This window comes from Carassius carassius, chromosome 50 (assembly GCF_963082965.1).
Source record: "Carassius carassius chromosome 50, fCarCar2.1, whole genome shotgun sequence".
Lineage (NCBI taxonomy): Eukaryota > Metazoa > Chordata > Actinopteri > Cypriniformes > Cyprinidae > Carassius > Carassius carassius.
The window spans coordinates 18202428-18313599 of NC_081804.1; the positions used below are offsets into that span (position 1 = coordinate 18202428).

Genomic DNA, 111172 nt, shown 5'->3' on the forward strand with positions numbered 1-111172 from the left:
AGAATGGAGAAAAAAACCTTGGGAGAAACCAGGCTCAGTTGGGGGGGCCAGTTCTCCTCTGACCAGACGAAACCAGTAGTTCAATTCCAGGCTGCAGCAAAGTCAGATTGTGCAGAAGAATCATCTGTTTCCTGTGGTCTTGTCCTGGTGGTCCTCTGAGACAAGGTCTTTACAGGGGATCTGTATCTGGGGCTCTAGTTTTCCTGGTCTCCGCTGTCTTTCAGGGATGTAGAGGTCCTTTCTAGGTGCTGATCCAGCATCTGGTCTGGATACGTACTGGATCCGGGTGACTGCAGTGACCCTCTGATCTGGATACAGACTGGATCTGGTGGCCACGGTGACCTCGGAACAAGAGAGAAACAGACAAATATTAGCGTAGATGCCATTCTTCTAATGATGTAGCAAGTACATCGGGTGGTATGGGAAGTGTTCCCGGTTCCAGTTTACCTAATTAATGCAGCCTAAAAATCCTTTAATGGATTTGTATATTAGAAGCATATTAGTATGTTATGTGTAAGCCAGGTTAAAGAGATGGGTCTTTAATCTAGATTTAAACTGCAAGAGTGTGTCTGCCTCCCGAACAATGTTATGTAGGTTATTCCAGAGTTTAGGCGCCAAATAGGAAAAGAATCTGCCGCCCGCAGTTGATTTTGATATTCTAGGTATTATCAAATTGCCTGAGTTTTCAGAACGCAGCGGACGTAGAGGATTATAATGTAAAAGGAGCTCATTCAAATACTGAGGTGCTAAACCATTCAGGGCTTTATAAGTAAAAAGCAATATTTTAAAATGTATAAGATGTTTGATAGGGAGCCAGTGCAGTGTTGACAGGACCGGGCTAATATGGTCATACTTCCTGGTTCTAGTAACTCTAGCTGCTGCATTTTGGACCATGTAACACCATGTTTCCTGATGATATCTGCCAAGGGTAACATATGAAGCGTGAAGAGTAGCGGCCCTAGTAATGAGCCTTGAGGTACTCCATACTGCACTTGTGATCGATATAATACCTTTTCATTCACTGCTACGAATTGATCATATAAGATTTAAACCATTCTAATGCACTTCCAAGGAGAGCAGTCTCAGTATTATGATATGGTCTAAATCCTGGCTGGAAATCCTCACAGATACCATTTTTCTCTAAGGAATATAATTATGAGGATACCACCTTTTCTAGTATCTTGGACAGAAAAGGGAGATTCGAGATCGGTCTATAATTAACTAGTTCTTTGGGGTCAAGTTGTGTTTTTTTTTTATGAGAGCCTTACAATTTACTATTTTACAGGTTACAATTTTATCTCTAATAGTATCGATTTTAAAAGTCATTACTGCTGTGATGATGGGAAATGTCAACACTTGTTGATGCTTCATTTTTCGTTAGTTTAGCCACTGTATTGAATAAATACCTGGGGTTAGGTTTGTTTTCTTCTAAAAGAGACGAAAAGTTATCAGATCTAGCAGTTTTTAATACTTTTCTGTAGGATAGGTTACTTTCCTGCCAAGCAATACGAAATACCTCTAGTTTTGTTTTCCTCCAGCTGCGCTCCATTTTTCGGGCTGCTCTCTTTAGGGTGCGAGTATGCTGTGTGTGTGTGCACATTCATATATGGAGCATAAACACTCAACCACCCCCCCACCCCCCCAAAAAAATAAATAAAATAACAAATCACACAATAGATAGTAAACAGTTTATTCTTGCATCTAGTAAAAACCTCTTTACATGTAGTTGTGAACAGATACATGCCGGGGTTCACAAGGAAAGCGTGTCGACCCTGATGAAAGGATTTGGTGTTCATCACAATACATTTCCAGAACAGCATTTGCCTCACAAGCATCGCCTAAGATCGGTGGTGCATGACCAGACCTGCATGCAGCAGTTTCACGTTTATACTCTGCAATAAAGTGAATAGATTCTATCGGAATATATTTTACAGTAACATTCCTAATAATATATGAAAAAATTTTTTGGGACAGCATGGATGTTTATTGTTCCTAAAGGTAATCACTTCTTTATTTGTTCATATTGAGCAGTTAATAATAAAAGGCCCCATTATGAAGGCCTAAGTAAATCATGTCCATGTGCTTTAGATAAAGATTCACTCCAGTCATGTATCATTGAAATAAAGCATCTATTCACTGAATTTAAGAGCTTGAAAAGTGCAAGAGGATATTTCACTCAAGATCCAAAACTCTAAATGTTTCGCATTTTACAGACTTGTATGCTATAATCTTAAAAGAGTTTATTTTAACATTACCTTAACCAAAATATCCCAACAGTTTTAACAAACATAGAGAAACCTATATATATTTAAAAGCCATACGCTACACAATCAGTTCCGAGTCAAAAACTGGCCAGTAAAAATATCGAACCTTCAACTTCAGTGATAAATCCATAAAAAAAAAAGACTAGAGAATAACGCAAAGCTGTCAGAGGTCAAGAACAGATTCGGTTACAAAATGTGAATGAAGTGACGTGAGCGATGCGTAGGTGTGGATATGACATCACAATGTGCACGTCAGGTCACATGACATTATGACATCATGCTAGTGCAGTCAGTGACCGTAAAACAAAGCAGCTGAACGAGGAGAGGCGGGAAAAGCCAAACAGCATCACAACACATTCTGCCTTTTTTAACAGATTTAAGACAGAAAGCATCCAGTGGAAAGCACTGCTATTGAATAATATTTCGTCAAATAATCAGAAGTACTCCGTCTGACTCGTCAGTTTCACTCGATGTTTTATGAGGCGAAGGACAGTCATATAAACTGAATGTTGAATGATTGGATTATAAAGCTCATCGTCAAAGTAACTGAAGCATAGAGTTCTGTAGATTCACAGAGTAGCATTAGTTCTTAGTAAGGATGGACGTTCACTCATCAGTAAACATCTGCTACAAACTGCAAAGTGGACCTCATCGAATATAAATCAAACCCACAGAAAAAAAAAAATGTTTCTTTGCCTTGGTCGACCATATAGTCTCATATTAAATTGTGCCATTTCATTGGTTCCCTCAAAAACAGCATTTTATATATATATATATATATATATATATATATATATATATATATATATATATATATATATATATATATATATATATATATATATATATATATATATAAAACGTTCTATTTGCTACAGGATCAGGAATAGTGATGTTGGGGCTGAAGAATGAAATTACATTAGAAAAATATTACAATGCATAATTGAGTTCCAGGCAGTCCATTTCTAAATGCACTGTAAGATACTTTAAAGCAAAACAAGTCAAAAATAAAGCTCATTCAGTGATCAAAAACACAATATGTTGTTCTAGATAATCTGTTAGCTGTAAGCAGCAGTGTATCAAATTTAGGATAAGCACTGAAGGTCAACAAAACAGCAGAGTCCTTCAGAAATCAATATATTTGAAACCGTCTGGAAATATTCTCAAATTAACGATTAAATAAAAATAGTATTTGTTCCACTCCTCGGGAAGAAATGGAGTAGGTGTTTCATTAATAGCCAGGTTTCAAGCAGTGCTGGTGGCAGATTTTTACAACACGTACGTTATCTCCTTGTTCTCAGCAAAACATGTGACCCGAAACGCAGTTCCCACACAAATCATGTCTTCTGGATCCGCTTCCTCTCATCACTATACAGCAACTTTATTATCCTTCTGGAAAAAACAAATGAAGAGAGAGAAAAAAAAGTGCATGGACATTTAGCGAGTGATTTACTTGCATTGTAAAATGCTTATTTTTGACTCGTTCATTACCCTGTATTCAAACTCAGCGAACTCTCTTCCTCCTTGACTTCCTCTGAATAACCCTCTGAAGCCACTTCCACCAGGGTGAGATCCAAACCACCCCCGTCCGGCTCCACGAGCCCGGCCCCCTCTGAAGCCCATGCCCCCGCGACCTCTGAACCCTCCGCGACCCCGCCGCAGCGGCAGGCCAAACGTCTCTGCGTTCATCCTCCGCTCCTCCGCCCAGGTCTGCCTCCTCTCTCTTTAGGAGATGATGAAAACCAGAAAACCAAACATTTAATGAAGCGCTTGTAGCAAGGCTAATGCGATTCAGTAGCTTTGGCTTCTGCTGGACTCACCGGGGAAAACCGGATCCTCCAGACCTCTCGGCGGCCTTCCTGTTTATAATCAGGTACAATGACAAGATTATGAATTTGTTGCATCATGTGACAAAAGTGACATTTTAAACATGGAGGCTCATATTAAACTAGGGCTGAAGCGATAACCGGTGATAAAATTCCTCACGGTTAGTATTACCGTTTCTTAATTTAATTATTCAATCTGAACAAGTCGGGATAAAGAAATCCTGTCCAGCATAAAGCACAGTCTGAAGTCACAGTGTCACGTTGTTTTGTGTGAAAACAGTGAAAAGCTGGGAGCTTGTAAAAGTTTAGTCCACCCAAAAATGGGTCATCCTAGATGTGTGTGACTAATCCAGTCGGAGTTATATTAAAAATGGTATTTGATATTCCAAGCTGTTTAATGGCACTCAGCGGGTGTTGCATACGTCAGTCCAAAAGAAGTGAAGTAAAAACGCCTATCCATAAAAAAGGGTCTCCAACGGCTCCGGGGGGTGAACAAAGGCCTTCTGTAGTGACTCGATGTGTTTTTGTAAGAAGAAGATTTGAGAAATAAATGTCCATAGTTTTTTTTCAAAACTTGTAGAATTTATTCATTTTTCCGAAACCTTTCTGGGCCTGGAAATCGCCGTTATAAAATTCCCTCACTTTTCCAGGTTTTTCCTGACCGTATGAAACCTGTACCTATACTTTTACAATTAGAAAAGTAATTTTATTTGTTTGTTGATTTTAAATATAGAACTTGGTTGAAACAATTCATGTGTCAGTACTTTTTTTGGAACATTTCCAGCTTATTTGAACAATACCGTGATAACACAACGATAACCGTGATAATTATGGTCACTATGACCATGCTAAGAATTTTTCATACCATTTTATCTCTGTATTAACGGTGTGCTGGATGTGATCTGACCTTGTGTCGTCACAGGAGATGTTGTCAAAGAAGGACTTGGATTTGTCGTAGTAGCAGTTTGGTCCGAGAGGATCTTCCTCATCAGCATTTCCTTCGCTGTTCTGAGTGTCGACTCCCGAATCACCTTTATCCTCGCCATTCAAAGCCTTATCAGACTTCTCATCTGAACAAACAAATACAGATATATACCAGCATTTTTCTCTAGACTACAGCATGAGATCGCCATCTGTTTTACACGGTGAAATTGTGCTTAATTGTATTCAAGATGCACTTAAAATCATAAGTGTACTTTAATGTACTTGCAGATAAAAGAATATTACTGAAATGGAGTACACTTTTTAATAACGGTCTTAAGTACACTTTTTAATGTCAATGTCACTTCTAATGCATCGACTAACATACTAAAGTACATGTAAAGCAGTTTAACATTTTAACTTGTCTTGTTTGTAGGGCTGCAACAGCTAATTGATAAAATTGACTAAATCGATTAAAGCATCAAATTAAAGCACTGAACAACACATTTATCTGGACAAAATGCATCTACAAATATTGGAGGAAACCGAATGAGCTCCTTCTGGAAAAGTATTTGATCCAAGACAAAGACAAATCTTTATTTTAAGCTTCAAGCTGATGCATTTTCATAATTTTTTACAGATGTGTGTGTGCGTCCTCGGCACAAAAAAACGTAACAGTCATATTATCATCTTTAAATGTCACAATTTCACGCAAGCCCTTCCATTTTTGCATAAAGGCCCGCCCTGACAGTCGAAATCTTACTGAAAGAGACTGACTTTCATCAAATTGCAAGCGACGCATGTTCCTGCAGAGCATTACTGTGATTTTATTCCTCTTTATTATCTTTAATTGTTTTAATTTTTGATTTTGGCAGTTCTTAACTAACAGTATTGGTAATTACCTAAATTTCTTAGCTTTCTGTATTGGTTGGACCTCCAATGTGCGTAAGATTTTTAGTAACAGTAGTAAGCTATTTTTAATGCTATAATATCATTATTGCTGTTATCTGTGAAAAGCAGAAAAAAAATGTGATTTGATTCGACTTCGATTCACAAGCTCTCGATTCGATTTTCTAATTTTTTTTTTTTATTACAATCAGTGAATATAGTTTTTATACAAATGCTCTTGAACCGTAAACCTCAATTTAAAAATTGTGAATTTATTAAAAAATTAAGAGCCACAGGACTGTATTTAATTTAAAAAATATATTTTTTTGTAAAGAGTCCTTTTTAAAACAATATGGCCATATAAAATGTTCTTAATTTTTCTGGTAATCAGACGAAGGCATACAACTGCTAAATATGCTGCTTCATATTTGTTCTGGAACCTGTAACACTTTTTCAGAATTCTGAGATTAATAGAAAGTTAAAAAGAACAGCATTTATTCAAAATAGTAACATTTTGTAACAATATAAGTATATACGGTCACTTTTTTAAATCAGTTTTACACATCCTTGCTGAATGAAAGCAACAAAAAAAAAAGACTAACCCCAAACTTTTCAACTGTAGTCTATATTGTTACAAAAGATTTATATTAAGTAAATGCGTTTTTTTTTTTTTTTACAATTTATTCAAAGAATCCTGAAAAAAAGTAAAGTTAGAAAAATAAATAAATATGAAGCAGCAAAACTGTTCCTAATCAATATAATATAATATAATATAATCAATAATAAATCATCATATTAGAATGATTTCTGAAGGATCATGTGACACTGAAGACTGGAGGAATGATGCTGGAAATACAGCTTCGATCAAAGGAATAAATTACATTCTAAAGTGTATGAAAATAGAAAAAGAATTTTTAAATTGCAATAATATTTCACAATTTTAGTTTTTTTCTGTGTTTTTGATCAAATAAATCCAGCCTTGATGAGCAGAAGAAACGTCTTTAAAAAAACATGAAATTCTTACTCATCCCAAGCGTTTGTACGGCAGTGTGTACACACACTCACTGGCCACTTTATTAGGTACACCTTGCTAGTACTGATGTTGGACCCCCTTTATCCTTCAGAACTGCATTAATTCTTCATGGCATAGATTCAACAAGGTGTTGGAAACATTCCTCAGAGAATTATGTCTATATTGATATGACAGCATCACACAGTTGCTGGAGATTTGTCAGCAGCACATCCATGATGTGAATCTCCAGTTCCAACACATCCCAAATCTGCTCTGTTGGGTTGAGATCTGGTGACTGTGGAGGCCATCTGAGTAAAGTGAACTCATTGTCATGTTCAAGAAACCAGTCTGAGATGATCTGAGCTTTGTGACATGGTGCATTATTCTGCTGGAAGTAGCCATCAGAAGATGGGTACACTTGCAGGAGGTTTGTGAGTTGGTACACATGGTATGCCTGCGAGTTAATGCCACGAACGAATGAATCAAAAAAAAGACTTTTTTTTTTTTTGCAAAGAAACTACAGGTTTATACAAATGTGATGTAATTGTAAAATCTTTAATGTATAAAAAACATTTTCTTTTGGGGAAACCCTGTATATATATATATATATATTAGGGGTGTAACGGTTCACAAAATTCACGGTTCGGTTCGGTTCGATACAATACACTGGTGTCACGGTTCGGTTCGGTACGTTTTAGATACAGCAAAAAGAAAAAATTGGCAGATAAATTTCCTTGATTTTTAAAAAATGTTTTATTTATTAAAACTAACAAAGTATGTTTTTTTTTTACATTGAACAATGATGGAGCTATTCTTTACCCATCTTCTATAGTGTTTTCTTAGCAGCATACTGTATAAAACAAAAACAGATCCTTATAAAAAAAAAAATGAAAATGTTATATTAGTTATGAACAAATACAAAGATGTAACTTTTTATATGGAACTCTATAACTCTTTATATTGAGTGTGTTTTTACTCAATTGGTTCTCTATAGGGCTTATGTTTTTTGGAACAAAGCAGGAATTACGGTCTGTCTGAAATGGGCTCGTGAAGGAATATTGTGACGGGGCTCAATTACATTAAGCGTGTTCTTAAAACCTACGTTTTCCACTACAGAGTAAGGCGCTCGTTCACTCAGTACGCGCTGACCAGAAATAGAAGATCCTCCAATAACCAACAGGTCTGGTGTTTGGGTGCACTTTGGATTCCCTGTAAGCTATAATGGTGATGATAGAATCAATGGTAAATAGTAAGGTCTCATATCCGCGGCTATAACGTAAATGCAGCCTACCAATCGCCGTGGTGATGTCTTTTGCCCTGTTTGAATCCGTTGGAAATGTCTGTCTAAATGCTGCGGGGATAGTTTGTTTCGTGTATGTTTCTCCTTTTTTTCATCTTTTCCCAGATACTGACACACTAAGGTGATGTCGGCGTAAATGAGTTGACATGTTTCAAGTATTCCCACTGGTGTTTTTTTTTTTTTTTGTATTCCCGCTGGTGTACCCTAGATGCGACATATCGTTGTTGTTTTTATCCACCACTCTCTTGCCATCACCAATATAGCTTACAGGGAATCCAAAGTGCACCCAAACACCAGACCTGTTGGTTATTGGAGGATCTTCTATTACTGGTCTGTTAAACGCATTGGCCATTTTGCAACGAGCCTTCAGCGTGTATTACTGAGTGAGCGAGCGCCTGACTGAGTAGCCTAACATAAACATATAAGTTGGTGTTTTTTTCCTCTTCGGGGGTGTCAGGGGCGTTGCCTGTTACATCGTTTGGGTTCTTGGGCTACCTTGTTGAATGCATATCATTATATTTCACAATTTTTTTTATTTTCCAAATATAATTAATTAGTCCAACGAACCGTTCGGTCCATAATGCGTACCGCGTACCGAACCGAAAGCCTCGTACCGAATGGTTCAATACGAATACACGTATCGTTACACCCCTAATATATATATATATATATATATATATATATATATATATATATATATATATATATAATTATTATTATAATAGATAATTGTAATTATATTGTAATTGTAATAGAGTGTAATAATAACAATAGCTACTACTAAAAGACTATTAAAAGTAAAAATGAAATAAAAGTAATTTTTTTCCCCAAAGTTAAACATGCAAATGTGCCATTAAATAATTTAAATATTTACTTAAAATTTCAGGGGGTACTTCAAGTACATAATTTAGGTCAGAGTGGTTATTTGAGTTACTGTTGCCTTTCTATCAGCTCTTACCAGTCTGCCCATTCTCCTCTGACATCAACAACGCATTTTGGTCAACACAACTTCCACTCACTGGATATTTCCTCTTTTTCAGACCATTCTCTGTAAACCCAAAAGATGACTGTGCTTGAAACCATTCCACATTCAAAGTCACTGAAATCCCCTTTCTTCCCCGTTCTGATGCTCGGTTTGAACTTCAGCGAGTCATCTTCTCCACATCTAGATGTCTAAATGCATTGAGTTGCTGCCCTGTGATTGGCTGATTAACTATTTGTGTTACCAAACCAATTGAACAGGCGTACCTAATAAAGTGGCCCTGAGTGTATATAAACATGTATACTATACATATAAAAGAATATTATCTCAAAGTAATCTAACCTGCACTTTTTTGCATTGCAGATTGGGTAATCAGTTTGTACCTTTGAGTTTGAGTTTGCTCTGGAACTCTTTGTCAATCTCGTCTTTGTTGAACTGAGCATTGGCGCTCTCAAAGTCAAAGTCTTTCTCAAACTTCATGGGTCCTTCTCTGCGCACAGGGAACCGTCCTCTACCCCGATGACCTCCGCCACGACCCTGCCGGACAGGAGGAGCTCCACAAGCTGAGCACAGCACAAAACACACGGTTACTGTTCCAGAAAATATCTGTCATAAATACATCAAATACACATATAAAGCAGCAGCATGCTGTGATGTTGCTAGTGATGTAAAGGAAAGTCTATTCTGACAGACATTAGCTACATTTAGGTGTGCAGAAAAAGCCTGTTTTAATCAAGTTAGATTAAACAAAAAAGGCATTGCTTAAACCAGCACAACTTGTGTAAACATACAGAGTTCTGCAAGCATCATTAGAACACAAGGCCATTCCACAGAGGACTGCTAAAGCATTTAAAAGTATAAAGACAGCACACTGCGTGAATCTCACGAAAACATACTCTATTAAAGTGACAATTTTTATTACATTACAATTAACCCTTACAATAAACAGAAATATGCTTAATGAAAATGACACACGTGAAGAATACTGGTCCAAACATGTGGTCTAATTTTCTTTGTGCATTTTTCCCCTTCTAATATTGGGGAGAAACACTCATCGGGTTGCATGAGATTCACTGTTCTGAAGTTCCTCTGGAAGAAAGGTTCCTGTGAAAGATGCCGTATGGATGCGTGTGAAACACAAAGACGAAGCTCTTGAAAGAATCATGCAGTTTGAGCATCCAACAGCACAACATAACTGCAGTCAAAGGCATTTCAGCAGATATGTTATAACCTGCGAGCCGTTTAGAAGCGTCCCGGTTTCCTCCTCTGGACTGACTGGTCTCGAGTACGCTTGGTTTCGGGACATCGGCGCCTGGGAGAGTATAACTCTTTAGGACATATTAAGCTGTACACAATCCTTGTAGCAGAACCTGTTTCAACACTCGTGTTGTTCATACGGTGTTACGTTTCTCTATTCTTAATGTTCATTTTCCAAGAAGCCCTAATAAAGGGCCTGTAATTCCTAAAAAAACGAGCCAACAAGATCAAATCCCCTGTTAGGGGCCGTTCACATGGATTGTGTTTTTCCATTCCAGTGTGCTATGCATTCGTTCGTTTTTCTGTGTTAACCCATGCTAGATGGATATGACTGTTCTCGCATCATTCGAGACTTTCACCTAGAGTTAGTTCTTGCAGTATTTACTAACGAGCTGATGAGTTGAGTCAGGTGTGTTACGAAGGGGCAGGACAGGTTTGGGATGCACTGATTTAGTCAAAAGAACGCGTTCTGTGTTAACGGTTTTTACGCATACATGTACCGCGTCTATGTACCGTGTACATGAAGCAAATTTCATCACCAAAACAGTACATACTGTTCACGCACCATTCAATTTTTTGTAACCACACATATACTTTGAACATGCATGTCGCACAGACACATTGAGTTGGATTTGCACTAATCAGTTCTTTCACAAGGTGGCAGCACTGGCTCAGGACATTGATTCACAGTAGAAAACGAAATACCGAAGACTGCAAAAACAACAGACGCTCGCATTGACAAGCGCTTGTGCTCATTACCGTCCGCGATAATACCGGTATAAATTTGTACAAGTGTCATATCGCGATATCAATGATATAGCGATGACGCATGTCAGATATACGTTCCCAACGTTGTTCCAAGTTTTTATTTATTTTATATATCGTCATAAATATATAGAAATATCGTGATATAGATATCGTAAACATATAGAAATATCGTGATATCATTTTCAGGCTATATCGCCCACGCCTACTTGTGCTGCAACTTTAGTTAAAAAATGTACAATGACATTTTTACATAACGTCTGTAGAAAAATGAACAGAGATGAGCTTTCTAGTCGACTGCCTGTGTTCACGGATGCAATCGAATGGAGCATACTTTGAAAGGATATGCATACGACTGTAAGCATACACGTACAAAAATAACGTATGCTTTGGGCTTTAAGCATCATTTGGAAAAGTGGTACTGTTGAATTACAACAATTCGGTCTTGAGCAGCAGGTTTGTGGCATCTGGACTCATTCTCACCCCGGGTCTGTTCTGTGAGGTCCACAGGCTTCTGTGTGTTGGTGAAGGCTGTGCGGGTTGAAACAGGGCTCTTGCGGCACACAGCTGTGGGAGCAGCGGCGGTGACTGCAGGGGCTGATGGGGAGGCAGGCTCCACTGGGGGGCTCTTTCGCAGGGGGTCCATAGCCGGACTTGTGTGACCTGTATAAGAAGAATGGTGAAAGTTAAAACTGTTTACAGCAAAAAAAAAAAGTTAAGAACCTCAGCCACCCTGATGTGAGGAAATCAGTGCAGGTTAGAAGACGAAATCTGGGGAACTGTGTTAATGAAGTAATTCCTTGATTAAACAGTGATTAAAAAGATGCCACAATCCAGTCACACACACTCTAAGTTTCCAAAAACACATTGTGGCCACGTACACACAGCAGCTAAATAAAGACAAAACCGGTCAGGACAACTAAACTTACATTAAAGGGGAAAATGCAGCTAATTTTCATTTCTGGGTGAACTAACCCTTTAAATGTGAATAGAGTGCACAGAATCGTACTGTAGCATTAGTTGTTAATGCAGTCGAGTCACTCACAAAATTTAATATTTGGCATCTGACCTTCAGGGACCCCAAAGACAAGGGGCTTTTCCAAATACCCACACTTGTGACCACTTGTCTACTTACATAATGCATTTCCTGTATTTAGCCCAAGTGTTCAAGTGGGTGTGAAAACCACAAGTGTATGTAGAACTTTTCATTACCGGATGGGACGCACTTATAGTGTAAAAATTATGTACTTTGATATTCAATACTTTGCATTTTGAAATAACTAAATGTCTTTTCAGAGTAGACGACAATAATTGTGGCTTCAAATTAAGTAATAAAGTAGTTGCAAATGCAAAAAAATATCATCTTTGCACCAATAAAATGTTCAGCACTTGGTTTTATTACCAAATTAATTATTATTAATCTTAAATTACGGCTTGCTGAGGGTGGTCTAAGATAGCCTCAGATCCCTGGAGAAACATGCACAGGTGGTGATCATGAAAACTCTCAGTTCCCAAACTCTGCGGAGTTTAGGGGCCTCAAAATTGAGAATTGCAAAGCAGCAGTGACCCAGGGAAAGTACAGGTGGTGCCATGATAAAGTATCAGTGCTCACAGCCAACCGGAAGCAATTTCAGTTCTTAAGGAATGAACAAAGTCCTTGTCCCCATTTTCCCCATGGGTTCAACAGTTGTCAACTCATGTATTCTGCACACACATGTATAAAATTCACTCCCCAGTTTAAACATGATTATACCCAAAGATTTGCAGTGTGTACGTGGCCTGTATTCTTGTTATTGGTATGTTATTAAGGTTATCAGAAAACTATCAAACCCCTCCATTTTTCTTCTACATGCAGGTGCCTTCAACTGCCTCTGAGAGTGAGAAGTGAAACTGTTACACATGAACTTTCAAAAGCCAAAGAGACAACGGAGACACGAGCCCACCAAACTAAACACAAAGCTTTATTCCACAGTGCTAAACTGAAGAAGTTACATTCTAACTTGATTTGGCAGTTTGGGAGTTTGATCTTGGCCCCCAGGGAGAGGTTTACCTTCTGCTATGAATGCACACAAAGTGTCACGGTAGAAAGCAGAGGCAACAGTACTGCTCTGAGACAGTGCTGCAGCCGTGCCACAGTCACTACCAGACAATCCCATTGCACTTCCTGTGAGGAAAGGAAGAGCAGGCACACACTTCAGAGGTGCCATAGGATCTGTCACTTCTGCTCAGCACCTTGTAGTAAATTAATGGATGTGTCGCAGTATGTTACAGCTGTATGAAGGGGACTTACCGACTCCAACAGTGCCGAACTGTGGTGAGACCAGTGGGTTGGGGTTGAACTGGGTGTATGGTGTGACCTGTGGACGGTTGAAGAGTCCGTATGACTTCCCAGACTGGAAGGATGATGGCAGGGCAGTGGAAGATCCCATAGAGGACTAACAGATGAATAAAGCATGATGAGGTCACTGTGCTATAACAATGACAGACTTCAAACCAACACCGTTCAATCGACGAACTCTGAAACAAAGCTCAAAGATTGAATTTCTTAAATACAGGTTTTCACCGGTTTCAGTCTATGAAAGCTAAAGAGCTGCCTGCCTAGACAGAGTCCTTTTCGAATGGAGCTAGTTTGGAAGCTAGTTAAATTCATATGTTGCATAGATGCTTAAGTTGCATGTGTCTTTGTGGCTTTAATCATGTCTGAGGTTGTGTTAAGAAAAATACAAGTTTCAGCTAACTCCGTCATCCTCAAAAAAAAAAGAAGACTTTAATTGAAGATAACGTGTTCTCATGCGTTTTAGACTTTTGTTGTGTTGCACGGTACACCTTTGTTAGGAATTACATTTTTTGTTGTTGTTGCAAAAACAGCAGCATATATTGAAAGAAAATTTTATTATTGAAACCAATTAATGGATTCAGTTGAAATATCTAGATGTTAATACAGCGTAAGAGCACAAATCCAGAGAACAGATTTAGTCGATATTACAGAAAGCCCAATCTTGCCTGAATCAGTACATGACATATAACTGTAACAAATAGTATTTAGCAATAAAATTATATTTCAATAATTTAGACCTATTTCCCTCACTCCTTGACTGCTTGTTTTTGTTAGATCTTATGACTATGTCGTTTCATAGATATTTCGGTAGCACTTTATTTTACAGTCCTGTTCCCCATGTACATACTATGTACTTATTATAGTAATTACAATAACTATGTAATAACTAGGTACTAACCCTGAACTTACCCCTAAACCTAACCCTACCCCATGTAGTTACCTTGTATTACCAAAACGTTCTTACATAAATGCACTGTAAGTACACTATAAGTACATGTAAGTACACGTACTGTAAAATAAAGTGCAACCAATATTTCTCTTCACGATAACGTCTCCATTTCAAGGTTTTTAACGTCTCTTGTTGATGCCGTGAAGCATTCATTTTCCATTGCTTTGGCGCAGCAAAGCAAGACTAAGCAATAAATCAGACAACTAAGATTGCGTACGATTATTTAATAAACACTGCTCATTTTCTGTAGAGCCTCCTGCTATTTCCTTCTGCCTCCGTCTGCTTCTTCGACTAATAGAAGACAATTAACAGTTTTGGATACCAGACAAAATGCAGTGCTAAAAACAAAAGCTATGTTTCCAGACTTCTGACAGGATAAACGAGCGGACTCTTGACTTTCCTGATATGCTAAAGGATCTAACGATAGGCAGCGCACCAGACTTTGGTCTACATGTGCCTAAAATAGATTACTCGCCGTAAAAACAAGTTAAGCCTATTATAAACCTATTATAACTTATTAATTTGTAAAGGGCACTTCTTAGCCACTGAGTGTGTTTCCGTCTGTACCTGAACAATGGCGGGGTCCTGAGGCAGAGAGCATGTTGGTTTGGGAGGTTCACACACCGTCAGATCTTTGATGTCACTTCCTCTGAATATAATATACTCAAATATCTCATCCCTTGGTGCGATGGGACGGTCCGTGGGGCGGTCCTCGGTGCCAAAGGAGCGCACTGAAACAAGCATCAAAAGAGCAAATCATTACCATTCATCTGAGTAACGGGTCTTCCTCTGAGATTTGACTTCAGTAACGGAAAATGACTCTAATCTTAAAATCAGACAGCTTTTGCACGGCAAGCAATCCAGTTGTTAAGTCAGACCTCACCATTTCCAAACAGTGCCTCACTGCTGTAAATGCGACCGAAAATCACACTCCTAACATACATAACGAAATCTCATGTGGACAGGCACTTACTATATAGGTAAACTAATGAGTGTTAAACTGAAAAACAGTGTTATTATCACTATTTTTCACATTAAATGATTTATTTTATATTACATAAAAAACTAACAACATTATTTCATGCAAAACAAACAATTGAGTTTAAAGCTTATGATAAAATCGATCACTCCAGAGTCTTGCCAAGGTGACTGGAGTTTGGCCTAAATATCATATTGAGTAATAAGACAACAGAACTGTGGTAAATTGAAACTCTGATTAACATGGTAAGTTTGTAACAGTATGCATCGCTTTTAGGCAACAACTAACAGCTGGACAAAGGGAGGAAATCCCAGATTTAACACATTAACAAGCTGTGGGAAATCCTGAGCAGCCAGCGGGAATAATTGATGTTGTGCAGGTGAATACTGTGCACAACTGAAACACCCGTTTATGAAGCCCAAAGCTGTGTAAAGTTATCTGTGTAGGGAAGCTCACTACAGTTTGAGACACAGCCTCGTTGCTAAACGCGTATAACGCGAAATACTAAGGCGAAACGCGATCTTAAGCCTGTAGAACAGCGTGTGTTGTGTTTGAGGAGTGTTGTTGACCTTTGGCGAGCGCGACGGTGGAGTTCTCTGTGTCGATGGTGTAGAGAATGCCTTCATAACGGATCTCCGCTTTACTGATCAGACTGATCTTACTGCCGATATACGGCGTGCCGCCGCTCATCGTCCCGCTAACTTACCGCTTGAGCTAAACTGAGAGAGTCTGGTTAAAATACAGCTGTACTTCACAGCATAAACAATCCACTGCTAGCGCGTAAATATGTTTGCTAATGTAATATGGCCGCCTGCACTTTCAGGCCACCAGGCGGAAGTGACGTTTGACCGCCTTCATTTCGTCAGCATTAGGGTTTCCCAACTTTGTTTGTTTTCTCCATGTCACTTAATAAAGAATTTTGGTTTGATCCATCCAAATTCTTCGCCTCAAAAACTAAATCAGAAGTCCCATTAACATTGTGTGTTATGATATACGTTGTTATTTTTTCCTCATTGTATTAAAAAAAAAAAGAAATAAAAAAAGTGTAAAAACTGTATGACGAATTTGAATGTATCATAATTTAATATATATATATATATATATATATATATATATATATATATATATATATATATATATATATATATATAGTATACATGGGTTTCCCAAATTTTACATGCCAATTCTTTACGGTAAGATCAGCCACCCCTTCTGTATTAAAATATTACATATTTATTTAGCAGACGCTTTTATCCAACGCGACTTACAAATGAGAAACTACGACAAGCGATAAAATATAAATACACGTTTTTATTATTATTATTATTACATGGACAAATTATTTCAGTTCTCTTTCATCATTACCATATAGTTTATATGTGAGAAGGGAAAAATATTTTAACAGTTTTTCAAATTTTTACAAGCAGTAGTATTATTATTTATCAATTTCGTTTTGTAAGAAATGTAATGCATCTTTATTTTGACAAGCAATCTAATATATTTGATCATCTTAAGACTTAACTTATTTATTTATTTGAGTTATGCTTTTCTCCCCTATGTCTCCATAATTGTGTGTCTAAGTCCCTTTTAATTGTCATTAAGCTGATGTTGTATGAATGTTGTAGTATTGTTGTTTTTCTTATTCACACACACACACACACACACACACACACACACACACACACACACACACACACACACACACACACACACACACCATCATCATCATCATCATCATCATCATCATCATCCTCATAATCATTCAATTCAGTTCAGTATTTATTAATCCCTGAATGGAAATGATGTTTGCAGCATATACTTGCACAGATATTCAACAATTCACTTAGGCATATATATATATATATATATACAGATGTTAAATTTTTTTTAATACTAATACATCAAATTAAAATATCTAACTGACCATCAGAGAAAGAAGAATTTAAAAACCTAATTGCTTAGCGAACGAATGGTAATTTTAACCTATATTTAAAACATCTGGGAGTACAATATCGTCGACCTGATGGTAACAATTCAAATTAGGGTAAAATGTCCATGGCACTTGCCTCATTGTATTGAAAGCAAGGGACCCTGCACGTCAAAAAAGAAAGAAAAAATCCTAAAGGAGTCGAGTTAAAAAGTGAGGTCATTAAAAAGAGACACCAAAGGGTCCTGACCAGAGAACGTGTTGCTTTCACTGTGTGCTGCTCCTTTAACAGAACCTGTTGTTCATTAAGGTTCATGTTACAGAATGTGGCAGGGCTGCATTCCATTTTATATAAGAAAAGGAAATGAAAAATAAGGCTCACAAACAGTTGAAAAGCAGATAAATGCTAACCTACCTGGAGCTAAAATGTTTTTATTTCCTTAAGTAAGCAGACATCTGTATTGTAAGGTAAGTAATAAAATATGCTTGACATGTTTATGTGAAACGTTTCATTTATGAAATTTATGTAACATACGGTAGTTAGGTAATGTCTTCATGAGTTCTGGCAACATGTAATCACTGACCTACGCATATTTAATTTAATGATTTCACTATTATGTTTTATTTTATATATATATATATATATATATATATATATATATATATATATATATATATATATATATATATATATATATATATATATGTTGCCAGGACTCATGAAGTCATTACCTAACTACCAACTACCGTATGTTACATACATTTCATAAATGAAACGTTTCAAATTATTTATTTTTTATATTATTTTTTATCTATAGCAATTCAGTAGCATATTAAAAGTGATTATGTCAAAATTTCATAATTTGGAGTTACAGGATTTTTTAAAATACTGCTACGTCATAATTATTCAACACTTATTCAACATTGCTGTTTTTTTTTTAATTACTGATTTCTATGGTAGGGCACACAATTGTGTTTAACACAATTAAGTCTTTGAAAAGTCTATAACAATAACAATTTGGGAATAGAATGTTTGATCCAGAGCGACTGAGAAAAAACATCAATATACTGACAAAGACTTGTAAGATCACTTGATGAAAGGAGGAGAAAACATTTCAGTGCAGACTACAAGAGGAACAGTATATGCTGAATGCTATTCTCGGTCAAGAAGAACATAAAAGGCCAGCAAATATGTTCAAATTAATTTGGATAGACCTGTGGAGTTGGAAGAATGTTTTATGAGAGATGTGATCCAACTGAACTTTTTGTACCCATGGAACAGCCATAGGTCTGAGGTAAAGAAAGGCAAGGCTTATGAGCAGAAGAACAGCATCCCCATCATCAAACATGGAGGTGCACCATTCTTGTTCAGGCTCTTTGCTGTTGCAGGAAGTGGAAAACTTGACTGTATAAACCTGATGGATTCTTCAAAGGATCAGGATGTTTTGGCAAGAATTGTTATTCCTTCTGTGCAGACACTGAAGCTGATGATCAGTGGACTTGCAGGACAACCATACAATACAGTATATATTCAGATATGATGAGTCTTGGTTCAGGGATCGGTCACAAAATGTTCTTGAGTGGCCTGTTCAGTCTTCAGATTTAAATAAATCAGAAAAAAAAATCAGAAAAAAAAACTATTAGGTGAAATTGAAAGAAAAAAATGTAGCAATTTGATAACCAAAGAATATCAGTGATCTGGAAACTGTTTGCACATGAGGTATGTTGCAAGATTCCAGGAGAAAGGTTACAGAAGATTGTTAGCACTTGGAGGCAACATTTATTGGAGGTCATAAAGATTAAAAACAAAACAAAAAACAATGCTCTACAAAATTTTACTTTTGGGGGGTGAATAATTTTGTACATGAATATTGAGAGTGAATATGAAATGAATATGAAAATGAATAGAATCTGTTGTGTAAAACAATCCATGCTTAAAGTCTTGATGCCATTTGTTGTCATGCAAAAAGCCTCTTTGTTGTTGCAGGTTGAAGAATGGTTGAAGAATACTAATTTAGACTAGTCATTCAAACACTAAAATGAGTGGAGACAGAGGCCCTGCAATTGAACTGGATGTTTTAAGGTTAGTACGGTTTCCTGTTTATTAATTTGAGTGTATTTGCACTCAGTTTAACTCAACATAAAAATAAAATACATTATGACAGCTTTTGATCAGATTTTTACATTTGTTATTATTTTAAAGCCTAAACAAGCCGAATGAATCTGCTTCACTGGGACAGAGTTATGTGTCTTTAGGGAATAAGTCCATGTGTCCTCAGTTAACCCTGAAAGAGAAAACCTCTCAACACAGGTAAGATCTTAGGGCTGATGCCATTCTTCTTATGATGTAGCAAGTACATCGTGTCACGTTGGGTGTTACAGATAACACAGGAGAGGGAACCAATTTGCAGGTAAGTCATTTATTAAAGGGTAATCCACAGGGGTAAACAGTCCAGGCAGGGTCAAAACCAGAATATCCAAACAAAACATAAACTAAACAAGAAGACAAGGTAAGGGCACGAACTGACGGACATGAATAAACAACGACTCCGTGACACATACTAAGACAGACCGGGTAAAATACACAAGGAGAGACAAGCGCTAATGGGAAACTGACAGGGTGTGATGATAGGTAATTAGTGACAGCTGGGTGCAATAATTAAGCAGGGACGTGAGGAATGTGATTAATGAAGTGAAAGACACCGTGGGAAAAGAGGACATCTAGTGGACACCCAGGGAACACAACCCAGACACTGTGACAATACCCCCCCTCTACGGAGCGGCTCCCAGACGCTCCACGACAAGACACAACACAGAGACAAGGAGGGAGGCGGACAGGTGGAGGCTCAGGGGGAGGGACGGAGGGCCAGAAAAAAAAAAATCATGGGGAACAGATACCAGAAGTGTAGACACAAAACAGAGAGACCAGGAGGGAGCAGGACCGGAGGAGGTTCAGGGGGAGGGACGGAGGGCCAGGCTCACAGAGGGGAACAGGCAGAAAACAAGAAACACAAAACATAAGTCCATAAGGACATCACGTGGTGCCCACCAGGGCGGAACAAAAGACCACCACAAACGTGTGATCAGGGCGGAAGCCCCCCCAGGGTGGAGCAGAAGACCCCCACAACCGTGTGGTCAGGGCGGAAGCCCCCCAGGGCGGGGCAGAAGACCACCACAACCGTGTGGTCGAGGCCGGAGTCCCCCAGGGTGGAGCGGAAGACCACCACACCCCTGTGGTCAAGGCGGAAGCCCCCCAGGGCGGAGCAGAAGACCACCACAACCTTGTGGTCGAGGCCAGAGTTCCCCAGGGCGGAGCAGAAGACCACCACCACCATGTGGTCAGGGCGGAAGGCCCCCAGGACAGAGCAGAAGACCACCACCCCCCTGTGGTCAAAGCGGAAGCCCTCCAGGGCGGAGCAGAAGACCACCACATCCCTGTGGTCGATGCACAAAGCCCCCAGGGCGGATCAGAAGCCCACCACTTCCATGCGGCCGGATCAACGGGAGGCGAGACTCTGGTAATTCCATGGTGTCTATACTGGACTCCAGAAGATCGGTGCTGGCCTGACACTGCTCATGAAGATCATTGGTGACTTGCATTTGCTCATGAAGATCAATGGTGACTTGCCTTTGTTCATGAAGATCAGAGGTGACTTGCCTTTGTTCATGAAGATCAGAGGTGACTTGCCTTTGTTCATGAAAATCAGAGGTGACTTGCCTTTGTTCATGAAGATCAGAGGTGACTTGACTCAGTCCTTGAAGATCACCGGTGACTTGACTCAGTCCTTGAAGATCACCGGTGACTTGACTCAGTCCTTGAAGATCACCGGTGACTTGACTCAGTCCTTGAAGATCACCGGTGACTTGACTTGACTCTGAAAGGTCAACGGTGACTAGCCCTGACTCTGGAGGATCAGCGGTGACTAGCCCTGACTCTGGAGGGTTAACAGTGACTAGCCCTGACTCTGGAGGGTTAACAGTGACTAGACTTGACTCTGGAGGGTCATCTGGAACCCGACTCGACTCTGGAGGGTCATCAATGACTAGCCCTGACTCTGGAAGGTCATCGGTGACTAGCCCTGACTCTGGAAGGTCATCAATGACTAGCCCTGACTCTGGAAGGTCATCGGTGACTAGCCCTGACTCTGGAAGGTCATCGGTGACTAGCCCTGACTCTGGAAGATCATCGGTGACTAGCCCTGACTCTGGAGGGTCATCGGTGACTAGCCCTGACTCTGGAATGTCATCGGTGACTAGCCCTGACTCTGGATGGTCATCGGTGACTAGCCCTGACTCTGGAAGGTCATCGGTGATTAGCCCTGACTCTGGAGAGTTCCCTGGCACCTGACTCGACTCTGGAGAGTTCCCTGGCACCTGACTCGACTCTGGAGAGTTCCCTGGCACCTGACTCGACTCTGGAGAGTTCACTGGCACCTGACTCGACTCTGGAGAGTTCACTGGCACCTGACTCGACTCTGGAGAGTTCACTGGCACCTGACTCGACTCTGGAGAGTTCACTGGCACCTGACTCGACTCTGGAGAGTTCACCGGCACCTGACTCGACTCTGGAAAGTTCACCGGCACCTGACTCGACTCTGGGGAGTTCACAGGCACCTGACTCGACTCTGGGGAGTTCACAGGCTCCTGACTCGACTCTGGAGGGTCAACTGGCACCTGAATCGACTCTGGAGGGTCAGCTGAGACTCTCATCCTGTGCAGCGGCGCTGGGCAAGCAGCCATCTTGGGCCATGACTCTGGACAGGCGGCCATCTTGTACTGTGGTGCTGGGCTGGCGGCCATCTGGGGTTGTGGCGCTGGACTGGCGGCCATCTTGTACTGTGGCGCTGGACCAGTGGCCAATTTGGGCATTGGCGCTGGGTTAGCGGCCATCTTGTGCAGTGGCGCTGGACTGACGGCCATCTTGTGCTGTGGCGCTGGACTGACGGCCATCTGGTGCTGTGGCGCTAGGCTGACGGCCATCTGGTGATGTGGCGCTAGGCTGACGGCCATCTTGGGTTGTGGAGCTGAACCGGTGGCCAATTTGGGCATTGGCGCTGGGCTGGCGGCCATCTTGGGCTGTGGCGCTGGAATGGTGGCCAATTTGGGCATTGGCGCTGGGTTAGCGGCCATCTTGTGCTGTGGTGCTTGGCTGTTAGCCATCCTGGGCAGTGGTGCTGGACTGGTGGCCATCTTGGGTTGTGGCGCTTGGCTGGTTGCCATCCTGGGCAGTGGTGCTGGGCTGACGACCACCCCGCCGGAAGAGACCGAAGTGGCTGGGGCATCCCACCGAAGCCGATGCTGCAGGTAGCGCACGAATTCTCAGAATTCCAGTGTCTCTAACTGCGCCATCTCCTCATGAGACACTGGATCATCCAGCCCGCCATTGAAATAGTCCTTGAGGGCCGCATCGTTGTAGCCCATGCCCTCGGCCAGGGACCAGAACACCTGAGCCAGGGCACCTACTTCATTGCCCTCTTGGCGGAGGGCGATCAACCGAAGGTACTTGGTTCGCTGCTCCGCCATCTTGGCTGGGGAACGGAAAAATGACATACCGCTGGTTCCTAGTGTGACGGAGTCGTTCTGTCGCGTTGGGTGTTACAGATAACACAGGAGAGGGAACCAATTTGCAGGTAAGTCATTTATTAAAGGGTAATCCACAGGGGTAAACAGTCCAGACAGGGTCAAAACCAGAATATCCAAACAAAACATAAACTAAACAAGAAGACAAGGCAAGGGCACGAACTGACGGACATGAATAAACAACGACTCCGTGACACATACTAAGACAGACCGGGTTAAATACACAAGGAGAGACAAGCGCTAATGGGAAACTGACAGGGTGTGATGATAGGTAATTAGTGACAGCTGGGTGCAATAATTAAGCAGGGACGTGAGGAATGTGATTAATGAAGTGAAAGACACCGTGGGAAAAGAGGACATCTAGTGGACACCCAGGGAACACAACCCAGACACTGTGACACATCGGGTGTTATGGGAAGTGTTTCCGGTTCCGGTTTATCTAATTAATGCAGCCTAAAAATCCATTAAAGGATATGGAAATTAGAAGCATATTAGTGTGTTATGTGTAAGCCAGGTTAAAGAGATGGGTCTTTCAGAGTTATTTCAGAGTTAAGGCGCCAAATAGGAAAAAAGTATTTTTGTTTGAAGTCTACTCCACATCTCCTCGTTCCTCACTCTGTGCTTCTCACAGTAGCGGTAGCATGACAGAATACTGGACCATAAACAGTAAGCAGTAAACCCCTACTCTCCGTGTTTTTGTTTTCGGTTTTGCAAGTGTTTTTGTTTTCCTGTTTGTTTCTTCCTGTGGGATGGAAACTGTCGCATGCTTCATTGCCATAGCCCATAGGGATCTCCCCTTCATTGAGTATGCCTGGGAGTTCAGCAGGATCGTTGCAACAACGGCATTAGGTGATGCCACCAGAACTCTATGTTCTAGCACAGGGAGAACAACCATCGTCCAGTGGACCTAAAAGACACCAAGGGACTAAGCTGAAGGGAAGGGATCCTTATGTTTGGAGAGTGTCCGGCCCCGAGCCAAAACCAGCACACTGTCAAGCCTGCCAACTGCTCCATTGTCAAGCGCACATGCTGTGCCAATGTCAAGCCCACCAGCCGCACCGTTGTCAAACCTGATGGCCGTGCCGTTCACCCTTAACTCATGGAGGAGGATGAGGAGGAAAAGAATATTCTCAGCCCTCATCCTAGCCCCTGTATCAGTTCCAGTGTCAGCTCCAGTGTCTGCTTCAACCCCTGAGTCTGCTCCAGTGTTTGCTCCAACCCCTGAGTCTAGCCCAGAAAGGCTCCAGTCCCCGAGTATAGCCCAGAGAGAGCTCCAATCTCAGAGTTTGGCCCATAGAGAGCTCCAGTCCCTGAGTTTAGCCCAGATAGGGCTCCATTCCCCAAATTTAGCCCAGAGAGAGCTCCAGTCCCCAAGTTTACCACAGAGAGGGCTTGTGTCCCCGAATCTATCCCAGAGAGGGCTCCAGTTCCCACGTCCAGCTCAAGGGGGGTACAGACCCCAAGTCAAGCCCAGGGAGGGCCACAGTTCCCATGTCAGGCTCTCGGAGGGCCAAATTAGGGAAGAGTTTTGTGTCAATTTATGACCCTGTCAATTTAAAGGAATAGTCCATACAAAAATTAAACGGTTATTTCTGCCATGAGTCCCATAAAAGTGCACCTACTACGAAGTTTAAGGCAGTCTCCTTACCTATAAATTGGTGGGCCCTTGCTCCTGGTGCCAAACAGGTTGGTACAGTGCTGGAATTCCTGTAGGGGTGCCTTACAGCAGGGCTGGCCCCTGCTACACTTAAAGTGTATGTTGTGTATGAAGAAACAGCCAGCAACAGAGAAGGACAGCAGCTTGTGAGTGTTTTGTCTTGGTTTCTCATTAGACTTCTGTGTGATCGTCATTGCTAGGAAAGTTTTTGGTTTAAATTGTGTGTGTCTTACCCTGGTAAATACGTGCTGAAAGTGGCATTTGGTTTTGTGTTTGCCTATCGCGGGACTGCCCAGTTTCGATCTGCTAAATAGTGAGGTGTGGCCAGCTGACTTCAATCACAGGTAATCAGGCAAATACAAAAGTGGTAGGTTTCGCGGCAGCGGTCACGGCAGCCCTCGTGTGAATCCTCCTTGTGTGAAGCTTCAAAATCCTCAGTACTCATCTTACTGGACCTGTCTGCTGCTTTTGACACCGTTAATCACCAGATTCTCCTGTCCACCCTCAGAAAGATGGGCATCTCTGGAACCGCACTCCTGTGGGTTAAGTCCTACCTCTCTGACAATCCTTCAGTGAGTCTTGGAGGGGTGATGTTTCTAAGTCACAACACCTTACTACTGGGGTTCCTCAAGGCTCAGTACTTGGACCACTTCTCTTCTCCATCTACATGACGTCATTAGGATCTGTCATTCAGAAGCATGGCTTTTCTTACCACTGCTACGCTGATGACACCCAACTCTACTTCTCATTCCAACCAGATGGCCCGACGGTAGCTGCTCGCATTTCAGCCTGTCTGAGTGACATTTCTAGCTGGATAAATGACCATCACCTTCAGCTTAACCTTACGAAGACAGAACTCCTGGTGATTCCAGCTAACCCATTGCTTCATCACAACTTCTCTATACAGCTGGGTTCGTCAACCATTACTCCTTTGAGGCAGCCATAAACCTAGGAGTTGTGATGGATCATCAGTTATGCTTCACAGACCACATTGCTACAACGACCCGGTCCTGCAGGTTTGCCTTATACAACATTAGGAAGATTAGACCCTTCCTTTCAGAGCAAGCCACCCAACTTCTTGTCCAAGCTCTTGTTCTCTCCAGACTGGACTATTGTAATGCTCTCCTGGCGGGCCTTCCTGCATGTACTGTCAAGCCTCTGCAATTGATCCAGAATGCAGCAGCAAGGGTTGTCTTCAATGAGCCAAAAAATAGCTCACGTTACTCCTCTCCTCATCAGGTTACACTGACTACCAGTAGCCGCTCACATCAAATTCAAGGTACTGATGCTAGCCTACAAGACGACCACTGGCACGGCACCAGCATACCTAAACTCACTGGTTAAATCTTATGTGCCCTCCAGAAGTTTGCGCTCTGCAAGTGAGCGACGCCTTGTGGTGCCATCCCAAAGAAGTTCAAAATCACTCTCACGGACCTTTTCCTGGACTGTGCCGAGCTGGTGGAATGACCTCCCAATCTCAATTCGTACAGCTGAGTCTTTACTCATTTTCAAGAAACATCTAAAGACTCATGTTTTTCGACAGCACTTAACCTACTAATACTAGCACTTTTCCTTTTCTTGTCTTTGCATTTATTAAAAAAAAAAAAAAAACCTGGCTATGCGTTCTATATTAGACTAACTGAGACTTGTCGTGGCACTTGTATACTGTTGTTGTTCTCTTGTTGACCTGACTGCTTCTATTGTTCTCATTTGTAAGTCGCTTTGGATAAAAGCGTCTGCTAAATGATTAAATGTAAATGTAAATGTGTATGTTGCAGCATTTGACTAGCCATGTACATATTAATGGAGCTTCTGTAGGGAGATAACCCTTGGTTTCTTGATTTTTGCATAGTTTTAAGTGGCTAAGACATATCTACAGGATGTGATTGTGGTCCTTGAAGGTTTATCAGATGTTCGATTCAAACACTTATATAGTCAGTAGAAGGGAGTCACTTGCGCTTCAGCCTGGTTGGTGCTCACGAAACAGGATAATTAATTAATAAATAACGACTAACGTTTTGACGCTCATGCGTCTTCTTCAGAGTCAAACAATGAATGTCAACATACAGATTTTATAGCATTGAAGTTCAATTCATTGGACAAGAGTGGGGTCAGTATGGGGAGTTGCTTTGCATCGTCGTATGCATGCCTAGTAATTTGTTTTTGGGAAGCTAAATTCATTGGTAATCCTGTTAACAACTTATTTCTTCCTAAAATCCCTTTGTGGAAGAGATGCATCGATGATGTTTTCTTCATCTGGACAGGGACCTTGTTTGAATTGGAGAATTTCATGGCCTATATTAACTCTACCACATCCTTTCTGAGATTCACAGTAGAATAATCTACAGACAATATTAATGTTTTAGATTTGACTATTTAAATTCCCAAGGAGGTTTAGCAACATCGATTTATCGTAAACCTCTTAGCAGAAATACTATCCTCAGAGCAGATAGCCATCATACTAAGCAACTTAAATTATTCCTATTGGCCAATTTTTACGGCTTAGAAGAAATTGTAGTAACGATGCCGAGTTTGAGCGCGGAGCAGTTTAAATGATAGAACGCCTGTAATAGGGGCTATACTGAAAGCGACATCTCCGCAGCTTATGAACGAGCTTGATCGACGCCATGATCACATCTCTTGATTAAAACCAAGCGTTAGTCGTTTTTTATTAATAAATTATTAAAAACGTTGTGTGCTCCGGTTCTGTTTCCTTGGTCCTAGCTAGACCTTGGGTTTCCTCACTTATATAGTCAGCTTCAGAAAACTTTCTGGCTCCTAAAGTGGCCCCACTGTTATCACTAACATCACTGCAAAGAGCAAGAAATCTGCAGGCCTTTTCAGTATTCTCCTCTTGCTAATGTGGAATGGCTTCACCTCTAGGTGTCAGAACACACTCCACTCGAAGTGTAGCATCTTCCAAGGCACTATCCAAGGATGAATCCGAAAAGGATTTTTGTGCAGCAGGCATGTACAAAAAATATTCTCGTCGCTACGGTAGCCTCTTACATCAACCACCATGGCGGGATGTGTTCTCACCCCTGTTTCGGGCAGGCACAGCAAATCCCACTCTGGGTGGAAGACAGACTGGATTCCCTGAGGCCAGTTTATATTCCAGGGCATGCACATCTGTGAGAACACATCCTGCAGAGCCTGAAGTCTGGGTAAAGAATAAGTTTTGCCAGGATCAAGCATGCCTGTTGTTGAATTTGAGCTGAATGCAGGCAGCTTACCCTCACATTCATATACACACTTATATACACACTTATTCAAAATGGCTGTGGTGATATTGAGAGAAACAGAGGAGATGAATTGTTCAATAAAGTCGTTATTTTTGTTTTCTTCATATACAAAAAGTATTCTCGTCGCTTCATAATGTTATGGTTGAACCACTGATGGCAGATGGACTATTCTGACGATGTCTTTTATACGTTCTGGACTTTGATATTGTATTTTAATTGGCAGTGAATAGCACAGTCACAAGCCTCCTGGTTTTCACCCAAAATATCTTAAATTGTGTTCCAAAGACGAACATAGCTTTACGGGTTAGGAACAACATGGGGGTAAGTGATTAATGACCAAATTTGGTGTGGAGTAACCCTGTAAGTGTGTAAACCTCACTCCAAACTAACATCATAGAAAAATAGAAAACATATAATGAAGTACCAGTTCTGTTTTTTTGTTTGTTTGTTTTTTTAGTTTGAACAAGCCAGATAAATCTGCTTTACCAGGATTAAATTATGTCCCTTTGGGGAATGAGCCGATACCTCCTCAGTTAACATTGAGGGAGAGAAATGCTCAACACAGGTGAGATCATAGTGCTGCTAAACATGTGAATACTGCTTTCGACAAGTAGTATGTCATGAAATCCTATCTCCATTAAAACATTTCTTTATTTTAGGTTGATTAATCGTGAGGACTCTGACTTCTCTCTGCCCAGTGGTTTGTCAGTGAAAAGTGAGCACTCAATGGATTGTCCTATCAACATCAGTGGAGGACCAGTCACTACAGAACTGAAGTATGTTAGCACAGTGTTAAGCAACAGTCTGTTTCTGCTAACATAAACAATGTAAGAGTTTTTGGTGCATATATGTATTAATTGGTCTTTAGACATTTGTACCAAAATGGTCTGGTGTGAACAGGCCCTACAATTAGCATAAATAGAGGCCTTGCTCTTGAACAGTACCATCTAGAGCCTGAGCTGATTATAGAACCCAATGGCTTGTTCCACTGGTTTCTACTGTGTACTAAGGCTTATGGTACTTTTGCATTTCCCAAAAGCTTTTTTTTTCTTTTTCAATCATGATCTCACATGCACATTATTCAACCCACAACATGAAGTGCTTGGACAGAAATGTATGAATGTATTTATTTATTTATTTATTTATAGCTTGAACAGGCCAAATAAACCTTCTTCACCAGGACCAAGTCATGTGTCTTTGGGGAATATGTCTATAACCTCACCATTATCCTTTATGCCTGAACACAAGTGAGCTAATACACCACACTTATACTGCATCAAACAAGAATGTTATAAAAACTCACTTATTTTGGAATATTTCTTCATTTTAGGTTGGTTGAGCGGGAGCAGTCAATGGATTATCCTCATAAATTCAGCAGAGAATCTGTCCTTATAGAACTGAAGTATGTTAGCCATGTGTTAAACAATTATAAACAATATACATCAATGTTTGTTACCATGAGATACATACAAATGCTTTTAATGTATTCACGTATTTAAATATGCCTTCAGAAAGGTGTGTCTGTCTCGTTCAAAAAATTTTCAGAAGGCAAAAACATCCATATTTGAAAATCTGAAAAATCTAATATACAGGTTTCTTTCTTTCTTTCTTTCTTTCTTTCTTTCTTTCTTTCTTTCTTTCTTTCTTTCTTTCTTTCTTTCTTTCTTTCTTTCTTTCTTTCTCTCTCTCTCTGTCTATCTCTCTCTCTCTTTCTTTCTTTCTTTCTTTTGTGTTTAATTTGTGCCCCTATCATCAACTGGTCTTTTTTTGGCATTGCTGAGTTAGGCTGATTGAGATGCTTAAACAGAGCAAGAAATATTCTGAAAAACCAGTAATCATCTCATTCTAAAAAAAAAAAGTCAAGAAAAGGGAAAGAAAACAGTATTAATAAAATATTTTCAAACTATATATATATATATAGGTGCATCTCAATAAATTAGAATGTCATGGAAAAGTTAATTTATTTCGGTAAGTCAACTCAAATTGTGAAACTTGTGTATTAAATAAATGTTAACATGAATGTTAACAGAAAGTTGAGTGGAAGGAAAAACTGTGGAAGAAAAAGATGCACAACCAACCGAGAGAACTGTTGCCTTATGAGGATTGTAAAGCAAAATCGATTCAAGAATTTGAGTGAACTTCACAAGGAATGGACTGAGGCTGGGATTGAAGCATACAGACGTGTCAAGGGATTTGGCATTCTTTACAATTGTCGTATTCCTCTTGATAAGCCACTCCTGAACCACAGACAACATCAGAGGCATCTTACCTGGGCTAAGGAGTAGAACTGGACTGTTGCCTAGTGATCCAAAGTCCTCTTTTCAGATGAGAGCAAGTTTTGTATTTCATTTGGAAACCAAGGTCCTAGAGTCTGGAGGAAGGGTGGAGAAGCTCATAGCCCATGTTGCTTGAAATCCAGTGTTAAGTTTCCACAGTCTGTGATCATTTGGGGTGCAATATCATCTGCTGGTGTTGGTCCATTGTGTTTTTTCAAAACCAAAGGCACTGCACACGTTTACCAAGAAATTTAGGAGCACTTCATGCTTCCTTCGGCTGACCAGCTTTTTGAAGATGATGATTTCATTTACCAGCAGGATTTGACATGTGCCCACACTGCCAAAAGCACCAAAAGTTGGTTAAATGACCATGGTATTGGTATGCTTCACTGGCCAGTAAACTCACCAGACATGGGCTTCCATACCACCTCAGCAGTGCCACAAACTGATGACCTCCATGCCATGCCGAACTGAGGCAGAAATTAAAGCAAAAGGTGCCTCTATTAAATATTGAGTACATGAAGAGTAAATGAACATACTTTCCAGAAGCCCAACAGTTCACTAAAAAAGTTTTTTTTTTTTTTTTTTGGTCTTATGAATTAATCTAATTTGTTGAGATTGGTGTGTTTTTGTTAAATGTGAGCCAAAATCATCAAAATTAAAAGAACCAAAGACTTAAACTACTTCAGTCTGTGTGCATTGAAATGATTTAATACACTAGTTTAACAATTTGAGTTGAATTACTGAAATGAATGAACTTTTCCATGACATTCTAATTTATTGAGATCCACCTGTATATACTGAAAAAAATACACACTTCCCATTTGACAATATTTTTTCAATTATCTACAAAACCTAATATTGCAACATTAAATACATACTTTTCATTTACACATGTTGTTGTCACGTATTTTGTCTTTCAGAATTCAGCAGAAGGAATCAAGGTCAAATGTTCTAAATGGTATTCCTTTCAATAATGTCATGTCAAATGTTTTATATAGAATGATTCCATATTTTTTTATTCTAACTATGTCTTGTGTCAAACATTACAGGGGATCTGATTGGGACATATCAGTATAAGAGGATGTTAAGGAACAGGTGCCAGTGTATATTTGAGGGGAATGAAGAGCACAGCGGCCCCTCTCTGCTTAACAATATCTATACAGAGCTCTACATCACTGATGGTCAAAGCAGTGAGCACACCAATGAACATGAAATCAGACAGATCGAGACAGCATCAAAACATTCAGCCACATGGGATGAACCTATCAAGGCTAATAATATCTTTAAAACTTCTTCAGGATCTACTAAACAAATCCAAACTGTGCTAACCAAAGGAATCGCTGGCATTGGGAAAACAGTGTCTGTGCAAAAGTTCACACTAGACTGGGTTGAGGACAGAGCCAACCAGGACATCCACATGATATTTCCACTACCTTTTCGAGAAATGAATGTAATTAAAGAAAAGAAAGTTAGTCTGATAAACATTCTCGAGTGCTTTTTCAATCTAAAGATAGATCCAGAAGTGTTACACTCAGACGAATACAAGATAGTCTTTATCTTTGATGGACTTGATGAATGTCGTTTTCCCCTGGATTTCCAAAACAACAGGAGTTGCTCTAGTGTGACTGAATCAGTCTCAGTCGGTGTCCTACTGACAAACCTCATCTGCAAGAATTTAATTCCTTCTGCTTTTGTCTGGATAACCTCACGACCAGCTGCAGCAGGTCAAATACCACCTGACTTCTTTGACCGTGTGACAGAAGTGCGAGGTTTCAATGACTCCTACAAGGAAGAATACTTCAAGAAAAAAATAAGTGATCCAGACTTGTCCTCCCGCATAATCTCCCACTTGAAGTCCTCAAAGGTTCTTCACATCATGTGCCACATCCCAGTGTTCTGTTGGATATCAGCTACAGTTCTCGAAAGAATGTTTCGTGATTCTGAGGGGGGTGAGATTCCCAAGACCCTCACGCAAATGTATTCACATTTCTTGATGTTCCAGATCAAGCAAGGGAGTCACAAATACAATGAGAATTCCGAAGCCGGTTTGAAGTGGGATAACCAGACCACATTTTTGCTTGGAAAGCTTGCATTTCAGCAGCTTGAAAAGGGTAATTTGTTGTTCTATGAAGAAGATTTGAGGGAATGTGGCATTGACCTTCACATTGCATCAGTGTATTCAGGAGTTTGTACCCAAATCTTCAGAGAAGTAGCAGGGCTACTTCAGGAGAGGGTCTTCAGCTTCATACACTCAAGTATACAGGAGTTTCTGGCTGCATTGTATGCATTTCTTGTGTTTGTCAACCATAAACGGAATGTCCTCAGTCAGACGACAAATGCTAAAATCATTAATACTTTCAAAAAAATGTCAGTGCAGGAATTTTTAAAGTGTGCTGTAGATAATGCTTTAGCAAGTGAAAATGGACATTTGGACCTTTTCCTTCGCTTCTTGTTGGGACTGTCCCTTGAGTCCAACCAGACTCTTCTTAAGGGACTCCTGAATGAGGTGAGTGATACTGAAAGCAGCATAAAAATGATTCAATACGTCAAGGAAAAAATAAGGGACCACCCTTCAGCAGAGCAGGCAATAAGTCTTTTCCATTGCCTAAGTGAAATGAAAGATGATTCTTTGGTTGAGGAAATGCAGGACTTCATTAATTCACATGGTTTTATTGGTGGAAAGCTATCTCCTTCAAGCTTTTCTGCTTTGGCCTACATATTGCTCACATCTGCAGAAGAACTGGATGTGTTTGACTTGTCAAAGTTTGTTCATCCGAGCATGTCTTCAAATGAGGGACTGTTAAGATTGCTGCCAGTTATCAAAGCATCCCGATCAGTTATGTAAGTTTGTCATGCCAGAAACTTTATCTTCCCAAGTATTTTAAACACAGGTGTGGATGCTTAGTCAGCATATTCCAAAAACACAGTACCTTAACCTGCTTTCTTTATTTCCTTCAGATTGAGGTGCTGTAATGTGACAGATAAAGGTTGTTCAGGTCTGTCCTCTGTACTTAGTTCAAGTCTCACATGTTTGAGAGAACTGGATTTGACTTCCAACAATCTTCAAGATTCAGGAATAAAACAACTTGCTGCCGGACTGGGGAATCCTCAGTGTAAACTAGAAATTTTGAGGTAGGAAGTAGACTGTGCCCATGACATCTATTAAAAAAACAACGTGCAGTGGCAAAAATTTCCAAATTAGAAGTATCTATGGCTTTTGATTATAAAACTTAAATTTGTTAAATGTTGTGTAGAATTATTGTATGTAGGAAAATAAAGTGACAGTGGATAGTTTGTCCCTGCTTCCACTTGCCTGGCCAGTGGAACATTTGGTTTAGACAAATTCACATCATACATCAAAAGAGCTATTAAGTCCTAAATTATTTTTCAAAATGTTCCCCTAAAATACCTGATAATAAAAATAGACACAAAGAAGACAGCTGTGACATACAGTTCAGAGCTATACAATAAATGTAGATAGCTCAGCTAAATTGGTAACATGGACTTCCTGTCCATATTTTCCAGCCTTCGACCTAACACATTTTAATAGACTTTTCTTGAGACAATGTTGAGATCTCTGTTAAAACTAGAAAACTTTGAAATTATCCTTCTCTTTTTCTTAGAGGAATCATTGTGAAATGGAAAACTTTAGTAAAAGTCTCAATTTGCTGTCCATTGATTCACATTGAGTGAGTGAGTGAGTGAGTGAATGAGTGAGTGAAGTGACATTCAGCCAAGTATGGTGATGCATACTCAGAATTTGTGCTCTGCATTTAACCCATCCGAAATGCACACACACAGAGCAGTGAACACACACACACACACACTGTGAGCACACACCCGGAGCAGTGGGCAGCCATTTATGCTGCGGCGCCCGGGGAGCAGTTGGGGGTTCGATGCCTTGCTCAAGGGCACCTAAGTCGTGGTATTGAAGGATGTTGTTGGTATGTTGAAGAAACAACAAACATATTTTATTTGTGATTTTTCTTTTCTTTCTTGTGGTTGTAGACTTTTCAATTGCAGCATCAGTGAAAATGGCTGTGCTTCTTTGGCTTCAGCTTTGAAGTCAAACCCAGCTCACTTAATTGAACTGGATTTGACGCACAACAACCCTCATGATACAGGTGTGAAAATGCTTTCTGATGTGCTAACAGATAGAAGCTGTAAACTGGAAACACTAAGGTGGGTTCTAATATGTGGGCACTTAAATATATATATAACTTTCACTTGGGTTGCTATTCATTTTAAAACCCATTGAGTCCTTTTAAAATCTTTCTTGTTTTTGTCTATAATCAAATAGCAATCCCTCATACATTTCTGTGGTACTGAGTTTCATTTTTGAACAAAGCAATTGCAGAATTACAGATTGAATTACAGATTGAGGGCCTTTTATTTTAGGTTGATGGCCTGTGAACTTACTAGGAAAAGTTGTGCGGCACTGGCCCAAGCACTTCAGTCCACCTCTACAAGCCTGAAACATTTAGATTTAAGTTTAAATGACCTTCAGGATTCAGGAGTGGAACTGCTCTGTGTTGGTCTAAAGAGTCCGTCCTGCAAGCTTGAGACATTGAGGTATTACAATCAGACAAGTAGACAGTGTTCATGTGCTGAGTAACAATATGATGATGTCGATAGATGACTGGTCTGATTCTGAGGAAATAATATCACATGCTTTGTATCACATGACAATTGTTCATGATTATTTCCCTTTACTATTTGCAGTCTATCAGACTGTAAAATTACTGCCTACGGATGTTCTGCATTGTCACCTGCTTTAAAGTCAAACCCATCACACATGAGAGAGTTGGACCTCAGCATTAACAACCTCTCAGACTCAGGATTAAAGCATCTGCTCCCTGTGTTTGAAGACACACGTTTGCATCTAGAGAGATTATGGTAATAGGCCTTCAGTTTGTTTTATCATGTAATGTACATCTCACAATTAACAGAGGAGACTGGATGGACATTTGGAGCATGTTGTTTTTGTGCTTTTCTCAGGCTGAATAATTGCAATCTCACACACGAAAGCTGTCGGATGATGGGTTATGTAAACAAACCAGAACACTCAGGTCTGAGAGAGCTGAACATCAGTGCTAATGCAATACTGGATTCAGGCTTGAAGCAGCTTTCAGTGGCACTTTGCCAACTTCTGTCAGGATTGCAGTCCCTGAGGTAATAAAGATTTTCAGTAATTAGTAATTTCAGTTCAAACGAAATGAAGAAATTATTATTATTATTATTATTGTGAACTGTAACTTAAATTTCCAATTGAATCATATGAATCACAGATACACCTATGAAAGGTGAATCTGTACACTACAGAAAATGTGACTGTTTTTACTTGAACAAAATATATATGTAATTTAATTAAGTTAAGTTATCTTGTTATAATTGCATTACACTTTGCAGTGTAACATACTGTGGGCTTACGGCAGATGGGTGTGCTGTTCTGGCATCAACTCTCAGCTCTAACCAGTCACAGCTAAAAACACTGGATCTCAGAGGAAATAAACTGACGGATTCAGGAGTGAAGTCACTCTCAGATCTACTGGAGGATCCACAAAGTACATTAGAAGAACTTGAGTGAGTATTTGAAAATTATACAGACAGTTTACTCCTTGTGCTATGCCATAATATATCCTACACCTCATTTAAAAACTAGGTGTTATTTAAATAATAAACCAGGATTGGATTATTGTATATATTTTTTGGTTGTGTGCAACAATATTCAGGTGAATCTTAAGGAAATGTGTGGGCCATATTTTGCCCCGAAACAAATAGACAGAAGTGGAAATTTAAAGATACCAATTGTAGTAATAAGAATGAAGTACTATTGGTACTAATGGGTAGAATGTTAAAATTATTTCATAATCCAAAATATTGCAATGAAAATGCCTAAAATATATTTTATTTCCTTATGCAAGGTGACTACCATTTCTTTGTTATTTCTTCTGTTTGGTTGTGAAATATGACCCAGACACATTCTTGAGACTATGTTTCTCTTTAATATTTATTTTACAATATCCCAGTACCAATTACTGATTTAAATATTCACCTCACAGATTCATGGATGGAATAATATCCAAAAATCAGTCAGCTATTGATGATCCCCACAAACAGAATGCTCTACCTGAAAAATCAACAAAATCAAAAGAGCAAAAAACAAAAGGCGTGCGTATGCTTTTAAAAAAAAAGTGACTGTTATTACTACATTTAGTGTGAGTTGGACAATTTTGCTCACAGCTGTGTTACACCAGTCCAGTCAAGCAGACCTGAAAGAAAGCTTTATATTAGATCACTAGTTAAAGTGTGACATCTGCAGTGACTGTGACTGGGGACATGTTCAGTTCACCTCGTTTTATCGTGGCCATGATATATTAACTAAAATGTTTAATAAAATGTTGTGGCCACAAGATCCTATTGAGTGAAGGGCATCCATTTCTCGTGGGCACGAGTTTAATATGTCAAAATCTTAAAACAATATTTTATTTTGAATGAAGAAATTATTATATTAATTATTATAGAAATGATTACATTATCAAATTATTATATTAGCCATAGGCCAAGGTGCCCAGACTGTATTGCGCGCGATGTAGACAGCATTCAAATGAAGTCTATCATGAATAAATGTTACATAAAGCACATCAAATAAAATAGACCTACATAAAACATTTTATCCATTAGCTTAAGTCCTTCAACTGATCGTCTTTTTTTTTGTAATATTTGTATATTATTATTAATATTGTTTATATTTTTTTATGTTCGCTGTTATGTATTTGACTTATTTCCCCTTTATTTCGATCTCTTTACTTAACGTTCTGAACAGTTTTGTAAATAATAGCCTACTGTAAAAGCCTGACATGCCAGTAAAGCTTTGATTATGCTGCATGACTGGAATTTTTACTGGAAGTGCAGTTTAAAGGTTGAAATTAACATACATTTAATTTTATTTATAGGCTATAATTAAAAATACTATAGTGTTTCATTTAAAAATTAATTATTTGTGTATCATTTGTAGATGAAAACACAACACGCTCATTTATCGGCACACACGGGTGTAAATACAATTGTCAGGCGTTTACAGTATTTGCAAAATATATGGTAGCATATGAATAACAGATTATTTGGTAAAGCGATATGCAAGCTGAAAATGGAGAAATACAACAATATAGCCCTAACCAGTTAATTTAATATTATTATATCACAATTTATTATTAATAATAATAATATGCGAATATGAAATAAAATATACAATCAATTAACAAATTTACAAGACTATGGGATGTATAAAAATATTTCTCCATCTCTGATAAATGCAGGTTGTTCTGTTCACGCAGTTATGTTCACGCATTAAACTCATGGCCACGAGAAATGTTGTTCTCTCAACACAGGATCTCAAGGCTACGATATTAAGGTGTTGTTACCTCGACAATGATCTTGTGGCCACGACATATTATCACATTCCCATGAGTAAAATATGTCGTGGGCGAGTAAACCGAACATGTCCCTCCTGGTCACTGTAGACATCAGGTCTCAGTGCTGCTTATCATCTGAATTATTCAAACCGACAAGGAAAGGTCATCATGGAAACTACTTTGTGGAAAATGGCCTGGAACACCTGTACAGATTACGCAGCATGAGCGTGACATGGCCTTATGGGTACAGTATGAATCATGCATAGCTTCATTCTTTAGCACGAACGGTATGGCAAAAACATTTCGGAGATGAGGTACAAGGGAAATATGAGGAATAGCAGGTTTGTCAGTCAGCTACAGATACAGGTGTTTGAAGATGTGTTCTGTAAATATGGATCCAAATCTGTTTCCTGTGGCTCAGTGGTAAAAGCATTGCGTTAGCAGTGCAAAAGGTCAGGGGTTTGATTCCCAGCGAACTGGTTAAATGGTGTTGAGTTAAATACTGGTTAAAAAAAATGTATAGCCTGTAAGTTCCTTTGTATAAAAGTTTCTGATAAATGTAATGTAAATCTGCTGCACTCTGAAACCTTTACTTTAGTGTACGTCTATATACAAATTCAAAACAAATATGTATGTACATTGTGTATATATACAAATATAAGATTTAGTTGATATTATTATAGTTAAAACATTTTGATATCGACAGCTGCTAAATATGTTGACTTGGCAAATATTTATACAGTATTTACTGTAAACTACAACCTCTTCTGAGATCCTAAGCATCTGACTTTATCTTTCCACCTGGAAACCAATCACAATACCCTAGCAACCGCCTAGTAACAGCCTAGCAAAGTTAAGCCTTAGTCTAAATGCCTAGGAATGACTCAAAACACCATAATAACCAGCAAGCAACATCTACATCTGTTCAAAGTATAACATTTTTTGAAATATTGAATTCAGTCACTCATCAATCAACAAAAGTTACATAAAGCTATATAAAACATGTAGAAAATAATAGTCAATGTAGAGTGAAGCATTGTTTTAAGTTTACAAAACAATGAAACTCACAACAATGATGTAGGTCTGTGTATGAACAGAAGAGGGCAGTATAGGATCTTAATGAAATTAAGACATTTCAGTGGCAATATTATTAACATATTCCTTGTGTCAAGATAGGCCATTCCTGATTTGTTTCTCTCACAAGTTGCCTGTTGTTTTTTTCTTCTTCTTTTTTGTTTATTTTTTGTTCAACTAGCCTAATATTGGCAGATACACAGAAAAATGACCAAGCATCATCAAGTGTTTCATTTGAATGTTTATTTATAAAACCAGAAAGAGGGCATCATTTCATTAATAGTCATTATAATTATTACAGCATATGTTTTTTATTTATTTTTATTTGTTGTATTGATATTCAGAGTTCACCAAGTCTTTCTTTGGTTTGTCATAACAAACCATTCTCCATATGGAAACAATTATAAAATGTAACTTTGGTCAAAAGTTGTGCCTTTTTGTTTTGGATATTACATTGCAATTGGGTCTATATTGATAATTGGGTCCATCTTGGTAAATATAAACATTTTAAATAATTAAGTTCTTGCACTGATAAGTGCTACACTTGATTTACTTATGAGCGCATTTAACGCCAGAAAACACTGATTTAACAGCACCTGCATGCATCTCATTCATAAAATTCATTATTTTTGAGTAACTGCACAAGGAAAGTGTTTCAAAAAGAAATAAAAAATGCAACAAAAGAATATGGCCAATTTGGCATACCACAAATAAATACTCTATTAAGGCAAACTTCATTTCTAAAACAAACAATCTATGAAAGAAGTGCATTGCATTAAAAATTCTGCTCATGCAGACATGATGCAGGCAATATTAAACTGTGAATTCATATATAACAAAGATAAACAATAGCTGTGTTTATATGATACAGGACTTCTATTAGCCCACCTAAGTTTATCTTTAATTCTCACCAAAATGATCCAGGACTAAAATTCATGCTGTTCAGCCAGTGCTGTGCTAAAGCAAAAAATAAAATTAAACAAGCTACACCCAACTAACACAACCTCGAACCTTCTGAGGTGTAATGAGCAGGTGAACTGCTCCTAACTAAGCAAACTGGCTCCTATCACCACTTTCACAAATAAGGGTCATCACACCTGAGATTAAATGCACAATATCTGCTACTTGTAAACAATTCATTAGCCATGCAGACAAAGTACTTGGTTTTAAAACCAACAAGAAGTTCTATTGTTCATCTCAAGGTATTTAGCTGCACATTTCTCGTTCATGAATGATCATAGTCAATGTTCAAATAGTCTACAGAAGAGGTTCAGTTTGTGGTAAAGTGCAGTTCAATTAGACCATAAATGAGGAAAACTGCAGTGATAATGCCTGAACCCATATGGCAAAACTAGGGAAACAGCGTTTCCATCCCACACACGGTTACATTTTAATGCATGTTTTCGGCATGATTTATAGAGATAAAACAGCATAGATGCAGCATGAGTGGGTGTGAGTTTGACGTTGACACACTGTCATGTTAAATAAATGAAGTCTTAGCTCTGTGCCTGTGTTTGAGTTATTTTTTCCCAGGGCTGCTGGGGTCATGGCTCGCTCGTGTATTTTCTTGCTGAAATATGAAGAGTTTGGGGCAGGAGGAGCACATCTGAGCTCATGACACCGGCTGGAGCGATCTCAGGAGATACGTTAAGTGCTGCGATAGCCTTTTATTTTTGCTAAAGACAGTTTAACCAGGTGTTGCTGAGCACTGTTTGGCTGAGAACCAAAAAAATGTCTACATTTTATCTAATTTTGTTCTTGATGATCCATGTGATATTTTGAGGAAAATCATTTCACATGTGATGTCAGTTCCATCGTACCAATTCTAAATGAAATATACCATACAATCTTAGCCTGTGTTCTTTTACAAGTTGATTTTAAATATCTAATTTCTTTTAAAAATTAAAATGAATTTTTACCACTGGCTGACCTGCTCTTCTGTCAGATTAAACTATTTGATGAAAATGTACTCACTCTTAGGCCAGATGAGTTTGATGAATGTTTCTTTATCTGAACATTACATCCTCTGCAAGTGAATGGGTGCCGTCAGAATGAGAGTCCAAACAGCTGATAAAAACCACAAGTAATCCACACCACTCCAGTCAAACAACCGATGTCTTGTGAAGTGAAAAGCTGTATGTTTATAAGACACAAATCCATCAAGATGTGTTTAACTTCAAAACTCTTCTTGTTCCTTAAATGTTTTATCAGAGGTTTGGACTCTCATTCTGACGGCACCCATTCACTGCAGAGCATCCACTGGTGAGCAAGTGTACAATTATCCAAATCTGATGAAGAAACTAACTCATCTACATCTTGGATGCCGTGGAGGGTGAGGACCTAGCAGTTCTCGTTTTAGACTGTTTTTATTATTAACCATGTTTTTATGTTCTTAAAAATATTGATCTACACCTTTTCCAAATAAAACACCTTTTTTTCTGCATGCAGACTATTGATTACAATCGCAAACAAAACACGCTGTTTGTGTGGGTGGTGCATGCTTGAAAGCATATGCTACTTGTGTATGAGGCTACTTGTGTATCCATTTCTGTGCTTGGATATAGATATTGAGAGCAGCTACAGTTCGGTCTTTAAAGGAACGGTTCACCCAAGAAATGAATATCACGCAGGAAAAAGAATCTTTAGCACAAACTTAATGCTGCTCTTTTCCATTCAAGGAAAGTTAATGGTAACTAGAGTTGTCAATCTAATAAAAATCACAAAACTTCTTTTTTTCTTTTTTTTTTTCTTTTTTTGACAACTAATGAGAATTTATAGAGAACGTTCCCCGAGGGTTACGATTATTGTGAACGTTCTCTATACTTATTTCTATTTTATAACATTAAAGTCTGTTAAATGTATGTTTCTCTTTTCATAACCATAAACTACAGTTTACAGAATTTCTCCACGACTGACATTTGTGTAATACATCATTTAATTACATTTAGAATTGAAGATCACTGTCAAAACAGGTAATAATGATAGTTTATAAATCTGAATTATACGTGTTTTGAGGATGAGTAAATAATGACAGATATTTCATTTCAGGTGAACTGTTCCTTTAACTGAGAGTAAGGCTTTTAAATTTCAGTGCTGTGCTAATGCTGCTAAAGCTAAGCACAAATTCTTTACAGTTTGAGGCAGTCAAATGACCTGTATATGACCTGTATATGAAATACTGAAATAGTAAAATATTTTGAAAACCAAAATGAAAACCAAGGCCTCGCACAACAGCATGAAAGTTTCTCTAACGTTGGTACCAAGGGTGGATTATTCTAAAATCACACTCGCTCTATTTACAACGCCATGTAATAAAATGAGTCAATTTCATTGTTAAGCAGCTCAGAGTTTTCATGAGGTACAAATGATCAATTAGTAGAAAACGGTACAGTTGTAAACGTATGCAGAAGTTCGTCAGACATGAGAACAGGAGATGACGGTATGTGAGACAGAGACTGTGAAGTCATATTTCTGATGCTTGACTGACTGAAGAGGCCACTCGATACTTTAAAAGTGTCTGAAACACCTTCTGAAACCTCAGCGCGCCCAACGTCACCCTACATACTGAAGGACAGCGTTTCCCTCAGACAGGCCATGTGTGATCCTGAGAGAGGACGACGGATGGCTCAGATCTGCGTCTGCAGCGGCTGGACGGGGTGGACGAGTGTCGGTGGGGGTTTGGACGAGCTGGAGTGGGACGAGTGCTGGGCTTTGATGCCTCTGCTCCTCATGTACTGGAGGAACTGATCGGGGATTTCCGCAAGAACGTCTTTGGCTAGACGGGCCATGCTGAGGATGTGATTCCCTCTGCGATCGATGTAGTCTCGGAAAGGAACGAACTGAGGAGGAATCGGAGAGAGATTAAGGATAATTGGTCCTCTAGTTGGTAAAAATGAGTAGAACTCAAATTGAATTGAAACCACATTTGAATTATATTGTACATGTATAGTCTACTTCAAAACTTTACTTGCAGATAATATAATATTTATAATAAAAGGGCACTTAAGCATACGGACTTACACTTTCATGGCTGAATTTCTTAACAATTACTTTTTAATACAATGTTCACATTTAAATCATATTCTGTCATGTTTTAAAGATGTTTTGACTATGATTATGGATTATACCTCTAATGAACCGCCGAACTTTGAACCTCAGCCTTCGTGTGCCCATGCAGTTTTGTGACCGGTGTTATGTGATATTACATTTAAAGTTCATATTTTAAATGTGCTGAACTGCAACATCTCCATTACGAATGTGTAATTATAAGTATACTTAAATACATAGCATTCAAGTTTCAGAAAACTGTACATTTAACATTTTTGATTGCAATTAACATGCAATTAAGTGTCAAAATATATATATATATATTTTTTTTTTAATCTTTCATCCAGATGAATGAATTCTTAACACATGTAATGTTTAAAGAAATAGTTCAGCCAATAGTCAGGTGTAGATGAGTTTGTTTCTTCATCAGATTTGGAGAATAGTGTCATTTCATCAGTGTCTCATCAATGGATGCTCTGCAGTGAATGGGTGCCGTCAGACTTAGAGTCCAGACAGCTGATAAAAACATCACAATAATCCACACCACTCCAGTCCATCAGTTAACATCTGGAGAAATAAAAAGCTGAAACAAATCCATAATTAAGGCGTTTTAACTTCAAACCATCGAGTCCATAATCCATTATGATGCTTCCTCCAGGAAAAAAGTCCATCATTATCAATGTTTGTTTAGAACTGTTCTGGCTTGTAAAACGAACATGCAGGTTCAGCTTCAGGTTAATTGATGAACTGGAGTCATTACTTGTGGATTATTGTGATTGTTTACCAGCTGTTCTGACGGCACCCATTCACTGCAGAGGATCCATTGGTGAGCAAGTGATGTAATGCTACATTTCTCAAAATCTGATGAAGAAACAAACTCATCTGCACCTTGGATGGCCTGACATTTTCAGCAAATGTTCATTTAATTGTGAACTATTCCTATATTGCTATGTTGATGGTTATACCTTAAAAAATAGGATGATCATAAGCTAAACATTTATTTTCAGTTCTGCACACCTTTTCCCGTTTGCTTTTTATTACCACATAGTCACTGAGAGATGAGTCAAAATTATTGTCTGTGATCATCAATGATACAGACGCTGTAGACATTAGGTTGAAAATCGCCTAGAATATTGCTTTACTATTTCTGTTCAGGGATACTTGATATACAGGGCTGGAAACTCACCTGCACGATGTCTCTCTCCGCAAAGCGACCCCTGGATGATATCCTGACTTCATCTCCATCTAGTTCAATCATCTCTGTCAAATGGAAGTAAATGGCAGAGAAATAAAATGATCCTATGTTGCTTCCATTTGGCTCAGACTGTTATAGTCAAGTGTGCTATCATTGGATGTCATGAGTTCAGATACAGCCTTTAATGCAGCAGCTATGAAATGAGTTCAAAGAGCAAATCATGACTGCTGTGAGATAATGAGAACACAGGGAGCTGCATGTAAATGAGCTTTATCTTCATCAAAGGAAGAAAGTATTAACCTATATACAAGTTGTCAGCCCAGAAGAGACCAATGTTTACTTTTAAAAATGTGTAATATAAAAACACATTTTAAAGGAAGACTGGATTTTTCTTGGTCTTGTCAAACGAAACAGTATGAAGTACAATGCAGACATAAGAGCTGTTACTCAATTTAGTTTATCTACACTTATCAACGCATATTCTATATTCAGTACAGGCTCATAAAGTCATTTACAAAAAAATCTTAAAGGTACAGTCACAAATTTATTTAAACAAAAAAAGTGCTGGAAAAGAGTATGGAAACTTTGTTTGAAAACTTTGATGTTTATGTAAAATAAATTAAAATGAATGTTTAAAAATTATATTTTGAATATGGGTCTTTAAAACAAAAAACAATGGCAATGAATTAAGGAAAAATTCACTTTAGCATGAAGTCTTTATAAAAGATTCACTAAACAAACTTTACATTTAAAAAATAAAAACAAAATTGTAAAAAAAAAAAAAAAAAAAAAAAAAAAACCTTTGAGCACAGAAAAAGCATTAATGCAAATAAACCATATAATCATGTACAGTCATAAAGCAATTTGCTAAATGAATCACATTTTTGTTTACTCTCCAATTACATCATCTTGTGAAAAACTTCAATCTTTCGTAAATAATATCAACACTATCAGTGAGTGTAAATCATTCTCATTAAGTTCGATATTACCAACAAACAAAATATGCAATCTACAGCAGATGAGGCAGTGATGACAGCTGAAACGAAGTAACTGGATCACACTTTTCAGATGAAAGGAGAGGTACAGGGTTATTTAGGAAATCAACTGATAAGCCAATGGAAACATGAAAGCTCCTATAGCACATACACTACTAATGACGTTCTGGAGACTGATTGGTCTCACTGGAACATATGTGAACCAGGTTTCTTCTTTTGATCTGATCTGCTCTGCTGGATTGATATCATATCACACATCTCCACACATCATCAAAGACATACACATTTCTCTAATCTTACCATCAAACTCAGCTGGCCCGACCCCAACGATGATAATTGACATCGGAAGACTAGAGGCCTTCAACAGAAGGGAACAGTTCATTAAAACAAAACTCCCAAGAATACCCTCCTCATATAATTCAGTATTTGTGCAATGAAACATGCACAAAACAGACTTCTGATCGCAGTAATACAATACAACATCTTGCGTTCCAATCTATCTTGGAGACACATGAGGCACTTTTTCTCAAAAGTGAAATGACATGTGGCCAAGTGTGGTGACCCATACTTTTAATTAGTGATCTGCATTTATACCATCTTAAGTGCACACACACAGCAGTGAACACACACACACACACACCCGGAGCAGTGTTCATCATTTATGCTGCGTTGTCAATGGAGCAGTTGGGGGTTCGGTGCCTTGCTCAAGGGCACCTCAATCGTGGTATTGAAGGTGGAGAGAGAACTGTACATTCACCCCCATCCCCCACAATCCCTCGAGAAAGACTCAAACCTGAAACCTTTGGGTTACAAGTCTGACTCTCTAATCATTAGGCCATGACTTCCCCAAAAAGGGTGCGAACTGATTTCATTTTAAACATTTAAATGTCTGTGATCCCTGTAAAATGATGATAAAAAAAGGGCAAAAATGCAATATTTAGCAGTGTCCCGCATTTTATGTTCAACTCTGTTACCGCATGATTTCTGCCTATAAAAAAAAAGTGCATTCCATTCCAGAAAGTGACATCATTGCATTTTCAAACTTTTTGAAGAAATTGTGCTAAATGGATTTCTCAAGCTAAATCAGTCAAAACTGTTACCGAGTCATATAAATAAATAAATAAATAAATAATACTCTTGCCAATATTGTTTCCAGTCATATTTCATATTTTTCAAAAACTACAAAGATTCGGTCTCCGACTGAATGATGACTTAATTTTGGCTAAACACACAAATACTGTAAGAAAATGTTTCTTGCAATCCTGCCATGCATTCTGGACATTTTATTCAGCTTTTATGTTTATTTAAAGTTTGAACCTTAGTTCACAAAGTATTTAAGTATGTAAGCACCACAGGGTGGCTGCCATTGGTATGTGACTCTGAAATTTGAAATTTGAGGCCCATTCATTAGGCTAAGGTAACTTGTCCTGCTTGAGTGTAAACGGCTCAGCTATCTGCACACTGACACTGTATGAACAACTCCTGTCACAGCCTGCACAATATATCACATTTCAGCATCTCAGTTCACGTGCTTTAAAGGAAAGACAAAAGGATTCAGTTTGACCTTTTTTTTTCTTTTTGTCTATTTCTGTATTCTTCACCCACTTTATAATTGGGTTTAAGTTCTTTTCGTTTATTCAGCACATTCATTCACAGTCTAATTGTTCATCAAATAATCATGTCTTCTAGGCATTAGAATGATAAATGGCTATTGTTTACAAAGCAAACACACTTGGAGCCTTAAAATTAAGGTTCATTTTGTGCGTTTTCCAGTTTGATAAAGTTATTTTTAAGTACATCCTGTACATTTTAAACATTCTGTCAGGTAGATAATCAGATATGTCAGCACCATTGCCATGATTTTGTTGTAGACAACTGGTAATTGTTTTACCAAGAAGAATGTACAGTAGTTTCATCGCCTTGAGGAGAAGACTTGTAATGTCAAATGAATCTGTAAACCAATTTTCTACCACAAAATCATGGTAACAGGGCTGACATTTTAAGGTCACACCTTCAGACAAATAGTTGTGGAAAGAGGAATGATTTCTTAGTTTTATACACTTATGGAATAGTTCGTCAACTTAAAAAGGGGAAAATTATGACGATAACAGGGTTGACAACTGTGGGACAAAATGATGACTTGATGTCAAAATCTTGCTGTTTATAAACATAAAGTAACAGGCCTGCCACATAGTAAAACTGGTGTCAGCTATTCATTGTCACATTTTATAAATATGTATATAAGGGACACTTATCTTTTCTGTTTTTCCAAATGGTGTAAAGATTGCAGCGAACTGTGTTGTTTTCTTACGTTTACGATGGATTCTTTCGTCTGAGCCATGTCTGAGATGACCCCATCAGAGATGATGAGGAGGATGAAGTATTCGGAGCCATCCTTTACTAATGAAGCATATCTGCAAAGAAATAAGCTGATCAGTTCATGTGCTTGTTATGGACATAGGGACTGAATCCCAATTCAAAAAAACAATCCATCCTAGTGTCAGTAGGAACATCTAAAATAGTCAAAAGTTCCTTGATGATGTACTATTTTTGGTAGATTTTCCAAGTATGTCCCAACGCTTGCTTTTTGGGCTATAGCCTAAAATCAGTTTTCTAACGAAGTACCAGGATGCAAACATTACCAAAAAAATAAATAATAATAATTGTGTCTGACACTTTATTTATTCCTTCTCTTTCTAGGTTGTGCTTATTTGAACAATGTTTAAAATTTGGGATTACAAGCACATACTGTATCTATTTGCCTCTTTAAGAAGAATTATAATTTGCTGTGGATTAAAGCGTATGAAAAATGACTAAATGTAAACATAACATTGTAGTACACAATCTGTATTGTATAAAGCACTAGATAAATGAAGGTGACTAGTACTTAACATAACAAAATATGAAAAATGTAAGTATATAAGTATGTTTAAAATGTAATTGGCCTTACCTTGCTACATGATTAATGACAGGTGAGAAGTATGTTGGTCCATAGAGACGAACAGACTTCAGACTCTGATAATACGCCTCTAGAACGCCCTCTATCCCACTGCAGTATGGGTTTTCTGGGTTCCCGTTCTGTAAGTACACATATAAATGAACATATGTACATGTGATACACACATTCGCAATACAAGCATCACAAAGTACTGTACTGTGTTTAGGCTACGTACTATTGTGGAAAAGTGTACTTAATTGGACTGAACGTGCACTTGCAGTGTACATCAAATTGTAATATTATATTTTATATACTTTAACTTTTTTTAGACAGAATCTTTAAATCTGTACTTGCAGATAATATCATATTAACAAAAAAAATGTTACTTAAGTGTAAAGAGTACACTTTCATGGCTGTCTATTTACCTAAGTACACTTGGTAAAAATGTTCACTGTGAGTACATTTATTTTGATATGCTGACTACTATTCTAAAGCATATGTAAAGTAATATCATTTGAGCTCTAGTATTGTTCTGTTGTTGTAAATATTGTACTACATTGCATCTTCATCATTAAAAATTGCCATTACAAATATATTTAAATATGTCACATTAAAGTACATTGTAGTTCAGCATAAAAGCAAGCATATTCTCCAGTGCAGTGTAACCATAATTCAAAGACAATGGAAATAATTATGAAATTACACATAAAGATAGTCCTACGTAACTGGATCAAATAAAAAAAGAAAATTCACTTCAGCTAATTGCACTTAATATAAATCTAATCTATGATACATTTGAATTTAATAAATGCAATTAACATGCTAAATTCAGTTTGGAGTTTCCTTTAAAGTATATTAATTCTGTGAAAGGTTATCTTTTTCATGTTTGCACAAAAGTAGAACATATTTTTTTATGTTAAAATATTATTAAATAATATCCAACAGGATTTTAGTAATATAGTAAGTATTAATCTATACTACTACTAAATAGTAATTGTCTATACTGATATATAGATATTATAGATAGTATAATCAGACATGTTTACTGTGAGCAATCACTGTCATAGCAAAACAACAACAACAAGAATCAGCCATTAAAAGTTTGATCTGGCCATCTGAGCTCACATCCCAGAAGCTTTCTGTAGTAAGAGGTGTGTTTAAAGAGAGCTATGCACTCAAGTAAAGCTTTAATGCTCTGCTGAGTGCATATGAAGTCTCCCGCGTTCAGCCCTGAGGAGAAGTATGTGTGTGTGTGTGTGTGTGTGTGTTTTAGCTGTGTGTGGGCATCTGCAGCCACAGGCAGTGCATCTGTTTGGTCTAATAAGGATCTCACTGTATATGGGATTATGTGATAGATTCTCTGTGACCGTTTCGTGGGTGTGGAAGAGGGAAAAAAGACAGAAAAATAAATAAATAAACCAAATAAATGATGTCCTCTTTAGAAATGTGAGACAGCTGTGTGTAATCTCCATTTGCTAATGTCTATCAATCTTTTTCAATTTCCTTTATGAATGGTTTCATCCATATTTATCAGTTAGTCACCCCGCAGAGCCCTTATTTGGTTACCAGTGGGGTAGGTGTAGTTGTACGAAATCAAAACTGGAGCTTGTTGCCATTTAGTCCATGTTTGTTGGTTTTTAGGTCATTTATAAGCTAAAGTACTACTAAAGGTTAATAATATGATTTTTTAAATACATGTACACATTTAACATTTACAAACTCCTTCTTTAATTACAAAGGAAGAGGCTGGAATTTAAAGTATTTATATTATGCTTGTCAACGCCAAAACCAGCTAATTATAATGAGAGTAAAGAGTTTACTTTGTTTACAAAATTGGTAAATATAAATAGTGGAATACACTGAATAAGTCGATGACACACTGATTAACGTAAAAAGCATAGCTGGCGTAATGGATAATTTAGATTGGGTTTGTGTTCAATCGTTTTCCTTTCCAATATATGAATACCATTTATGGTATTTTGTGACAGCTCTCAGAAAGTTAAGACATAGAGACTATATGAATGTTGACCAAGAAAGCTTACTGGGTGTAGATGTAGATAACAGTTTGTCCAATGTAGTATGATGAGATGAAGGCTGAAATACACTATATGACTTAAGGGGGTCATATGACGTTTCTAAAAAGAGAATTATTTGGTGTATTTGGTGTAATGCAATGTGTTTATGCGGTTTAAGGTTAAAAGAAAAAAAAACATTATTTTCCAAATACTGTACATTATTGTTGCTCCTTTATGCCCTGCCTTTCTGAAACATGTCGATTTTTACAAAGCTCATCGGTCTAAATAGCAAGGTGTACGCTGATTGGCCAGCTATCCAGTTCATTGGGATTGGCCGAATTCCTCATGCATGTGATGGAAATGTTACACCCCTTAACATACGTTGATGCCGTGCATCCTAGCATGACAAGACAAAAACAATAAAATCCATTATAAACGAGGCATTTGTTGCATCCAGTGGGGACATAGTTATGGATTATGAGTACTTATATTGTCTTTTCACGCGTTGCGTAACATTCCGAGTAACTATTAACCATGTCTGCATTTATGATCGGAGATACAACAAACAACAAGTGCTATTCTACACTGCTCAAAACTCATGTTTAAATCATCAGTGGCAAATTCTTTAAATTTGCCCCACTTTATAGAAACAGACACCAGCATTGTTGGCTACTCTCCCAGGAAACAGTCCTTGTCCTCCGTAAAATGCGTTGCTCACATCTGAATATTTGGGTTGAACTGTTTCGGAACAGTGTTGTTAATACAACTTAACCACTGATTTCTAATTGTGTCTTCTTTTGAAAGGGCCAAATAAAGTAGCTTTGCTTTCACAACCAAATGAAACAACGATTTGGGAGGCATTATGCAAATCTTCCCACACAGTGACAGACATATGACGGCTTAAGAATGAGCTGTTTGGGGGTGGGGGGTTGACTCTTAACTTTTATAAAGAATATCTATTTGGATTTGAGACAACTTTACAGATCTTTATGAACCAAGAGCTTTGTAACACTCCAAAGAGAAAGGAAACATGGAAATTGCATCATATGACCCCTTTAAAATCTTCAAGGAATCATAGTCTGAAGTTAAAAATAAATTAATGCACATCATATACACTACTTGATAGGCTGACAGGGCAAAAATCTGGGCAAAAGTCATGTAGTGTATTCCATCCTTAAATTCAATGTTTGACTCCAAGACAACCACTGGTGCTGCACCAATATACCTAAATTCACAAGCTCAAAATTATACACCCTCCAGATGCCTTGTGGTGCCAACCCAAGAGGCACAAAATCACTCTCACGGATGTTTTACTGGACTGTTCCCAGCTGGTGAAACGACCTGTAATCTCAGTTCGAGCAGCTGAGACTTTGTCCATCTTCAAAAAATGTCTAAAAACACATTTACCTATTCTATTCTATTCTATTCTATTCTATTCTATTCTATTCTATTCTATTCTATTCTAATTTGCTCTAATATATATATATATATATATATATATATATATATATATATATATAAAAAACACCTTGCTATGTGTACTGTGCTAGACTAAGTGAGACTTGTCACAGCACTTGTTGTTCTCTTGTCGGTCTGATTGCTTCTATTGTTCTCCTCATTTATAAGTCACTTTGCATAAAAGTGTCAGCTAAATGATTAAATGTAACTGTAAATGACTAAGGCATAATCATTGTAAGACTGTCCATGTAACACTCTCACTGTCAAATAAATCAGAAGATCCTCAAACAAAAACATGCTATTTGAGAACTAATTGTTTTAATATAAAACAGTATAACAGCATAATCAAAACGAAGTGTCCTCACCAAGGGGAATTCATGAGATATGCGGCCATCGGGTGGCAGTTTTGCACCAAACCCCAGTGCAGGGAACAGCTTATCACTGTCATAGTCCTGAATAATCTCCCCCACGGCTCTGAGGGCCAGTGCATACGCATTCAGATGATACGGGCTCATGTAGTGTAGAGAGGTAGGCTGGGAAGGGTTGCCTGCCATAAATAAAGCACAAAATGAATGAATCAACAAAACAAATTTTGGGTCATTCTAATGAATTAGTTCAATTTGTGTAATGTGTGTACCCGTGAAAAACTACACGTTATTTGATAAATTATTTGTTTACCCTTCAACCCTGTTATGCTGTGCAGTTTTCCTCTTTAAAAATAATGATCTGTGCATTATCTTTAAAAGAGTATTTTGACCACATAGTCACACCCTTAAATTTGCTCTTTTCAGCTGAATAGTTCAACTCTGATATGGTTAAATAATCTATAATTTTGTATTAATTACTGTAAATAATGTAAATATATATAATATGTAATTATAATAATATAAAACTTTTAATTGAGTACAATTTTACAATTGTACTTTCTCAATACTTTTTATACCTCGGTTAGTTACAATAAATAATTATTAGTAAATGTTCACGTCACATGTAAATGATGATGTATCATTTGAAGAGCAGTGTTTCAGTAATGTAAGCTCACCATTTGATGCAGTAAAATCAATGGCCACTGTGAAGTTAATTTGAGTGCTGCAAGTGAACAAAGAAAAACAATGATGTGAGCACATTGTGAACATAAAATATATCATGTTTATTAAAGTGTATTAAAGCTGCTCAGTCAAATCCTCAGTGAGCTGACTGTGTCTCAGCTCAATTTAAACTGTTGGTAAAATTAAGAAGTTATTCCCTCAGAGCAGCTCTGTGTTTATCTAATATTCTCTCCGTAGCTTCCTGGATTTTCTGTCTGTTCAACAGAATGCATATAGAGAGATTAGCTAATTGTCTGTAAGAATGTTCCACAGTAGTCTTTTAGCAGATCCTTTCATTTATTACCTCGGATATTTCCCATGTTTGCTGGACTGTTTGAAGGCCAGATCATGTGCCTGGGGTCTCTGTGTCTCTCAGAATAGAGTGCTCTATTTATAACTCGGTTTATTACGGCATCATAATGCAGTGCGCTGTCTGTGAATATGTGTTTGTGACGTGGAGAGAAGGAGAGGGAAGGAAGATGGAATTATTCATGGATGGTGAGGCATAGCAATGTGTTTCAAGTCTCAATAGATGAGCTCAAGTATGTTCATGTGCATGGAAAACCCGGATGGCATCACACTTGCCAAAATATGCGAGGAACTGAAATCCATTTCCAAAACGATGCATCTATTTCCAGAATGATAACTATATATCATGCTTTCCACAGCAATAAATTGAAGTAATGTAACAGTGTAGCATACTACTGTTTAAAACATTCATTACTGACCACCACCCCACCAACTGCCTAGCAACCGTACCAATCCCCTAGCATCCACCCAAAACACCCTAGCGACTGCTGTGCACCCACATAGCAGTGCCCTAGCAACCACAGAAAATATCTTACCAACACCTTAGAAACTACCTAGAAACCCCCAAGAAAATGGCAAACCATAGTTTCCTTTATGTTAGTCAATTTCGATGTTGTGTCAAAGTTCTGAAACTAGTGGTCGCTCTTAGGAGGCCAAACACCTCTGAAAAGGCCAATAAAATTTGCATGCATGACTAAGCCCCGGACTTCCGGGCATATAAGGTGCCTGCATGCTTCAATTAGCTTTGTTCTTCGGAGCTGATGCTGTGTCTTTTGACAGCAGCAATCTCCTTTTACCTCTCGCCGTTGGATTATATGACATAATCAGCACACTCTGAAATACAGATAAGTGTAGAGAGATCCATTAAGTGTTTCGACAGCAATCTCTGAGAGTCTGTAAGAGCAAATTTCTCTAAATAAACAGACACTGAGGATTGTGTGTATAGCAATTGCATTCAATTCGTGTCGACGTATGTCTTCCTCGGATGGCCACAATTGCTGTCCTCCAGAGTTGTAGTCGAGTCACCAACTGTCGAGTCCGAGTCGAGTCTCGAGTCCCAGTGTTCGAGTCCGAGTCACCAAAGAAGAGTCCGAGTCGAGTCCAAGTCGAGGCACCATTACCAGAATTCGAGTCCGAGTCGAGTCTCGAGTCCCGTATTGGAAAAATGTTTACATTTTTTTTTGAGGAAACAAAAGCAACCAACTGAGTTGGTAGGCATTGAAGTCCATTATATGAAGAAAACATCCCGAAATGTTTTCCTTAAAAAACATAAGTTAAGAAAAAACGGCATGGATATCCTGGATGGCATTGGGAGGAGTAAATGAATTAGGAAATTTTCATTTTTGTGTGAACTAATCCTTTAACACTGTATTACAGAAATACACTCTGCACTGTATTTTAAAGATACTTAACACATAAAAATCAATACGATATGCTGAGAAAGAGAGAGAGAGAGATATAGTGAGTGTGTGTGTGTGTGTGAGAAAGAGAGAGCGTTTGTGTGTGAGTGAACGAGTGATTTAACGTGAGTGCGTTTGTATGTGTTCAAGTGAATGTGTGTGTGTGACAGCATGCGACTGGTCAGAAAGCAACGTGTAACGATAAGGGCCGTTCACATATCACGTCTTTTGCGCGCTCAAGTTCGTTATTTCCAATGTAGGCGTGCGGTATGCGCGCGCATAATGGAAGCGACGCGCTCGTTTTTTCCAGGCGTGTCCACACCGCATCGAGTTTTTTTATAACATTTTTAGTCAAAAACAATGTGATGAATGCTCAAGTCCGATTTTATATATCCTCGAGTCTGAGTCCAAGTACGAGTCATCAGTCTGCGAGTCCAAGTCGATTCACAAGTCCAGAGAATGGAGTGTCGAGTTGGACTCGGGTCCAAAGAATAGTGACTCGAGTCGGACTCAAATCCGAGTCCAGGACTCGAGTACTCCATCATTGCTGTCCTCAGTATTTGGGTCAGACTTATACTGAAACAGCTTTTGTAAATCGTTCTTGTTCTGCTTGTGAGAACATGACCATGGCCACGCTGTGCTCATGGCTCTCATTCTTTTTTTCAAAAGACTGAAAGTCACCTAAGACGTTTCCTGTCCTAGTCCTTCTAGTTTTAGGTACAAGGCCTTGACAATGTACTCTGAGTGTAAACCCGGAGATCCAAGAGGAGATTTTCCATCAGGTGGCCCTGAAGGAGAAACTGCCAGCTCATCCACAGGCTACTAAGAACCCACAAAAGACTTTGAAGCAGTCCTAAGATTGCAAAAAAAGGGAAGGATGAAAGCCCACTGACCTGCTTGCCCAAGGCTTGGGGTCAAGCCTCACTCCTGGTGGAGGTACAGGGGAGAACAGCTTCCATCAGCCAGACGCCACTTGGCAGAAGGCCACCAGATAGTCACCAAAACAGCAAAACAGCAATTTCATCTTTCCCTGGGTGACATACACACACATACACAAGGCTTTGGCCCACGTCTACATGATGGCCAAACGTTGACTCCTGGCACCAAAACCAAAGACAACGTGACTGCCTTCTCATGTGCCAGGTATGCTGTTAAGAGAAGGCAGACATGACAAGCCACAATGAACTTCAGTTTCCTTGAGCGTCACTTGCCTGCTTCTCAGAAGACCAAAGGAACATGCTAAGTGCAATGCACACTTCACAATGCATAAAAAGGGATACATCATCAATGACTGGCTGATATTAGTTCACTCATGAGAGTTGTTGTGTGCATACAGGGACATGTTCTTGGAGCACCTAGACTGATTGGGAGAAGGTCAACCGAAAGAAGAGTAAGCTGTACCCTATGCAGATCATCTCTGTTCTCAGTGTGGAGTTAGACTGAGTCACCATGATGGCACATTTCTGACCATGCTCAGTCAGTGCTGAACTGCTAGAATAAATTCAAGTAAAAGACAGTGGTTCCTCTCAAATATTTCCAAAGGCTTCTGAGGCATCTGACACTGTAACGTCATGTAATTTGAGTTTATATATATGAGACTGCTTCAACAATTCTACATGACTGATTCACAAGATGGGCATGGTGCCACGGCACATATTGCATTTCCATCACTCATGTGTGCTGTCGTACATTCAGCCATTGGACGGACCTTTCATTTCTGTGGACAGGTGTTTCCCTAGAAGTGTGCAGATTCATCATAGCAACAACATATGCTTCCAAGATAGGCTGGGGCACTGTATACAAAGTGCATGTACCCTTAGGTTCCTGGACAGGATCCAGACTGCATTGGCACATCAGTTTTCTAGAGATGTTCATTGTTTTTCTAGCCTTAAAGAGGTTTTGACCATTAATTCAAGACAAGCATGTGTTGGTCAGAATGGATAACACAGCAACAGTAGTGTATATCAACTTCAAGGGGGGGCCTTTGTTCTTGTTACATTTCACAGTTTGCCCGCCATCTACTCCTTTAGAGTCAGCAGAGACTCGGGTCTTTGTAAGCCACACACATTCCAAATGACCTCAGTCGTGCAACAGATTTGCTCTCACAACAGGGTATGCTCAGAGGACAGTACAAAATCTATCACCGGAAATGAAAGACAGATTAACTCAAGTTAAAGCCCCCTCTAATAGGTGGTTATATGCTCTTAAGTAGTGCTTTTTCATTGCTTTGTGCTCTTGGAAAGACCCGATGAGATGTGGTATCTAATCAGTCCTTTTTTTTCCTCCAATAAGGCCTGGAAAGGCATTTGTCTCCATCCACCTTAGAACTGTATGTAGCTTCAATAGCAGCAAATCAAGACACTGCGGACGGCAGATTGGTGGGAAAGCACAATCTATTAGACTCCTCAAAAGTGCAAGGAGATTAAAACCTCCAAGACTGCATCTCACCCCTTTTTGGGATCTCTCAGTGGTCTTACAGGCGTTGCAGGGAGATCCATTTGAGTCAAGCTTAGTGCCATTGCTGCATCCTCGAATTGAACTGCTGGTTTCATCTGGCCAGAGGAGTACTGGCCACCCAACTGAGCCTGTTTATCCCAAGGTTTTTTCTTCATTCTGTCACCCATGGAGTTTTGGTTCCTTGTCGCTGTCGCCTCTGGCTTGCTTAGTTGGGGGCACTTAATTTCCAACAATATTGTCGACTTGATTGCACAGATACTATTTAAACTGAACTGAGTTGGATGATGCCATCACTGAATTCAATGATTAACTGCCTTTTTGCATTATTGACACACTATTGCTTTGTCACAATCTGTATTGTCAAAAGCGTTATATAAATAAAGGTGACTTGACTTGACTCTCTATGAAGCTGGCCCTCCTGACTGAGCTAACCTCTGTCAAGATGGTGACCTCTGTCAAGAGGGTGAGGAATCTTCCAGCCCTCTCCGTTAATGAAATGCTTCTGGAGTTCAGGCCAGCAGACTCTCATATGGTCCTGAGAAACAGGCTCTTGCTTGTTCCCACTACCCTGTTCAGGGATCAAATGTTAACCCTGCAAGCACTGCCTCCTGAAGAGGGAGACCCATCCTTGTCTTTGTTGTGCCCAGTGCATACTTTATGCATATATCTTGACCATACACAGGCAATCTGAACAGCTCTTTATCTGCTTTGAGGGAAAGCAAAAGAAAAGGGAAGCTGCTTCCAAGCATAGAATATCCCATTGGATTGTGGAAGCAATTCTCCTGGCATATCAATCCTGAGGTTTTGGAAGTGAGGGCGCACTTAACTAGGGGTGTTTCTGCCTCTTTGGCCTTAGTAAAAAATGCCTCATTAGCAGACATATGTCGAGCTGTGGGCTGAGCTACACCCAATACCTTCACCAGATTTTATAAACTGTACATGGAACCAGTTTCATCTTAAGTTCTGAGTACCAACAGATGAATCTAAATGACTGGTAGGGTGTAGACCTTGCATTCAGTGCCTTTTCATTATGAGGTGATAATATGTGCTGTTTGATAATGGATAAACTTTTTAGTTTCCCTTGAGTGAACAATGGACCCCTGTTCTCTATCATTAGAAGAATAACATTCATAACAGCACACAGACCCCTTATATGCCCAGATGGCATTGCCAGGTGTGCAAATCCTCCCAAGAGCAACCCCTAGTGTCAGAATTTTGACATATGTCTTTGTTCCCTCCATCAGGGAATGAGGGTTGCGTTAGTAATAGAGGCATCATTGTATACTGTTATATATACAAAAAAAAGTTAAGTGACATTTTACAAATTGAAAAAAAAAATAATATTTTTAACAAAATTTAACTGAAAACTATGTATTTACCAGTAAAATATAGATTTTACTTAGAAATAAATATACATCTTCACTGTCAGTTATAGGTACACAAATACTGACCCTCCTTTGATGTAGTCCAGAAATGTAACCTCGACATCAATGAAGCAGGACAGCAGAGTGACCTGTCAACATGAAAGTTTGGTAACACTTCCTATGTAGAGTCCTAAAGGGCATCATCACACTTTCAATAAGCAATGCATACTTTAATCATAAATGTCATATCAATATTCATCCTCAGGGTGATGATGTAACTCTCTAGAGTCACAAGAATCAGGGCAGACCAGTGATGAGCTACATCAACATTTATGAATATTTATATGCACAGCTTATGAAGGCATTGTGCATTGCTTATGAAGATATAATGTAGGACCTTCTATGAGAAGTCTTACCAATAAGGATGTTTGTTTGTTACAAAAAGCATGTATTGCTTTCTTTTGTTCTTCTTTTTTTTTAATTAATTAAACAGGAATATTTAGTTCAAAATTCACTCACGGTTCCTGAATTTAGATATTTCTTCTTTTTTTTCTTTTTCTTGGGGTTCAGCACCTGCAGAAATACAGCAATGTCAGACAAAGATCATCAGAAGCTCTTGGTAGAGATGAACGTTTGACTACATTGGGATAGACCTCTCGCTATTATCTAAGGTTCTTGTGCTGCGGTCAGTTTTGATAAGTGTTCTTGTCTCTTATGGGTTTGATTTATGCTTCAGTGATGTGGAAGTCATACAAAAGATGAGATTTCACAGGGATTGGGGACAAAATGTCACAGTAAGGCCAGAAATATACTTTACACAATAACGTAAATACAGACACAGTTCCCAAAAAGAGTTATATATATATGAATACTTTAATATCATATCAAATTAGATATGTAAATGTTCCTGTAACTAACTAAAACATTTAAAATTTAGTTTTAAACTACAGGTTTTACATAGGAAAACTAATTGACGAAAAATATTTTCCAATGCTACATATAAAATAATAAGTAGCTTCAATACTTCAAAAGTAGTTCCTTAGGCCTCAACTATACACTCATGAAGTAATGTCAATCTCTGCATTAAAAGCTAGGATATTTTTAAAAGACATTTATGATATTTTAGGCAGACGTGTGTGAAAAATACATGAGGAAAATGAGAGTGGCTCACCTCCCATACAGTAAACTGAGAGTGGCCTTTAGAGAGCTCCCTGTAGCTGGTGCTGAACTCGCCAATGTAGTCATGACTGAAAACACACACACACACACACACACAGACACACACACACACACACGTGTTATGGCTTATCTTGATGCATCTTATCTTCAGTATAACAAAATGATTATTTCTTTCTTACCCTCCATCTCTGTCCCAGTCATACACTTCGATTTTTATTGCTCTGCAAAAAAAGAAAAGAAAGTTAAGTTATTGAAAGCATATATTATATAGGTCACTCTATTTTGATGTTAAGTATTTTTTTTAAAAGATTAAGTAAATTTCTTTAATGATGTTAAACATTCTATCAGACAAATAATGTCTTTGTCACGTTTAGTTTTTGTTTCCGTATAGATTTCCCTGTTTCTGTTCACCTGCCTTGACCTAGTTTTCCAATAATAGTTTATTATTTTAATAAGAGTGTTGTAACAGGGTTGACACATAAATAGGGTGACCATAAGTCCTCTTTTTCCTTTTATGGGACTGGTCCCATAAACCCATCAGACTGCGATTATGTTGATTATGTACATATGTACTTTTCTATCATTTCCTTCAGCAAGTATGCAAACAGGAAAATAAAGTTTCTTTAAAAAACTAATTATGATAGTCATAGTCCACCTGTCATAGTCCCCGTTACACAGTGCTCTGACTGGGATCTTGAAGGCTTGCCATACAGGGTCCAGCGTGTTTTTAACCACCTCCGTCTTATGACAGATGGTAAACCTGAGAAACAGGACATGTCAAAGAGGAGGAACCACAGCATGGGAGGTGAGAATCAGTCAGTGTGAAATAGGGTCTTAAATAGGTCACATCACACATGCATCATTTACTGCAAGTCAAAATGTGTCATAGAATACCAAGACAAGGTTCGAAGACGAGACATTAAATGAGAAAACCCATTTCAATCTCAAAAATGGCCACAATATTAGACATCAAATGTAGCATTCAAATACATCTGATATAAGTACTGATAAAAAGAAAAATAAATTGCACATCTCTCATTCTATTGGAGGAAAAATAAAAACTTACGTTCCATCTTTATTGCTACGGTAAAAGACCAAGAAAGGGTCTGACTTTCCAAAGAAATCTTTCTTGTCCAGTTTGTTGCCACAAAACTGCATCAATACTGACTCCTGATTTAAAAAAGCACACAGACTGTATGATAATGTTCAGTAAAAGTTTACGAAGAGAAAAGAGGAGAACAGAAGAGACAAAAAAGAGATAAGAAGACAATGAGTGAATGTCACACATGAAAAGATGAGATGAGACAAGAAGAGAAGAAACTAGACAAGAATATATAAGGGAGAGAGACAAGAAATTAAAAAGGAAGAGACTACATGAAATAAGATATGAGACAAAGCAAGAAGAATAAACTAACAGAGAAGAATACACAGACAAAAATCGACTTCATGAGAAGAAATGACACAAGATGAGAGGACATGAGACAATGGTAGATGCGAAGAGAATAAATGAAGCCAGAAGAGACAAGACAAATAAAACAAGAAAAGAAGACAAGACAAAAACATTAGATGAGAAGAAATGACACAAGAAGAGAAGACATGAGACAATATGTGAAGACAATAAATGAGACAAGAAGATACAAAAAAAAAGACTAGATATGATAAGATTTGAGGCAGGAAAAGAAGACATGAGACCACGCAATACATGAAGAAAATAATTGAGACAAGGCAAATGAGACAAAAAAACCTAGATGAGAAGAAATGAGACAGGAAGACTACACATGAGACAACAGAAAATGTGAAAAGAATAAATGAGACAAGACGAGACAAGACAATGAGAAAAGAAAAAAATCATACAACAAGAGACAAAACAACATTACACATGGAGAGGAGAGAAGAGAGGAGAAGATAAAAGGGGACAAGAAAAGAGAAGGAGAAACTAGGAGAGAAGAGAAAAGATGAAAAGATAAGTCAAAGTCAGACGACCTACCCTGCAATTTCCAAGTTCTTCAGCTTTCACAATAATAATTCCACAGTTCTTGCCAGGAATGCCTCTAAAGTCAGAAGGAACATTGTGTAATAATGAAGAAGCCCAGACAATATTGTTCCTGACATCTACCACTTGAGGAACACACAACAGAACAATTCTACAAAAGGTTCAAATCCTACAAAGGGACGTCCTTAACCTTACCTTACTCCAGGAGGACTGATCCTGTTTTAAGTGTACTTTTAAGTGTAAGTTTTAAGAACTTTGCTTTGGAGGAATGTGCTTGTTAAAGGAGTAATTAATAAATATGCCGACTGTGTTAAGCAAATGCAAACATTATGTTCAGCCCATGCTGTGTGAATGAATGAAAATTGATAAGTGAGTGTCCCCTTTCAACTGTTATGAATGCATAAATAAATGAGTGTTTGTAGAAGCAGACAGGCGAATGCATGAGTGTTTGCTGTGCTCTTATATAAGACTACACTCAAGAAGCCCAAGCCGGAATTGAATTTAAACTGTATGGACCAAACACTTCAGCATCCTGCGCAAGTGCCTGACAAAAGTGAATGATGAAAGATTATGAAGATGATTTGATGAGAGAACAAACTTCTGCCTTACAGTACGTGCTGCCTTGAGTGCTTGTTTCAATTCCACTAAGTAGTTGTGGGTTATGTTATAGCGGTTAGAGAATCAGATCTCTGCTAACAGAAGACGTGTCTTTAATCTGCTCTGGATCTACACATGTCCTCTGAGGCCCTCTCCTAAATTAACCTGAAATGTGCAACCGACTACCAGGAATTACTTACAATGAAATATAAAGAGAGAGAGATCATCACCAGTATAGTTCAAAGCTACAAGCTAATCATATTTAAAAGCAGTTCAAACTTCAGTCAAGCTTCCTTTGTAATTTTAATTAATGTGTGGTATTGAGAAATTCCCAAATTTCACTCATATTTACGCATACTTACTGGCTGAATATGCTATATGCTACAAGCTAACATAATTAGTTTTAGTTTAAGTTTATAGCGCTTTTTACAATACAAATCGTTACAAAGCAACTTTACAGATAATTATGTTTCTACAATATGTAGTAGTAGCTTATAAGTGGTGACTGTCAGTTTGTGCGCGTATGGCAGGATTTTTAGAAAAATAAATACAAGACGTAGTCAGCCAGAAAATGAACATTATTAATATTATTAATAATTAATAATTATTATATGATGCAGTCACACTTGTAGTTATTCAATAGTAATTCATAGTAATTACATCGAATTCATTAAAACTACTTACGAGGGAATTTCTATATTTAAATTACATTAACACTACATACGGAGACAGATCTTTATTATTTAAAAATGGGCAATATTAATTTAGCTAATTTGAAAACATTATTATTGTTACAGTCCAACTGGGTCACGCTAAGTGGCACACAAATTTGGATGACGAGTAATTTCTTACTGCTAAATTCTGAAAAAACAGAGGTGTTAATCATAGGACCTAAAAACTCTGCTTGTAATAACCTAGAACACTGTCTAAGACTTGATGGTTGCTCTGGCAATTCTTCATCATCAGTTAGGAACCTAGGTGTGCTACTTGATCGCAATCTTTGATCGCCACGTTTCTAGCATTTGTAAAACTGCATTTTTCCATCTCAAAAATATTTCTAAATTACGGCCTATGCTCTCAATGTCAAATGCAGGAATGTTAATCCATGCATTTATGACCTCAAGGTTAGATTATTGTAATGCTTTATTGGGTGGTTGTTCTGCATGCTTAGTAAACAATCTACAGCTAGTCCAAAATGCAGCAGCAAGAGTTCTTACTAGAACCAGGAAGTATGACCATATTAGCCCGGTCCTGTCAACACTGCACTGGCTCCCTATCAAACATCGTACAGATTTTAAAATATTGCTTATTACTTATAAAGCCCTGAATGGTTTAGCACCTCAGTATTTGAATGAGCTCCTTTTACATTATAATCCTTTACGTCCGCTACGTTCTCAAAACTCAGGCAATTTGAAAATACCTAGAATATCAAAATCAACTGTGGGCGGCAGATCCTTTTCCTATTTGGCGCCTAAACTCTGGAATAACCTACCTAACATTGTTCGGGAGGCAGACACACTCTTGCAGTTTAAATCTAGATTAAAGACCAATCTCTTTAACCTGGCTTACACATAACATACTAATATGCTTTTAATATCCAAATCATTTATTAGGTAAACCGGAAACGGAAACACTTCCCATAACACCCTATGTACTTGCTACATCATTAGAAGAATGGCATCTACGCTAATATTTGTCTGTTTCTCTTTTGTTCCGAGGTCACCGTGGCCACCAGATCCAGTCTGTGTCCAGATCAGAGGGTCACTGCAGTCACCCGGATCCAGTACGTATCCAGACCAGATGGTGGATCAGCACCTAGAAAGGACCTCTACATCCCTGAAAGACAGCGGAGACCAGGACAACTAGAGCCCCAGATACAGATCCCCTGTAAAGACCTTGTCTCAGAGGAGCACCAGGACAAGACCACAGGAAACAGATGATTCTTCTGCACAATCTGACTTTGCTGCAGTCTGGAATTGAACTACTGGTTTCGTCTGGTCAGAGGAGAACTGGCCCCCCCAACTGAGCCTGGTTTCTCCCAAGGTTTTTTTCTCCATTCTGTCACCGATGGAGTTTCGGTTCCTTGCCGCTGTCGCCTCTGGCTTGCTTAGTTGGGGTCACTTTATCTACAGCGATATCGTTGACTTGATTGCAAATAAATGCACAGACACTATTTAACTGAACAGAGATGACATCACTGAATTCAATGATGAACTGCCTTTAACTGTCATTTTGCATTATTGACACACTGTTTTCCTAATGAATGTTGTTCAGTTGCTTTGACGCAATGTATTTTGTTTAAAGCGCTATATAAATAAAGGTGACTTGACTTCACTTGACAAATAACACACTTCACCTTTAAGTTAGTAGTGTTGTTATTTTACTCCCCAATAATGATTTTAAAGAGAACGTTCACCCAAAAATAAACGTTTTTGTCATCTTTGTTGCTCCAAATCCGTAAGATTTTGGTTAATCTTTGAAACACAAATGAGCTTCTGTTTAGCACATTTGAAGTGCTCTATGTATTTTGTTTGTGAATAAAGGCCTAAATTAAATCTGTTCATCATGTAAAGTGATTGTGTTTTTACATTTTACTGTCTTCTGGTGGAACGTTTTGGAATGGACTTTTACTGGATAAATAGAAATATCTTTCACTTGTGTATCGAATATTGATTTGAAATTGAGTAAATGAGTAAATGATTCAATTTTCGTTGAATTACCGTTTAACTGCTTACTCCTGCATTGGTTTATATCAAGAATGAATGTTCACAGAGGTCTGAGTGAATGAGCTCTGGTTATATAACACTCATCATGCCATATTACCACACACACAAACATACAACATCCATACACACATTATACACAAGCAAACATGACCGTTTGTACAAGATATGGGCAGCTGACATAAAGACACAGACATGAACATCAAGATTTTAAAATGATAAAATGTACATTCGCCTTCACTAGTTCATTTTAAATAGTCTTGCGATGTGACAAATTACTGTTAGTCAAATATTCCATTCAGTCTCTCACTAAATGGTTCATGAAAAAAGCATATTACATATATTATTTGAAATGTGCAGTTTTTATTTTGATACTATTCAGCTATTTTCACAGTCAGTGCCACTCAAGTAAGTCAAGCTTATTTAATGCTCATTAATGCTGAAAATCTCTATTTTGTGGGGGTGTCATACCGCAGGACTGATTAAATGAACGTGAAAGTATTTCAATGACACGTTACAAATTTAATTAATAGTAAGGGATAAAACTCTTCCTTATTCTGATTAAGATCCTGAAGAGATGGCTTCATTAGTTTACTGCACCATAAACGTTGTCATTTTTGAATTTTTTATTTTTTTTGTAAATTTGAATATATTTGAAACTTGGGTCAGGAATGGGGCTCAGTTCTATAAAAAAAAAAAAACCTTCCTTGCACAACTGAAAAGCAATTGGATATGAAGATTTCAGGGTATGCCAATTCACTGAAAGCCATTTTAAAAACAGACCCAGATTAGATAATTTTTTTCAAGTTTAGACAAATTACACAATTTATATATGCAGAAAAAAATATGTCCTTCTTTCATACAGTAAAATTGAACTGCATTATCTGACCATATAAACAGATAAACTCAAAATGATAACATTTTAGGTAAGAACTGAAATCTTTTTCAACACTGGGATTCAGAGAAGTGTGAAGTTCAATCGCAGGACTTACACAAGCGATCTTTCCATACGACTACCCTGAGAGCCCACCACCTCTCCGAGAGTACAGCACATCTGGCCCAGGAAGTCCTGTAAACACACACAGACCGCATTACTCACACTTTGTGATTTTAGGCTATCTGAGTTCAAGATAAGGTGCCTGATATCTCAGTACACGTTGAAAGTCAATATGAAATTAAACTGGCCACTTATTTATCATGAAATGTAAGCTAGTATATTAATATTTAACATTAGTTTCATAATATTATAAAGCCTTACATTAACACAGAAAACAGAACAGAAAAGTTGTTTTAGGGCTGATGGTTGATGAAACTCACTTAATGTTTATAACAATATGCACAAATTGATACGATCAGGACTGTGTATTAATTTCCAGTGGATAAAATCAAGACAAAATCAAGCTGTGCTCAGAAATGGGTTACATTTTAGAAGTTAAATGGTTTGTGAATTTTTCATGCCTTTAAGCTAGTATTTGTTCTCTAGTGTGAACAATATGTCACCAGCAATCTCTAGATAATAAATGAACATGTAAAACGAACATTTCCGTTTCAATGTAAAGTTCATGTTCATGCTGCAGTCTTTCATGTCAATTCATTTCTTAGAATTAACTTCAATTCATATTAGATTATCATGAGCCTGGGGCAAGAACACATTTTAAGAGTAATATAATGAGGGAATCGGTCAGTAAAAAAAAAAAAAAAAGAAGGCAGAAAGGTTTGCAGATGGAAAGGCAGGACTGGAAAAAGCAGACAATCTCCTGAGAGCGCTGGTCAGAATGACTGTGTCCAGCATCTCTGAACATCAATCCCACAGGGGCATTGTGGGATATAGAGTAACCCATGGTTCTGACCCCACAAAATGCATGGATAAATCAGAATAAAACCCCCATGATAAGGGTTAAACAAGGTGTCTGTAGGGCCACATACACAACACAAGAAAAAATGTACTCGGTTACTAATGTAACCTCGGTCCTCTCTAGAAGAGGGAACGAGTACTGCGTCTTAGCTAAGACGCTACGGGAAAAGTCTCTTTTCACGATACACTGAAGCAAAAAAATTATCCTTAATTTTGAATTATTGTAAAGCGCATTTGCAGCAGCACACAGCCATAGGCGAGACGGCTCGCTCGCTCATTGGCTGCTCTGCGGCAACTGCATAGGCCTATCGAGAGCAGGCTGATGCAACATCAGACCAATGAGGGCGCTTCGCACCCTCCATGCCACTTCCCTCCAAAACGGCTGTGGCCTAGCCCTATAAAGGGAGCTCGAAAAGGCTGACTCACCTGATTTATTTCATCGCCGAAGCGAACCAGAGTGAATCGTACGCACGGCAGAGAACGCAGTACTCGTTCCCTCTTCTAGAGAGAATCGAGGTTACATTAGTAACCGAGTACGTTCTCTTACGAGAGTTCTCTCGTACTGCGTCTTAGCTAAGACGCTACGGGAACCCAATGTAAAACGCCGTGCGTGCAGAGATCACACACCAATAAACCTGGAAGCGACGCCCAGGATTTACAGTGCACAATCACCAGAGGGACTCACAGAGAGTCCTACAACAGGAGGGGGAAACCCTCCGTCCCATATCTAGCAGCGTCCGTAGACGCGGCAATATGACATCACATATTCAAGGCAAGGCCTGACCAATGTAGGAATGTGGGTCTTACGCAATACTGCCCATATAACAGTTGGCAGCGCATCGCGCTTGCGATCTCAGAGTTTCAATCAGGGCACTGATTCAACTATACCGACAACAGCTTTGCTTGCAGAGCGGGAACCTCTAGGTTATAGAACCTGATAAATTTAGATGGCGAGGCCCATCCTGCCGCCATACATATATCCTGTAAGGAAATCCCACTAGACCACGCCCACGATGAGGTGACGCCTCTTGTGGAGTGTGCTCTGACACCCAGTGGGCACTGAAGGCCCCTGGAAGTGTAAGCTAACGCTATAGCGTCAACTATCCATCTGGATAGGCTCTGTTTCGAAACAGCCATTCCCTTGGAACGTCCACTGAACGAGACAAACAGCTGCTCAGTCTGTCTGAAGACAGCAGAGCGAGACACATACGTTCTTAAAACCCTAACGGGGCAAAGAAGACTTGAGTCTCCATCCTCTTCTGACACCGACAGGGCAGACAGGGAAATAACCTTAGCCCGAAACGGTGTGTTGAGGGATTTTGGCACATAACCGTGCCTAGGTTTGAGTATGACTCTTGAGTCATTAGGCCCAAACTCCAAGCACGTCGGGCTCACTGAGAGCGCGTGCAGGTCACCCACACGCTTTACTGAATGTGATGTTTGAGGCTAATCGGATAGGCTCGAAAGGGGAACCTTTCATGGCCTCCAAAACTGTCGAGAGGTCCCATACAGGGACTGATGGAGGTCTGGGAGGATTCAGCCTCCTAGCTCATTTAAGGAAGCGGATGACCAAATCGTTCCTTCCAATTGACTGACCGAGCGTTGTCTCAGAAAACGCTGCGATAGCCGCCACATAAACTTTGAGTGTGGAGGGGGCTCTGCCCTTATCCAACAGCTCCTGTAGGAAGGAGAGAACCTCCGTCACCTCACAATTAAGGGGTGAACGTCCCCGAGCTTTGCACCAGCTGGAGAATACTGACCACTTCGAGGCATATAGCCGTCGAGTCGACGAAGCTCTAGCCTGAGTGATAGTATTTAGCACTCCCACTGAGAGATCAGCGGGTAACAATTTAGCGCCCACACATGGAGGGACCACAACTCCGGTCGAGGGTGCCAAATCGAGCCCCTGGCCTGCGAGAGGAGGTCCCTCCTCAACGGCACTGGCCACGGGGCAGTGTCTGCTAACTGCATCAAATTTGGAAACCATGGTTGGTTCTTCCAAAGTGGTGCTACAAGCAGTACTGATCATCTTGTTTCCCTCACCTGTTCTATCACCTGCGGAAGGAGGGAGACGGGGGGAAAAGCATAGAGCGGGCAGCACGGCCACCTTTGTGACAGCGCGCTTTCGTTCTTGGAAAAGTGAGCATTTTCGTGGGACGTGAAGAGGTCCACTTCCGCCCTGCCAAATCTCTCCCACAGCAGCTGGACTGTCTGTGGGTGTAGAGACCATTCCCGTGGGAATGTTGCTTCTGGACAGTCTGTCTGGACCCAGATTCTGTAGCCCAGGCACATGAACTGCTCTCAGCGAGCACAAGTTGCGCTGAGCCCAAACCAGGAGGCGTTCCGACAACCTGTACAGGTTTCGGGACCTAAGACCGCCCTGGCGATTTATGTAGGACACCACAGACATATTGTCAGAACGGACTAAGACGTGGTGGCCCTTGATTCGTGGACAAAAGCGCGTCAGCGCGTTCTCCACTGCCAGCATTTCCAGACAGTTGATATGTTGGAGCTTTTCCCGTTCTGACCACAGGCCAAAGAACGGTCTGCCCTCGAGCAGCGCTCCCCATCCCAAAGTGGAGGCGTCCGTCGACACCACTTTCACTTTCGAGGAAGTCCCCAGGCTTACACCTGATTGGTACCAGTCGTTCCCTGTCCAGGGTTTCAAGGCTGTAACACAGCTCTGATTGACCTTGAGATGCAACTGACTGGATATCCACGCCCTGCGCGGTACTTGCGCTTTCAGCCAGAACTGCAAGGGGCGCATGCGGAGCAGGCCCCACTGAAGAACTGGTGATGCTGAGGCCATGAGACCTAGCATCTTCTGAAATTCTCTGAGCGAGAAGGTCGCGCCGCAGCGGAGAGAGCTCGCTGCACGCTGAATGCCCAACGCGCTGTGGCGACAGCCACGCCGTCATGGAGCGTGAGTCCAGAGCTATACCCAGAAACAGTATCGTCTGACTGGGGTTCAGCGAACTCTTCGTCCAGTTGACACTGAGACCGAGTTTCTCGAGGTAATCGAGTAAAATGGCCCTGTGTTCCACGAGATCTGATCGTGATTGAGCCAGAATCAGCCAGTCGTCCAAATAGTTCAGCACTCGCATGCCTCTGAGTCTGAGAGGAGCGAGCGCTGCGTCCATGCACCTCGTAAACGTACGAGGAGCCATGGACAAGCCGAACGGCAGGACTGTATACTGGTATGTCTGGCCCTCGAAGGCGAATCTCAAGTATCGCCTGTGACGTGATGCTATCTGTATTTGAAAATACGCGTCCTTCAGATCTATCGACATGAACCAGTCTCCTCTGCGAATATGCGCGAGGAGTTTCCTGGTTGTAAGCATTTTGAAACTGCGTTTCGCCAATGCTTTGTTCAGCTGTCTTAGATCCAGTATGGGTCTGAAACCCCCGTCTTTCTTGGGCACTAGAAAGTATCTGCTGTACAGCCCCCCTTCGCTTTGAGCTTGAGATACAGGCTCCACAGCCCCTTTGCTCAACAGTTTTGATATTTCAGCTCGAAGTAGGTGTGCTACTTCTGTTTTGACTGTAGTTTCGACGCGCGCTAAATAGCGCGGAGGGCGTCGAAAAAACTGTAGCGAGTAGCCTCTCTTTATAATGTCTAGCACCCAATCCGAAACCCCTGGAAGCGCTGACCATGCGTCTGCATGAATGGCTAAGGGTTGGATGCGAAGTGCGCTCTGTTGGCTGGGCAATGGCAGCGCTTCGATGTGCTGTAACATGGGCGTTATGCCTGTGACATTTGAGGCGGGGAGCGCGCTGATCACAGCGGGCAGATCGCTCGTGCTCGACCCCCCCACGGTGCTTAACCGAGTGAGGGAGGGCTGAGCGGGTCCCGTGGGACTCGTGCTGTCTGTGAGTAATTGTGGGCTGTAAGCGTGCACATTTACTGCTTTTGACTCGCTGTCTGCCTGGGCAGAACGAACGTGCACGGGTTTCGTTTTTACACAAACCACATGACGTGTGTGACATAGTGTTTGTGGGCACTGAGGAGTGGGCACGTTTACTGTGTAGTGCGCGCGATCGACCTGAGTCGCTTTTATGGGCGCGAGCCCTGTGTGAAGGGCTGTGCTTATATGTGGAGAAGGGCACTGAGCAGTGGGCATCGTCACTACACTTATAGCACCATCGGCCGTGGCCGGGACACCAGAAATTACACTCTTTTCGGGAAATATCTGGGTAGCCGTGATAGCAGCTTTTGTGTGCAGGCAAGCGGGCAACTGTACAGGCTTGCGCGTTGCAGAAGATGCTGAGACAGTCACAATTCCTGGAACTGAAACAGTGGCGCGCTTGGGTGAGAGTTCGGCCGCAGCGGGACTCGTACACCGGCACTTTCCTAGGAGTGCTAGGATGACTTCGGGGCTTCCGGCCTCACCGTAATCCTCTGCCGTGGTCCCCGGGGCGCGGGGCGACGGCCGGTAGAGCAAGAGCGGGGTCTCGAGCTGCGTTGCTGACGCTGTTGCGATGAAGCAGCAGGAGGCGGGGGGTGTGGCTGAGAGCTTTGCGGGGCCGGTCTAGCACGAGTCGCTGCAGAACCGGAGCGCTTCGGGAGGAAGTGCTTAAATGCTTGAGACGCTTTCTGGTCCTCGACGAATCTCTCAACGAACTCATTGACAGAAGATCCGAAGAGGCCAGCGGGAGTCAGTGGGGCGTCGAGGAACGCAGTGCATTCAGACTCTGCCATGTCTGAAAGCGTCAGCCAGAGATGCCTCTCAGCCACAGTAGCGGAAGCCATAACTCGTCCCATGGCCTGTGCAGCGGACTTAGTAGCGCGAAGACAGAGATCCGAAGCACTCCTCAAATCCGCGAGACAGATAGCCTCAGGTCCCATCTCGTCCAGCTTATGGAGGAGATCACCCTGGAATATCTGCAGCGTGGCCATGGTGTGTAGTGCAGACGCAGCCTGCCCAGCAGCAGAAAAGATCCGCGCAAGCAGAGATGACGTCATGCGGCAGGCTTTAAATGGCAACACCGCTTTCATCCGCCGTCCAGCAGAGGGCGGGCAAAGGTGCGTCGTTATCGCCTGTTCCAACGGCGGAAGTGACTGGTAGCCTCTGTTTTTAGCATCATCCAGTGTGGAGAATGCTGGTGAGACAGACGAACGAGTTCGTGCTGAATATGGAGCGTTCCAAGCCTTTGCCACCTCTTTGTGAAGCTCAGGAAGAAAAGGGGAGGGCTTTGAGTTCGGAGAAGTACGCTCACCTGGAAGAAAACTACCATCCAGCAGGGAACGAGAGGGGGGCGCTGGTGCAGACCACTCGAGGCCGAGGCTCGTCGCGGCCAGCGTGAGCACTCGCATCAGCTCCTTCTCGATGTCAGCTCGTCAGCTGGGCTTCTGAGCAAAGAGCACGTGTCCTCTTCCCCCGACGCGGCCCTGAGATCGACTTCCTCGGAAGACGCAGCGGCAGACAGCGGGCGCTGACCATCGGGAAGCGATGCAGGGGAGGCCGGTGAAGCAGGGCGAACCGGCGAGCTCGGTCGAGCTGGAGAAGGTTCCGGAATCCGCTGGGAGCGGCGCTTTTTACGGCGCTGCAGCGCAGCGGGGAATGCAGGCTCGGAGAAAAATGCCAAGCGAGTCCTCAGAGTAACCATTGGCAACAGCTCGCAGTGAGGGCAGCCGCCGTCAGCGAGCGCGAGCGCTGCATGATCCTCACCCAGGCAGGAGACACAGATGACGTGACGGTCTCCCTCGCTGAGTGGGGCTCTGCACGAGCCGCAAGAAGGCATCTTTAAAAAGACGCAGCTCTTTTACGAGTGTGTGTCGCAGGGCGAACACACACACGAGGATACGAATGAAAAGGATATAGGGGCCGGAAAGCGCAGCAGGAACGGCAGTGGAAGGCGGCAGTGGAAGGCGGCAGTGGAAGGCGGCGTTGGCCAGCGGCTTCAGGAATGGCTCGTCCTGCTGAGATGCTATCGGACGACGCTTGCTTCCTCTCTTGATCCAACGATGCGTGAGCTTCGCTGAAGAGATGAGAAATCAGGTGAGTCAGTCTTTTCGAGCTCCCTTTATAGGGCTAGGCCTCACCCGTTTCGGCGGTAGGTTTATGCAGTTGCCGCAGAGCAGCCAATGAGCGAGCGAGCCGTCTCGCCTATGGCTGTGTGCTGCTGCAAATGCGCTTTACAATAATTCAAAATTAAGGATAATTTTTTGCTTCAGTGTATCGTGAAAAGAGACTTTTCCCATAGCGTCTTAGCTAAGACGCAGTACGAGAGAACTCTCGTAAGAGAACTATAACAAGTCTTCTAGTTCAAACCACTCTCTCTCTCTCACTCTCTTTCTCTCTCTCTCCCTCTTTCTCACACACACACACACACACACACACACATACATACATACATACAGTATGGTGTCCATCAGTTTTACTTTTACAGGAAAACACTTACATGTTTGGACAGGTTTTCACTCTTTGAGTCGAGGTCATACCTAGAAATAAAAGGAAAATTCTGTAAAGGACGCTCATTGAAATGCTTGTAGAAATTTTATTTAATTTTTGCGGCTCAAAATAAAGTGCTGCAGAAAGGAGTCCTTAAATCTGGAAACATTCAAATATTTACACTTCTGGTATCAGTCAAAACTCAAAGTCAAGGTTTGGTTGTTTTTTTTTTCGTTTTTGTTTTTTTTCTATTACATCAAACAATACCCCACTTGTTTTAAAGTTTTACATGTTTTGAAAAAGGCAGAATAGTGGTCACAAACTTGAAATGTCATGCAACATTAGTGCAGTTCGTTTTTAGCCTTTAGCTTTTTACTTCTGCTGGTTGTTTGCAGGCTACTGTAAAGATTATGAAGATTATCTTGATGAAGAAAACATGTAAGAATCATAAAGTTGTTGGTCACAGATCTTATTTTCTGCAAAAATCCAAAAGTCAATCGAAAAATCCTATTGGTCTTTTGTCGAGGGAGCCAGGGTGATACTAACTTGAAAGCCAACAAAACTAAATCATCCACTGCAGCACTCTATTGCAAAAATAACTAATCACTTTTTCAGAATAAAATGTTGCTGATGCTTGCCCATACAAATGTTGCCACCATAACGTGGTGGCATTATATAATATAAATATCTCATGGCAGTTTGTAACTATTTTAACTGTATTTTAACTGTATTCATAACTTTTTTAGTTTCCATACAATCTCATCATACATTTTCATACAGTCTACTTACACATTATTAAACATTAGTTTTAGGGATGGTGTTATGGATGGACCTTCAGTTTTTTTCTATTTTCCTACAAATCATGCATTTTTGTATTAATCAAACTGTACTGAATCATAAAAAAAACACATTTTGCTTGGATTTTTGCACACACTTTATGTCCCTCAAAATTAAAAATTATATTTCAAAATTTTAACCCTGAACACGCTTATTCTAGAATAGGTGTATTCAAGACATTGCATGTAGAAACGTCATGTTAGATTTATGTTTAAATAAATATATAGGACAAATAACTTAGCAAGCAGTAATGACACTGCCACCGTCTTCCATTGTTATAGCTAGCTTTGCACAGTTCTACCCTAAAAAAAAGGTACACTTTACCTTCAAATCATGTTATCACTAGTTCTCTGTGCAGTTAACTGTAGGAGCTAAAATATGTCAGCACTTGTTTTTTTTTTTTTCATTCTGAATGAACACGAGTCTGTTGTTCACCGGCAGTTTAAATGAAACCTCAGTGACTGGCAACAACCTACATGTTTGAGGAAAAATCTGTCATGTTGGGATACATGTTATTTTCCTCTCAGCATGAAGCTACTCTCTCTCTCTCTCTCTCTCTCTCTCTCTCTCTCTCTCTGTTTGTCTCTTTCTTCCTCCTCCTGTGCAAAATGAGCAGCATCAGCACATGTGCACATATTTCCAGCCAGGAAGAAGAGATCGATCGCTAAAATCAAGACATGCTTTTACCTGACCAAACATTAATGTTCAAATCACCTAGGCAATACGAGCATGTCAGTATACTGCATGTTTCACTGTGGCTGAGTATAACTCTATGTCAAGAATCTAACACAGTCTGAGGGCTTTGGTTTAGGCTTGTGGGTGGATTATTTATGGTTATTCATGGGCGTCGGAACCAGTGGATGGGGGTGGGACAAGACCCACCCACTTTTGAAGAACAATGATATTGGACCCACTCACTTTTACCATCTCTAATTTAGCGCATGTCTATTAGCTTTTCAGAGCAGTCAGTCAACTCCATTGCACTTGAGGAATGCCCTAATAAATTAAACACCATTCTGCATTTTGGCCTTGAGTTCCACACTGCTGCTTCCTCAAATCCATTCCACTTGGCTTATTCAGTGTCCATATAAATTAAACTCCATTCCATATTTTTACTACTCACGTTTTCTGCATTTCCACGATACCGTATGTGTGTCTGTGCTGCTATTGTATGTGGTTGCTAAGGTGTTCTGAGGGGATTTGTGTTTTGCAGTGAGTTTGCTAGGCAGTTTAAGGTGGTTGCTACCTAAGTAACAAATTTAGGATATATAAACAATGTGAACGTTGTTTTGAAATTGTCCAGTTTTCGTGTTATGATTATAATATTATTTAATGGTTACAAAAAATGTCTTACTAACTTTATTTTTACCCAAAATATAACTTTATTTGAATGTTTATTTTAAACATTTCTGATGTCTGGTCTGTTGCTGATTTTGGAGTTTGGATTTTCCAGGGGGTTCTATTCGCCTTTTTGGTTTGGCCAGCTGTAACGATCTCATGCCTGTTTGAACTATGAGCTTTGGATTGCCTGAATTTTTCTGCCTGCACCTTGCCTGACCTTCTCACCTGCCTGACTCTGTCTTTCGTCTTATGGATTAGATTTGGTTATTGACTGACCCGGACTTTGACTTTACCTGCTTGACCATCCTCCTGTCTCCTCCTGGTCCAGAACTGGTCTGGAGTCATTTGGCTTGTACTGTGTTTATTATTGTGCTTCAATAAATTGGAGTTAGGCATTCTTCTGTTTTTGGGTCCTTTCTTCCAGAAATTGTCTCACTGGCCAGACATGGACCCAGCGGAAGGATCTCCTTCAAGGAAGGAACCTCTCGTCAATAATACACCTGCTTAGGCTGGGTAACCAACTAACTGTCGCTCCTTTATCATTTAGTGTGAGGTGTTGTTTTCTCTTCAGTGTGGACATATGCAACGGAGTCAAAGTTATATATCATCATGCTGATATCTGGTAGACCCCACAACTTGGGTTCTACTGTTTGGGGGTCCTAATACCAAAGCGGTTTTTATTTTCAGCTTTTTAAATCTGAAATGATTAAGGTTTTTGATCATTCTATGTTTGGAAAGGAGGCTTAAAGGCTTTTGGTGGACCTTCATGAGGGCAAGAGATCAGTGGATGATTATGCCATTGAGTTTAGGACTCTCACAGCTACAAGTCAGTGGAATCCTGAGGTGCTGGCTGTGCGGTTTTTGGACGGGCTTGTTGATGACATCAAATACAAGATTTACTGTATGCCTGTGATCCTCCAGAACATCTGGATGATCTTATAGATTTTGCCATCCATCTTGATTCTAGAATGGAGCTGCGTCATTCAGTTCAAGGTCAGTCTATCAGACATCGAGCAGAACTCCCTGATCAGAAGCACTTTTTGTAGCTGAGCCAATGCAGGTTAGCAGAATGATTCTTTCTGCCAAAGAAAGACGACAACACTTGTCTGAAGGCCTCAGTTTGAAGTGCGGTGGCCATGGCCATCTAGCTGCATCTTGTCCAGCAAAAGCCAGTGCTCATCAGTAGTTAGGGGAATTCAACTTCTATTTCCCCAGTTCAAGGATCTCATACTCTCTTGCCGGTGACTGTCATAAAGAATGGTACTTCCTGTTCAGCACACTGACTCGGGAGCTGAAGGGAATTTTTTTTTTAATAAAGCTTGGGCTCATTTACCATCTTCCCATTCACCCTTTTAATCCTCCCATCACCGCTCATTCACTGGTTGGCAGCCAGGTCATGATTATTTTGTCTAAAACTGGCCAGGTGAGTGAAATTACCTCTGGTAACTACTTAGCTGGAGCTCTATTTCTTTGCATGGTCCCCTCATTAACTGGGCAGACAATTCTATTTTTTTAATTGGAGTCCATTTTGTTATGCACACTGGCTTGTTTCTGCTCCTCCTTCTCTGTCTCATTCTTTGTTTCAGGAGGAAGAGATCGATTTGCCCTGGGTTCCTGACATGAACCATGATTTGCAGGCAGTCTTCAGAAGGTCCCAATCTGCCTCTCATTCACTAGATTGACCGTATAATTATACCATCGATCTCCTCCCAGGCACTTCCATGCCTCGTGGTCGTCTTTTACTCCTTGTCCGCACCTGAGCGGCTGGCAATGGAGAAAGATCTGTCACAACAGGCAGGTGTCCAGCAGCTACTTGAGAATCAGATATTTGTTAAGGTGGAGAAGTGGTTTTCGCTTTTGGGTTCAATCATTTTAGGGTAGGGGATTCGCATGAACCCTGCAAAGGTGAGAGCCATCTCTAACTGGCCGGTACCTGACTCAAAGAAGAGTTTACAAAAGTTCCTGGGTTTTGCCAATTTCAATCTGAGATTCATCAGGAACTTTAGCCAGGTAGCAGCCCCTTTGACAGCTTGTAGCAGCTCAGAGTGCTTTTGATGAACTTAAACGTAGATTTACTTCTGCTCCAATTCTCATTACACCTGACCTCGTTCGCAGTTTGTGGTGGAGGTTGAAGCATCGGAGGTAGGTCATGGGGTTCTCAAATATCCCCTCAAGGTAATAAGCTACATCCTCGTGTTTATTTTTTTCACCATATGTCTCCTACAGAACGAAACTATGACATCGGCTATCGAGAGTTGCTGGTACGATTTGCTCTGGGGAAATGGTGTCACTGGTTTGAGGGGACAGCTATTCCTTTCGTGGTGTGAACTGACCATAGGAGCTTGGGGTACATTTGGTCACTTAAATGATTGCCAGACAGGCTCATTGGGGATAATTTTTTAGGCACTTCGACTTTGTGTTATCTTACAGGCCATGCTCCAAAAATGGTAAACTTGCTGCGTTGTCACAGTGCATCACTCCCTTGGTTGACACACCTCCTCCTGGGACTATTTTGCCTCAGGGTTGTGTGATGGGTGAGGTCACCTAGGGAATTTAAGATTGTGTCTTCTAATTTACCATGCACTGGTTTGTTACATCCTTTTCTTATCCCTTCCTGCCCCTGGTCACATATTCCCCTGTATTTTGTTACTGGTCTCCCTCCATCCAGTTGCAATACTGTGATCCTCATCATGTTGGATCAATTTTCTAAAGTGTTCCACTTCATTGCCCTTTCCAAACCACCCTCTGTGAAGGAGAACGCCTGGGTGATTATTCACCACGTCTTCAGGATTCATAGTTTTCCGGAGGACGTGGTCTCTGAAAGGGGGCCCCAGTGTGTTTCCCATCTTTGGAGGGAGTTCTGTCGGCAGATTGGAGCCTCTGTCAGTCTATTGTTGGGGTTTCATCCACAGACCATTGGCCAGTCTGAGCGGGTAAACCAGGATTTCATTGATTTTCTGATTTTTAGCTTCCCACAACCCCTCTACCTAGAGTCAGCAGCTAACGTGTGCTGAGTATTCTCATAACTCATTGCCAGTGTCTTCAGCTGGGCTTTTCCCATTCATGAGTTGACTGGGTTGCCAACCTCTTTTGTTTTCTTCCCATGGTCCTGAAGCAGCCATTCCCTCGGTCCAGGCTTTTATTCAGAGCTGTTGTCATACCTGGAGGAGGGCCAGGGAGGAGCTTTTCCAGTACAGACATACTAAAATCACTGCAGACTGTTAATGGAGGATGACTTTTGGAGGATGTTTTTTAGCAACGGATTTGGCTTTCCACCAAAGAGTTGCAGCTTTGAGACCTGGCTCATAAGTTGGCACCTACTGTAGGTTCATCTGGCCTTATCCCATTGTTAAAGTCATCAGTCCAGTGGCAGTCTAGCTTAGGTTACCCTATCCTTTCCTTTGTGTGTACCCTTTTTTATGTTTCTAAAATTAAGCCAGTCTTGCATTCACCTCATATTTCTTCTGTATCTTCCTCTGTTCCTCCACCTCCCCTGATGACTGAGGGTGCTCCTGCCTTCATCGACAGGAAAAAAATTATTGATTCGAGGCACCTTGGATGAGGATTTCAGTACAGTGGGGAAAATATTTATTTGATCCCCTTCTGGTTTTTATAAGTTTGCCCACTTACAAAGAAATTAAGGTTCTGTAATTGTTATGGTTGGTTTATTTTAACTTATAGAGACAAAATATCATCCAAAAAAATCCATAAAAAATTATATAAAGATCAGAAATGTATTTGAATTTCAGTGAGTTCAATATGTATTTGATCCCCAAGCACAACATAACTTAGTACTTGGTGCAGAAATCCTTGTTGGCAAGCACAGAGGTAAGACATTTTTGTAGTTGGTCACCAGGTTTGCACACATCTCAGGAGAAATTTGAAGTTTCAACTCCCTCCACAGATTTATTTATAGGATTAAGGTCTGGAGACTGGCTAGGCCACTCCATGACCTTAATGTGCTTCTTCTTGAGCCACTTCTTTGTTACCTTGGGGGTATGATTTAGGTCATTGTAATCCTTGAAGACTTATCCATGACCCATCTTCAGTGTTCTGGCTGAGGGAAAGAGGTTCTCATCCAAGATTTTACAGTACATGGGCCCGTCCATTTGCCCCTCAGTGCAATATGTCCAGTACTCTTAGCAGAAAAAAAAGCCCAAAGCATAATCTTTCCACCTCCATACTTGACTGTAGGGATGGTGTTCTTGGGGTCATAGTCAGAATTTCTCTCCCTCCAAACACAGCGAGTCAAGCGAATGCCATAGAGTTCAATTTTGGTCTTATCTGACCATATCACTTTCTCCCAAGCCCTCTCTGAATCATTAAGATGTTCTTTTGCAAAGTTTAAACAGGCCTGTAGATGTGCCTTTTTAAGCAGGGGGATCTTGCGATTGCTGCAGGATTTCAGTCCTTTGTGGCATAGTGTGTAACCAATGTTTTGCTTTGTGACTATGGTCCCGACTGCCTTAAGGTCATCAACAAGCTCCTCCCGTGTAGTTTGGGGCTGATCCCTCACCTTTCTCATGATCATCCTTAACCCATGAGTCAAGATCTTGCCAAGAGCTCCAGACCAAGGCTGATGGTCTTGTAGCCCATTCAAGCCTTGTGCAGATCTACAATCTTGTCTCTTAACTTATCCTGGATTGTTACATGCTGCTGATCCAACACACTGTTACTGACTTTGGAGTTTGGATTTTCCCAGGGGTTCTATTCACCTTTTTGGATTACCCAGCTGTTACGATCTTCTGTCTGTGAGCTGTGAGCTTTGGATTGCCTTAATTGTTCTGCCTGCTCCTTGCCTGACCTTCTCACCGGCCTGACTCTGTCTTTCATCTTATGGATTAGATTTGGTTACTGATGGACTGCCCCGAACATTGACTTTACCTGCTTAACTATTCTCCTGTCTCATCCTGGTCCAGAACTTGTCTGTAACCATTTGGCTCATACTGTGTTTATTATTGCTCTTCAATAAACTGGAGTTAAGCATTGTTCTGCTTTTGGGTCCTTCCTTCCATAGATCGTTACAGCGAGCTGTAGTTCCAATCACACGTTTGTTTTTGTTTTTTTGTCTTCTGTTAACAAATTTTCTTTGGAACTCTTGTTGCACTATGCTGGTTATGACAGAACTTCTGATCAGAGTTGGCACATGACGCTTTGGGAAATAGACTCAATATTGGTGGTTAACATGTTCTGATTGGTTGCTAGGGTTTTGCAAAGGTATTCTGAATGGTTGCCGTGGTGTTCTGGGTCGTTCCTGGTTGCTTACACCACCCAGGTCTCAATGATATGGCTTGATCTGACAACTTCTTATTGAAATCTCCATGGTTACTAAACAGATGATTCTAAAGTTAGAATATATATATATATATATATATATATATATATATATATATATATATATATATATATATATATATATATATATATATGTGAGATCTGGAGCTGTTCAGTGTATATATATATATATATATATATATATATATATATCAATCTGGGTGAGAAGGGACCAGGTGTAAAGCTGTCAGGTGTACACACACACACACACACACACACTCACACACAGATGGATGTGACATATCCATCAAAATGTCACATCCTGAATATGATAATATCAGGACAGGGAGCTGATGACATGACCGACCAACCATACACACACACACACACACACACACACACACACACACACGTCACTTATGTTCTATGTTAATAAAGCCTATGTTAATAAAAGCTCATGTATAATGTGCATCATGTGCCTCTAGACAATTTGTAGTGGTAAGTATGGAGCAGGCCGCTCTAATGGATGATCTGCAGTGTGTGTTTGACCACTTGTGTGTGTGTGCGTGTTTGTGTGATAGAGGTGAATAATGCATAAATGTAATTTCTGGGGTACAGCTGTATAAAATGTGCTTCAATGAGCAGCAGCAAGCCAAAACCCTGCAGGCAGTGTGTGTGTGTGTGTATGTGTGTTTGTGAGAGAGAGAGAGAGAAAGAGAGTATGTGTGAAATCATACAAAACTGCATTAAAAGGTCTCCTATGTTCCTTATGAAAACAGCCCTGTTGTAAATGTTGTCTCTGTATGTCACGTTCTGGGCGCACGGAGAGATGGCGGTACGCTTAAGAGTTATATTTGGAAGTGGCGGTACTGAGTACCGGTGCGTACCGGCCCACCTAAAACACTGGTAACCACATGCAACCATAGAAGCTTTTGGGAAATGCACCCCATGTTGTTAAATGTTTGTTATTATACAAAAAAAACTTGATTATTATTATTATTTTTTTTATAATTAAGAAGTGTACTTTCACATGTATTCAAAACGAAAAAAAAAAAAATTCCAAATACCATTTGTTTCACCATTTCTCTGTAATTATTTGTGAAATTTATTAGAAATGTATGGGTGAAAACTGTAAAGTAAATCATACACTTTTTTCAGTGAAGAAAAAAAAATAAAAAAAAATAAATAAATAAAATATATATATATATATATATATATATATATATATATATATATATAATTATTATTATTATTATTTTATTTTTATTTTTTTAATGAATGAGCCCAATATGAGTTCTAAAATCAAATGTTTATGAATAAAACACACAGTTTTTAAACCCAAACATAAAACACTCAACGACAGACAAACATTTTCATATGCTGATTATACTTACAGGTCAAAACGTAAATTTTGTCTCTCTTCAAAGAAGTAATCGAGGATGAATTTGTGCACAAAGTCTGGATTCAGCGTGTTATCAATGACTTCTGTCCTGCCAAACTAAACAATAAAGGGCATCACATTACCAGTATGAACAAAAGCAATGTCAATTAAAAAATACAGGTCTGAAAACACAAATTCAGAAAATACAATACCTCCCTCCACTCCCTGTTTGCCACAGTCTGAGTGTACAGCACACAAACTACATAGAAACAAATATAAAGATGCATGAAAACTGCCTTGAGACATTAAAACGCCACCTTGCTGAAAAGAAAAATGAAAATACAGCAGCCCTGGTTTGTTAATTCAGCAAATTAAGAAATCAAGTATGCACAAAAAGCAAAGAAAGATGTGTGGAGCTCTTAAGAATACAATTATTGGCTCATTTGTCTCACATGCAGTGAGAGAAGTTTGTTATTAACACACACACACACACATGCTCAGATGTCTCGCCAATTCAAATCACAAGCAACGGCAGGTGGCTGAAATAATTCCTTTTCTTAACATCTGTTCAACTGCTTTGGGGCCTTCCTCTAAACATGAGCCAATACCTGCCATCAGACTGTGTCTAAAAATATGCCTAATTAAAAAAAGGCCATCACTGTCCTCACAGCATGCATAATCTCCACCTTTATATCCAGTTTGGACCCCATAGCCTCGTAGAGTTTACAGTGTGTGACTTTATGACCACCTGTACTGATATCTGTCCTGGGAGAGGAATGTGTGTGTGTGTGTGTGTGTGTGTGTGTGTGTGTGTGTGTGACAGAGAGCTATAGATAGAGATAGAGAGAGAGAGAGAGAGAGAGAGAGAGAGAGAGAGAGAGAGAGAAATATGAGTATGGATGTGTAGTAGACGTATATGGCCACCAGGACACTTTCGAAAAATACACCTACACAATAACATGCAGTGAAATTTACCTACAAGAATATATACTGCCATAGAACATCTATTGTTTGTTGTCATAAAAATGTCCTTTAAATAGTTTCCGTCACCGAATAAATAAGAGAAAAGTTAATTCCAACTTTTTATCCCTCAGTCTACTTTCTATCATGACATTCGGATTTTGAAACTTTCAACTTTGAGTTTGCATCACACAATTCTAAAGATCTAAAACTATTTTATATTACATAATCAAAATGGGGGCAAATATACTTTCACAGCACTCTGCATTCTTCTGAAACAACATTCTTTTTTTTCACAATTCTGACTTTATGTGTGACACATAAACTTACCTTTTTTCAATCAGTGGAGGAAATGGTCTTCAATATTTAACACCTATGATCGATTGCCCCCTTTAAACTTAAAGGTGATCTACTATGCAAAACATTTTTTTATAAGGATACATTACATTTTTTTTTAAGAAATTTTATTTCTATTATTTTATTTATTTATTTTTATTTTAGAATACTACATTTTAGAACAATATTTCATGAGTTTGCACTTATCAGATACAGAAAAGAGTATGCATACTCGGCATGCTGTCCGAGATAAGGGCTCTGAGTTTGTGATTTATCCCAAACTCGTAAAAAAAAAAAAAAGAGTAGAGACCGAAAGACAGCAGGATTCATGTTTCCCACAATTATTGCAAGTTGCCCAGACCCTGAAATAGAAAAGCATCCCCACACCACCATGCTTGACAGCAGGTATGATGTTCTTTAAGTAGAACTAGCACCAGATATAATGGGAACACTGTCTTCCAAACTGTTCCACTTTCAACTCAGTTGACAAAAATATATCATCAGTGTTTGTTTTGGCATAATTCAGACAAGTCTTTTGGGTTTTCTATGGCAGCCATTTTTCCCAGTGTCTTTCCAATAATGGAGTCATGAACAGTGACCTGCATGGATCCATCAATATTATCCTTGGGTCTTGTGTGACTTCCTGGATGAGTTGGCATTGTGCTCTTGGAGGAATTTTGGAAGGACAGCCACTTCTGGGAAGGTTCACTGCTGTACAGGTTTTTATTTTTTCTGGAGAAAATGGCTCTCACCATGGTTCATTGGAGTCCAAGATTTTCTTTCAGTTTTGGAATAGTGTGTTACTGGGTGTGACCTTTTAACCAGCTTCATGCTGGTTCTGTTTAAGCTCTGATGTCTTGAACAGGGCTGACAGTAATCAGTTATCATCTGAACCCCATTATGAATGCAGTTCCATAGATCTGAGAATAAATAACTACAGGTTCAAAAAACATTTACACATAGGCCTAGTTGGTATTAGATAACCACTGAACGTAGGGTACATAAAGTGAAAATGTCATTGTTCATTTTAATTTCACGGGTTTGTAGAAAATGTAGAATGTGTGCAGAGTTTTTCTAGATTTTAGTTATTTATTTTTGAATAATTTATTTTTAGTTGAGGTACAATTACACACAAACAATCCCCAGCCCTTCATAAGATTCCAGGAACTTCATCATCATCATCAGTGCTGCAGGAGAGTCGTCTTATATGGAGCGGCACATGTGCTGAGTCTAAGCTGTGCTGACGTGATGGGGCCAGTCATGCAGCACTACAACTCCTCCCTACATTCACCGGCCAAAAGATGCTGGAATCAGGGACTCCAGACGGCTAAATATAGACTCATCGCTCACTGCCTGTGTGTGTGGCATCCACAGCGCTTGATGTCATATTACAGGCTATGTATTTGGTGTGTTTAGGGGAAGGATCATTTCTTGTTGCATTGATGTACTATTTCAAGCCTACATGTATCATATGCATTTACAGTAAGAGTTCAAATGAGATCTACATGATTGCTAAACGTGCATGTCGAAAGGAAAGTATACCTTGGGTTCAGGATTCAAAATGCTTGCAAAACTTAATGCTCTATTGCGTTTGAAAAAAAAAAAACACCTACTAAACCCGATCCTAAACCTAGCCAATAGTGTTAACAAAAGTAAACGTAAAATAAAAAAATTTGCTGGCGAAACCATGCCATTTATAGATTTATTGGGGACATTGGATGAAATTGTCACTTTTATTTATTTATTTATTTTTTGCATTTAGTTTAGGTTTCTGGCATGTCTGCCAGCTTAGAAAAGCTGAAAAGAATACATGCAGTCAATTCATCTGTCTGAGTCTGTAACTGTGTCATCCAGCAATATGTTTAAATTTGTAGCCAGATAGCTAGGATAGATACATAGATAGCTAGCTATTTGAAGAAGAGCACCTCCAAGCCATATATGGAGAGAGGGAAGAGACCCCCCACGGAAGAAGGGGGGGGAGGTGAGCAGTAGCTCATTATCATTTAAAGATACATGCTCTGAAACTGGTATCTTCACAGAGCTCTTTTTGACAAGGTAAAAAAGAAGTTGTTTTACATGACCATTGAGGAATTTTAATCGAAGTATGTTACAGATATTTCATTGAAGACCCTAAAGAATCATACCAACTAGGAAAATGGACATCTGATTAGTGATGCGCGGGTTGTATCATAACCCGCCGGTCGGGTTGGTGCGGGTTATGAAATTGGCACTTTATTGCGGGGCGGGTCACTTAAAACAAAATTTTTAAAAATCCATTTATGCTGCATGGAATTTAGTGGTGGAAATTTTGATTCTTTCAAGAGATTCGTTGATTTTCAGTTCGTTCACCAAAATGATTCATTCACTGATTCGTTCAGTGACCATTTCTTCATATTACACAAATACGCCAGCAGCGAAAAAGAGTGTCTTATGTGTTATGTCTTAAATCAACGAATGCATTCACTTGTGACAAAAACTGATTTGTCTATGGTCAGTGGATTACATAAACGAGAATGATTCGTTCACCTAAAAAATTTGTTCACGAACGAACCATCATAGTGCAATTACCTATACCCTATATTAAATATCTGGAATATTTATATTTTCATATTTGATTAGGTTCTTTGATAAGGGTACGATACGAAGGTCTAAGTAGCAATGTAACTTCAGTGATGTCCCCGATGCACGGGGCGGGTCGGGGCGTGTCAAGAAATTTTACTTTATTTGCGGGGCGGGCTGGGGCGGGCCAAATAATTTCATAAAAGCGGGACCCGTGGGCTGGAAAAAACCCCGACCCGCGCATCACTACATCTGATGTCCCCTTTAAGCTCTTTCATTGTGACTGATGTTTCACAGACTTGTGCTGTACTGAGCAAGTTTACTAGATATGTTCTGCAAGCCTGTGAATGCTTTGGAGTTGATAGTTTTGTCATATGCATAATTCATGACATTTACTTTTACATGATATTTACTTTTACATAGCAATACCTACTCAGTATTTAGAAACCTATGCTGATGAAAATTGAACAAAAATTTTAAATTGACTTCCGGGGGGGGGGGGGGGGGGGGGTGTAATATTGTTGTGTAGAATATGACCCCTTTAAAAGAAAGCTGAAACGTTATGTACTTTCCAAACAATATAACTGGCCCAATTTTAAGATGAAAATATAATTTAGAATCTTAGCAGAGAAATAATCAAAACAAAATATTTTAGAGCACATAATGTGTGTTTGTGTGTCAGAAAAGTCAGTGTAATCAGCCATACAGCAGAATGAACAATGCAGGGCCTGCAGTCAAACTTATCTGTATGTTCATTAAAGCTGTGAATGTTAACCGACCACAACATCTTGATTACACAATGCAATCACAACACACATGAACACAAAAATACAATAATATACTTTCCTGCATATGAAAGAATATGCATATGCAGCAGGGTTTCATGCAATCAAGATTTCTTATAAAACAACATCATAATTAAGGCAGGCAGTTAAGATATTGCACACTAATGATGCTCCCTACGGTGATCAGTGCTCTGTTGATGAGCAGTAACTTTATCACAATTTTGGCCTAGACCGCTTTAAAGGGGTCATTGGATGCCCTTTTTTTTTGCAAGTTGATATGATTCTTTAGGGTCTTAATGAAAAGTCTGTAACATAGTTTGGTTAAAATTTCTCAATAGTTGTGTAAAAAAACACCTTTTTTTACCCTGTCAAAAACAGCTCTTTTCAGAGTAAGCTGTTCTGTAGCATTTTCCTTTAAATGTTAATGAGCTCTGCTGACCCCGCCCCCTCTTCCTAGCCGCTCTCTGAGGGCATGTTTACTTTAGCTGCATTCATCATGAAACTTGCTAATTAGCACATTATTAGGAAAGATGATTTCCAAAGATTCATTAAAAAACTTTATACTCACTTCTGGATGTGAAGCTGAATCACGAATGATTCGCGCGAACATAGACACATTTACGTACCTCAGGGGCACATTCCCTTCAAAAACAAACGTAATCCACTGCGTCTTCAGCGACTCAGATGTCAGGAGTAAATGAAGACTGCTATGTTCATTATTACAATTATTACATTATTACCTCAATCACTTAGAAGACATTCTTTGAACACATCTGGTCCGGCGGCGAAACAATGGTGGACTAATGACAGTCACTCAGGGCGGGTCTAAGGTAAGATGCCAGTCCAGTCTGTGCTGAAATGCCACTGTCAATCAAACTATAGTGGGAGGGGCCTGTCTGTGTGACATCACACAGACATCTCAGATCGCCTCGATTTGAGAAAGGGGTAAAGATTTGAGCAGATAAAAAAAAAATAAACACTGGGTGGATTTTTATCATTATAGGGTGCCAACACATGTTTCAGTTTAAACAACTTGGAAAAGTGCATGTAGCATCCTATGACCCCTTTAAAGGCACAATATGTAATTTTTCTGCTTTAAAAATAGCAGATATCACTATATCTATGTTATATATATTTTTTTGTTGTGTACTTACATTATCCCGACAGTTTCCACGAACTTTAAAATCCGGAGAAAATTATAGTTTAATTAGAAGACACGGCACGTTTCTTTATTTCCGTTTTGTCGCCCGTCTATGGCGTCATATAAACTTTGACCCCTCTAGTTTATCTAACTTCCTGCGGAACCGCAAAATACAAAGGTGAACAGAAGCAAAGACGAGACAAAGAAGAAAAAGTAGTAGCTAGCCTTGATCGAGACTATTATATTTTATATTTATATTGTTTATATTCATATTTATACCTCAATCAATAACTTAGTTATGGATCATGATTATGCTTTGCCTGCACGTTCTGTGAAGCGCAAACGTACGGGTGAAATAAATGACCTGAGAAGGTTTTGGGACGAAGAAGAAACGAGACATGGGTAAATATTGGAGTTGCATTTCCAAGATAGAGAGAGCTTCGTGACAAGCTGAAACTACAGAGAGATGCTTGCATTCTAATAAACAGGTATGCATCCATTCAGCTAACTATATCTATCTGTATATTTTGTGAAACGATGATGTCTTGTGTAAAACGCAGACGGACTAGCTCTCATGTAGAGTATAATGTAAATCTACATGTGTTCTATATCTAGCTGGATAAAGTAGCTTCAAATGCAGTTCACTATCTTGTTCGATATCATAGTATAAACGTAGCCTAATTATAATTATTAACGAAAGGCAACCGTGTTTTTTTTAACATATATTACTACTAGCTAGATGGAATATTGATTTGATAGGGGTCTGATAATTCATATATCTCTCCGTTCGAAAATACGTGATTGTCAAAATACTAAGGCCGGTGACACACTGGCTGCGTGGCGTCTCTGCTGCGTGTCAGAAGCGCGGCGTGCTGCTGCTGCTGATGCAGGTGACATAGAGGGAGACCGCCGACAGACCAGGCTCTTGTCTTCATGACAACAATATCTATACTTCATGTTGAACATAAATATAAAGCCTACTGATAAAGGACACCGTCAACAGTATTGACGGCAAAATAGACTTATGTTTGACAGGTGCAATATTTGAAAATCGATAATTATTTATTTATTTTTAAAATTACATTTGTATCTGAATTTATGTCAACCTATAGACTTTCAAACATCAAAATGTCATGAATTAATATGTATTTGTGTACAAAATTACATATAAACATATTTTCCTATTATATTTTGCCTGGAAACGCTTCCAACATGCGTGCGTGTCGCGTGAAAAATAGGCGTCCGTTCTATTTCTAGCATGCACACGTTTTCCGTGCGGCTCGAGCCGCGCCTGAGACACGCGTCTCACACAGGCAGTCTGCAAACTCTAACCTATTAACATGGGAGCCAAATTAAAAACTGACACGCCACGCAGCTGAGACGCTTGCGCCACGCATCCAGTGTGTCGCCGGCCTCAGTTAAAATGAGTGAGGAATGTGGCGAGCGAAAGAGCGCGTGTTCCAATGAACAACAACTCCCATGAGCCTACGCTCTTTCCCGACGTCATCAAAGTACGTCTCATGTTATAGTTTTGATTGAGTGACCCCTGGTGGCCAAAAATTCCATACTGCACGTTTAAGTAATGTTATTTTAGATGAGCTAGTGTTTTCAGATAAACCGATCTCTGTACCAATATTTCAGTGCATGATAGACTAAATTAATAAGATTCTATAATGTAATGTGTACCAAAAAGCTTACTTGGATCAGATTTTGAGAAGGTGTCTCTGTCCAAGAGGTTTCTGTAGTAGAAAGAAAGAAAGAAAGAAAGAAAGAAAGAAAGAAAGAAAGAAAGAAAGAAAGAAATATGAGTTAATAAAGACCCATTCAAAAAGGTTGTCTGAATCAGGAGAGAAATATGCCCAAATCAAACACAGTTTACAAGCCAAAACAAATATGTGGGTGGATTTTGATGTAATGGAAAAGCAGGGGATGGACTTTTTGCACTAGATGAATTGTTATTATGGACTCATATTTTGGAAGCAATGATTTAAAATTTGTATTTGTTTCTTACAAACACGCATCTTTTCTTTTTTCAATTCATTGATGGGCCTGAGTGGTGTGGATTATTCATGGATTATTGTGATGTTTTTATCTGCTGTTTGGACTCTCATTCTGACGGCACCCATTCACCGTAGAATTGGTAAGCAACTGATGCAATGCTACATTTGTTCAAATCTGTTCAGATAAAGAAACAAACTGATCTATGTCTTGGATGGCCTGAGAGTGAGTACGTTTTTAATACATTTTCCTGAAAACCGCTCCTTTAATGTCCTCAGCTTCATGTCTAATATGTTGGTGGAAACATTTAATTGGTTTTAAATCTACATCTGTTAACTTATTCATTTCATTCATTTTTAACATTCAAGCAGGGTATTGCCAAGTATCCCAAGATGCAGTATACATCATTGTGATTCAATGCATTGCGAAGCATCACAGTATCATAATTGATTCGTGATTGAAAAGCGCATGAGAGAGACTAAGCGTCTCAGGAGAGAGAGTGAATCTGTGATATAACTTTCGACCTCTCTTGCAGGGATCACTTTGTACTGTGTGTCACAGAAGAACTGAGAAATTTCATTTTCAGAGATTAGTCTTATTTAGATGAGTTCTTTATTAATTCAACTGTAGGAAATTATATGAATGTACAAAACTGAATAGATTTAATGCAATAAATAAATACAAATAGCAGTGCCTGAAGTATCAATGTAACTGTGAGAAAAAGAAATGTAATATTGCTCTATCAGTCCAGTATCAAGGCAGTGGATCTCTGAAGGAAATCTCACTGAGCTCTTATGATTGTGCAAAGAAAAGTGGATCATTGCATCAATAACAGTAAAACCTCAATAAACCGAACCTCAATTCAGCTCGTCTGCTGTTTCTGTTTCATGCTGATATTTTTTATGTATAATTTCACAAAACTGAAAACTGTCAAACCATTCTTTTTTTGCTTCAAACTTCGAAATAATACAATCTAATTTAGATTAAAAACTGCTCATGTTGCATGTATGCAGCATCTTTGTTTGGATCAGGATTGGAAAGAGCACAACAAAAATGCCAGTGCTATATTAGTATATTATTATAGTGTTATATTTCAGTTTCACAAAGAAACGTGCAGCAATAATAAAAGGACACATTTAATTTATAATTTCTCTTAAATCTAATTTTGTAAAAAAAAAAAAAATCCTGATTCGAATCGCATAGTGAATCGAATGGAATCGTGAGTTGAGTGAATCATTACATCAAATGAATATAAATATTGTAAAAAACTTAATTTTCACCTCATAAACTGTAAACAGGATGTAACAATGAACACTAGGGCTTGCATAGACTAGTAGTCGCGTGATCGACTACTGCAACCACTAGTCGGCGCTGTCGGAACAATCGACTACTCGAGCATGCATTAACCATAATGCGTACAAAGAGTTTGCAGGTACGACGTGAATTTTAGGATTACAATATTGCAAGGAGCTGTTACTTTCTATGACCTTATCTATGTTGCATGTAAAATTAAAAGATGTAATTAGGGGTGTGCCTGAAGTCGAATACCTTATTCTGAATGGCACGGATAATGGCTTCAAAAATGAATAAGAGACAAGGAATAATTCTGCCTGAATACTCGGCTGAAGCTGGCACAGTCCGGAGTTTGCTAGATAACAGGTGAACCAGGGGATCAGCGCAATATTATACACAGACCTCTAAAGTCACGAGTGTGAAGTGAATGAATGTAAACTTTATGAATGAAAAGAGCGCAAATCAAACACAGCATCGCTGTTGTCTCTCCGTGCATCTCTCAGAAATCAGAGCTTGGCAAGAATAATATTACCTATAATAATACATCATACTCGTTCTATTGTATATATTTAAAAGGCAATGCTTTAAAACCTTAGGCTACGATATGATACGAATGAATGGATAAAGCACAGCGCGCTCACCAATCAAACAGCAATCAAAAAACAAATCAGTTAGAGTAGGCTAATAATCAGCTTAGATAGGGATACATTGTCTATTTGGCCTACATGTTTGCATCTTTATCTTTTGCTGGTTTGCACGACGCACGCACATTTGTTTAGTGAAGTTCACTAAACATTAAGACTTGCTTAAAGAGTTAATGTAATGAAAATGTGCGCATTGAATGGATTCAGTCGTGTTCAAATGATCACTAAACGTTTGTCATGTCATCTCTCTGCTTGCATGATAAATATTATTTTAGAAATAAATAATTATTTTAGTTTAACACGGCATACCGATAACTATGAAAAAAAAGATAAAAAGTCATAACGGTCTTATCAAGTACTGTACGACGTTGTATCCGAATGCAGATACAAAATTTTTTGTGATTGTTACAGACACAAATACAGATACTGTTACATGAAAATTTAAATATGTAATGTCATAATAGTTTTGACAATTTATATATGTAATTGTTGCATAAGGCTATAAATTAATAAGCGTTTATTGAAAAAAAAAGTCTTTTCATTTACAGTAGCATGAACCACGAGTAGTCGAGTAACTTGAGTATTTTTAAAATAAAAAATCGACTAGTAGAAATCAGTAGTCGTGTAACCCCTAATGAACACATATGAATGTATAACCAATTAGCCATAGGCTCTAATTAATATGTAATTGTTAGCATATAACCCAAACTCAATATATCACCCAAAACACCAACTGCATATATAACCGATAAGTTAAAACTTCAAACAAATATATAATCATACACATAAGCATACCCACAACATATAAGCCCAAATACATTTATATTATAACCAAGAACTCATAGACCCAACTGAATATATGACCAATTAAGCATAAACCTACCTTAATATATACTCCATAAACATAACTACAAATAGCCACAGAATATAACCAATAACCCAAAAGTGAAAATTAATATAACCAATGAGCCACAGACTCATCTAAATATTAAAATCAATAGCATACAAGTAAACAGTGTATGACCAATAACCAAGAGCCCAGTTTAATATATAATTCACAATACATGTATTAAAAGTAAAAATATGTAACCAATAACACATAACCCCAACTGAAACTGCATCATAACACATTAATTTATTGGTCCTCCCTATTTATTTTTTTTTTTATCTTTTAAATGTTCCTTTCTATAATAAACACCCAGAAAGTCTTCCAGTTTTGTTGACATTTACACAATGACCAGTCCCTCAAATGTCTATAATAACACAGAGAATTGAGAGACCACACGGCATTTGACCACTGGATTCACAAAATCAATTTGCAGTGCTTTCTCAACATTTCAGCATCGCATCAACTACTAATGAACACATTAATTAAATGAACTATCCCTCAGTGGGTTATTTGTATATTTGTATACGTATCACTCTGTCTTTTGAAGGCTTTCGTAAATCAAACACATTCAAACAAACAAATTCACGTTATTTCGTATTAAAATGTCATACAGGGATTTTTTTGTCAGCCGAACCTCTTTCACCTATTACATTTACTCTAATATATAAAAAAGTACTATGTGTTCCAGTGTGCTCTATGCATCTTACAGGTTAAAGTCAAGGACTGAACATGTGTTTCCCCTCCCTGCGCTGTAGATCCATGTGCCACTTGAAAAAGTCAGATCCAGCCATTAAAGTGCATGGCCGAAACCTCACGGTAGCTAGAGTACAGAAATGCTCCAGAACGAGAATCCTCATGAAACATTTACACGGCTGTTCCCCTGTGAAACAGCACATTCCCATTTAAAATCCCAGCACAGCGGAAGCCTCCGCCCACATCAGCCGCTCTCCATCATAAACAAGCCCAGCAGCCAATCATATCCACCGACACTCCCTGTCCTCTTACTAATTTAATTAATGCTTATCCCTGTTCCTCTTCTGGACTCGTTCCGCATTCATATTTGCTGGTAAAACACAGAGGAATAATTCATGAGGAATGTAATTAAAGCATGAAGTGTGATAAAGTTTAGTGGCACTAATGAGGACGTCCCCCCTGAGGGGCTTAAATATGGAAAGCCCGAGTCAAAACTCTCGCTCTGTAAAGATCACCACATTGACGAGCAAATAGTGTCATCAAGACTGACATTATGACAGTATTGAAAGCAGATTAAATCAATATTGATTCTAAATCACAGACTTCTGTACATCACATCCGCTAAGGAGGGTTTTTTAAAATATGTTTAATAAAGTAAACACTCAATTATATAATATCATTCTGTGTTTGCAGGGTAAAAGAGTTTTCTTAATGGCCACTTTCAGAAAAATAAGAGGATTGCAGAAAAATAGTAAGAGATATGTTGTGTTAGGGCCAAAAAAACCCACAAATAAAACCTGAAAAATACTATATTCTATTATATTACGAAAAAGGTTAACAGGTTTTAACAGTAGCATTTAAAAATGTTCATGTTTATTTATTGGGTTTGAATTAGACAGAAAATATACCATACTCGCATCCTGCCTAATTCATTGTTAATAAATAAACATGAGGTTTTTGTTTATGCAATGTTATGTAATGTTCTGTTTTGTAATGTTTATAACTCTTGAATGGCTTACAGCTGACTGATTTATGATTCTGACTGACAGATGAAATCAATCAATCACTCCTGTCATTGTTTTTCAAGCCCAGAGCAAGGATTCTTCTCCTGTTTGTTGTCCTCTGCCTCTTTCTCTTGTGGTGTGTATTGACACGACCTCCAGCACGGAGGGTCCCGCTTCAGTGTGCTCAGACGAAACAAGTCAATCAGTCGATTCAAGCACTCTCTCAAAGGCTTCACTGCAGAATCCAGGAATAGCTTTTGTTTTCACCTTCACAACTACCAATGACTTACTTAGGTAATTTATTAAGGCCTAACTTTGGTGTTAGTATTTTACACACATCTGAATGCTGAAACTGCATGGTATTTTCCAATTTAAAAAGGAATGAATTTTTACCTGTACTGTACTGAAATTAATTATTGTTTAAATTATGTTCTTGATAAGAATTTATGAAGAATAATAAAAACAAGTGCTGTACAAAACTGGTGTCCCCATAACATTCATTTTTTTATCAACTGTTGATTTTCCGTTTATTGTTAAACAAATATAATTTCAGTGTAATAATGTGATTTTTATCCAGCATACAAACCTCTCCTCCCTGAAAATAACACTCGTGATCAGCTCACATATTCACAGCAGATCGCCGCTCTCTCAGCACTCACCTCAGGTGTGAACAGAGATGCATTTTAATAATGAACAATGACTGAATTACTCAGTTATTCAGCAGTTTTACATATCAATGCAAGTCCATTTTGAGCTTTGGACAAAGCACATGTTTTAAATTCTGAAGTCAGAAGGAAGTTAAAGAGATAAACTCACTGCTTCTCAGAACATCAACGCATCATGGATGCAAATATTATGAAATATTGAAGAACTGTCTGATGGAATGCATCATAAATCCACAGCATATGCATTATAACATAAAAAAATTAATTATCTATGTATGCATTCATAATCCGTATAATACACCATACAGTCAGTTGCATGTTATTGTAAATAATAACAACCATGTTAAAATACAGTCAAGCAAAAAAAGATTATTAATAATAATAATAACGCATGAATAACACCCGATTTCAAGTGATATCCTGTTATCATGTATTTTGTTGCATCATACACTTGAAATAAAACTGTATTATAATCATAATGAAAAATCATAATTTATCATCTTTATGATGTATTATATATAGACTTTGTGGAACGTGTTAACATTTTTGAACGATTGATTTAAATCACTGAAATGTCCCTTTATAGCTGACGCATATATTATTTGTTTTAATTTAAGCACAAGATCATTGTTTTGCAATCAAATGATGCACGCAAATTATAAATACAACACCAATAATGCACTTTATAAATGCAGAGCCTTGCAAAAACATAAGCAAGCACGGACATTAAAAAAGTAATTCAAATTGCAATGCATTATGGAAAATGCTGATGCTGCCTTCAGATTATCATTTCATTTGAAACTGCACGCATGAGTGTTCGGAAACACAGAAGCATTCAGATTCACCAGTGACAGAGCCACGCGCGGCACTCACCTGCACGACACAGTGATCTCAACTTTCGTGGCGGGAATCACCGCTGCGAGCGGCTCGAAATCCGCGAGACTCGCCATATTCAATAAGCCACTCATTACTGTGGACATGCTGCTGCTGCTGCCGGGGGAGCGCGGACACGCTCCGCGAGCATCATTCAGTCCGTGGATTCGGAGCGGGCGGGTGCGCGCGCGTGAGGGAGTCACGCGACACAGGCGCGAGAGCGTGAGAATTCCTGCCCGTCACGCGCGTCATTGAGGGCAGAAGTGCGCTACAGCAAGACGCGTGGACCGCTCAGATACAAACATCCATCAGGCGTGTAGATAGGCTACTGTACGTAATGTAGATATCTCAGTTTCTGTTATCTGTCTCTGTTAAATATAGCGGTTTATGAAATATTGTGCAAGTAGCCTGCAGTAGCCTACGTTGGCCGTCTACTTTAAGAATGTTAAATAGGCTATACACATTTAATTTGTCCACAATTTGCATATTCATGCATACCAGTAGGATTCGGTTCAGGTCAGTTCTGTGATAAAATTCCCATAAGTGTAATTTCCACCAAATGTTTGATTGTGTTTGATATAATTTTGTGATGGAAATGAAGGTGATGGAAATGGCATTTTAAAACAGTGGACTGGTTTGTTTTAGGAAGGCTAATTTAAGTGTTATAATGTTATTGTGATTAACGTTTAAAAACACTGATATGAATCACATTAAATCGCATTATGTTTGACACAATACTGAAACTGTTCGTGTTCTTTGTTTATAATCATTTAAAAAAAAATTCTCCTTCAAAAAAAAAATGTAAACCGCCTTTTCAGTGCCAGTCCATTCAAGTGACAGTTTTGTCCAGTTATGCAAAGGGCTTATCCACTTTTATTATGGAAAAGAGCAGTCTGGACATTCTGCAAAACATCTTTTTTTTTTTTTTTTTGTATTTCACATTAATAGTGAGAAACCATTGTAAAAAAAAAACAAAAAACAAAACAAAAAAAAAAATGCACTTTTAGTGCATTTTACATCTTTTTGAAGATGACATTGTACTCGGTTATATGGGAATGAGTAGGCCTACTTCGTTTTGCTTAACACGATGCGAAAAAGCCTTTTTCCTCCTGAACTGAAGCCTGTTTTTAGTCACACATTGTAAATGCATGGCCATTAGTTCGTGCAGTATATTAAAAACAAACCAATGACTTGGTATCGGAGCTTTATGAGCATATGTCGATGAAGCCAGCTAAATAGGGTGACCAGATGAGATTGGCAAAAATTCTGGACGGGGACGGGGACGGGGACGGTGGGGTGGGGTGGGGTGGGGGTTCTGGTGTGACGGGATGAGGGGGTTCTATGATATTAGACTATGTAGCCTATAATAAAAGATAATGAATTTCAAACCTGAACCAAACATAGTTTTATTCAAAGATCAACAGTCTGTCATTAGTCTTTAGTCAGCCACAAAAAAAACAACAACATTAAAATCATGAACTCAAATGTGACTGTGAAAAGAAAACAAACAAACAATGAATGTTGTAAGTTACAGTGCGTAAATCAGACCTTTCTGTATAGCCTAACGCTATTAAGCTTAAACGGAAATAACGAAATAATTGTGTAGTGAAGCATTTTTTTGTACACAGTGCCGCGAACAATCAATCACTCCTTTACGCATACACCACTTTCCTCCTCGCGGCTGCAGCAGCTTGCGCCCTCTTCATCAAGGCTTAAAACAAAAAGGAGACAAAAAGGTTGTATTGTCTTTGTGCATATAGATTAATTAGATAAATGAATAGAAACAATAAAACTTTAAATTCACACAGCTATAGCCTGCCTAGGTTGTGGAGGCCTGATGTCAGCATATTTTGCGGAGGTTTCACACCCGTTCTGAGTATGCATTGCTCACGGGGATGCTCAAAATGAAAGACAGTAGCTTGGCATACTGTGGGAATGCAGACCTGCTCCTGAGTGCTTGGGCCCAAAGCTCACCTACAGGGTGACTGTGTATCTCCAGATGAGGCAATATCTCTTTCAGAACACAGCTCTCGTTGTAGAGCTCATCCAGGTCAAGCTCATCCTCCATCTGAAGGGCAGATACAGCTGCGGTTAATTTCTGGTAGCTGATTTCTTGCTTTTCCTTTAGATTGAAACACTGGATGTTGAATAGGTGCCCAGTTTCTGAGAAATTGAACCATTTCTCAAGGTATTGCTCCACGGTATCATAGAAACTCGTAAATTCTCTCTTGAGCCTGTCAACCCTAAGATTAACAGAGGAGAGGAGGACACGGTCAACTTTTGCTCCAAAAAAAGCATATTTTTTCGCTGCTGCAGTTTTGAGCCCGTTCATTAGTGCATACACTTCAACTAAGGTGAGACTGTCATTCTCAAGACTCAGCACAGCACCAGTCAACATCTTTAAAGTATTTTGCAAGAAGAAGAGAGTAACCTCCAACTCACTGCATTCATCTTCCTCTCCATGCTCATTACCCCGGAGTGCATCCCAGAGGACACGGGGGCACTCCTCCTCTCCCAGCGACAAGAAGTAGCTCCACACAGCTTGCCAGATGTTGATAAGTCTGTCAATTGCAGGGAGCAGGCTCAACCATTGTGACGGGACGTGGCGCAACAGTGTATGGTACTCCATGTCAGCAAATTCAAACATTACTTTGAGGATGGAAACTCTCTTGGCAGAACAGCTGAAATGGTTGAATGATTTTATCACAATAGTCTCCACAGCTGTTTGCAGTGCATTGCAGGCACGTTCAACGGCATTGTGTATAATGTGAGCTGGGCAGTTTGCAGGCAGGATCTTGCTGTTGATTTTTTTTTTACTTTGGTAAATGGAGTGTTTTCTGCTGTAATTCTGCTGTCGCATTGTCAGCTGAGAATGCCGAGATGTTATGGATGCTGAGTTTGTGTTCAGCAGACAGGTCCAGTAAGATGAGTACTGAGGACTTTGAAGCTGCTCTTGCAAGTTGCAGGGCTTCAATAACTGAGAGCAGGGTAGTCTCAGTTGAATGGTCACTTTTGAAGCTAGATTGGTTGCCGTCCAGGAGGTTGTTCTGTACAAGGAACATAGAGAGCTGGTTGAACACAGCTCGCTCAAGTGTCTTTGCAATGAATGGAAAAAGGGATACCGGTCTGTAGTTTTCTAGAAGCGCTGGATTTAGAGATGGTTTCTTGAGCAGTGGGCTTACCCGAGCCTGCTTGAATGCTGAGGGAAATGTTCCGGAGTGAAGAGAGGAGTTGATAATGTGAGTAAGTGAAGGTATGACTGAAGAAGAGATCACTTGAAGTAGGTGAGTGGGGATCGGATCAAGTGGACAAGTAGTAGGATGATTGGACAGGATAAGTTTGGAAACGTCCATCTCTGAAAACTGAGATAGTGAAGGAAATGAGGATGAAACCACAGAAGATGGAGAGAGTGAGTGTAGGTTCTCTCAAAAGGTGACCTGCGTAGGAGTGTGTGCCGCTTCAGGAGTAAGTGCTAGGTTAGCAGTAATGAGGAAGTGGTCTGAGGTGTGCAGTGGAGCAACTGAAGAGTTGTCCACGGAGCAACAGCGTGTGTAGATGAGATCCAGTTGGTTGCCTGATTTGTGAGTCGCTGTAGTAGACACTCGCTTGAGATCAAATGAGGCGAGCAGAGTGTTGAAGTCAGCAGCCTGAGGTTTATCTAGGTGGATGTTGAAGTCACCAAGCAGTACCAGAGGAGTACCATCTTCAAAGAAACCCACGAGACTGCGCTCTTCTCAGCCCCCCCTCCCTCCAGGGGGACTGCTCACGGTGACCTGCGGGAACCTGGGGGTAGGACAGACGAGGCGAGAGAAAAGGAGATGGAAGGATGAGGAGCGACAGAGACGAGAGAGGGGAGAGAGGAGAAAGAAAAAAATAATAAAAATTCCGGTTCCCAGACGCACTGCCGCTCGGCCCTCCACCAGTTGGGTGAACTCCTCCGCGGTGCCTGGCGGTGGCACTGGATGGCCCTAGCTGGACGGCATGACAGTTTTGGGCAGCCGGCAGGAGTCCCCTTTTCCCTGCTCCTCCTCATTCTTTCGGATGGCAGCAGGCTCCGGCCCCCTGGCAAATGGCGGCAACTCCTCCGCTTCCTCACGGATGGCAGCCACCCCTCCACATCGCGGGCGGCCGGCAGCGAGTTCGTCCATCCTCGGCAACTCACTCCAGCCCAGCGCCTCCATGGCGGCACACTTCAGCAGCGCGTCCCTCCTTCCTCCCGGGTTTCGGCACCAGTGTAACAGTTTAAAAATTTCACAATCGCGGGAAGAAGGAGGCAGGAACCGGCGGACATTTAAATTAAACCTTTAATCCCAGATAAACACAAAACAGCACAAATAAAAACCAAAACACAAAATAAAATCCAGACCTGGTCCTCTCTCGTCCTTCACTGTCGTCGCTCCTCTTTTGTATCCTTCTGATCTCCTCCGTGGGACGCGAGACTGGTGAGCGGAGCAGGTGTCGCTCAATTACCAATCACTCCACCGGCCTCGCTCTGTTCCCACGGCTCTCGGCCCCACCCCACTCGTCACAGACCACAAAGTGGATTTTAACAGGATGGGTTACAGTAATGGCATGTGATTCAAATTTCCATTCTTTTGATATAAGGAGATGCCAGATGGCGGCAGGGGAAAAGGACTGGAACTGCTGCATCGCGAAGCAGCAGAGAAGCAGGTAAGATGTGCTGTGAGGTCTCGATTCCATGATTCTATCTGAGTGATGATTATAGGGGCCCATGGCTGAGGGGGGGCCCCAGTGATCTCAACCATCTATGACAGTTGACAGGATACTGCTGCGCATCGTCACAAAAGCTTATCATTTTCACCTGTTTTTAAACCTTGCCAATTTAAACATTCAAAAGAGTCTAGAGCATTCAAACACAAGATGTGGGAAAACTCAACTGAGCTGGTTACTTGCGCGCTGTGTTCGATGCGCAAGCGGAGAGCCATGTATCACGGACAGCTACACCGAACCGAGCTCTTTTCAAGAAGTTCACGTCCTCCTGCACCTGAACTAACAAATACAAATCACAATTTAAACAAAAAGAAAAACATGTGAAAGAGCCCAATTCAGCACCTGGTGTTCTGGTGTTCAAGGCTCATGCAGAGACGAGTCTCAAAATGCTTAAACACCGAATCTGCCCTCTCCTTGCTCTTGTTCCGACAAATACATTAAAAATATGTCAAAATACCTGTCTTGGAAAGTGTGTTCGATGTCGTTTGGTTATGTCTTAAGGGAAATTAAAGAGTTGAGAAACAAATCGGATGTGTATCATTATACAACTGCGGGCGGTTTAACTGTGCGCGGCAGTTCCTTTTCCTATTTGGCGCCTTAACTCTGGAATAACCTACCTAACATTGCTTGGGAGGCAGACACACTCTTGCAGTTTAAATCTAGATTAAAGACCCATCTCTTTAACCTGGCTTACACATAACAAACTAATATACTTCTTATATCCAAATCCGTTAAAGGATTTTTAGGCAGTCACCCGGATCCAGTATGTATCCAGAACAGATGGTGGATCGGCACCTAGAAAGTACCTCTACAGCTCTGAAAGACAGCGGAGACCAGGACAACTAGAGCCCCAGATACAGATCCCCTGTAAAGACCCTCTCTCAGATGACCACTGGGACAAGACCACAGGAAACAGATGATTCTTCTGACTTCTGACTGATCTGACTTTGCTGCAGCCTGGAATTGAACTACTGGTTTCGTCTGGTCAGAGGAGAACTGGCTCCCCAACTTAGCCTGGTTTCTCCCAAGGTTTTTTTCTCCATTCTGTCACCGATGGAGTTTTGGGTCCTTGCCGCTGTCGCCTCTTGCTTGCTTAGTTGTGGTCACTTCATCTACAGCGATATCGTTGACTTGATTGCAAATGAATGCACAGACACTATTTAAACTGAACAGAGATGACATCACTGAATTCAGTGATGAACTGCCTTTAACTGTCATTTTGAATTATTGACACACTGTTTTCCTAATGTATGTTATTCAGTTGCTTTGATGCAATGTATTTTGTATAAAGCGCTATATAAATAAAAGTGACTTGACTTGACTATACTGGAAGCATTGTCTCTTAAAGTGACCGCGCCTAATTTTCTAGCTCTGCTGTCTGTGTATTTAATGTTAATTCAAGAAGATGAAAGACAGAAAGTCACTCACTGCTCTTGACTGGATTATTTTTAATAATTTTTGGTTTGACTGTGGATTAATTCTTGTTAAAACTACAGAGACCAGATTTTTACTATTGGGTGCAGGACACTATAGTTCATTTATGTAAGCGAGGATAGCTAAATATTCTTCATACTGTACTACCAGTGAAATTGATAAAAAAAATTTAATTTGGGACCAAAAATTATTCAGACACTTTGACCTCACCATGTTTTGCTTAAGTGTTTTTTTCTTTAATTGCTAATGCAACCTTTTCACACCACAGACTGAACAAAACAAAATTAAGCATTGCTTGGTAATTGTTCAACAAAGTATTGATTGTTCTGTAAATATTGTCATACTAACAGCTGCCTGAAGTTTTGTTTGATTGTAATCCATTACATACTGTAGCACTTATGAGCGGATGGTATTTCAGTCATCTGTTCCATATAAATGAATCGCGACTCTCTAACACATTCTGCACTCAAAGACCAGAATGTGAGTAAAACAAGGACCTTCGTTTTACAAAATCTTCCAACATAATTCACCATTTGGGGTGTCGCGATGTCTGCAATATCCGATGACGGGGTGACATTTATTGCACCTTCGATACAGTCCAGAGATACGCGCCGAGCCTCAAAGGAGAAACGAAACACATTCCACAACACACACACATAAGCACACACACACACAAACCTTTCTTAACGTTCTTTACCTTCGTCATTGTATTTTTAAGATGTATTGAGTATTGCCTTTTGGTGCATTAGATGTTTTCCATAATCAAAAATTGGAATATCTACAATTTTATCGTGTGTTAATCAAACTTTAAATGTGTGTAATTCTGCATATGAATGTAACGTCGTGTTTCTATCAGTTATATATGTCATTTTTGGTATCTGTGGAATCGCCATGCTTTGACGGACTCACTTATATAAAGGAAATTAATGTAAAATGTATTAATCTTGAATTACGAACTTGCTAGAATATCACTGCTGAAATCAGATAAGCCATAACTTATTAGAGTGGGTGTTTCCCCAGAGACAAAGGAACTTTTATTTCTCGCTTCAGATCGCGGACGTTCATTGGTTGTTCGTGCAAACAGAGGCGTGAACCAGCCACCCCATAATTACAACTGACCCAGGAAGTTCCTCCCTCTCTTGTCCCTCTTGCTCTTGGTCCTCTTCTATCTGAGTTGATCTCAGCACTGCGGCTGAGAGAACAGCCATTTTCATGGCTCCTTCGGGAGCTTTCATCTCCGTTGTTTTCGTTTCTTTTACTTACTAAGTTTATTCTCCTATTCGCCTCTCCACACTAGGAAGACGAACTCTGGATCATTGCGTTTGTTGGACCTTTCAAATATCGTGCGATTCTGCAGCAACCCCGGAAGACACGAGAGAACACGCCCAATCACAAAGAGACCACATGCAAGTATTATTTTCTAGAGAGATTTAAATGCTGCTTAAAGTTTGTCTATTACCTTTTCAAGGTGATTTGATTCGTTGTTGTCTTTCAAGGGTTACTGTCTCTGATTTTGCCATAACTGAGCGATTATTCTGTGATCGCGCCTATTCTCTCACCTCTCTCTCTCATTCTCTCTCTCGCTCTCTCTCCCTCATTTGGATTCCGTTATGTCTTGTACAAAGTTTACTGTCTGTATTGTCGTACGCGTATTTACTCTGTGTGAATCGTAGTTTGATGTATTATTAGTTCAATTATTAAAAACCAATATATATTCATGATTGCTTCTGTCTAAAATGCTCACATCACGAGTCAATGAAATGTCTGATCTTAGCTACAAGCTCGTTACTTTTCAGTAACCGAAATTACATAAGGATAGGAGAATATTTTCATTGCCAGAAACTATTTTTCCTTGAATTATAAGAAGTGATAAATTTATTGAAAGTTGATAAGTTAATCTTACTGTAATATAGAAAGATGAGGACCCAAAAGCGATTTTGCAAGTGAAGCTCCTTTAATAGAGTAGCGATGCAACAAAACTAGTCTTCAGAACAAATAACAAAAAGCAGCCGATGAGCCGGTACCCAAACAGTGAACGAAGACTTTCAAATAAAACAGCAAACAGAAAGTTCTTGTCGGTAAACGGATCAGCGCTCGGGCAGCGTGCGGGGATAGGCGTTCACTGACCTCCTCTCTCCCTTACGAGATAACGTCAGATGGCAGGAATGGTGACTGCCCAGAATTCCTCGTCAGCACCAGCAGGACTGGACAGAGAGCAGAGCAACAGGTTAATCCAGAGCACCGTTTGATCTGACCTGAGACTGGAGAACAAGAGGCAGGATAGGACCCGATACGACAGGACAGGACTGGAACAAGATGATAGTGTAGCTTCTGCTTCTGCATCAACAGCAAACGAAATAATCTAGCAGAGAACACAGAAAATGGGGAACTAGAAATAGCAAGGATGATTAGGGAAAAGAGAGAACAGGTGTGAATCTATTAGCGTGACAGAGGAGAGATAATGAGAAACAGCTGAAAAGGTGTGTGAGTGTAACAAAATAACCAGCAGAGGGGGGGGAGGGAGGAACCTGGCGAGTGCGGAGGAATTCATCGATAGAGAGCAGTCCAGAACGTCCCGGGAGGGGATCCAACTTCTCTCCTCAGGACCGTAACCCTCCCAGTCAACGAGAAACTGGTTGCCCGACCTCGACGACGCATATCCAGGAGTTTACGCACTGTGTAAACGGGGGCATCCTCGACACGAACAGCGACAGATGTATGACTGGTTTAATGCATGAAACATGAAAAACGGGATGGATGCGACGAAGATTGGGAGGGAGTTTCAATTTGATCGCGACAGGACTAATGACCTTAGAAATTTGAAACGGCCTGATAAAGCGAGGGGCCAGTTTGCGGGAAGTAGCCAGGAGAGGTAAATTTTGGGTGGAAAGCCACACTCTCTGACCACAAAGATACTTAGGACCTCTGACATGACGCTTATTGGCGTACTTTCGAGTACGGGTCTTGGTACGACAAAGCGCGGATCTAACTCTTCTCCAGGTGCGCTTACAGCGACTGATGAACGCCGTCACTGAAGGGACATTGGAATCAGCATCCTGTGAGGAGAATAAAGGAGGCTGATAGCCAAGGCAAGAGTTAAATGGGGAAAAACCGGTTGCGGACGTAGGTAATGAATTATGGGCATATTCTGCCCAAGGGAATTGCTCTGACCAAGAAGAGGGGTTACGAAAGGCTAAGCTGCGTAGAAGGCGGCCAACGATCTGATTGGTGCGTTCAGCCTGGCCATTAGTCTGGGGATGAAACCCAGAGGAAAGGCTGACAGACGCGCCAATGAGGCGACAAAATTCTTTCCAGAATTGGGATGTGAATTGAGGTCCCCTGTCCGAGACGACGTCAGAAGGAAGGCCGTGTATCTTAAAGATGTGATTGACCAAAACCTGAACCATCTCCTTGGCCGAAGGAAGTTTAGGGAGAGGTATGAAATGCGCGGCTTTAGAAAATCGATCCACTATAGTCAGAATGACAGTATTACTTGCTGATGGGGGTAAGCCAGTAATAAAATCAAGGGCTATGTGAGACCAAGGACGAGACGGAGTAGGTAACGGTCTTAAGAGACCCGCCGGCGGAGAACTGCTAGATTTAGTCTGCTCGCAGACCGTATATGAAGCAATGAAACGCCGCGAGTCATGGTCAAGAGTGGGCCACCAGAAGCGCTTGCGAATTGTGGAAAGTGTGCCCCGAACGCCGGCATGGGCGGCCAATTTGGAGGAATGAGCCCACTGAAGAACTGCTAAGTGTGCCGTAACGGGAACAAAAAGGAGGTTCCTGGGAACGTTGCGCGGAGCGACGGAGTGAGACAGGGCAAGTTTAACCACCCTCTCTATTCCCCAAACAACCACACCAACAACTCGAGAGGAAGAGATTATTCCCTCGGTGGTGGAGGGTGAGTCTGAGGAATCAAAGAGGTGAGAGAGTGCATCGGCTTTCACGTTCTTAGATCCAGGGCGATAAGAGATCAAGAAATTGATACGGGCAAGAAATAGAGCCCAGCGAGCCTGACGTGCGTTAAGCCGCTTAGTGGAGCGAATGTACTCTAGGTTACGGTAATCCGTCATTAAGCCCACGATAATCGATACAGGGACGTAAAGACCCGTCTTTCTGCAGAATGACTTTGAAGGAGAGATAGAAGTAGCGCTCGCCAGTAATCCCTCACCTACTGACGAGCGCTTGCTTTTATTGGACAAGTTGATACGAAGTGGTTGGCTGCGCCACAATACATGCAGAGATGGAGACTGATGCGACATTCCCTTTCCTTGCGCAGTCCACCTAACTGCATGGTCTCTGGTTCAGGCTGAGTTGGTTGGGGGGGATGCGGAGGCTGAACGAGCGGGGAAATCCATGACCCTGGATCATCGGCGGAGATCAAACCTTTTCTCTATTCGTATGGCCAGTTCAATGAGGAGGTCGAGACGAGTCGGCAGATCATGGGCAAGAACCTCGTCCTTGATGCTGGAGTCCCTCAAGGAAACGTGCCACGAGCGCCGGCTCATTCCACCCACAAGTGGTCGAGAGGGTGCGAAACTCAATGGAATAATCAACGACTGAGCGTCTACCCTGGTGGAGAGTGTACAAGATGCGAGACGCCTCTTCTTCACGGGCCGAACGGTCAAATACCCGAATCATCTCCTCCTTGAAGTAGTCAAAGCTAGTGATGTACTCGACCTCAGCCTCCCATGCAGCGGTTCCCCACTCGCGGGCACGTCCAGTCAGGAGCGAGATGACGTAAGTGACCCGTGCTCGCTTTCTAGCGTAGGCCACTGGTTGGAGAGAGAAGACAAGTTCACATTGGGTGAGAAACGACCGACACTGTGAAGGCTCACCGGCATAACAAGGAGGGTTGTTGACTCTGGGCTCTGGGGATTCCAACCCCCTGGTAGCAGGAGAACCAGTCTTGAGTTGGTGAATCTGCGTGGACAAATCTGAGAGCTGGGCGGCCAGGGAATCAACCACGTGCCGAGCAGTGGCTAGCTCCGTGTCATGTCTTCCGAGCATGGCTCCTTGCAGCTCAACAGCAGTCTGAATCGGGCTTGCACTCGCTGGGTCCATTGTTGGCTAGATTATTCTGTAATATGGAAAGATGAGGACCCAAAAGCGATTATGCAAGTGAAGCTCGTTTAATAGAGTAGCGATGCAACAAAACTAGTCTTCAGAACAAATAACAAAAAGCAGCCGATGACCCGGTACCCAAACAGTGAACAAAGTCTTTCAAATAAAACAGCAAACAGAAAGTTCTTGTCGGTAAACGGATCCGCGCTCGGGCAACGTGCGGGGATAGGCGTTCGCTGACCTCCTCTCTCCCTTACGAGATAACGTCAGATGGCAGGAATGGTGACTGCCCAGAATTCCTCGTCAGCACCAGCAGGACTGGACAGAGAGCAGAGCAACAGGTTAATCCAGAGCACCGTTTGATCTGACCTGAGACCGGAGTACAAGAGGCAGGATAGGACCCGATACGACAGGACAGGACTGGAACAAGATGATAGTGTAGCTTCTGCTTCTGCATCAACAGCAAACGAAATAATCTAGCAGAGAACACAGAAAATGGGGAACTAGAAATAGCAAGGATGATTAGGGAAAAGAGAACAGGTGTGAATCTATTAGCGTGACAGAGGAGAGTTAATGAGAAACAGCTGAAGAGGTGTGTGAGTGTAACAAAATAACCAGCGAGGGGGGGGGGGGGGGGGTTGGGTGGCTGGGGCGTCGGAGGAGAGAAGGGAAACCGAATCCATGACACTTACGGCCGTTTGCTGGACAAACCACTGTTTGATTTGCCGTAATTCACAGTAAGAGATATCACTATAATTGATATGAAGAATGGAATATTGACATATTAATGAGTAAATTACAGTGCCTTGTAATGAGTTATTGATATATACAATTGACCTATTTTTAATCTTCAATAATCTTAATGTAACTGTCATATGAGATATATATATTAATCATATTCCTGATTAATTATTAAAATTCCCTATATATCATTTGAGTTGATTATAATGTACAACCCAGTGCAGCTACAATACCTTTCTATCAAAGTTATCTGACATTGTCAAGATGAATTTGTTCTGACAGTTTAACTGAGTTATTGTCGTATTTGATTACCATTTTCTAAACTATAGCAAATAACTGTGATAATGTGAGAAATGTTGAAGGTGTCTGAATAAATTTTGGTTTGACTGTATATTTTATTTTACTCTGAAGACTATGCAGTGCTATTTTACCTTTGATTATTCAGTTTCTGTACCTGGACACTTACAAACTTAAACATTGTGTAAATAGCACAAATAAATAAATAGAAAGAATATGCAAATAAAATTTCAAACAGGGCCCTGCACCAGGGCCCAGCTAATCCCAGCTACAGCCCTGGTTCTCATACAACATCAGAAAAGTGAGGCTAATGTTCAGGCACTCCTGCTCTCACTGTGACGTCAGCACAGGAGTCATACAGATGCTCTGCACTAGAACTGTTTACCCACCGACATCAAACAACATTCATACTTACTATTTGTCAATTTACAGTATATCATTTACTTTGAATAAAGATGTGCAAAACATTTCACAGAAGTTAATTGATACATATACTGCTGGATAATGTACAATCTCACTTATTTAGTACATCAAATAAGTACATTAAATATTTAATTAATATCATTGGGCACACTGAAATAGTCCAGAGAGATTATAATAGTAGTTTATAAATCGCTAACAATGTTATTTTAACATAAACTGCTGGTCTGTGGATTGTGCCTGGCAGCAGAAGCTGGAATATCATGCATATTTAATGCTGAACTGCTGTTAGGAAACACCCAGAATTATTTGTGTTTGTTCAAAATGATGATGTAAGTTGAAGGGTGTTTGACCAGAAAGGCTTGAATGATTTTTTTATGAACCTAGAGAAGATTGAAAATAGCATGGATATAAATTTTCATTCAGCATCAAGAAAAATGGGTGTTTATACTGTATATGATTCATAAAAAAATTAAAGGAATAGTTTATCATATATATATATATATATATATATATATATATATATATATTATTTTTTTTTATTTTTTTTTTAAGAGCATTTTACAAAACTTACACAATTAGCAGAATGTAATAAATGTAATTCGGTCTGTCTGTCATGGTTTACAAAAAAAATATGAAGCATAAATATTTTCATCACTGATAATGATAAATGTTTCATCACAAAAATATATGTAACAATGTTCCTATCTAATCTGAAAACCTAATCTGTCTCTCAGTCTGTCTATCTATCTATCTATCTATCTATCTATCTATCTATCTATCTATCTATCTATCTATCTATCTATCTATCTATCTATCTGTCTTTCTGTCTTTCTGTCATCTACAGTATCTATCTATCACGGTTTACAAAAATATGAAGCATACAGTATATATTTTCATCATTGATAATGATAAATGATGAAACAGAAAACTTATTCAAAATCGTAAAAATATGTAACAATATTACTTTTTTACTGTATTTTTCATAAAAGAAATGCAGTCTTGCTGAGCAGAAGAGACTTCATTCAAAAACATCCGACCTCAAACCTTCGAATGGTAGTGTATACTTCAAACAATAGAATTATTACAGTTTTTCTCGATTGGTTTGGCTCATTTCTTGAAACCGAGATGACATTCTCAAAATAACATGGACAAATCTCCAAACCACTTTGCAATTGTTCACAACAGAATGTCATTTTTCATTGGTTTTATCAAATTGCAAATGCTTTAGTACATGTCTCAAGTGACTCTGTGCTTTTTTTCAAATGATTATGTACAAGTAGCTACAGTTAGCACAATGAGCCCACATTTAGCACATTTTCCAAATAAATAGATCTTGCTGATCTAAACTGATTAGTTGATTTTTCAGTGAAATGGTTACTCTCTCCAAAACATATCAGCATGGTTTCATTGTGTAAGTCATCATATGCACAATTGTCTGTTCAACTGTCAAAATTAGTCAAAGATATAATACCATGAAAGAATTTCTTGGAACATTTGATAAATTTATGACAGTACTTGACAATCAATCAGCTTGGAGGTGGAGGGTGTATGAGCATCAGGCTCAAGACCAGAGGGCCCTGCTGCATGCAATGGATGCTGCATGTGAGGACATCACAGGGGATCAATGTAGGGGATGGTTGAGACATTCACGCCGTTTCTTCCCTCGCTGCATCGCAAGAGAAAATATCCGTTGCGATGTGGATGAGAATTTATGGCCTAACAGAGAGCAGCGCGTCGATGGCCAGGAGGATGAGGATGGTGGCCAGGAAAGAGAGGGTGACAATGGCGACCACTGAAAATATTACTGTACTATAGTTCTGAAACTTTATTTACAGTATGGTAGGCTAGAGTTTTTTTTGTTTTTTGTTTGTGTTTATAACTGTTCACATTTACAGAATCCTGTATATGTTTTCTTTTCACAGTATGTTCTCTAATGTTAACATTTCTTTGTACGAATAAAAATGTTTACAGTTTCCTTGAGTATGAGTGGTTTATTGGAGGCTGATTTTACTGTAAAATCTTTTAGTTTTATTCATAGTGGTATTCTGTTGCTAGACCTGTGCCTCAGTGACAAAACGTCTAAGCATTTTGACTTGCAGTGCTTAAACAATGCCAAAGGTATAATGCATTTTGGGGGCATTGACTATTTATATGAGAAGGATATTTAGTTTTGACACATGGATAAACTGTTTTGGGAGAGATATGAGCTTTTGCAGGGGATCCATGGTGTTGTGCTAAACCATCCAGGTTATTTTGACAAAAGCACTAAATGAATGCACATGTGCCAAGGCAATTGAGAAGGATCTGTGCTATTTTGACTATACTGACCTTTTATATGGGAAAGGAATCTGCTTTTGAAGCATGGAAGAAGAGTTTGGGGAAAGATATTTGATTTTGCTAGTGAGCTATAATGTTGAGCAGAACTGTAAGACTGTTTGGCCAAATGACCTTATGGTTTTGAGAATGTCATCTCGGTTTCAAGAAATGAGCCAAACCAATCGAGAAAAACTGTAATACATTCCTTTGCACTATAACCCTGTGTTGGAAATACAAAGGCACAATTGCTAAGCAGTCTCTTAAATAATATGAGATTCTAAAAACTTCACGTAATTCTATTGAAATAATATAATTCTGATGGATATTAATATATATTGTGATGAAAATGGTTTTGGGGGAATCATGTCCCACTGCAGGACTCCACTGTCACACTGTGCAATTTAATGTCACTGCTTTATACTTTTATCCATCAATAATTGATGCATTCAGCCGAGTAACAACAATGGGAAAAGAATGTTTCTTCTTAAAAGAGAATGTTTGTCAGAGACTGGCAGGGATGATAAATATTTCACCATGATTTCATGCGTCTATTAAGAGTCCCGTGTCACAGAGCAGGAAGCCTCATCAATTATGATGCTGCTATTCTGGTCGGTGGTGCCGGCATTGAGAGGCCAGGTGTAGAAATTTCGGGAGGATATGCAGTGATGTGTAGGACAGGTGCACACAGCCACACTGATGGATTCCACACATTAAAACATCCCACATAACAAAAGAACTTGTCAACCTAAAGAATAGAGAGGGTTGAGCACACAGAAACACACAAACCATGGAGCCACAGTTAACTTCACCTGATGATTAAACAGGCCCTG

The 111172-nt window shown here is 39.8% G+C and overlaps 3 protein-coding genes and 1 long non-coding RNA gene across 6 annotated transcripts; 2 read left to right on the forward strand and 2 right to left on the reverse strand.

Annotated features, from left to right (window-relative positions):
- Positions 1-3386: 3386 nt before the first annotated feature.
- Positions 3387-16346, reverse strand: LOC132133177 (protein LSM14 homolog A-like). 2 transcript variants are annotated; one of them, XM_059545923.1, is made up of 10 exons: positions 16051-16346; positions 15070-15233; positions 13506-13650; positions 11699-11878; positions 10425-10505; positions 9577-9756; positions 4998-5160; positions 4085-4123; positions 3756-3987; positions 3387-3656 (listed from the first exon to the last, which is right to left on the reverse strand). In XM_059545923.1, the coding sequence occupies exons 1-10, from the start codon at positions 16169-16171 to the stop codon at positions 3633-3635; spliced, it is 1329 nt and encodes a 442-aa protein (XP_059401906.1). In that variant the 5' UTR covers positions 16172-16346; the 3' UTR covers positions 3387-3632. The 2 variants fall into 2 exon arrangements, with proteins under 2 accessions (XP_059401906.1, XP_059401907.1); XM_059545924.1 differs by lacking the exon at positions 10425-10505 and having other exon boundaries at positions 16051-16345.
- Positions 16347-28336: 11990 nt separating this feature from the next.
- On the forward strand, positions 28337-29489 carry LOC132133820 (uncharacterized). Its single transcript, XR_009429228.1, has 4 exons — positions 28337-28452; positions 28547-28663; positions 29036-29134; positions 29218-29489. It is a non-coding gene; the product is annotated as an uncharacterized LOC132133820 (long non-coding RNA).
- A 1747-nt stretch (positions 29490-31236) lies between these two features.
- On the forward strand, positions 31237-36895 carry LOC132133451 (NACHT, LRR and PYD domains-containing protein 12-like). The gene is made up of 8 exons (XM_059546278.1): positions 31237-33007; positions 33125-33298; positions 34175-34348; positions 34565-34738; positions 34889-35062; positions 35165-35338; positions 35576-35749; positions 36229-36895. Exons 1-8 carry the CDS (start codon positions 31248-31250, stop codon positions 36362-36364), a joined length of 2940 nt encoding a protein of 979 aa, XP_059402261.1. The 5' UTR covers positions 31237-31247; the 3' UTR covers positions 36365-36895.
- Positions 36896-42259: 5364 nt separating this feature from the next.
- LOC132133660 (copine-8-like) lies at positions 42260-95504 on the reverse strand. 2 transcript variants are annotated; one of them, XM_059546554.1, is made up of 20 exons: positions 95334-95504; positions 88973-89013; positions 81706-81752; positions 81507-81610; positions 72671-72710; positions 65406-65482; positions 61088-61151; positions 60167-60270; positions 59756-59860; positions 59280-59321; positions 59093-59168; positions 58441-58494; positions 58009-58070; positions 52346-52392; positions 51669-51850; positions 47843-47970; positions 47204-47306; positions 45193-45250; positions 43889-43962; positions 42260-42494 (listed from the first exon to the last, which is right to left on the reverse strand). In XM_059546554.1, exons 1-20 carry the CDS (start codon positions 95438-95440, stop codon positions 42282-42284), a joined length of 1728 nt encoding a protein of 575 aa, XP_059402537.1. In that variant the 5' UTR covers positions 95441-95504; the 3' UTR covers positions 42260-42281. The 2 variants fall into 2 exon arrangements, with proteins under 2 accessions (XP_059402537.1, XP_059402538.1); XM_059546555.1 differs by lacking the exons at positions 42260-42494; positions 43889-43962; positions 45193-45250; ... (3 more) ...; positions 52346-52392; positions 58009-58070 and adding an exon at positions 58153-58332.
- Positions 95505-111172: the final 15668 nt, after the last annotated feature.

What these genes read in the sequence shown, in the direction of transcription:
- LOC132133177 (XM_059545923.1), bottom strand. Translation starts at nt 16,171, where the DNA reads ATGAGCGGCGGCACGCCGTATATCGGCAGTAAGATCAGTCTGATCAGT. An exon ending in CGCTTCTAAACGGCTCGCAG is followed by an intron (nt 9,757 to 10,424) that starts GTTATAACATAT and finishes TGCTGTGCTCAG; the next exon opens with CTTGTGGAGCTCCTCCTGTC. An exon ending in GGAGGATCCGGTTTTCCCCG is followed by an intron (nt 3,988 to 4,084) that starts GTGAGTCCAGCA and finishes CATCTCCTAAAG; the next exon opens with AGAGAGGAGGCAGACCTGGG.
- LOC132133451 (XM_059546278.1), top strand. Translation starts at nt 31,248, where the DNA reads ATGTTAAGGAACAGGTGCCAGTGTATATTTGAGGGGAATGAAGAGCAC. An exon ending in TTGCATCTAGAGAGATTATG is followed by an intron (nt 35,063 to 35,164) that starts GTAATAGGCCTT and finishes TGCTTTTCTCAG; the next exon opens with GCTGAATAATTGCAATCTCA. An exon ending in TCAGGATTGCAGTCCCTGAG is followed by an intron (nt 35,339 to 35,575) that starts GTAATAAAGATT and finishes TACACTTTGCAG; the next exon opens with TGTAACATACTGTGGGCTTA.
- LOC132133660 (XM_059546554.1), bottom strand. Translation starts at nt 95,440, where the DNA reads ATGTCCACAGTAATGAGTGGCTTATTGAATATGGCGAGTCTCGCGGAT. An exon ending in AATATCTAAATTCAGGAACC is followed by an intron (nt 58,071 to 58,440) that starts GTGAGTGAATTT and finishes TCATGTTGACAG; the next exon opens with GTCACTCTGCTGTCCTGCTT. An exon ending in CGAAAGAATCCATCGTAAAC is followed by an intron (nt 45,251 to 47,203) that starts GTAAGAAAACAA and finishes CTTCTGTTGAAG; the next exon opens with GCCTCTAGTCTTCCGATGTC.